General features: G+C 38.1%; 1 protein-coding gene across 1 annotated transcript; it reads left to right on the top strand.

Annotated features, from left to right (window-relative positions):
• Positions 1-18,573: 18,573 nt before the first annotated feature.
• LOC139726776 (inositol polyphosphate-5-phosphatase A-like) lies at positions 18,574-103,880 on the top strand. The gene is made up of 17 exons (XM_071637766.1): positions 18,574-18,798; positions 23,869-23,910; positions 26,909-27,009; positions 41,916-42,003; positions 66,716-66,779; positions 69,670-69,773; positions 71,390-71,442; positions 72,682-72,745; positions 74,456-74,514; positions 74,912-74,996; positions 76,817-76,906; positions 78,857-78,931; positions 79,830-79,903; positions 82,226-82,334; positions 85,952-86,014; positions 87,910-87,958; positions 102,810-103,880. The coding sequence occupies exons 1-17, from the start codon at positions 18,733-18,735 to the stop codon at positions 102,899-102,901; spliced, it is 1,278 nt and encodes a 425-aa protein (XP_071493867.1). The 5' UTR covers positions 18,574-18,732; the 3' UTR covers positions 102,902-103,880.
• Positions 103,881-124,599: the final 20,719 nt, after the last annotated feature.

Genomic DNA, 124,599 nt, shown 5'->3' with positions numbered 1-124,599 from the left:
TATCCCGCAGGATATAATAGAAAATAAAAGTGAAGGCGCTGTTTGTTTTTTTTTTACGTTGGTTTCACCTTCGTAAGAAAATAAAAAATGTGCAGAAACGAGGTGTAATGTGGTTATGCGTGTTTGAGTGAGCGTGCATGCGTCAATGATGTGCGTGCGTATGTGTGGGTATTTGTGTGTGTGTGTGTGTGTGTGTGTGTGTGTGTGTGTGTGTGTGTGTGTGACTGGAATATCTGGATGAAAACAAAGAAATGTTTTGAAATGAATTAGGACTTTACATTTTGTTAATATGGGATAATGTTGTTTTCGAAACAAGGGCATCAAGCGTTTTTTTTTTTCTTCAATATTATCATTATTATCATTACCACTGTAGAGGTAGGCTACACGTTATGATGAGCAGTTACGTTTCATCATATTTTATGTACTTATATAAGTCGAACTGGTAAACTGGTCCACATGGTCCTTCAAGAATGAAGGTGGTTTCGGCATGGTGTATACTAAATTGTGTACATTAACTTTGTATCCAGAAGGTATTGTTGATTTCAATGATTTGAATGAAATCAATAAGGATCAGTGCACGGAATAATACACCAGCAAAAATAAAAGCATGTGTGTGGGAGGGGGTTTAATTTTGTGTGCTTGTGTTTGTGTGTGGAGTGTTTTTCTTTGGGTAGTTGTAGTAAAGTAGTAGAATATAGGCCTATGTGATTAGGTAGTATAGGTCAGCTATACAGGGAGAATTGTTTTGGGGATGGGTTTTACTTTAGATATAAATGTACTTCCATTTTTTCGGTAATTGCTGTACTATTGTATTTTCTATTTGTTATAGTGAAATATGATAATTATTTCAGTTATTTTTACAAGAATGATTTTCTTTTTATGTTATACAGTGTAGTGAATTGAGGTTTCTTGTATTATTTGATTGGGAGTGATTTTTTTGTTGTTTTTTTTGGGGGGAGTGGTTTTATATTGTACTTGTGGTCACGTGTGTATTATACGTGCATGAAATCGGTGACAGTATACTGACGTCCACAGGTGCATGGGTAGATCTGATACATCCCTTTGAATCACGCATGTTTTGATTTTTCTTACCACAATGCGGTCTCTTGTCAAAAAAGAAAGAAAGAAAGAAAGAAAGAAAGAAAGGAAGGAAAGAAAGGAAGAAAGAAAGAAAGAAAGAAAAAGTAGTCAGAGACACCTTACATATCCAACGGTTCGTCTCTTGAGACATCGTATATGGGTTAATGATTCCCCACGAGAATCCTGATCCTGGTATCAGGTTGGTTAAGCAATGACCTTAACCATATCCCTAAAGAGACTAAGAATGAATATTGTATCATTAATTAACCGGTGTATACCCTACACCGATATCAACCAGTGAAAGGGATGTTAGCCTATATTATTGGTGGAGATGAGGATTGAGCTTCTAACTTTTTGCGAGATACAAAGAAGCCACACGAAACTTTACAGACCATACGAACCATTCTAAGAGGAATTCAAAGTTTGTTTGATGAAGATTGGTTTTAAAATGGCTGAGATATTAAAGAAAAATAAAACAGAGCGATCCTAATAGCGAAGGTGGTTCCCCCACCCTTATATAGGATCGCTTTGTTTTCTATAAATTATCTCAACCATTTCACGACCAATTTTCCTCAAATAAAAGTTGAATTCCTCTGGGAATTACATGTTCTTTCATATTACATTATATAAGGTTTCTCATTATCTCATCAAAAAAAGTTAGAAACCTGAAACCAGGTCTCAACTGAACTTTACCATCCCTGTAATAAATGTCAAAAGATTATTGAATGAAACGCTTCAATTCAATCCAAAGGAATACTAAATTGATTACCCATGATTGATTATTGAATGGATCCGGGCTAAAATAACATCGTGAACTGATTGTTTTCAAGATAAACGAAGCAGATTATGCCTAAGCAGAACTCTCAGCTGTATGCGTTATGAAAACAAACTCGTAGAAACTACAAAACGGACGTGTGAAGGCCTGCACTATATACCCCGTATACTGTGATAGGCCTATACGCTAAATGGTGGATGCATGAGCACCCAGTCGTCATGCAGAGTGCACATTTTGTGTATACAGTGAATTATTGACTAATTTCCCTTTTATCCAAATTTGGCATTGTCATTATATCAGACACCTTCCGAAAATGAACCTTATTTTCTTTCAAACAAAAAGAAAGGAAAGCAAAACAAGTTGATGCGATGAATTGACAATTAATATAAAAGGAGCATGTCACCGTGGACATGACATTTTTTTTTCATTTCACACATGCATGTTCACATGCATGTTTTTTTATTTTCATTTCCAATCAAACACAGGTAATACACTTTGACATGATTACATATATTGGAACATAATAATACATATTGGTTCTTAAAAGAACTTCATGGAAATGGAAATTGAGGGGCTGCTAAAAAGCGAACTTGTAGATTGCAGTCCCCTCACTTACGTTACATTACTACAATACATTAATTATATATGACTTTATAACACAATACAACGATACATGTACCGTACAAGCTAGTCATTGAAAGTATACAGTTTTCATTCAATCAAATCGGATGGTTACATGAAGTAGTGTATACGCTTTCACATGTATACACATACACATAACATAGACATACACATACACATACACATACACACACACATACACATACACATACACATACACACAAGCACACACACGTACCCACATACACATACGCACACACACGCACGTACACACACGTGGATGCATCCACATACATTGTGCACACACAGAAGAGAGTAGGGAAAGAGAGGGCGGGAGGGGGAGAGGGGGAGTAGAGAGAGCGAAGGGCAGGTCAACATTCTCGATACAGGGTGAAGAAAAAGAACAACAATTCCAAACAGTCAAACTAATCATGGGGTACATTAATGAGCTAATCAAATATTTCTTTAAATTACTAGAGAATGATTTCAAACTAATGGAATCTTTTATATTTTTCTCAAGGGAATTCCAAAATTTTGGGCCACTGTACATAGATAAACGTGGATTTTGTAAATAGAGTTCGGGTAAGGGGCAAATGATATTCATCTGTTTGACGAGTGGGGTATTTATGAATATTTTTATTCTTATTAAACATATTTTCAAAAACTGAAGGAAGTGACTTATTATACAAACTGTACATAAATTGACCAAGGTAATAATAATACAAATCCCTTACTTTTAAAACCTTATTCTCCACAAATAATCCGTCAGTATGGGAATATTTGGAGGTATTACATATTACTCGAAGTGCTTTTTTTTTTGTAACAATAATAATTTATCCAAATAAGTTGAATGTGTATTTCCCCATACTATAATTCCATACGTTAAATAAGGTAAAATTAACGTTGAATATAACATTAGCAACTTTTTAACAGAAAAACAAAACTTTACTTTATTAATTACACCTATGTTACTGGAAATAGTGCGGCATATACAATCTATATGCTGTTTCCAAGAAAGCTTACTGTCTACAGTTACACCAAGAAATCTAACAGAATAAACCTGTTTTATCACTTCATTTTCAAAAATTATATCATGTGGCAATTTATCAAGGGTATTACTAAACAACATCAGTAGTATATACATGTACCCGTTCGCACCCCGTGGAGCAGTGGAGCTGTGGAGCGTCGGAGCTCCACAGCTAATGAATATTAATGAGCTCATGAATAGTAATGATCATGAATATGTATGAATATGTATTTATGTAAATAGACATGCATTATGTATGAGTGTGAGATATAATAGTCTGTGAATGGGTGTGGCAATAATGAATTGTGGACCAGTGGAGCTCTCTGACCTAGCATATCAAATTAGTGAGCTTAATCCATGAATATGTATGATTATGCATTTATGTTAACATTGTATAAACTATGCGTACGCTGTAGAGCTATGGAGCTTTGGAGCTGTGGAGCTGTGGAGCGGGAGTGACTCTCTTGCAACATCATGGCTAGTGTGGAGTGTATGTTGTGGAGTCTTTTATGTTTGCACGTAAAGTTGATGCGAATACAATTATGCAAATGCGTATGACAGTAAGGTGCGAAAAAATGAACATGATCAATAATGAATTGTGGAGCTGTGGAGCTTCAAGATGACCTAACATATGAATATTAATGAGCTTAAACCATGAATATGTATGATTATGTATTTATGTAAATATGATTTGTTTATGCGTGTGGAGGTGTGGAGGGTGACTCATTGCAACCGATGGTATGGCTTGTGTGGAGTGTTTGTTGTGGAGTCGTATGATTTTACACGATGAATATTATGAAAGGGTAAATTATATCAGCAATGATTAAATGTATGACACAGATATGTTTACCTTGTGAATGGGCGTGACAGTAACGCGTGTGGGCTTAGGTTTATTTGATACTTGATTGTGGAGCTGTTGAGACTTTCATTTTTTTTTGCAACGGATTACAACACGATAATACATACAGAACATTTCATATCAATACAGATATTCGTGTAAATGTGTAAACACGACGTAGGATCATAAGATAGGCCCATGATCACGTACCCGCTGAGCAGCGGAGTCGTGAAGCAGTGAAGTTCCAAGATAATGCAAAATGTATGAATATTCATGAGTTGAGGGTTTAATGTGGAGTTAATGGTGTGATGGGGTTGTGCGCGTTTTTATGATGGAAATCTTATGTGACTTTGCTTGACGTAATATCATTACGGTGTGAGTACTTGGCATCGAAAGTGAGAATAAATGAGAACAATAATATTCATCTTTTCATCATTTCATCATTTCATCATTTCATCGTTTCGTCGTTTCATCATTTCATCATTTCATCATTCCATCGTTTCATCATTCCATCGTTTCATCGTTCCATCGTTTCATCATTCCATCGTTTCATCATTCCATCGTTTCATCATTTCATCGTTTCATCACTCCATCGTTTCATCATTCCATCGTTTCATCGTTCCATCGTTTCATCATTCCATCGTTTCATCGTTCCATCGTTTCATCCTTCCATCGTTTCATCATTTCATCGTTTCATCATTCCACTGATCATTCAATCGTTTCATCATTCCATCGTTTCATCATTCCATCGTTTCATCATTTCATCGTTTCATCATTCCATCGTTTCATCATTTCATCGTTTCATCATTTCATCGTTTCATCACTCCATCGTGTAATCATTTCGTCGTTTCATCATTTCATTTCGTCATCATGTCCATTTGTTTATTCAAAACGCTTAACTTTATCGAAACGGAAAAAACATGTTAAAATGTTGTACAACACATTCTTTAACAAGTTAACAAATAAACGGCGACATGGTAGTCGCGATATTTTACAACTTCAATATCATTGTGTAACGTCTGATATGCTTACATCTCGGGACATGATTACATGTTAATGATCGTATGGTTTGCCGATTTTTTGAGAGAAAGACAACAAGAGAGGGAGAGAGAAAATTGTACAAGATACAAGTACCAGCTTGTTATGCATGAGAGAAAACACTGCGATGTAAAATGCTGTAGTGAAATATCTTTTTGTTCATCAATAGGTTCAACTATACATTACACGATATTACAAGATACATTTTTGTAAACAATTCAAGCTAGGTGCAACTTGTAGTAGAGTAAAATATGTATCATGAACACGGAAAATATGGAAACGTAGACTACACCAATTGTTCACTTTCTTGATGTTGATTTTGTCTTTTGCGTATTCTGTTTTAAATGCTATTAGTTCTTATAGATGTCCGTACCATCCGAAAGTGCCGCATAAGGTTAAATTTCCATACCATGCATATAGGATTCATTCATGTTATGTAAAACGCCGTGACCACGACAGAGAACTCACACATCTTAGTCATATCTGTAATGAGCACTCATTCATGCATCATTCAACACCTTGGAACTCTCTATTGCTCATTGGGTACTCGGTCATTACCTTACGATCAACTTGTTTACACATTTACACATAATTATGCCTGAATGCAATATCACCTTTCCGTATACTATTGTGCAAAGCATAAGACTCCGCAATTATCGTACAAAACGCTACAATCTGTTACTTCGCACTTGTAGATAATGCAAATGAGATGAAACGATGGACATGATGACGAAATGAAATGATGAAACGACGAAATGATTACACGATGGAGTGATGAAACGATGAAATGATGAAACGATGGAATGATGAAACGATGAAATGGTGAAACGATGAAATGATGAAACGATGGAATGATGAAACGATGAAACGATGAAATGATGAAACGATGGAATGATGAAACGATGAATATTATTGTTCTCATTTATTCTCACTTTCGATGCCAAGTACTCACACCGTAATGATATTACGTCAAGCAAAGTCACATAAGATTTCCATCATAAAAACGCGCACAACCCCATCACACCATTAACTCCACATTAAACCCTCAACTCATGAATATTCATACATTTTGCATTATCTTGGAACTTCACTGCTTCACGACTCCGCTGCTCAGCGGGTACGTGATCATGGGCCTATCTTATGATCCTACGTCGTGTTTACACATTTACACGAATATCTGTATTGATATGAAATGTTCTGTATGTATTATCGTGTTGTAATCCGTTGCAAAAAAAAATGAAAGTCTCAACAGCTCCACAATCAAGTATCAAATAAACCTAAGCCCACACGCGTTACTGTCACGCCCATTCACAAGGTAAACATATCTGTGTCATACATTTAATCATTGCTGATATAATTTACCCTTTCATAATATTCATCGTGTAAAATCATACGACTCCACAACAAACACTCCACACAAGCCATACCATCGGTTGCAATGAGTCACCCTCCACACCTCCACACGCATAAACAAATCATATTTACATAAATACATAATCATACATATTCATGGTTTAAGCTCATTAATATTCATATGTTAGGTCATCTTGAAGCTCCACAGCTCCACAATTCATTATTGATCATGTTCATTTTTTCGCACCTTACTGTCATACGCATTTGCATAATTGTATTCGCATCAACTTTACGTGCAAAAATAAAAGACTCCACAACATACACTCCACACTAGCCATGATGTTGCAAGAGAGTCACTCCCGCTCCACAGCTCCACAGCTCCAAAGCTCCATAGCTCTACAGCGTACGCATAGTTTATACAATGTTAACATAAATGCATAATCATACATATTCATGGATTAAGCTCACTAATTTGATATGCTAGGTCAGAGAGCTCCACTGGTCCACAATTCATTATTGCCACACCCATTCACAGACTATTATATCTCACACTCATACATAATGCATGTCTATTTACATAAATACATATTCATACATATTCATGATCATTACTATTCATGAGCTCATTAATATTCATTAGCTGTGGAGCTCCGACGCTCCACAGCTCCACTGCTCCACGGGGTGCGAACGGGTACATGTATAGTAGTATATACATGTACCCGTTCGCACCCCGTGGAGCAGTGGAGCTGTGGAGCGGTGGAGCTCCACAGCTAATGAATATTAATGAGCTCTTGAATAGTAATGATCATGAATATGTATGAATATGTATTTATGTAAATGTACATGCATTATGTATGAGTGTGAGATATAATAGTCTGTGAATGGGAGTGGCAATAGCAATAGTGAATTGTGGAGCAGTGGAGCTCTCTGACCTAGCATATCATATTAGTGAGCTTAAGCCATGAATATGTATGATTATGCATTTATGTTAACATTGTATAAACTATGCGTACGCTGTGGAGCTATGGAGCTGTGGAGTTGTGGAGCGGGAGTGACTCTCTCGCAACATGGCTAGTGTGGAGTGTATGTTGTGGAGTCTATCATTTTTGCACGTAAGTTGATGCGAATATAATTATGCAAATATAACAGTAAGGTGCGAAGAAATGAACATTATCAATAATGAATTGTGGAGCTGTGGAGCTTCAAATTGGCCTAACGTATGAATATGAAAGAGCTTAAACCATGAATATGTATGATTATGTATTTATGTAAATATGATTTGTTTATGCGTGTGCGGAGGTGTGGAGGGTGACTCTTTGCAACCGGTGGTATGGCTTGTGTGGATTGTTTGTTGTGGAGTCGTATGATTTTACACGATGAATATTATGAAAGGGTAAAATATATCAGCATATACAAAGATTAAATGTATGACACAGATATGTTTACTTTGTGAATGGGCGTGACAGTAACGCATGTGAGCTTAAGTTTATTTGATACTTGATTGTGGAGCTGTTGAGACTTACATTTTTTTATATTTTTTGCAACGGATTGTATGGCTTACAGTGTGGAGTGCATATTGTGGAGTCGTGTTTTTTTTTTTGTTGCTATGTTTTTATGTTTGTTTGTTTGTTTTCTCGCACGATGATACGAAAGGTTGATATATATGCAAATGCGTATATATATACCGGTAACGTATAAAGTATTAAGTATCATCTATAGTGAATTGTGGAGTAGTGGAACTCCAAGATGACTAATATATGAATATTGATAAGCTTTATTCATGAATATGTATGAATATGCATTTATGTTAATATATGAATTATGTTTGGGCTAAGGAGCTGTGGAGCTATGGAGCTGTGAGGGGTTTCTCTTTTTCAATTGATTGTATGGTTGGTGTTGAGTGTATGTTGTGGAGTCGTATGATTTTGCGCGATGATACGAAAGATTGATATGAATAGAACTTCGACTGGGGGATTCCGCATTGGCCTTTCTTACGTAAGAGTTATGACTCATGCAGACGAGTCTCAACAGGTGAAATCTGTCGGTTCATGGTCATGGTCTCGATTCAAATATTCGATAATGCTACGCAACACCAGACTAATATTTTCGTGTTACCGTTTCATGACTATGTTTTGCGTATTTCTTTTCCCTTGGGGGTTCTTTAGTTACAGTATGCACAGCTTCGATGGTTGTTTATATGTATGTATAACATCGTTATATGTTACTTATTTATCAATATTCTTCATTTCAACATTTCTACTATTCAATATGTAAATAGTTTGTATTTACTTTTTTTTTGTTTATTAAAGCGTTTACTGTGTATATAATACCGAAAAAATAAATATGTATTTCTTTCTCCTTGCGTAGCTGTGTAGAGTATGCGTGTATGAACGATTAAAAGAGTAAAATTCAATCGTGGTCCTCTAAAGGCAAGAATAATTGTACTCATACTCGCCGTTTCGCCGTTTCGCCGTTTCACCGTTTCATCATTTCGCCATTTTGTCATTTCGGCATTTTGTTTAAATATATGTACTATGTGCGACTTCTGTTGTTGTTGTTTTTGTTGTTGTTTATTCAAATCGCTGAACTTTAACGAAACCGAACAACAAAAAAATAAAATGTTGTACAACACATTCTTAAACAAAATTAACAAATAAACGACGACATGATAGTCACGATACTTTACAACTTCAATATCATTGTGTAACGTCTGATATGCTTACGTCTCGAAACGTAATTGCATGTTAATGACCGTGTGGTTTGCTGATTTTTTTTTTTTTTAAGTTCAACTATATATACATAACACGATATTACAAGATACATTTTTTGTAAACTATTGAAGCTAGGTGCGACTTGTAGTAGAGTAAAAGATGTATCATGAACATTGGGAATATCAAAACGTCGATTACATCAATCACTCATTTTTTTTTTTCTTGTGATTTTTTTTTCCGCGTATTCTTTCCCGAATATAATATTTGAAAGACTTCGAGTTGTTTGAGCCCCTATTCGTTATATTACGAAACACATAAGTTATTGATCACACCATGCATATAGACCTCATTGGGTCACTGTACGTTGTTGTGACCATGACAAAGAACCCATGTCTCAATTGCATCTATGAGCACTCTTTCATGCGTCATCCGCCATGTTGGAACTCCACTGCTCAGTGGGAACTCGATCGTTATCTTGCGAAAATCTTGTGTTCATATTTACACATGATTATACCTGGAATGATATCACATTTCCGTATTATCGGGTAAACATACGACTCCGCAATTATCGTACAAAACGCTATAATCTGTTACTTCGCACTTGTAAACACTATATACAAGTTTGTGTGTCTACATGTTTGCTTTCCCAACATTGTGTAGAAAACTGACTTAAGTCTCTTTAACAATACGATAAAATGATGAACGTGATGAACTATTCAAACGAAATGATGAAACGACGAAATGATGAAACGATGAAATGATGAAACGATGAAATGATGAAACGATGAAATGATGGAATGATGAAACGATGAAATGATGAAATGATGAAACGACGAAATGATGAAACGATGAAACGATGATGAAATGATGAAACGATGAAACGATGAAATGATGAAAAGATGAATATTATTGTTCTCATTCATTCTCACTTTCGATGCCAAGTACTCACACCGTAATGATATTACGTCAAGCAAAGTCACATAAGATTTCCATCATATAAACGCGCACAACCCCATCACACCATTAACTCCACATTTAACCCTCAACTCATGAATATTCATACATTTTGCATTATCTTGGAACTTCACTGCTTCACGACTCCGCTGCTCAGCGGGTACGTGATCATAGGCCTATCTTATGATCCTACTTGTACGTCGTGTTTACACATTTACTCGAATATCTGTAATGATATGAAATTTTCTGTATGTATTATCGTGCAAGCATGCGACTCTACAACCTAACTTCGCAATAACCATAGAAATCATTTTAAGAGTCTCGCTCTCCACAGCTCCACAAGTCTCACCTGAGCGTGCTTAATCTTACAATCATACATAATTGATACGCATTTGCATACATTAATATTCATATGCTAGGTCATCTTGTTGGAGCTCCGCTGCTTCACAATTCGCTATTGGTGATGACTTATCCTACATACGTTACTGTTATACGAATTTGCAGTTCTATTCATATCAATCTTTCGTATCATCGCGCAAAATCATACGACTCCACAACATACACTCAACACCAACCATACAATCAATTGAAAAAGAGAAACCCCTCACAGCTCCATAGCTCCACAGCTCCTTAGCCCAAACATAATTCATATATTAACATAAATGCATATTCATACATATTCATGAATAAAGCTTATCAATATTCATATATTAGTCATCTTGGAGTTCCACTACTCCACAATTCACTATAGATGATACTTAATACTTTATACGTTACCGGTATATATATACGCATTTGCATATATATCAACCTTTCGTATCATCGTGCGAGAAAACAAACAAACAAACATAAAAACATAGCAACAAAAAAAAAAAAAACACGACTCCACAATATGCACTCCACACTGTAAGCCATACAATCCGTTGCAAAAAATATAAAAAAATGTAAGTCTCAACAGCTCCACAATCAAGTATCAAATAAACTTAAGCTCACATGCGTTACTGTCACGCCCATTCACAAAGTAAACATATCTGTGTCATACATTTAATCTTTGTATATGCTGATATATTTTACCCTTTCATAATATTCATCGTGTAAAATCATACGACTCCACAACAAACAATCCACACAAGCCATACCACCGGTTGCAAAGAGTCACCCTCCACACCTCCGCACACGCATAAACAAATCATATTTACATAAATACATAATCATACATATTCATGGTTTAAGCTCTTTCATATTCATACGTTAGGCCAATTTGAAGCTCCACAGCTCCACAATTCATTATTGATAATGTTCATTTCTTCGCACCTTACTGTTATATTTGCATAATTATATTCGCATCAACTTACGTGCAAAAATGATAGACTCCACAACATACACTCCACACTAGCCATGTTGCGAGAGAGTCACTCCCGCTCCACAACTCCACAGCTCCATAGCTCCACAGCGTACGCATAGTTTATACAATGTTAACATAAATGCATAATCATACATATTCATGGCTTAAGCTCACTAATATGATATGCTAGGTCAGAGAGCTCCACTGCTCCACAATTCACTATTGCTATTGCCACTCCCATTCACAGACTATTATATCTCACACTCATACATAATGCATGTACATTTACATAAATACATATTCATACATATTCATGATCATTACTATTCATGAGCTCATTAATATTCATTAGCTGTGGAGCTCCACCGCTCCACAGCTCCACTGCTCCACGGGGTGCGAACGGGTACATGTATATACTACTAACATCACATTTGTTTTCTGCAAATTAAGCGATAATCTATTTGCTCTTAGCCATTGCATTATCTTGTTCAATTCTATATTCATGACATCAACTAATGTATGAGGATTTGAATGAGAAAAGAAAAGATTAGAATCATCTGCAAATAATATAAAAGAAAGAACATTTGAAGATTTGGGAAAATCATTGATGTAGATAATAAAAAGTAACGGCCCTAGTATACTTCCTTGTGGAACTCCACAATCAACTGAGCGCAAAGAAGATTTTTCATTGTTTATACAAACAAATTGTTTTCTGTCTTTCAAATAACTTCTGAACCACTCCAAGGCCTTCCCACGTATACCATAATGATTAAGTTTATAAAGAAGAATGTCGTGGTTAATCGTGTCGAAGGCCTTGGAGAGGTCCAGGAAGATTCCTGCAGTATGTTGAAACTTATCAATTGCTCGAGATACTTTTTCAGTGAAAGATAATATTGCATGTGCTGTGCTATGTTTCTTGCGAAATCCAAATTGATATTTTGACAAAATGTCATTTCTATTTAAAAAATCTATAACTCGAGAATATATTATCTTTTCTAATATTTTAGATATATTAGGCAAAAGAGAAATAGGTCTGTAATTATTCAATTCTTCCCTATTACCCTTTTTAAAAATTGGAACTATTTTTGATATTTTCATAACATCTGGTACCTGCCCTTGTGATATGATTTAGCTGACGAATGCAGTGCCTGGTTTTCATCCCGAGATAACTGTTGCTGGTATACAATTATTGTGCCATCATGCTTTATTTGACCGTCAAATAAGATAACCATCTAGAAATACTTAGTGCCAGATGAATGTTTACGAAACGAGGCGAAGGTGTGCGAGTGGGTAAAGCCATTGGGCGATTTTCCTCGACCTTTGCGCGATTCGATGGTTGTTTATTGGCTTGACGACACAGTGTTGAAAGCGAGGATACCGGCGACATCAAAACACGTACAATACATAGGCTTCATTTTGTGTGTACGCTCGCTCGAGTGAGCACGGTATGTCATTGTCGAGGAATTGAGGTGCAGCAAGAGGAACAGTTTACAATCTGGCAGCCCGTCTCTCATTCAACACCGTTTGACGTCATACAAGCTCTGATTGACAACAAAACCAATAAGGTAAGGCAATTTGGGCCTTCGAAATGGGCGAGTATCACGCTCGCTGGGCTGGGTACTACAGTAAAAGGAGGGTTGCATACGTAGATGTTGTGTGGAGTCTTCCAAGTTGGGAGTGTTCCTACCCCTTGTGTGGATGGATTACCGGGCTCTTGGCGTCAGTGTAGTCCGGAGCTGTTGGCCAGTGTTGCCGTGAGGGTACCGTAGTCCGTAGTATTTTGTGCCTGCCTTAAACCGACAATCGAGTGGCGTTGTATTTGCATGAAAACATCGTTTTGGATTATGTCGGATTGAGTATGAAGGTAAGTAAATGACGTGTATAGATGTGGGATTTTATCCATAGATGTGTGTATGTGTTTCTTCACCTCCACTGCTGAACCAGCTCTCTCATTTCCCTGATTATCAAAATGAAGCGTTTTACTTTTGTTGTGTGTCGTACGTGGGCAGCCTACTTGGTATGTAGGCCGTATGCCAAATGCTTCACCTGTGAGCTGGCACTGGTTGGAGCTATGGAGTGTGAACTGTGAGAGTGAAGTGATAGATTTAAAGAGTCTTTGCAAGTAAATTATTTACATTCAGTAAGCTAAGGTGACACCTCCCTGGTTAGATACAGAGTGAATGTGCCTGAATGACGATCATCATAAACACTGGAAAAAGCCTGGATAATGAAGCTTTGTTGCATATCTGTAAAAGCTCTCGCAGACCTTGATAAAATTGATGACTGAGGCTGAGGAAGGCAGTGAATGTGCCTGTATGTTTTGACATCAATTTTGTTGAAAATGAAAAATGCTGATCTCAAGGTGTGCCACTATAAACCTACAGTAAATTATATAGGGCCTACCTATTCCATCAGACACCGAGAGGATATGTTGAGTAAATAGAGATATTTCACTTCAGTAATATAGAATGGATGATGTAGAAACTGGCTCATTCCTGCAACTACATATGATGCAATATTTGTTAATGTTACCCTGGGGTACCAAATGAAAATTTGCTATTTTGTTGAATTACCGGTATCTTTTTTTTAGCACTATACAATGTACCTTGGCTTGGGCTACCCAAAAAATGTGTAAAAATGATTTTTTTAGTATTTACACATTGTATAATATGCACAAAAAATGATTTCTTCCCTTAAATTCTTGTTAATAGTGATTATGCGACAATTGATGCATGCAAATAATAACTTTTTTTCACATTTACAGTGTACGTGCTCTGTTGAAATCTTCACTGTTTAGGCCTATTGTCTATTAGGCCTATTTATTACAGTGCATAGAGTACAGGAACCACTAATGGGAATGAGTGATAATGACAATGGTGTGAGTTCTGGGATTATCTAATTATTGTGTAATAAATCATTGCACTGGGAAAAAAATGATAAATTCTGGAATAGTTACTTAGTGAAATTTGTATTATCGTTGTGATTGAGTTTTAAAACACAAATTGACATGGAAGGAAAATCGGCATTGGGATCATTATCGCCATGCCGATATGCCGGCGCCGATGATGAAAAAAATAGTCGCCATGACAACATTGCACAACTGTATGATAATGGCCATGAGATGGCGCTACACAACGCTGTACCCAAGGTTACGATGGTGCCTCGGGGTGTGGCGTGCGGAATCATGTGTAAAGGATCCCGGAGTAAATTTTGACAGGAAGTTAAGTTTTACTCATCATGTGGACAATATACTCGATAGATCTCTACTGTGCAGCAAGTTGTAAGAGTGGAATAATCTACCATATATTTTCTACCTTTGAATCTTGATGAGAAAGGCTTTACTCAACTGTACAAGTCTCAATTCTAAGGCCGATATTAGAATACTGTTCTCCTGTGTGGCATCCATATTGGAAGAAGAATGTTGTTAAAGTAGAAAAAATACAGCGTTGAGCTACCAAACTGATACATTTTTGTACAATGTGTCCACTCCAACCTCTGAGTTACGAAGCAAGAGTAAAGCACTTAGAGTTGCCTTCACTTGTATCAATAGATGCCATGAAGCTGATATGATACACAATTTTAAGATTGTAAATGATGGGATTGACAATTAACTACTCCTGGGTTCTCTGAGTTCGCTTCTGAAGGAAGGGCACGCAGACACAAATTTAAGATATTGAAGAAACATAACTTGAGAGTGAGACAGTGCTCCAACAGAGAGTGATGAGTGGAATAAGTTACCATCATATTTTTTTTGTAGTTGACAGCCCAGGAGTGAACAATTTTAAGTCTAGTTTAGAGAGATTCTGGTGTCAGAACAAGAACAAATAACCCCAAAGAGATTTTTCCTGTCTGTGCAGTACATTTTCTGCACAGTGCCTACCAACGAGTTATTCAATTCATTTTATGACAACACCAAGGGGCATATTGTTAGTTTGATTTGACTGTACACCCACTTCCAAGGTATGATGTCCACAGTATGTGATACCAAAAAGGAACAGATACAGGCATTTTCTGTCTCTGTAGGCCCCTATTCGTTTTGACATTTTCTCTTTTTCTTCAAATTAATCTACTGTTCCTATTTTTCAATGAATTTGAGAAAATGAAGGAATCATCTTATTCGGGATATTTGGCAAAATTTTTACATATCAGGCACACCTCAGCTACAGAAGCATACCTGGGATTGTGTATGTTTTAACTTTGGCTTGCAGTGCAAACAAAGTCATATATATTATGAACAAGCAAACTGATATTGAACACTTAAAGGCAAAGATAAATTGTGTTGGGATCTTGGGGATATTATTTCTTGTTCAAATGGTCAAAACTACCGCTGTATACAGCTCTTCTTGATTTATGTCATTGTTAGAACATGTTTGTCTTGCATTTTCAAAAGAGTGAGATGTCTGGAAACAATATGCAGCTGGGGATAGACTTGGTTTATATGCATTTAGTTGCTCTAGCTGGTGTATGACCCATAATTCTTTATTGTGTAATATCCTGTGTCTGACTGTACAGTACTGTAAATTAACACAAGAGTTGCAAGTAAAGAATCATTCCCTGTGCCTGAAACTATACCCGAGTTTTGTACCTCAGACAAAGTTTAAATGGAATTCAAAGCATTCATGTGTCATCCCATTTAAAGAAATTATTGAGGAGGAAAACATGGTATACATTTTCTATATATTCAACACATTTTTACATTGGTTGTTTATATCCCTAACTCACATTTTAGAACTATTTTGAAGCATTAAAGCTGGATTTTTGTTTCATCTGCAAATAGTAAATAATGCCTATGAGCGAAAACCACAAAATCACTCATAGATGCCAAGCCTCATCTGCCATTGACTACTGTGGGATTGTACATGTAGTTTCATTATCATTTACATTATGATCTCTTTTTGTGTGATTTGATTTTCCTGTTTCTCCCAGTTCCATAATATTGTACAAATGGAACTTTGATGCAGTCTATTATTTTATTGTAGATGATATGCATGGAATTTTTATTGATCAAATGTGAGAAAATGTACGCTTTCCCCCATTTATTTTCTGTAAACAGTAAAGGGAATGTTTGTTTGTTTTTTTTTTAGTCTGAAGGAAAACAACAACTTGAGATGATGATTAGTTACTAGTACTTCTCGGAATCCACAGAGCTGATATATCAAGTTTCGTTGTTTATGTGGTCACATTAATCAGGCATACAATGCAGTCAGAATGGTGTACATTAATAAGTGTGAATGCCTTCATTTTGCTTCTTACTCCAAGAAAAAAAAAAACAACACCTGGCAAACAAACAAGGGAAAATGTAAAATGAGATGCACTAAACAAGGAGCATGGAATTGGAAAGTATAGGGCATATGGTTTGTGTGTGATAGTATTATCAATTGTTTTTTTTAGAAGGAGAAAGGAAGAAGAAAGTCGAACAACATTGAAGTTTCACATTCATGCTGTAGCTCTAGTACTTGTATGTGTTTGGGCTCATTCAGAGATTTATGGGGGCAGACCACTTTCTGTCAGGTAGTACATACAATGTATGATGTTAGGGGGAATCCCTATCTGATGGGACAGGAGGTCCGACAGACCGAATCAAAAGGAACCTGTAGTTTGAAGTGTTCAATAAACCAAAGATTTCATTCAGTTTCATAGTGAAATACTTAACTTAAATTTGTGACAAACAAACACAAACACACACACACACACATACACACACACACACACACACACACAATCCTGCTTTCATGCTGTTGGACCTTCTATGGGGCTGTAACCATGATGTCACATTTTATTTTTGCTAGAATGCATTGTGAAGATTTCTCATCCTCATGGCAACTGCAATGAATATGGAATCTAACTTTAATATTTAACAATTACAGTGTATATGAAATGTGACAATAGTACATTTCTATATCTAGTCAATTGTGGGCATGATTCAAAGATTCCATTGTATCCAAGTATAGTGTGGTAAGGGGGCTTTTACAATTGAAGGGGTCGGTGCAATATAGTGCTAACCCACACAATAGTCATTTGGAGATGATGGCTGTCGAATGTTTGGAAAGTCCATACATTGTACATTAATAAAACATGAATGCATGCATTTTTAACCATCTTATTGATTGAATTCAAATATGATATCTTCACAGAGGTTAGAGTGAAGGATAAGGATTATGAAAATGCATAAGGGCATAACTCAAATTTGACAAAAGAGTTGGTTAGCACTATATTGCACCGACCCCTTCAATTATGAATCCTGAATTCTGTGAATTTGCTGTCATTGTTGTTTGTTTTGGTTTTCATTTCCCCAACCATTGTCCTTGTCGTTCATGGTATTGTTCCTTTTCTCTCTTTTATAGAAATGAAGCCACGTTTGTAAAGTGACAGCTCTCTCTGAGTGATCATCATCATCCTCCCGTTAATGACCTATGCTTGATGAATCCAATTATCCGATGTTTCCTGGAGTAACTTTCTGGGGAAACGTGCACGTCGTAATTGGCTACTCGATTCCTGAACTCGCATGCTGTCGTTTCCGTCAGGCGACACATGCATTGGATGTTTTGACAGGACACATGTACTTTCTCACCATGACTTCCCCAGAAATTCTGGATGTTTAAGTCTAGTGTAGCAGCCTAAATTGCATCAAATACTCACTCTGATTGGTTTGTCTGATTTTGCGCAACGTCCAAGTGGGACCACGAGAATATGAAACTGTCCAGAGTCATGAATAGATGTAGGACTGCCACGTAATAGACTGCAGATTTGTGCGACAATCGGTCCTTGGATTTATAGGAGGGCAAGCAGACATCTAAGAGTGTCGGTTGTCATACCTTGAGTGGCCCACCGTTACTTAGACAGATACAGGTAGGGAAGGCGAGGGAGGTACATTATTTAAGTAGGTAGCCTGCTAACAAGCCGAGGAAGAGAAGTCCTTGGCCAGAAGACAGCCGGCAAAGACTTGTGCAGTGCGTTTGGTGAGCGTCTGTGCCCCGTACACCGACAATCATGGAGACTGAGTGCGAACCAGGTGTGCTTCTCATCTCAGCCAACGTGGGCTCGATATTTGAAGAGGTAAGATCTCGAGCGACTTTGCTCAGCTCATGTTAATGATATCATCCCCAACCCCCCCCCCCCCCTCCCCCACTGCAACATGCAAAGATTGTTTACACCAGAAAGCTTTAACATCAGATGGCAACTGCCATGGGGGTTGTGTAGAAAGCTTTAACATCAGATGGCAACTGCCATGGGGGTTGTGATAATTGCATCAGAGCTGACATCACAAAACATCTTTTATGCAGAGAATCCTTTGTCTCACTTTGTTGTTGTTATTTTTGCTTTTTCATTCAGGTGGCCTTCCTGTGTGGTGAGGAATACGTAAGAGGTACTGTGGATTGAATACCACATTCGAATGTTCAGCTGTTTACAATAGGAATACAACTTGTGCATACACAGGCCTATAATGTACAAATTACATCACAATCTAATGGGGCAACATAACCAGCTGGCCTGATGGAATATCTCACATTCAATAAAATCGAATACTGTAAAACCAGAAATTCTTGCATGCATGAAACTTAAGCGAATTTCAAGACAAGCCAAGATTCGCAATAAGTAAACTGCATGTGAGAGGTATTGTTATTGTTTTTTCTTCACAATGTATCAAATGCCACTGGCAATTTGTAAAAGTTTCGTGCTGCAAATATTTCTGGCTTTACAGTAAACCATGTAGATATACAATGTATCTACATATTGTGTCACCACTCCATGTTTGTTTATGCTTGGATTTGTATCTGTGAAATCTTAATAGTCACAGTCTCATGAGAAAGTCCTCTTTTTTGTCAAAGGTCTTCTTCTTCTTCCTCAGCCTGATATTTCCTGCTGTTCATGACATTTATTAAATGTCAACTTGTGGAATTTTACATTTTCAGTAATGCACTGGTATGTAGCAAACATCAAAAGTGAGTTGCATTCAACCCACCTCAGCCCTGGTAACGTTTTGCTTAATGACTAACAACCGAAGAGTGTACTCCCCATGCTTTTTTTCCCTCCCTACTACATTGTAGCTACTAGATATTATTATTGAACCCAGTTGTACGTGTTCATCATTTCGTGACAGCCTTGTAGCTATTCTAGGTCTGAGCAAATTACTGCGACTTCCCCCAAACAGGATTCGAGAAAAGGTCACCGTGGAAGTGCAGGAACTGAGATTGTGTAATCGTGGCGGGGTCCAGAGCCTCGCAGATTAACCTCCAAATATCAAAGTTGAAGGGTGGCCAGTTGTGGATCCGTGAGGGGTTTCCTAGCCTACAGTGCTCTGAGGAGCAAGAATCAATTACTGATGATGTTTGTTGTTTGTTTGTCTCTACCTCCAATCAACATACCGTTCTCTCTTGCAAAGGTGATGAGAGTTTACAAGTTTCATGGAGGGACAACATCATTCAGTTCATTTGACATACAGTTGTATGTCCCCCCCAAAAAATTACAATCAGATTCTCGCATTGATAACACCCAATATGATTAAACTGTCTAAATGCTACAATGTACTCCAGGGTCTTAAAATGTGACATCTTAGCTCTATTTTGCAGAAAACCTCATTCAATTCGGTTTAGCAGTCACAGAGAAATGTGGATTGCTGTAAAGCATGTCATGAGTCTGATTCTGCCAAGTGGAGCACTATGATGCTCTTATGTCTGAATACAATAGACAGAACTTGGAAGGAAGAGACTCCTGACAACCTCAACAAAATTCCTCATTTCTCTTTGACCACGGAAGCAAATCGAATGGGGTTTTCTGTAAGATGTGGGCAATGAGTTATAGTTTCATGCCATGAATTTTTATTTAGATTGATTAACTATTTTTAAAGATATAATTGTGGAGGGTACAGTTGTAATTTTTTTGGGGACATACGGTACTGTTAAAATTTTCTGATAACCGATGTCCTCTTATAGCACTCCAAAAATAGATGTTTCCTTTGATTTAAATGCATGTCGAGTGTCTTGAGGTAGAGTTAATATTGAAGCAGTAATGTCATGGTGATAAGAGTTGATTAATGCTCTTCCTCTCGTAGAAGTAGGTTAAGAGACTTCACCAGCTTGTCCGCAAAGGCCGAAAGTTACATGCATGTTTTCGTTGTCATAGCATGCTGGCAAGCGGCAAATCACTTGGTTGGCTCTAATAAAGAGATGTGCTGTCGAAACCCTCATTTGATTCATGTCCTAGGAAGTTGAGATTGAGAGATTAACTTACCCAGACATGAAATGATGGATTACCTCTTGATTGACTAGTGCCATAAGGTTTTGGTTTATTGTCAAACAGGATGCTGCAAAAATGTCTTTCCTCCTTTGATTGATTTTGAATGTTAGACAAACAGGTGATATTCAAAGGTTAAAAAAAGAATGCATGATTTGCCAGAAAAGTATGCATGAAATGTCATCGGTCTTGAAGTACATTGTCAGTTGCTTAGAGCAACCTTTAGCTAATATAACTAAGATATCTTTGTTTGGAATATATGTTACTTGCTTTGGAATTAAAAGGTTTGATTTTATCAATTGTTTGTTAATGCATCTAATATTCAGTTATTCAACCATTCTCACTTCATTGTTTTAGATGTCTCCAGGGAGCTTTGGACTAGCTTTCTGTCATTATTTCTCTTTCTTTTAAACACTTCTACTTCCAAATCTTAGGCTTTGAATAGAATATGATAAAATCTTTATGTTTGAAGCAGTGCCTGACATTAAAATGAAACTGAGGATAACCAGGATCTGTATGCCGTTAAAGGTCTCTCATTCCTCATCTCACAATGTGCCATCTTCGAAACAAATAAACTTTGAAATTTCGTGAGAGATTGGGGCGAGGTTTATTCAACTCGATGCTCTCACTATCCTTCCCCCCCCCCCCCCCAAGTCTGCTTGTCGATCAAGGGCATCACTACTGTGGTATTCTCTGCAACATTATGTCACAATTATAGTAGCATTATATATTGTGCAAATTTTTATATCATAATCTTCATTACAATTGCTGTGTCTTCTTTATGTTTATATACTGGATCTCAATCTATCTGTTATTCCTAATTCCTCTCCCTTTCTTCCTCACCCCTTCCCCCCCCCTCTCCTCCCCACCCCCTCTTCTCCCTCCCTCATCATTCCTATCCTTTCTCTATGCTGTTTCGCTGAGTCTAATAGCCTCACACAAAATTACTAAAACTATGATATACAGTATTAGTGGTCTGCTTTGTATATCTGTTAATGTTACTTTGTAATAGTGACTTGAGATCGAAGCGCACACAATTGTGAATAATAATATGAGGTGATTTGCTAGGGCTTGAGGCACCTTTTTAAAGAATGAATTCATCATGAATGCAAGAAGTCTTGCTGATTATGATTATCGTCCTGTTTGGAGAACAATTGAGCCAGAGAAGAGGGATAATGCAACAGCATCCACTCACCGAAAGTGAGATTGGTACAAAACATGGCACTAGTGTAATGTAATGTACTGTATTCTAAACGTGGCACTGTAGAAGTGGGTACACCGGGCATCAGTTGGCTCCTGATTCCCTTCAATCCACATGTAACTCACTCTATATGCACATGATGAACTGCCTGGTTAAACAAACACAAACAGTTGATGACAGTGTATATGGAGTAAACATCTCAGAAGATTACGGGTATACATCCTATCTTTCTGAATTCTGTCTCTTAGTCAATCTCATCTGATAACAGGTTATTGTTATTCTCAGAACTGAATGACTGACGTATTTGCTCGTTCGTCCCTGTGTATGTAATGATAGTTGCGTTCACACGATGTTTACAATTTTCGAGGTTTTAAAATTTCATGATTAGCTGTAGAAGTGCATCCAAGTGATCTCCCACCTACAACATTGTAATTTTGAAGATCAAATTTTTAAAGTCCAGGGCCCTGTTGCATAAAACCCTTACCGCTGGACTTACCGCTCCTTTCTAGCGGTAAGTCTTCAAATTAGCGGTAAATCTTATAATCCTTGATGCTGATTGGCTGTGACGCCTAATTTTGACGGTAGTTACCATTGAAATTCAACGGCAAGTTTTATGCAACAGGCCCCTGGAGTCTCAGTTGATACTACAATTTGACTGAAAGAAATGCATGTAGATATATGTACACTTAGCGCTAATGATGAACCCGTCAATTTGCAATGATATAGTAGTGTACAACATACTGGAGGTTGACCTTGAAGTTGAGGGGAATTCATAGAGTTCACAGAGAGGTCACACTACAATGTAACTTATGAGTTGATTATCATGTCCACAAAATGCTACAGCTGTAATCTATGAGTGGGACTCCCTGTTGCTCACAGATAGAGCATATGAACCCTTAGAAGCCTTGTGGTTCCAAGTATCAACTAATCTTTAAGACTTTGTAATTTTGAGTGCGTCTTGATGAAGCTAGTTAAACTACAAACTAGTCATCAAAGGCTGAAACTTCGAGCTAATCTTTTATGTTAAGGTGCGTCGTGTAAACATAACTGCTGTGATACCCACTGGACTCTGACTAGCGAGCTACAAGATACCCTAATCCCCATCCTTAACAGTCCCTCCCATCAAAGTCTTTTCTTGTTTTGTCCACTTTGTCCATTCAAATGAAGAGCTTGCCATAGCTGTTTGAAGATCATACACACTACAGTAATGGTGCCTTTCAGAGGTGTCTTCAGAATATGAACACAGTACTTACAGATCCAATTCATATTCAAGCTCAGGTCCTCAAGTAAATGCAACTTTCCATTCTTCTGATACCATGTGGTCGCTCCCTTGTAGTCAGCTCCTTCTGTGGGATTTCAATAAATTAGTTTGCTCTTTTGATGTTGTGAACTTCTTCAACATATAGTGCCTGCAACTTCTCTGATGTGAAACATGCTTATACTGTTAAAATGTGTAGTTTTTTTTGCCACATGGGCTTGTATGTATGGGCTGTTTAAACCATCTATTCTAGTAAGTACAGTGTACAAAAATTGTATGATGTACTTGAAGTATGGATATTTGCAAGACTCAGTTCTCTCGAACTGTGATACTTTGTCACTGGTTGTCAGGGTTACTTAGTCGCTGAATAAAAAGATAGATATCATGAACTGATTTTTATATTGATTATTACATTCTTCTTTCTTCTTTTCAGCCTGTTCAGATGATGTCTGTGTGGCTTGAAAAGTTCTATGAGGTGAGTGTCCAACTCCTTGTATCAAAAGATTTCAAAAGATAAATTTGTCATCAATAATCCATGAAGAGCATGAATACACATTAACACTGTCATATGCCATAGTGGCATATATTTACAATTTGTTCATTGGTAGTGAAAAAAGTCACTTCCATATTTTGTTTATAGTGTACACATGTGTATGTTCCCAGGCAGCTACCTCTGTATTTAGGGAAAAAAAAAATCAGAACTGAAAATCCATTTCTGAAGTTTGTGTCTGTGTTTTTAAACCTACTGTTCTTTTCCTGTTTTTGTTATTGCTGTTCCCAGTGTAAATGTCAGCTCACTGCTCACCAGTGAAATTCTGACTTCTATTCGCATTAGATTCTCATTTCATTTCATTCATATTCTGTTCCTTTTTCAAGATGCTTTGTGCTACTTAAAGGCACACCATATTTGATGGCAAACAACTCAGTAGAGTGTTGCTTATTGAGATTTATCTGGCAGCATCCACTGTAGATCTAAAACACACACACACACACACACACACACACACAAACAAACAAAAACAAAGAACAAATAATTTCAAATTGCATGTTTGTCCAAATATGCAATTTGGCTATCTGTTTGTGAAAAATGATTTACTATTATCCTGGTGATCCAAGTGTCACACCATAAGTTTGCTATACCCTTGGTATACAGCTGTTCAGTTCATGAATACCTGCAGGCTGCGTACCATACAAGCTTGTTTGCGTACTACACATACATGTTGCATGTTCAGAGACAGTTCCGGTTCTCTCTAGATAATCATTTTCAAGAGTACAGAGATTTAAATGGTGTGTGGGCCTGTAGTCGTGGAATAACGTTTTGTGTGGGTGGATAAATTAAGTGCATGCTTTGATTTGTGCACTACCTTGTTCATTTCACTGACAAATGCGGCAAGTATCCAACAAAGTCATTCAGGAAATATGTGCCATTCAAGTACCTGGTATGTGTTTACACACTCGAAGGTTTCATGCAAGAATAGTTACAGTAGTTGTTCATCGTAATGCTGGCTGGTGCTTCAATAAGGGGAATGTACCCCCGCACACATTCCGTGAATGCATGGAGGCAGTGGCAACAACTGGTGGAAATGTGAACAACATTTTTAAAGAAAAAGTCACTTCAGAAGGAATCTTCCGTAACATACAGATGGCTTGATCAAAATCACAGCCCAGCTGCAGTATAAGCAAAGTCTTATTGAGTATCAGAGGGAGTCGAAAAAGTCATTACAGCAGTTAATTAAAGGGATGCAGTCCTCACGAAATTTAAAAAAATATGTTGTTTTTAGTACCTCCAATGAACTACTTTCATCAAAAACAAACTTTCAAATCACCAAATAAGCTCGTACATTTCGGTTAAAAAAGTGTGACTCTGCAAATGAGCAAGTCTTGGCGGAGAGTCATACGTCATCGATGCACAACTCTTTCCAGCGGTGTTCTGCTCGTCATCCGTAGTTATTTATAAATACATGTTTACTATTTATTTTTATATCAATTGTATATATGAATAAGCTTGAAATATTTTGTTTGAAATAATAAAACCACATATTGTCACATTTTATGAAGAAATCAGATATGATCATTTTGAACACTTAAATTGGTTTTCTGAGGCACGGCTGTCAACTTGAGAGTAGGGCATCAATGACGTCGCACCTTTTGGCAGGCTCTTACATGATCGCTTGCAGGAATTATTTTTTAAAAATCGTGTACGGAGACAATTTTTGATGTCCACGCGTATAAATTGGTGAAAGGTTATATTTTTTTACTCTTCTTAATTATCAGTACAGTGAAAATCTCAGGACTGCTTCCCTTTAATGTCAGTACATTGTCATACACGACTGCATCGTCACCGGCCTGGGTTATCAAAGCTTTAAAGAATTCCTGATTTACCAGACACCAATATTGACCTATTTGGTTTTAAAACACTGTTACATGTGACGGCTATAACTTGGGGGGGGGGGGGGGGGGGGGCATTCGAAGGTCTATATTACAGATGACCAGAAAACATAATTTGTTTATTGCATATATGTGTATTTCTAGTGAAGGAATCAGTTTTGCATGTTATGTGTGTTTAGAATACATTGTACCTCTAAAGGAATGTTCTTGATATATTGATCTAGCAGTTAGTAACTTTGATACAGAAGTCTAAATGATGAGAAGGCCTCTGCTTCCTCAAACTGGGTGCAATTGTCCTCGAGAGATTAATTTTTGTTTCTCCTGCCTTAATGAGTTATAAATCTTCCGTGATGCACCATTTATTTCTCCTGTAACAATCACAACAGTGCCAAAGTGTTTGACCCACATCAGCAGGCCAGTACATGTGCATGTATACACGTGCACACACAAACACCTACAAAGGCTAGCCACTTTTCCATGTGATTTGAGCATTCCAACTTAAAGGGCTCTGTCAAAACATCTACTATGATACTCTTTATTGTCCAACCAGAAATGAAACATGAGCAAGTTATGCATTGATATCTCGGAGAGGAGAAATTTGTTATTATTTACAGTTAATAAATCACTGCCAGTTAATTCATTCAGCAATTGTAGCATTCAACAAAGTTCTAACAAACCGCTGCAGTGCTGCTTTTTCAGCCATGGGATATCCCGTATGTGGACCGATATGGATCAATTCTTTACAATATCTCTTTTTGATTGGCTGTAACCGTTCATATAGCTATTCAGGATGCTTCAGCCCACATGCCCACTTACCATGGGCCAACTGAAACTCACTTTCAGGCAAGTAAGGTGGATGGGTATTCTTGCCCAAATGCCCGTAAGGGCAAGTGGGAGATATACCATTAACTGTATATTTTTGTCATGCCCTGCTGTTTTCATTAAGCTTTCTTCCACATTTATGGAGTTCAAACATTTGTCTATAATAATACTGATGTTTTCCCCAAGTTGCATCTGTATGGCTGCAGAGATTGTACCGTTTGAGACTTCGAATCTTTTCTATGTTTTTTTTGCCTGCAATTCAGACAATACAGAGACTCCAGCCTCAGTTCGTTGCGCTTCATTGTCAAGAGCTGGGAGGGAAGAATTTCGAAGTCAGCATGCAGCACGTCGACAAGTTTATCCAGTGAGTGTGGTTGAAACCAGCTTTCCTCTGTTCTACTAAATATCATATATTTTGTAAACTTATTTCCTCATTACAAGCGTTTGTATTTTGCCCGCATACCGTACATGTTAAAGCCAGAACTGTGTAAAAGGTAAAACGTAGTTTCCATACGCCTGCAGACACTTGATTTTTTGCTCTAGAATAGACGTGTGTAAAGAACGTGTAAAATAACACTGAGAACGTATCCTATCACCATTGCTACGTATCAGTATTCGACAAATTAGGCCATAGCAGTATCCACTGTTGATTGTAGCGATCTTCCCAGCAAGAGTGAATCACATGTGTCGTGTTCGGAGAATACAATTGCTGGGGCACGATCGATTATCACATAACATTCTGGCTACCCAATACTGAATAGGGATGGCTCTTCCATGATAAAAGCTGTACATACTATTGCACTGATTAAAACAATTTTTTTTTTTCTCAAAGTACTCCAAAACAACTAATTGTCCTGGGCAAATCGCGTTAGCCAGACAAGTTTCTAGATATACCCTTTTGATATAATGCAAGCAAATTCTGTGTAGTGGAATTTTGATCCCTTCTGAGAATTATGGTATGTTTTACCTATTAAAGACAGGTGAAATGTCTTATGATTGTGAATGCTAAGGAGCATAGAGGAAGCTGCTCCAGTATTGAACCCTAGACCTAATGACCGAAATGTCTCCTCTACTTACCACTATGTATTTTGCATCAGATTGCGATATTGGCATTATATTGTGCCTAAGGTGGGGAATACCGTTTCCTCCATAGTTGGTAATGACTGCTTTATATCATTTGTTTTTTGGTTCTTAAAAGTGTAGGGCAAGACCGAAGATGAATTTATATTATAATAATAATGATAATGATAATTGTTAATTCGTTAATTTTGCGAGGAGCCAAGTTTGGTGAAAGTGAAATGCGTGGAAAGTGTTTGTCTAAACAACGCCTTGAATGTCGGTGGTAATTTGCAAAAATTTCACGTTGCGAAAAAGACCATTGGCTTCAATTCGCGAATGTTACATGCCGCGAATGGTTTTGGTAAACCCACTCTCCTCCACTGTAGATGTATTATATATCTGTGTGTGAGTGCTAATGCATGTTAAATGGTGTCTACAATTGCATTATATGTTTGATTGACGAGTCATAGCATTAGTGACACAGCCATCATATTAAACATTGTGTGCAATTTAGTGATCAGAGGGGAGACTTATTTGTGTGTCTGTATGCTACTAAAGTACCGGTAACTCTAGATACTGTACGTTCAGAAAACAAGTTTCAAAATCTCAATTACAAATGAGCTTGAAACCCCTTTGCGGTGTGCAATTGGACACATCCAGATGATGGTTATGCTTTCATTCTGGCCAAATCATATATATCAATTTGAAAATAGATGAAAGCGGTTCATTAACATTGAATGCTGTCATTCACATCCACCAAGTATTTCAGTCTCCATGAGGAAAGTTGTGCCTATGCTAGAATGAAAGAGCACAGGCTAGTGTTTGCAGAGGGGAGTATTTATATACAGAGAGGGAGGGAGAGAGTTTGTTTGTGTGTGAGAGAGAGAGAGAGAGTGGCAAGAGTTGCTAAGCAACAGGTTGCCATGCAACGGAAAGTCATCTTCATGGAGTGTGTTTGAAAAGGGAATGCTTTTCAAATTTAGAAAGCAAAAAGGGATCGGAGAGATTCAATAAACATTGATGAGGAGCACTTGGGGGGAAAAAAGTGAGTAATGGCATTTTCTGCTGCAGGCATTTCATAATGACAAAGCTTGTTTCAAATGCAGATGAGAAGTGCATTTTTGTTTATTTTTTTTCTCTCTCTCTCTGAGATCATTGTGCTGATGCAGCGGCATCCCTGTCCAGTAAATTGATTGAACTAATGTAATTACTCTAATTAGATGTTATAAACTCAATCTCAATTATGGCTGTGTTTAAATCAAGACAGAATTATTGACTGTGTGTTTTCAAAGATGCCATTCCAATTTCATTGTGCTCAATGAATAAATAACCATGCAGTGCTGAGTGCACATTGGAGTATGTTGATGAATTTTTTCTAATCAACATTGGGACAACAGCTCATGGTATATCAACCATTGATGGTTGATGCAGCATTGAATGGAATTTGTGTGGGCATAATAGATAGATGAATACATTTATTCATTTGTCATGTTATAAAATGTGCACAAAAAATACCTCCAGACTCTTCCATATGCACAAATGAACAATGAGTACCAGGCAGACATGATAGTACAATATGTTAAACAATGATGCAATGGAAACACACCATTATGAACACTTATTGGACATAATTATTCCAGAAATCATTACAATCCATTAAAAATCTATATTACAAACATGCAAATGTATATTCTACTGAATACAATTATCTCCTTCCAGGATACTTAAAAAAAAACTACATATCCTTGTCATTAAAAAGATTTATATTACCAAAAACCCTGTTGCTTCATCCCCCCCCCCCCCAAAAAAAAAAAAAATGACATCAGGCTTCTTGTTCATGTTGTTTTTATGGTACAAAGACAGTAGCTTATTTGTTGTGGAGTCTTTCTAGCATTAAATAAAAAAATTAAAATTTGTCTGTTCTAGTCTGGAAGAAGGTGTAATATGAAATGCTCGTGGTAAAAGAACCTTTGTAGTATGTGCAATAGTTTTTTATCCTTTGTCCATGGTCAAGATGAATGGGCTTCCTCAAAGCTACAACTGAACATCTAGTATTTATAAATAAGGACCATTTATGGCAGATTTGCATGAGAAGTAGAGGCTTCCGGTTTACTGGGAGCAGCAGTTGCACTACTCCACTTCTCAAATTACTCTCAATTGATCGATTCTAAAAGGCAAAAGCGATACTTTAAGAATGTGATGTGACATCCTGTCCACAGCAGTCCCAAATTTGAGCTGCTTTTAAAGGGTTATTTCATCCTAACATTATCATAACGTTGTTTAGAAATGGAAAAATCAGAGAAGTATATTTAGTAGATACACTCATTTGGAAACTGCTCTTTCTTTCCTACTTTTTAGCCTAATCATTCCTATCTTTCAATCAGAAAGGTTGGGAGATCTGCTTCCTTTTTTTTTTTGCCATTCTGATTTTTTTTCCATTTTTTTTCTCACTAATCTACAAGTGTACTTCCCTGATTATATTGAACAAATCTACTTTTGCATTAACCACACTTCTTCACATATATATATGGGTCATTCCATGGGGTTGGGCCTGCTCTAGATTTTCATGTTGTGCAGGGAATAAAAGTCATATTCTGAAAATTTTATCAAATAATTGCTTGTGGTTTGTGGTTGTTCTTGGAGAGAGATGTGTGAAGAATTATTTGATGAATAAAAAACAAGCCTGTGTACAAATTTATTTTGTCTGTGACTGTTTCATTGTTGATGTCTCATGGTTTTTTTGTGGTACCAGTTGTGACAAAAATATATGCCATTTTCATGGCAATGTAATACAGAAATACACAACCTTTCAGCATTATGCCTATCATAATTAAGAGAGGCAAGGTGACTTCTACAAAGACTATAAGGCACATAAACATGTGTCACAAACTAAGAACACCAGAGCATCTTGAAGCAACCTCATACCGATGTTACAAACGAAGTCCGCGGCGATTTTTGTTGTAACATCGGTATTGCATGGTTTTACATACACTTATAATCATAATATGATCAGAAACTTGATTTCTATAATTAGACTCATATTTTAGGAGTATTATTGTCCAAAAATTAGCATCAAAAAGCTCTAAATAAAAGAGAAAACACAGAACATATTACCGTACTTCCGTCCGAAGTCCGGCCTCTTCGTGTAACATCGGATAAGAAAGTCGCGCTCGCGACAAAAAGAAGAGCTACTAACTTCAGCAATCGTATTTACGTCACTGGCAGTACTTCCCCAACGGCGGGAAGACCACTTACAGCCCGTTCACACCTACCTGGACGGCGCAAGACCCGTTTTTCTGCTGTAGTCCGTGTTACATCGGTACGTGAATTTCGATGTTTCCGATCGGGAATTTCAATGTTTCCGATGTCAATCAGTAAGCTTGTACGCTATTTTACGAAGTAAATAACTTTTGTCACATTTTGTAAACTGTATTGGAGGAAAAAAACGATATTAAAACCACTTAACTGGCCACATATACGGTGGACGATGATGCTGTTAACACGCTGTAGTCCCACATACTGAGATATTTGTTACTTGTTCATGTTCGTAATTGTGATCGCCAAATTTCCCCTTTTATGCCCGTCTCTGCAAAAGGAGCATGTGTTCCTCTCTTAGAAAACCGTACAAAAGTATGTCCAGTGTATCTTCACGGCAATATAACATTATTTTACCTCCCGATTCTTGTGAATTTTGGACCTTACTTATGTCATTCGTATCTACCAAGTAGATGTGCTGAACGTTAGTACGGTACTATGAAGTTGGAATACGTAGACGTCCAGACTGCGTCTGAGCTAAAGAAAGAGTTTGCCCAATTTTGTTGTTGATATTTTGGGAATTAAGAGCTGTTAGATTCTTTCTCTTGAACAGATTTACAATGTCAGTGTTTTCCTTTCAAGATTTCACTGACCTGTTAATAGTGTTAGATGGCTTTACGGTGCTCTGATGAAGCAGTACATGGTCATGGGTTCACTGTTTCCATTCCACGTTCACCCACTGTTAAGTCTCAAAGCTAAAATGCCAGTTTCGTATTCATTTTGGGTAGGTAATTGGTAGGAAATAGTTCCATATGTACCGCAATCAAAATTGGCATAATATTGGTCTATCCTATCCTGAAAAGAGGGCAAAAATTTTGAATTTGATGGGGATTGAGTACCGTAAAAAAAAAAAGGGGGGGGGGCCTAGTATTTTGTTTGAGGTCTATTTGGAATAGGACCGTAACTGTAAACCTAACCCTATCCCTAACCCTAGCCATGACACTGGGGGCAGCGCCCTGCCCTTGGCCTTGCTAGCTTACATAGATGTGAAGAAAAAAAATTAGCGTAGAATATGAAAATGATTGTTTACATACTATATTATTATTAATATTATTAACATTACTGCTGTACCTGGTACATCATTTTAAGCGTAACCCATATTTTTTTTTTTTTTTTTTTTGTGGATGGTACACATGGAACTGTAGCCAACTGGTATGACAAGAGGTAGAAAGGTAAGCAAAATTGTCCAAATTCCATTCATATACACAGATACATCAACAGGAATATAAAGAGTACACAGACACAAATTTTCTGTTAATTCTTTCATTTTATTTCTCTTCACACCTTTTGTCCAGTTTGTCGATGAATCTGCCATGGATCCTCCTCTGCCGCCGCTACGTGATTAAACTACGTGAAAGAGTGAAAAGGGCACAGCCACAGCACTCCACAAACAGAGAGAGGAAGCTGACAAAGCAACACCAAAGAAGAGCGAACATAACAAACTAGACAAAAAGAAAACTGCACGGAGGGAAAATGGACATTGTAGAAAAGAGCAGAAATTAACTTCAAACGTAGAACATGGAGAAGACAAGAAAACTTGTATGATTTCTCTTTATTAGTTTTCATAGTTGAGTTGACAGTTGATGAAGTTGTTAGTCAGAGTATATAAGGTCAAATTGTGTAAGGCTCGACATCATTCTTCTTATTATTATTAAGTCTACCTTCTTTCATACCAGAGTTACAAAGAATTGAAGTCTGTGTAACATAGGTATTGTTCCAAAGGTATACAGCAGGTATAATTCCAAAGAACTGTTACATTAGTGTTATTCATGGGAACATACATAAAGTCTATGTGTGTAGGTTTTAACATCTGACACCACAACAAAGGAAATCAGTTGATATGTCGTAATGTACCTATGTTACGAAGACATACTGTCCGTGTAACATAGGTAGTATACTGTGGACAAGGTTGTAGTACGAAAACCCCTGATGATAACAATAAAATCATGTTTTCACTTGAATGTCCATACAACTCACTTGCTTCGACTGTAGTTTTTTAAAGAATATTGTTATTGTGTCACTCTTGAGGAAAAAGTTAAACCTTTGGTTAAAATTGTAAATGATTTGTAGAAAAAACATGTTAATAAAAGTGTCTTGCAGTCGATATCAGAATGGACAATCTTACTAATAATGATCTCATGTGCCTGTCAGATAACATGTTGATGTGTTATGGTGGAAAAAAACTGGGATATGTTCATTGTTATCATTTCAGAACACAAAATTATTGAGGATGTCACAAAATGAAGTCCATGTAACGTAGGTATTTGTCATACCTGTTTACCCATGCTGACTGAAAGTGTGCGAAGTAATAAACAGATTTCTAGTGGAATAAGTTGAAGAATGGGAGTAACAAATCAGGGGGAAAAAGAAAATTTCAATTTACCCAACTTGAATTTTCAACTTGTATGTCACAATTTCAGTCCCAACCCCATGGAATTACCCATATATCAAAATGTGTTCCCTAAAATCTGTAGTGAAGATATTGCATGTATTTTATGATTCTATGGATGGTCTTTGGAATACAGTAATAGTGACTATCAGAGAACCAAATTCATAGCAATTCTTGTGAGAGGGGTTGCATATCACCGCTGTTACATCTGTCCATGTTGAAATAATTCCCATTTTGTTGTGATTCCCCACATCCTTTGAAACAACATCCCTGGTTTAAAAAAAAAAGTCAATTTCTCTCTTATTTGTGTGTGTATATGTGTGTGTGTGTGTGTGTTTGAGCTTGTGTGTTCGGGGGGGGGGGGGATGGTGGTGGTGGTCAATATGAGGGACCATCTATCTATTGGTGGTCAATTAGTGAAAAGCTGGAGGCATATGATGTCAACATCTAGGGAGCTGACGAGGGAGGCATCCCATATATGTATTGACCGTCACTGAATCCAAACAGGTGATGGGAGGGCGGGAGGAGGAGGATGAGGAGGAGGAGGAGGAGGAGGAGATGAAGATGGAGGGATGCCAATTAGCTGCCAGGAGCCATCCATCCATCACAGCTATGCATGAATTATGTAGATGTCATCTCCATGAGAAAGAGGCGACTCTTTGAAAAACAGAGGAAGAGGAGGCATCTCATGAGAGATAGAGATAGAGACAGCAGATTAGATTGGAGTATATATATTCCATATATTCATGTTTGTATGCATGGACATGTGCATAGAAATGTATGTGCATGCTTGTACAGTGGAAGATATATCCTATCACATGACTAGGCTAAAAGGCATTCTGCACACTTTATGGCAAGTAGCAAGGCTATTGACCGCATCAATAGCAGTCCGTAATATCTGTGTTTTTGGATATCTGTCGTAAAATTCAGAATTCTTTATAAACAGAAGTAAGACCCGAGAAATGAAACCAAGAAAACAGAGGGGATAATGTTATGCCAGATATATTAAAATTTGTATTTGAATTGGGTCTGTTGTAAACCTGATACGAACATTTGTATCAAGTTTCATTGATGCTCATTTTATCTCCAGCCTGTGATTCTTTGTATTGCCCTTGTACAAAGTAGGTAAACCTGAATAGATTATCTGCATCCAAACTTTGCAGCTACAGTTGTACAGATAAGACCATCAAGACTATTTTCACATTACTGTAGAATGTGTGCATGACTTTTATGAGTGCTCATTTTATGTTGACGTAATGCTTCTTGCGATACTCCTGTAGTGCACGCTCTCGATCGGAGTGAGTGGTGATGTGACAGCCTGGTTCAATGTTATCATTTTTTATATTCATTTTTACCTGCATCCATGATTAGTTAGAAGAGGTATTGAACTTGCAACTCTCCTCTGCTATGCATGCACAGGAATCCAACAAGTGTCTTAAATCAGGGGAAGTTTATTCACCACAGCGCTTTTCAAACACAGCCAAGTGGTGACCAAGAAAGTGATAGTTGTAATGATTTCAGCAACTCTTACTCATCTTTTGAACAAGTTTTCACTTTCAATTTAATAACTGAAGGATGGATATCATTTAACTCATTAGATTCTCTTTCTACATTGTACATTTTCTGATGTGGGGTCACAACGTGTGCACACAAAACGTAAAGTATTAGCAGCATTTGTAGGAGAGTTACAGATCATGACACCATGGAATGCTTTATTCACTCACCATGAGGACCAATATAATTCATGCCATGAGTGGATTAAAGGAAACCAAAACCCAAAGAGCAATGTGGATTGAGTGAAAGCAGCAGCATTAATAGAATACATCAGTGAAAGTGTGAGGAAAATGGGACGATTGATGCAAAAGTTATGAATTTTTAAAGTTTTCATGTTGGAACCGCTGGATGAGGAGACTACTTAAGTTTATGACATGTGTGTGGGCAACAATTATAAAGAAAATATAAAGAAAATTGAACATGCTTTCACTTTGCTAGCATAATGAAAGAGCGCTTGACTAACCGCTTTCAGAAAGCAGGGGGGGGGGGATAATTACTACCCTTATTTCATGTCAGTATCAAGTTAATGGAATGTGTAATTTTTGTGAAAAATGAATTTTTTGTGGAACTCCCTTTATATTTTCTTTATAGTGCTGTCCACAATGACGTCATAACCTCTAGTAATCTCCTCATCCGGCGGCTCCAACACCAAAACTTTAAACATTCATAACTTTTGCATCGATCGTCCGATTTTCCTCAAACTTTCACTAAAGTGTTTTATCAATGTCGCTGCTTTCACTCAATCCACATTTCTCTTTGGGTGTGCGTTTCCTTTAGTAAAGGAGTAACCTGTGGTATACACTGTAGTGTCTTTGTGTTCCAAGTTTTTAAGAAGACTCGGGCTGTTGAAATCTCTCCTAGTAGCATGCTTTGTGTGTTTTTTTTTTTCTATCAATGCAGAGGCCATTTAGATAAGACAAACTATTGATAGTACCAATGCATATTTGATGGGGCATACTCTTTCACATTATAATGACAGATTTTGATGATAGAATTGTATAAATTATGTATAATTATATTGTGTATTTATGGTAGAATTGTTTGACGTCGTAGTGGGTGCTTCATCACTGTAATCACTTCCCCTTTTCCCAGTTTAGACAACTTCACTTTTCAGTAATGAGAGATGAGTGTTATTGCTTCCTCTAATGATACCATGGAGTGGGTTGGGTATCAAGTAGTTTGTTGTTGATGGCCTTATGTGCAATAGTTTTCCAGGTAATTTGCTTTGATGCATGATCATATGACGAACAGAATTTCCAGCCTTTAGCCGATGAAGTAATCATAATTACTCTTTGATACAAATGCCTCGTAAGTGTACTCTGGTGCCACAATTCTCTGATGCAGATTTTGTATGTACACTGTATATCATCAATATGTATACATGTCATTTTTAATTCATGGACTGACCAAAAAACAGCCATCCGGCAGAACCCAGTGCTGTGATGAAATAAAATGACATGACATGAAATGAAATATGTGACGACATCTACTATTTATCAATATATGAAAAGATAATGTACATACATTGTAAATTTATAGGTTCCTTGACAAAGGCCTACATTGTGTGGCCAAAAATTAGAAAAATGAAATGTCTCCACAGTATGATTCATGTACACATAGGCGTCTATATTTAGGCATGTATTTTGTGTGCAGCATGTGAGCCTTGTAATCACATACAGTAGTTCAAATTTGAGCCTACCCTAGCAATGTTGAGTGACTTATCATGCTGTTCTTTCTGAAGAGGCACATCTACATTTTTCCCTCAGGCAGGACATTAACTGGAGGTTCTGCGTGCATGCGCGTGAAAACGAAAGTGACCCAAGTCTTGCTGCACAAAAGATCCCACCTCATTTCTCATCGGCGGAGAGCAGGGTGCTAAAAGCTGATTTGACCTGTCCCCCACACACTTTCATAGCAAAATGGCTGAATAACATCCCCTCCCTTGTGACTGCTCCCCCCCCCCCCCAGTCGACTTTCAATAGTCAGCAAATGTTGTCAACCATTCTTACCATACCACAAGTTCACAAGCTGACATGGTGCATGAATACCAGTACATTGTAGGTGCAAGGATTGCATTCAGGAGCCAAGCAACAAGTCAACCCAAGAGATTGTACCTGTTTTCATGTACTGTAAACATCAGTGATATTGGGTCGTAGGCATTGACCCTTTTTAGTAATTTCACCTCCTGGTCATGACTATTATTCCAAAGGTTCGTTAATCTGAAACTGAAATGAGGTTCATTATTTCGAAGATGAAATAGGTTCATTATTTCAAAGGTTTTTTTGCTAAATTCTGAAATACACAAATTCCCTGTACCTAGATATTTGTTAATCTGAAAATAAGGGTTTGTTAATCGGAACATTTTGGGCCCTTTTTCCCCCAAGGTTGGTTATTCCAAAGATCTGTTAATCTGAAAAGGAAGTGAGGTTTATATGAAATGTTGATTTGAAAATGAAACAAGGTTTGTTATTCCAAAGGCTTGTTCATCTGAGGACAAGAAGAAGGTGCGCACTAATGTACCTTCAAAATTTAGAACCTTATTTCATTTTCGGATTGACAAACTATATTTTATGTTTTGATTTATAAGCCTTCAAAATAACAAACCCTCAAAATAATGAACTGTAACCTGCACCTCCTCTCCTGAGGCTATGCGTATCAGTACTAGCTTGTGTGTGTGAAAGCTTCCGTTTTCTTGCCTCATTCATGTTGAAGTCATTGCACCATCTTTCTCCAATTATAGTGTGAAATTCTACTGCATCCAGAAGTGGATGGAGCTTTACACTATATAAAGAAAAAAAAAAACAAACACAAGCACAACTCCTCCCCCCCCCCCCCCTCCCGCCCATGCTTAGGACAGTGCCAAAACCCTGGCAGTCAAGTCATCATTAAAATCCACAAGTGCTTGATGCTCAATCCTGATGAGTTAGTTTAGAAGGTGCCAAAAAAATCACTTTTGCTTTCTCTGCAGTTGCCAAGTGTATTAAAGTTATATAAGTGGGCTGAGTAATTACTACATAGCTAATCATTAACGCGCTAAGATGCAGAAGCCAACGGAGATTATAATACGTCTGTCTGTGTGGGCGTATGGTAAAATTTCACACCTCAGTTACATATACATTACATATCGTATTTAGTAGCAGATCAAGGACGATGTCGAAAATGCTTCATGGCTGTATCAATCACATTTTGAATAACATCAGCTCTACCACCATTGTGGTACAGTGTGAGGTAGCATTGCGTACAACAGACAGTTTGGTGATCGGTTTTGTCTCCCGCATTGTGACAAATAAAAGCAAACACCTCTCAATTTACTCTCCAGTGCCAATTGCCAAGGTTTTTCATATCATATTCAATAACCTTGACATTTTACATGTATGGTGTCTATTTCCTATTCATATTTATCTCACCGCGAACAAGGGGGAGCTCTCGGCCGAGGCACTGTAATATTGATAATGAGCAGCTCACTTTTGAGTGTTTTCATAGAGGCCACTGAGCTATTGATCGCGATTGATTGCCTTTTACAGCTGAAACATTTCATAGTGTTACCATGGATACCACAGAGCAGAACTGGCTAGTCTGTGGCATCCAGTCTGTGGAATTTGATATACACCCAAATGCCATATTCATATATCTAAATTTATGTGCGATTGACTCAGTTATGAAATATACTCGGTCCCTCTGTTTGTTTGTTTTTTCAGTCATGACAGAAGTAGACAATTTTCACAGGATTGGTTCATAGTTTATGAGTACATGATCTGGGTTAGACATCTCCAGTTATGCCTTGTAGATATAGATTTGACTCTAGATTGTTTTTGAGTTGTTTCCCCTTCTAATTCTATTGCTGTTTTCCTGACTCGCTGTTACTGTGTTAATAATCCAAGGTTATACACAGGTCACACTGATGTGTGACTCTATTACTCTGCACATGATGATGTGCATGTGTACAAACTTTTGCTTCATGGTATTGACACAAAAGAATTTTTTTTTCTGTACACGTGAATTCCGCTTGTGTTGCATCATTTGCTTCAGTAGTAACACACATCCTGTACATGTACATTGTAATGCTGAAAGAATCATCAAGTCAAAATGATTGTAGGGGTCCAGACAATATAAAAATTGCCAAAAGCAACCTTGAATTTACCACATCCTACAACAAGTAAAATTGTAGATCACTTGATTTTCCTCAGAAAATCTTGTTTTACCAGAATCACTTTGTTATTGTTGCATATTTGTTTGTACACGTTATAGTTTTCATTGACAAAAAAAAAAAAGAGGTTGCAGAAATAAATTGAAACTGAATTGAAATTTAGATATTCTGTGATAGTTTGATCTGATATTGCTTTGTTAAACAACAACAACAACAACAACAACAACAACAACAACAACAACAACAACAACAACAACAACAACAACAACAACTCCTTTGGGTAACTTGAGTGATTTTTATGTGTTTTATTATCAAATGATCCAAATTTTTGCCTCTTATCTGTATTGATTTCAACATCGCCAGTAATCATCAACCTGCTATTAAATTCTGTTGTTTTTAGATTGGGTATGTTAAAGCTGATTGCAAAATAATGATTTAAAAATTTATAAATGGGCTCTGTATATGATTACACTTGACCCTTTGTATGCTCTGTGTGTATGTCTATTCAGCAGTGGAACTGATGTGATATCAAATACATCATGGAAAGTATTGAATTTGGATGAAAAGGAGGGAGCTATCGTTGATCGGAGTTAAAATATGTGACCCTGCACCTCAAAACAAACAAAAAGTCGCCAGACATGAATTTTTAGTTAAGACCACATTCTGAAAGAGCACACTTTAAGTTTTGAAATGATGTATAACTCAAATCAAATGGACTCTCCTAACCTATCTAAATATTGGAAAGAAAGCACAAACTATAGGAAAAGTGTGAACTGAGAAAAGAGGCTCTGAAGTACAGTGTCTATTCAAGCGCTTAATTTTTACCAAACCATGCTGGGAGTGCGATGAATGGGACAAAAAAAAAAACAGGAAGTAAACCACCAGAGTAACAACAATGAAGGGATTATTAGATTAAAGTGAAATTAAACATGCCTCATTAACACATTCTGTCCATGATTAATGCCAACTTTCAAAGCAGTAGCACTATCCTTTGAAAAGTTATTAGAGTTGAAAGTGAAGAGTGTGGACAAGGTTTTTCAGAAATGAAAAAAGGATTCTAAAGACACACCTAATCACACTATTCTACCAAAAATGTTCGAGATAAACTGCTAAAAAACACACTTTCCTGCCCGTTTTATGATACCAAATTTTAGCATGATGTAAAAGAAGACCCGCTCTTTCAGAAAATATGAAAAAGTCAAGTTCGGCTAGGTTGACCCATTTCACTTATTTTCAGTCCTCACGCAAAATCAGTGTGTGCGACTTTATGTTCGTTTTGAGGTGCACGGTCACATATTGAAATGTTTTGATTGATAGGTGTAAGACATACGCAGTGTAGTCCTTGTCAATAATTTATCTCAAATGGATGACATTATTGTGTTGCGTGAATACCAGAGGTGGAAATACCACCTGTAACACTGGAGGGTAACAATACCCTTTGATTTTTAGCTCACCTGAGCCGAAGACTCTAGTGAGCTATTGCGATCACTCTTCGTCCGGAGTCCGTCGTCCGTCGTGCGTAAACTTTTTACATTTTCATCTTCTTCTTGAAAACTGCAAGACCGATTTTCACCAAACTTGGCAGGTAGCATCCCTAGGGGGTTAGGATCTCAGTTTGTTAAAATGGGCACCATGCAAAATTAAGGAATCTTTAAAAATCTTCTTCTCTAGAACCAGAAGGGATGGAGCTAAGTTAATACAATGAGCTAGTACATTGATGACTGTAGTTTGAAGTTTGTTCACTCCCCTCCCCTTGGGACCCAGGGGAGGGGAGTGGGGAGGGGTCCTAATGGGGCCTAAATTATACATTTTCATCTTCTTCTTGAGAACCCCATGAACGATTGTCGCCAAACTTGGCAGGTAGTATGCCAAGGGGGTTAGGATCTCAATTTGTTAAAATGGGCACCATGCCCCACCCAGGGGGCCTCCATAGGGCCCAAAACCCCCCAAATTAAAGAATTTTTAAAAATCATCTTCTCTAGAACCAGAAGTGATAGAACTTAGATAGTACTATGAGTTATTACATTGATGACTGTAGTTTCAAGTTTGTTCATGGCGGAATAAGGGGTGCCCCCTTGGGACCCAGTGAGGGTAGTGGGGAGGGGTCCTAATGGGGCCTAAATTGTACATTTTCATCTTCTTTTTGAGAATCCCGTGATCGATTTTCACCAAACTTGGCAGGTACTATCTCTAGGGGCATAGGATCTCAATTTGTTCAAATGGGCACGGAATCCCACCTTAAGGGGCCCAATGGGCCCAAACCTCCCAAAATTAAGGAATCTTAGAATCAGAATTGATAGAGCTAAGATAATACTATGAGTTAGTACATTAATTACCATAGTTTCAAGTTTGTTCATAGCAGATCCAGGGTTGCCCCTCTTGGGGTTGGGGGTAGGGGTGGGGAGGTCCAAATGGGGGCCTAAATTGTACAGTTTCATCTTCTTCTTGAAAACCTGATGATGGATTTTCATAAAACTTGGCAGGTAGCATCCCTAGGGGATTAGGATATCAATTTATTAAAATGGGCACCATACCCCACCCCAGGGGCCCCAGGGGGGCCCTCAATCCCCCAAAGTTTAGGAATCTTAAAAACTTTATGCCCTTATTGTACATTTTCATCTTCTACTTGAGAATGCCTGGTCAAATTTTGGTAGAGCTGTGAATAATTAAGATTAGTGACTGCGTGAAAGGTGAACTTGCGATACTCAGCTGAGCGCTAGACCCGCGGGTCTCTTGTGAAATGAACTTATCCTTGTTGTAAAGGTACCTTTTGATTTTTAAATGAACTTCCTCTTCTTGATTTCAGAGTCCTCTATGACAGTGCTGCCCTCCAGGACTTTGATCGATCAGTCATCTACTTGGACAAGGAGTTTGGAAATCCGGAAACTTTCACAGTGAGTTCAGTTGATCTCATGTCATTTAGTAATTTGTTGTTGTTGTTTTTGTGTTGTGTTGTGTTTTTGTTTTTGTTTATTTCTCTCTTCTTTTTTTTTTTTTGGGGGGGGGAGGCATGTGAAGACATAGTAGCTAAAAAATACCAGTCATAATCTAGTATGGTGTGAAGTGGGAGGAAGATGTAGTCATAGTAGTTACATTCAGATGGTGATACTTATCCTCAAGGATAGCTATCTTCGAGGATATGCTCTAGCCCCCTAACTACAACGTGCGTTCTCATGTGGAAGCTTTATCCTCGAAGGTAGCTATCCGTGAGGGTAGGCTCACTGCCCCCTGTAACTGCACTTACCTACAAGTTCTTATCAACAAGTTCTGTCCACACATTGCTTTACTACAAATAGGGACCCCCCGGTGGCTCGTTGATAGAGAACTAACCCCGGAGATATCTCATGGATAGCTATCTTCGAGTTAACTTCAACATAGCTATCAATGAGTGCGTAATGGTCCATAACTACTAAAACTACAAGCTTATCCTCGTAGATAGCTATCCTCAAGGTTGAGGATCACTGTCTGAATGTAACTTATGTTAAACTTTCTTGTGAATGATGCAAGAAGTCTGGCTAAGCCAAAAGTTATTAGGGAGGCACATATTCTTGTCAGCAGAAAAGGAGGCAGATTTAAAGTGAGATGCCATGCTATGTTCTAGTCATCTGTGATGAACAGAATAGAATTGGACAAAACATTTTTGGTGGAAGTTTTGTGGAAATTAGGACTCATGAAGAAAGCAAAGTTGTAAAATTGTAAAGTTTCACATGTGGTCATGACCACACACACACACACACAAAAGGATGGCCCCATTGCTAGTGGACTATTAACAATCACAAGGTCCTTGGTTCAAGTCCCATCCATGGCTGAAACTTTTCGGCCCCTAGGCAAAGTACTTTATCCTTATTGCCTAGTCTTTCCCTAGCAGTCGCATAAAGGAAATCAATTCAAAAATGAAGAAAAAAATGCACCTTTGCAGTTCCTTAATCATCTGTCCACTTTTGTAGAGTCAGTTTCTTAGAAATGGGAAAAGTGTGTCACATTTCAGTCCAGCAAAGAGTCCTCTCATAGCAGGAAGCACTTAAGTGATATGCGAAACAAAGTGTACGCACAAAATGAGCATAATGAGACGGCGTCGGCGGTCCTCCACTTCCAAATGCCTCCATTTTGAATTTTTACTTCTTGAGTTTTCCTCAAGTACGTCCTCGTACTTTCTTGATAAAACTCGACACGTTTCGGAAGCTGTCTTGCCACTCATCTCAAAGAGACTGCTGGAATCGTATGGGAGCACTTCAAGCCACAAAGGAGCGCATTTCATACACGTGGCCAAATGGCGCATTGCAGAATGTCTAGTTGTACTACCTTTTGGCTGTTTCCATGACAACCATTGCATTGGCGATATGACCCCTATTGCGATCACGTTTATTTCTTTCACTCGTGTGTACCTCTGATTAATTTTTAATTTTTTTTGTCATCTGGGTGTGAAGTAATTCAAACTAGTGACACCATTATTGCACAAATTCTCAGTTGTGATCAATTTGGCCTCCTACCTCACATTCATTTCCATGGGATTTCAAGAACAGAGGACCTCACATATATCCAGAAATGGTCAGAAATAGATAGCCTCCTACCGTACTTATGTCCTTGAAATTTAAGTACTAGGTTACCGGAGATAGCAGTGCGGGAGGGGTTACATATCAAAGTCAGGTTCCCTAAACAAATGAGAGTAGCAAGGTTTTATTTTGTTTGAACATGAATTTATATTCTAATCTATCTATTTTTTGAGAACTCTTGCAAAATGATTCTAATGTTTGTTTCCACCCCATTCCTGTCAGTGCATGAGTTTGGCCTGTGTGATTATTGAGTGACTCAATGCAGATGATAACCCCACCACTTTCAGGATCAAGTACCTTCATTTTACATCTATAGTCAGATTGACTTTGATAAATCATGTGATAGAAATATCAAAATGAGAATATTACTTTAAAAAAAGGGGGGGCTTCAAAGTTAAGATTCTCTTGAAGCACAGTGGCTCCCTATTTTATTCTTCCACAAACAAAAAATTGGAATATATACAACATCAAAGTGTATGAAGGAATAATCAGCTTTAAATCAGAAACAAAAGAAATGTGTCTTCACTATTGATATCAAGTCAGCTTGAATGCAGGGTGGAGTTTCGCATTAAGGGTGCTGTGTACGCATTTCTGATTTAGTTCTCTTTAAATGAGTTTCAATGATGGCCATACTAAACCTTGTGATGTGGACACAATGTATGTCATGAACTGGCTTCTTTTCACGATAAGGTGAAGTCTGGCTTTGAATCACTCTCAGGGTTCTCATGCTATATTTTTAAGGCGTATCAACTGCTGGAGGCAAATTTTAGAAAGTGTGTTTTGTCAGTGTGTTTTTTGGAGTTTTTCTCCTCACATGGACTTGGTCATTGATATTTTTTCAGAGGTGATCTGACCTTTTCGATTCTGATTTTCTAAATGTCAGCTGGGAGTAGAAGCATAGGTCAGACTGCTGCTCCGGAAGGGGCTGCGTCTCCCAAGCCAGATGCAATTCATCATCCACGTTTATTGCTCATGAACGCAAATAGAGTGATTATTTCTGGACTTGACAGGATTCTTTAAGAGGTACACATTGCAGTGTATATAGCCACCAGTTATTAAAGGGGGGGGGGGGGGGGGAGGGTATCTGATTTTGAAGTTAGCGATGGATGTACATAATGCTAATCTGTTAGTTGTCACTAGTAAAGAAGCATCTACTTCCTTCTCAGCCTATGAGTGATTAATATTACCACTTCTACTACTCACTACGGCTACCTCTGCTGCTGCTGCTACTACTACTACTACTACTACTATTACTATTACTATTACTACTACTACTACTACTACTACTATTACTATTACTACTACTACTACTACTACTACTACTATTACTATTACTATTACTACTACTACTACTGCTACTACCACTACTATTACTACTACTACTACTACTACTACTACTACTACTACTACTACTACCCACTACTACTACTACTACGACTACTACTACTACTACTACAAAATGTTTTCTGCATATCTTTTTTTTTAATGAGTGTTTTAATGTTTTCCATGGGCAGTACATTGAGTTAAGCATCAATTACATTTAGAAACCTGGGTCAGCAAAAAATAAACAAAACACAGCTTTTACTTTAAAGTCCAATGCTTCCAAACTTCAGAGTTAGATATGAAAAAGTTCATTCCCTAACAAAACACTAATAGTAGGGCTTCAACTTTATCAATTCAAAACTCTTCTTTTTTTTTTCTCAGACCTACTGTTGTTTTGAGATTTAAAAAAAAATTTTTTTTTAGTCATGCAAGGCCACATTGCGGGATTTTTTAATACAACACAATGAACCATCTCCACCTCCAAATGCATTTTGTAATGGAATATTCACAGCTACTGAGGGGCTTTACAGTACATTGTTAAGAGACAAAATGTATGACAGAAGAAAGCCTGCATACCACTTTGTAAAAAGCATTGTGCTGGTGGAGAGATCCTGAAGAAAGAATTTTGTTTCCTTTTTTTTTTCGTTTAATGATGAGCTGCGCTGTATTGCCCGTGGCTGACAGTATTTGGGTGCCTACTATCAGAGGCACTGCTCCGTGTGCAGCCTAGTAGTCTGTATGGGCTCTGTCACTTGCGAGGTTATTTTCCATTAGTGGCCCCGGTAATTTCATATCCATCCAATTAGATGGCTGCCGCTCCGCTGGGACCTGCATTCTGTAATGGTTCACATAAAAGAAAATGAAATGAAAGATGAACTACGGTGTAATGTTGCGCAGTTTGGCGTGAGCAATAACATCAATATCAGAATGCGAGGCTGTAGAGTTTTTTAAGCCTTTGTAAAAAAAATGTCAGTCTCGTTAGTGTGTGAACAGCTTGATCAGCAGAGCAATTCCACTCAGCTTGAGCCAAATTGGTTAATCTATTGTGTCGGTTGAATGATGCTTTGTATGTGATTATTGGACTCATAAGGGCTGTAAACAAGATTACACATTTGCAGTTGTGAGTGCCTGTTCGGTAGATGCAGTGTCAAGCACTTTTTAGTATAGGAGTACAACTTTGCTGCCTCCATTTCAGCTCTAGAATTACTTCTTGATTAGTTTGTTACTGACATGCCAAAAATAGAAAAGAGAAAAAGAGAGGATATCACGTAACAGTTTGAATGACTTTTAGACTGTGAATGTTCACATAATTCAAGGTTTACTGATAGTCATTATTTCATAGAATGTATGGCAGATAAGCTGCATTACATACAGAGACAAGTGAGCATTTCCAGACCATTTAGGAGCATGTTTGGTGTCATAACTACTAGTATGCTTCGAGTGAAGGTGACAACAGTATTCTGTGACTTCTTTGGGGTACTGCATACACCGTATATTCTATAAGCATAACATTTTGCGAATTTGGACTTCACAAGTGGCTAAATTTGCATTGAGAACCATGGGGATGGAATGAGTCTTGCTGAACTATTATCCCTTTACAGGAAAAAAAGTCAGTGATTTCTAACCTTGGATTATCATATTCAGTACACCTTTGTAACAGGAGCACATGTTTTGCAAAAATCAGTTGACTTAAAAATTTGCAAAAATAGAAATACCGCAAAAAAAAAAAAAAAAATACTGCCTTGTAGACAGTATATTATGGTGACAAAACCCGCATCTCAACAAAGTCGATAGGATCTAAAAGATCATGTGTGTGTGTCAAACTCTTGCGATTCTCTCTTGTAACAGTGTGATTTTAGCGATTATATTCCTCTAGTACGCTCATGATTTGAGCAGCTGCTCGTGGGGTGGGGGAAGGGGGGGGGGGGGTTGAATATAATGATGTAAAGTGTTGCCTGCAGAAAATCAAGTTCCCAAGTTGTAGAATGCATTCTTGTATTCTGAAAAGAAGATGGCATCATTCATGTACAGCTATTATCTGGATAATTGCAGCACGAGAATATTGAAAGTTGGTTCAATTTTCCAGATAATTGCCCACACACAAAAAATAATGTGGGTCATTTTAATCCGGTTGCTAACTAAAACACTCCCATGGTTAACTTGCAAGGGGTGTCAAGAATGCTTCTGTGTCAGGTTTTACTCTCTTTTGGTCACTTTCAGACACACTGAGGTTAGTATTATACAGTATATCTAACAAGTAATTGCATGCTGTATACGCCAAATACTTAGCGAGTCTAAATTTTCACGAATCAGAACTTCGCGACGATTTTGCAAGTGGTTAAATATGCAATCATGGAGTACTGTACTGAGCGTGTGCATCACATTCACATTGGGATCAGAGTCATTATTTTCTTGTGCCTTTAAATTTATGAATAGCACAAATTTGCGAAAATAAAAACCGTGCGAAATATTCGGCGTATACAGTATTCATACAACATATGGATATATGAGAGCATTCAGACAGAACGTCCTAATTTTAGTAACCAGTAATCGTATGGCATCATTAAACCCTGTGCACTGTCATATTTCATGTGAATCCTCTCCCTTGCGCCATACGGACTTTGTGTGGGCTTTGCGCATCATGTTCTTACTTTGCGTGCATTCATCTGGTGGTTCGCACTACCCCAGCTAGTGTCACGAATGAGCCCCGCCTACTCATGCCACGTATGGATATGAGAGCACTCAGACACGAATAACCCTTGCATTATGTCGTATGTATCCACTCAAGTTTTTGATGTACGACCATTCAAACATATCCTATATCCGTACATCGTATATCCATTTCAGAACTTTCTAGTTTATAGTTTTTATTTACTTTCTACTATGTAGCAGACTAAAAAACCCTCAACTGCAGTATAAACGCTAGGGGGTTCAAGAAGCCTTTTTTTTTTCCAAGTTATCACTGAAGGTCATTGGCAACTAACATAAATAAACCAGCTGTCGCGATCAGTCGCCACTGATAAACGCCGCACTACTTGCACACTTTTGTACTCAATCACATTGGCGATTATGTAAGAAATTGTGCCTGCGTGCTGTGTATTGGAAAGGAACTCCATTACCATGGGGATGGAGATAGTTGGGCCTGCTTGGGCGAAACCAGCATGAGCAGTATAAAACAGACCAGAGACAGCTTTTTGGAGCGGGTTTTCAAACCTCCTTGAGGAGACTCTGAAACCCGCCTGCAGTATGAACGGGGTATAATCCCTTTCAGTAACTCATTGCATTTTTGGCCAGCTCCTGGACCGAGCTGAATTGGCCCGCGCCAAGCAGTAAAATTTGCATTCGGTAACTAAAGCAGAGCCGTGCTACTTTTACGTTGACGCATTCACGAACTTGGCAACGTAAGGGATAACTACCATGATGGTAACTTAATGCACGCACTGGGGGAGGCACGGCCAGGTAATTGCGACCTTTTACCATGCAAGGAATTTTGGCCCAAGTCTGGTGCTGCTATCGTTCATAAACTCTTCGATCGGTGCCAGGCCGAGCCTGGCCCGCGCCTGGCATTAGCTTACAGCAGCGCCAAAATAGCCCAAGCTTTGCGCAAGCCACTTTGGCCCGACCCATTCATAAACTCAAAATTTTACAACTTACCTCTGGCCTGGCCTGAGCCAGAGAGTTACTGAAAGGGGTATAACCCCCTGTTCTGACGCAAGCCAGTTTATACCAAAACTCGATAAAGAAATGACGTTTAAAGAATCGTCGTATAGCTGACAGACCATTTAAGACGCTAATCTTGACCGTTCTGGATAACGTCGTGTAGATGTGCTGTTTCCCACTGCGCATGCTGTTATGGTTATGAGTGACAGCTATGGGGTCACCTTTCATGCGTGCTCCCATTAAGCCCCACCCAGTTATACTGTTCTGTGGTTGCTATACGTTCAGACGCACAATGGACACAATAGAATGCTGATTCATTATCGAGTTCTAGTTCAAAACGATGCTCTGACCGTCGTTTAGTTATACGTCGTTTCGTTAGTCAGCGTTCAGATGTATAAATTCATTGTATAGCTATACCGTTTTGGTATAGCTATACCGTTCTAGTAAAGTATAAATTTTTTGCGTCTGAACACCCTGCTAGAGGGTCAAAATGGTTATTCCAAGGCTCTGGAGTTGAGGTGTGGTCCCAGCTGATGTTCCTTTCTCATCGCATTTGCTTAGGAGCTTCCACCTCCCTGGTTTGCTGCAGGTGGTAATACTCACAGTCACACTTAAAGTTTATCTCAGAAGAGCTATAAATCATTCTTTCAGCCTAAAGGAGCTTCACCGCTTATTACAAAGAACCGTTTGTGAACATGTGTAAGACACTTTTCGTGCTAGTAAAGTTACTTTTGTAATGAGTTTGATTCAAGTGTTTCTCACAACTATATAAACTGTTTTTCAGAAGATGCTCATAGGCCTCTTATCCATGCAGGTTTTTTTTCCTCCCCCATATACAGTGGTCTTTTTCATTTCATGGACATGCATTCTGTCCTTGCTCTTGAGCAGGATGTGGTCCACAAGTCCTGTCCATCTAAGTTAAAAGCTCAAACTTGCCCACACCAACCACTGCCAACTATAGGCCTACATTTTGTTCTCCTTGGGTCAAACTGCACAGTGGGAGCTGCGCAGTTACATTACAAGACTTTCCCTCTTCACTCAAGATGGAGATGATGAAACGCGATCTGAGAAGGCCTTTGCAAACTCATTTTGATATTGGTAAATGAAATATGTTTCAAACATGGGAAAGCTGATAAAATTAGCAGTAGAGCGATCATCACTGGTTTATGTTAACTGCGATAAACACCCCCCCCCCTCCATCCAACCCCACCCTGCTCCTGATTTACTCTTTTACCCCACCCTGTGTGTTTTTTCCCTACAAGGAACTACCACCAATTTAAAAATAGCAACACAATCCCCTCGCACAAAACGCAGTTACACACAATTAGTACACACACACACCACACACATAGGACTTTGGTCCCTGTGCTACTACAAGTACTTGGCAGCCCTTGATTTATGCACTAATACCTGCATGCCAGGGCAGTGTATATATCGCAAACAGGAAAAACAGTGAGGAGAGAAGAAAAGAAATGGAGAGAGAGAAAAAGAGAGAGAGAGAGAGAGGAACTACAGGGAGACAAGGCCTCGTATCGGGAGCTGGGTATCATCAGCCTGGTATAATAGCGGAAATATGGTTTGACGCAAATGTTGTCATGGAGACGACCCAAGGGAATCCTGGTATTCAAAGGGGCAGACTACAATTAAAAATACTGACAAAAAGGCAGGGGCCGTTTGGCACCACCATGGCAAGGGAATAACCCAGATACTGGAGATCATATACCAATGTCGTTTTATATCATATCTTGTCTGTAGGCTTTCCATTTTACTGCATTTCCTTGTCTTGGATCTGAATGGTATGTCCCTGTTTTTAGTCTGTTGCCCTAGATTACCATGCATTTGAAATGGCCCTGAAAAGCACCTGGCAAATCACTACCTAATTGGGGGTGTAGGTAGATAGAAAATAATGAAATGATTTGAATTGGTATTTGCGAGGACAATTAAGTGATGTGTGTCATCCAATATATTCAGTGGTAATGCCTAATGGGGAGATGTAATACCCAATATTATGATCTGAAAAGACAACTTATGTGTTTGGGTGGGGGGGGGGGGGAATAGATCAGAAAGGTTTGGGGGATGACTCCTGTTGAGATCAGATTACCAGGGTCCCGTTGCATAAAACTTTTTTAGCAACCTTTAAAAATTCAGGTTGGGATTTGCCCAACCTGAATTTTTCAACCAGAATTTTGTGATTTCAACCGGAAAAAAATCCGGTTGGAGTTTTATGCAACGAGCCCCAGATTAATTGAAGCTTGATTGAAATTTATAGACAAGATGTTAACGTTGTTCATCAAAGTTGTTTTGGATGTAAATGAATCGAAAGGAATCTTGTTGAAAATACCTACATTGTACACATTTTAACTGTTACTGTATGTACAATGTACATTGTAGAGCCATTCATGAATCCTTAGGCTGAAAACAAGATTCACGTGTCTTTTGCAACAGTTCTGAAGGGCATTTTCTGTGAATATAGGAATTGGTTTGATACATAGCTGTATTCCAAGGGAAGTTGTCTATGACAGAATCTCCCCGCCCCTGTAGATTATCTCCAACGCTAATATGACACAAATAGGGCCCTACCATTCAACAAAAATATTATCTTTGGGGAAAACTCCTTGTTGGGTTTTTGATCGATAATTGTCTTCGGAACTTCCTGGTAGTTTCTTTCTTTCAGAATGCATGTTTGGGAAGCTTCTGAAACTCAAGTAAAAGATGTTTTGAAGTAGACATCACCATTTCTTTTCTCCAAACATTATCTTGCCTTGGCAAGTCTCATAGCGTAGACCTACTTTGTTATTTGTTGGTATGTTGTGCAAGATCATAGGGGTATTGAATGATTAAAAGTAAGATCTGAGTGGGGGGAAAAAATGACTTTTTGTAGTATAAAAAAAATCAAAGTGGCGTAGTTGTATTCATATCAAATGGTGATCTCTAAAGATACAAGACTTTACTCACCTCTATTGAAGATATTTTGTCCCTTCAATGAGAATACAATTATCTCAAAGAAAAAAAAAATTATCAGTGCCAGGCCAGATGTCAATGTCATGAGAAGTTTTGTAGCTGCACATCTCTTTTCTTCATTTTTTTTGTTTGTTGCCAAGTTCAAATGTGCAAAGTGGATTGAAGTTTGTGGAAATTGAGTGGTCAAAAAGTAGATAGTGTTGGCAATAGTCTGGGTGCCAGAGGCTGAACCTTGTTTTACCGTCCACCCAATGTCTTTTGATGGTTTTAACCTATTTTGGGGGTGCTGAATCCGAATCTGGATGATGCAACTCTTGCATCCTTGAGGGTTTTGAGATATTCAAGATGGCCACCAATATGGCCGCCCAAACCGGAAATTCCCATGTATTTCCTTCTAAATGGTGAGAAATTGAAAACAATTGATGGTTTTATCCTATTTTAAGGGTGCTGAATCCGAATCTGGATGATGCAACTCTTGCATCCTTGAGGATTTTGAGATATTCAAGATGGCCCCCAAAATGGCCGCCAAAACCGAAAATTCCCACGTATTTCCTTCTAAATGGTGTGAAATTGAAAATGAATGATGATTCTACCCTATTTCGAGGGTGCTGAATCCGAATATGGATGATGCAACTCTTGCATCCATGAAGTTTTTGAGATATTCAAGATGACCGCCAAAATGGCTGCCAATTAAAACCAGAAATTCCCATGTATTTCCTTCTAAATGGTGAGAAATTGAAAACAATTGATGGTTCAACCCTAATTCGAGGGTACTGAATCCGAATCTGGATGGTGCAACTCTTGCATCCTTGAGGGTTTTGAGATATTCAAGATGGCCGCCAAAATGGCCGCCAATTAGAACCGGAAATTCCCATGTATTTCCTTCCAAATGGTGAGAAATTGGAAACAATTGATGGTTCTACCCTATTTCGAGGGTGCTGAATCCGAATCTGGATGATGCAACTCTTGCATCCATGAAGTTTTTGAGATATTCAAGATGGCCGCCAAAATGGCCGCCAATTAAAACCGGAAATTCCCATGTATTTCCTTCTAAATAGTGAGAAATTGGAAACAATTTACGGTTTTACCCTATTTCCTGGGTGCTGAATCCGAATCTGGATGATGCAACTCTTGCATCCATGAAGTTTTTGAGATATTCAAGATGGCCGCCAAAATGGCCGCCAATTAAAACCGGAAATTCCCATGTATTTCCTTCCAAATGGGGAGAAATTGGAAACAATTTATGGTTCTACCCTATTTCGAGGGTGCTGAATCCGAATCTGCATGATGCAACTCCTGCATTGTTGAAGATTTTGAGATATTCAAGATGGCCGCCAAAATGGCCACCAATTAGAACCGGAAATTCACATGTATTTCCTTCTAAATGGTGAGAAATTGAAAACAATTGATGGTTCAACCCTAATTCGAGGGTGCTGAATCCGAATCTGGATGATGCAACTCCTGCATTGTTGAAGATTTTGAGATATTCAAGATGGCCGTTAAAATGGTCGCCCAAAACGGAAGTTCCCATGTATTTCCTTCTAAATGGTGACAATTTGAAAGCAATTGGTGGTTTTTATCTTATTTTGAGTGTGCTGAATCCGAAGCTGCAGGATACAACTTTTGCATCCTTAACGGTTTAGAGATGGTAAAGATGGTCGCCAAAAATGACCGCCAAAAGCGGAAATTCATAGGTAGACCCCCTATGTCCTTCTAAATGGTGTAAAATATAAAATAGTTGGTGGTTTTACCCTATTTTGAGTTTGCTGAATTTGAAGCTCCAGGATACAGCTCTTGCTTCCTTGAGGGTTTCGAGATAATAAAGGTGGCCGCCAGAATGGCCCCCAAATGGCCGTCAAAAACGAAATTTTCCATGTAAGCCCTATATTACCTTCTAAATGGTGTAAAAATATGTATATATATATATATATATATATACATATATATATAATGTAACATCATATTGCCGAAAAAAATAATGAAGCATAACTATAAAAATGTCCAACTCGTGTCTCCAATAATGTCATCAAGACCACCAATATAAACCAATTAACCAATTTGAGTGTTCATGGATGAAGAGATTTGAACTGCTCATGGATTAAGACAGGTAATGTTGGGTAATTTCAGTAAACTTCTCTACATCACTATCACAATATGATTTAGATGAACCGCTTGAGGTACGGTAGAGCTGGTTTCACTGTATTATACAGCAATTTCAAACTGTTCCATTGACGAAAACCTGAAATCTTTCAGTCAAAACTAAGATAGGGTAAAACCATCAATTGTTATCAATTTCTCACCATTTATAAGAAGGAAATACATAAGAATTTCCGTTTTGGCGGCCATTTTGGCAGCCATCTTGAATATCTCAAGGTGAATCATCCAGATTCGGATTCAGCATCCTCGAAACAGGGTAAAACCATCAATTGTTTTCTATTTCTCATCATTTAAAAGCTAATTCATAGAAATTTCCGGTTTTAATTGGCGGCCATTTTGGCTGCCATTTTGGCGGCCATCTTGAATATCTCAATACTCTCAAGGATGCAAGGGTTGCATCATCCAGATTCGGATTCAGCACCCTTGAAATAGGGTAGAATCATCAACTGTTTTCAATTTCTCACCATTTAGAAGGAAATACATGGGAATTTCCGGTTTTGACGGCCATTTCGGCGGACATCTTGAATATCTCACAACCCTCAAGGATGTAGGAGTTACATCATTCTGATTTGGATTCAGCACCACCGAGCTAGGGTAAAACCATTAATTGTTTTCAATTTCTCACCATTTAGAAGGAAATATATAGGAATTTCCGGTTTCGGCAGCCATTTTGGCGGCCATCTTGAATATCTCAAAATCGTCACGGATGCAACAGTTGCATCATCCAGATTCGGATTCGGCACCCTCGAAATAGGGTAAAACCATCAATTGTTTTCAATTTGTCACCATCTAGAAGGAAATACATGGGAATTTCCGGTTTGGGCGGCCATTTTGGCGGCCATCTTGAATATCTCAAAACCCTCAAGGATGCAAGAGTTGCATCATCCAGATTCGGAATCAGCACCCCCGAAATAGGGTAGAACCATCAAAAAACATTGGGTGGACGGTAAAACAAGGTTAGGCCCAAAAAGTGGCTTTGGCACCCAGACTACAAGGGGTGTGCTTGTCTGATGTCATCTCTTGTTGGAGTTAAAGAGGAGCTGAAAAGGGGTTGAATGCAGCGCTGAGTCTCTACTCCAAACAAGGTGATTCTGTCAATGTGCAACTATTACCCCATTCATACTTAGCAAATTTCACCAGAGATTTTCCGAGAACTCAGCGGTGATGCTGTAGCATGAAAGGCATGGTGGGTAGACTCTCGGGTAAAATGCCGTGTGACTTTTCAGAAATCTCACCCTCCAAACTGTCTCCGGTGAACTTGCGGGTGTCCCATTGAAATTCTCGGATGACACTGTAGCGTGATAGGCATTGTCTATAAACTCTTTGGTGAAAAGCTACGTCTTGAGGGCCATTTTGGGCATGCGCCATAACGTGTACTTGCACTGCAGAAGAGCAGACAAGACAAATTTAAGAGGGAGCTACCTTATTCGCTAGTTTGAGCAAATTTTCTTGCTTGCATTTCCCGTTTAATTTCCTGTTGAATCTACCGGATGACTGCCTGAGTGACTAGCGAGAAAGGGGTATAATTTGAAATTCATGAGTAAGTCTTGCATCAAAGAATGTGGGCAAGTGCACTACCCGTAAAACAATTTCCCTGACCGGTGCAGGTTAATGAAGGAAATGTAGATGATGTCATCATTTTGGGGAAAGAAAACAAAGTCTACCCAAAAACTTAAATCAAGCTGCCATTCTATGGGTAGTACAGTAGTATTATAGTAATTAAGGAGATCTGCATCTAGTATCTAAATGTATGGCCATGTGTTTGAATAGGAAGTGGCACGGTGTGTATTGTGCTGCGGTATCAGCGGTATCAGCGGGTAATCGGAGATTAAATTTATGAATGCAATGATAGCTTTTGCTTTCACTTTCGCTGATAACTCCATTGTATTGTATTATAGCCATTGAACTCTTGTTGCGACGCGATGAAAAACTCTTAAACCTGAAGTGATGTTGTAGCTGGAAGCATCTCTCAAAAATAGGCCCATACACCAAAACATAATTAGGATTTTATGCCACTAGCCTGGACTTGACAGAGATGTAATGTATTGAAGGATTTTTTTTTTTATGGTATCAGGAGTATATTGAATTGAGCCCTGATTTTATGTGTGCATTGCTAGCAACCCTTGAGAAGGATTAGATCGTCATTATATTTGCCCAAGGTCCATAAATACCCATGGTATTGAGTGCCATTAACCATTTAAAGTGCATCAGCCTTTCTGAGAGTGAAAACTCTGTGGAAAAAGGAGATGGGCTGTCAGTTTCTTGTCGTTCACAAAGAGGCGGTATAAAAGGGATTCCATTTGGCGGAGAGTACGGTGTACTGTGTAGGCCTATAAAGCTGCAATGTCTTCTAATAGTGCTCAAACACATACATCATATAAATGGATTTAAGATTCGTTAAGTGCACTCGTGTACAAGATATGTTGAAATTACATTAAATAACAAGAAGGAAGCCAATCATATAGGGGAGACAACATGTAGGCCTAATCACCATTTTAAGTGATTGTGATGCAATGTTTACTTTTAGGAAAAGTAGATGAATACTTCACACAGAAAATGTCAGTTTGCATTTAAATGCTTGTTGAAAACTCAACAACACATATATATGCAAACACAAAATCAGATTTGATTTGAATTTTGATGAAGCATCATGCAAAACTGATGTTAGTTGAATTTGATTTACAACATAGCTGTATTATTGCTGTAATGCACTTTTAAGCATTCTACCACAACCTGGTAAAGCACAGATTAACAGATTTCCATCGAAGGAGGCAGTGCGTGGCGGTGAAAATCGTTGTAAAGTCCTGAAGTCAAGGTTAGTGTTTATTGCGGTCTGCTCCAATGTTTGTCTGGTGCTGGTTTTTATGACGTCCACGACCAATGTTTACACTAGGAGGACATTGCAGGGTATAATAGTGCTGTCCCTCAATCTCCCAGTGGGAGAAGTCATAGGGACTTTACATACATGGGCTATGTGTGTGTGTGTGGGGGGGGGGGGGGTGTATGGCTTCAAAGGGTGGAGCTGAAAGACTGTTGTGGGATATGTGACTTGGACTTTTCATGGATTTAAAGCTAAACCATAGTGTTGAGAAGGACTCAAAATTCATCTTCTACCATTTGGAATTTGCTTGCAATATCAAGGGTCTGCCAAGAAGTTTGTCAGGCTGATGTGATTTACAAGGATAGTGAGGTTTATTGTAGTATTTTGAGATCAAAATTGTGAAATGATACAAGTCAGTATACCAGACTTTTATTCCTTAAGTGCCCCTCCCATTCAGAAGTGGGTAGGTAGAACGTACTTGTATGTGATAATTGGAACGTGCCTTTCGTAATAGCAGTAATATTGAATCACATGCATGTAACAAGCTATGGATGCAATTCCCTCTCCTGCAATGGAGACTGATATGGCCCGATATTCATATTGTAATTGATGTAAAGGATTATAAAATATCACACAGCAACCACAATCAGGAATGCCCTGAGATTGCAATACTTCTGTCATTATACCTATTTTGGTAATATTTCACATTTTCATCACCAACTGAAATTGTGTGAAATCACAGTGTTATTTCACACGTTTCTTAATCAACGTCTCCATTCATGGGCAAAAATCAACAGTTTCTGCAGTCATATGGAAATTGTGATGCCATTCCATTTAAAAGTTGACTGCACTATTAAATAAAAAAGAGTCAAAGTCAACAATCAGTATGGGGGAAGTTGCATCCAAGCTTTACTTCAAGAATAAAATTCAGGAAGTTTCACAAGATGCGATGAAACACTGATATTTGTGCTAACCACATATCCAATTAAGAGATGGAATGATATTGATACCTTATAACTCTCCTCTAAGGTTATGCATAAAGATACTGGAAAAATACACCCTTGTTTTTGGTAGATAATTTAGCAACTTAAACCCCTTTTTTTTTAGAGTTTTTCTGCATTTCACAAGAGACATAAAATATAACCTGTTGAGCTTAGTGTAAAGTTGTGCAAAATTGTTCAACAGTAGTAGAAAGTGCACTGCCATGTAACAGCACATTATGAGCCCGAAAATCAGAGAAAAGGCTTGCAGATCGAGCTACTTCTCCAGTTTTCAATTGATTCAAACAAAAATTGGCACACATGTTTAACTTACTGTAAGACTGAGCATGACGCTTTTGCAACAGTAGCAGAAAGTGTGTTGTCATGCTAACACAACATTTTGGCTCTCAAAACCAGGTAAAAGGCTTGCAGTTCGAACTACTTCTCTAATTTTTTAGTGATTCACAAGAAAATTGACACACATGAAGAACTAGATCTATACATGTTTGAAGTCTTGCAAGATACAGTACGTAGAGTACTGGAAAGTGCATTGCCATGGTCACAGGGCATTATAGCCCCAAATCTGGAAAAAGCCTTGCTGATGAAATTTCGTCTCCATTTTTTTAAAGCGATTCTGAAGAAATTTGGGTTACATAGTGATTGTAATATCAAATCTGCAATAGAGACTATTGATAGCAGCGGAAGTATGTTGCCATGGTAACAGTGCATTATGGCAACCCCCCAATCAAGGAAAGCCTTGCACATGGAACTCCTCCAGCTTTTAAGCACTTCAAATCAAATTTAGCACACTTATTGAAGTTGATGCAAAGAATGTGCAGGACAAATTTGTATGAATAAAGGAAGTATGTTGCCATGGTTACAGTGCATTATGGCCTCCAAATCAGGAAAGATAAACCCTTGGATGTTGAAATTCTTCTCCATTTTTTTTTTCCAATTGTAAGCGATATAGAAGAAATTTAGCACATGTTGTGATTGTGATTGTGATGTATACTGTAGTTGTGCAAGACATTATTTTTTTTAAAAGAGTGATTGAAAATGTGTTCTAAAGGCGGGGATATTAATAGCCTTTATAGTGATATTTCTAGTTGGTTTTTGTTTACCCTCCTGTGAATTCAGTTACCAATCATCCAATCATGTACTCTGATAATCACAGTTCATGTTGCTGCTTTTAGGTACGTGACCTTCAAACCTGACGAATTGCTTATATTTTTGGCAATCAAATTCCATCACATTCTGACAGCAGAAGTGAGGTCAGCTGTTTTGAGTAACTGATATTAACCTGCTCGCCCCGTTTTCCTCCCTTGATATGGACGGCTAATACGACATGGGACCGTTTCATGAAACTTTTTGTCGGTGATTTACACTGACAACTGTTAAAAGCTTCTGAAATCCTTGCGTCTGATTGGCTAATAGCAAATTTGTCGGTGAAAACTTCCGACGAACTCGTTGATGAAACGCCCCCCAGCTTTCCATCATGCTGCAGACCAAGCGTGGCTGGTGGCAGTATTTTGTAGTACATTGTATTGTTATATCACTTCATTGTCATCATTCGTGACAGTTCATACAATATCAGACATTCAAAACGGGAGAAGGAAGACGTCAGGAAAAAAATACCCCTCGAACAATCTGCAGATATGTGTAGTGTGGTTATTTTTGGACTCAGTGTTCAGCAAATAGGGCATGGGTTTTGTGTGTGTTGAAAGAGAAGAAATGATTTCTGAACGCTTGGTGCCACACAATCTATCATCTCTGCAAGAAATCATGCTGATTTGATTTTTTTTTTAATGATTTTGTATCAGCAACCCTGCATACCACAGGTATACATCTTTGTTTTTGGTTTTGGGGTAGATCTAGGTAGGTCTGTATTGTAATGATATGATTTCATGCTTACTTTGTCTTCAATACTTTTGAGGGTACTTATATGGGTAACACCTTTGAACGGTATAAATGTAGGTGTTACAAAAGTCCTACAAGTGTATGTTCATTATTTTTGTTTAATAATCAAGACTACTCCCTGCTATCAAGGACATTTGGAACAAAATTAAGTCTGTATTGAGGGGCAAGATTGTCATGGGAAAGAGGATCACACTTGGTATACTGGGAAGTTTTACTTGTATTCTAAGGCAATGAAGAAGTGCTCTATATGAAGAACTACCTGGCATCTCGCCTACCGTGTATAATGTATGTCGTCTTTGTTCATATCTACTGTAGTTAATTCATGGGGTGTGTCTGGGCTCTACAAAAATAGTGAGCCGTACTGTGCCATGCTGTGCTGTGTCGCGCAGTGTCCTGATCTTGTGCCGTGCCTTGATGTACTTTCAGCGAGTGCTAACGCCTTGGGCTGCGGTTTGAATGTGCCTTCCCAGGTACCATTTTAGCAGGCTTTGCACTTGTGGGGCACTGCCCTGACAGTGTGATTTAAATGATTTATGCAGTTATTTGAGCAACTGTGATGTGATTTTACTCTAACACTATGATTAAATGTTTAGGAAGTGTTGGCTAAGGTGGCATCATACCTCTTTGTTGACGACAAGCCTGCCTTGTGGAGGACACTCCATATACACAGCTGTTATATTTTAACTTACCAATGCAACACAAAACGCACTGGGTATTGTCTCGAATCACTCATTTTTTTTTTCCTGAAAAGGGATGGTACTTGTCTCTCATTTTGTGACTTTGGTTCTCAATCACGAATTCAACCACTAGCGAAATTGTCTCACCAGTCCAAGTTTGCAAAGTATCATACTCACAAAACATATGCCGTGTACAGTAGTCATGGCGACATGCCGCATCAGCATTAAACCTGGATGATGTTTCCCCCACATGTTAAATGACATATATTGCAAAGTGAACTAGGTAGATATTGAAGTGGTGCCATTTTTCTTGATTTCCGCTCGTGTTGCAACATGGCTAACTTGCAGGTCCCCCGTGGAACAGAATCTTACACTTTTAGAGAATATCAGTAGGCGCAGTCAGACTGGCAAAAGATCGAGAAACTTAAGATCCTGAAGTTTCAGTTTCTGGCGGTCACACTGGCAAAAGATCGAGAGGTTTGGCGGGGGTGGGGAAATATCCCTAGTTGGAGTGGGAAGTTTCGCTAGAAGTTTGCGGTCACACTGGCAAAACCTCGAGATCTTAAAGATCGCGATCTTTAACTTCTCGAACTTTTGCCAGTCTGACCGTGCCTGACATGTCATTTTGAGTTGTCATTAACCTGTGATGTCTTGTTTGAAATTTCCCACAGTGCAGTACCGGTACAAAAGAGAGCCCATGAATTGTTACTGTAGACAGAAAACGTGCAGAGACATTTTTTTTTGTTTGTTTCCCCATGTACCACTATGGGACAGTGAAGATCAATGTATGCTCTTGAGCCATACTTTGACACTTCTGCTGGTATGAATCAGAGTAGCATCCCATAGACATGGAAGTCTGATATTACATGATTGCTTTATATTCATTCCCCCATCACAGGGAATAATTTTCCTTCTCGAAATTGAATAGCAATTTTTGTCGATGGATATACATTTTCAACAAAATGGTATACAAGTCTATGTAATGAAACTGCTATGCAAATTACATTTTGTATAGCAGTCATACCAAAATGCATAGCAAATTGCTATGCAATACCAGGAAAGTTATTCCCTGTGTCACATTTCATTTTATGAAGTTAAAGAAGACCTCCCAAAAAAATTTAAATCTCGATTAAAAAAAAGATATCTATTTTTTATTTTTCACAGATAAACTCTAGATTTTTTTTTTCTGAAAGTGGTACCGGTACTTCATTATCTTCCAAGAAGAAGAGAGAATATTTTATACATGATAAATTAGCCCTGTTTACTGTGAAATATGATTAAAAAGGAAGGGGAGTTTTGTGGTTTGTTTAGTGATCTGATTCTGCCGCGTGTACATGCAGCCCTTTCTTCGGGAACTTGATGAAATGTTTTCCAGCGTATGGTATTTGTGCATTTCTGTCAAAGCCTGAAGAAGCATTGTTCATTATTCCTTTGACGTCACATTTCTGTCAGCCTCTCAACAAAGTTCAAATTTGCTAATTATAGTAACTCAGACGTCACGGAGCTGTCTAATGTCAATTGCGACTTAAGAGTTGTGTTTGTTCTTCTCCATGATGCTCGAAATTTCCCCCCGCAGTTATTAAATTTTGCAGAGTACCATCAGCAGATCTTCAGACAAGGTCATTGCAAAATATGAGAGCTTGAAGCAGGATTAGTTTTTAAGGGATCAAATGTCACCTTGTGTTGTGCTTGTTGAATTTATAAGCATAATAGTGGTGTACATGCTTCGTCAATTGAATATCTGAAATAAGACTGCAAGGTTAAGTTAGTTTTGTTTTGAGTAAAATGTTCAAAATCAAAACCACAAGGACACTATTTTACCGGATATTTGAAACAATGCTTATAAATCTACCCACTTTTGATTAAATGAAATATTTCTATTGAATGAGATTTGATAGTTTCATTTTTATTCATGCTCAAATCTTGGAATGCGATAGCGCTCTTCTTGCTCTCAGCAGATGGTATGTTGGTCAGTTTTATGTAGACAGAAAATGAACATGAAAGGAAAAGGATAATGATTATGTACATAATGGTTATGTACCATAATTCTCAAACTTTTCACGGCAGAGACACCTCAGTCATAGCCCTGAGTAAATTCTGCAATGCATCATATTTGCTTAGATGCTGTTTTCCTCACACTTAAAAATTCAAGTGACAAGAAGCTGATAGGAATTGGCAAGAAAACCGTGTGACATCCACAAACTTTCGAAGGTGATGGCAGACCACCTACTTTACAGATGAGTCCAATGCCAGTATGAAATAAGGAGTGATGTCAACGAAGAGTTGATTTATTGCTGGTTTTTACATGAGGCAGGGTTCCTTCCACTTACACAAAACCTGCCATTAGAGAGCTCTTGATTTGCTGGTCAGCAGTTTTATGAGAAAACAGAAGTTGATAACATCAGACATACAATATGATGTGCTGGTGGAATTGGGTATGATGTGTACTCATTGCACATGGGAGGAATAACAATATCATAAAGGAGAAAGAGTGCTATAAAGTAGAGATAGAAAGAGAGTAGGCACACCTCGAACAGTGCAGATGCGAGGATATCTTGTATCGAGGAGGGATTCATAAAAAGTGTGAAGAAAAGATGGTTTATGGTCAAGGCTTTCCAAAGTAGATTCCTCTTCAGAAGATGCAGCTTGGATGATTTGGGGTAGCCTATTCTGAAGGAATGGGCCAGTTTGTGCAAAGGCTTCATTCCTGAAACTTTTCGCAAATTTTGTGAGGAGCCAGGATTTGCGAAAGTAAAATGCTTGTGAAAGTGTTTGTCTACACGATGCAATGAATGTCGGCTGTGATTCGCAAAAGTTTCATTCTGCGAATGTTTCTGGTTTGCTATAGTGAAGGACAAGGAATAGACAGGAGATGCTGAACTTGAAATTCATATCATGAGATTTTCTCTGGTAATGTTGTACAGTTGTAGTTTAACACAACAACAACAACAACAACAAAAAACCTTAGAAAAACTCGTTAGGTGCATGGTTTCATTTGCACCCACCATTTTCAGATGTTTTCTTAAATGAAAATGAAGCTTCAAGCAAAAGTGAAATATTCAATATAAATGCTATGTATGTAAATGCTCAAACAAAATGAAAGTCTGTTAATGACTATATATTTTGGTTTTGCTTAAATCTCAACATTATGACAATAATTTTTCTTTTTAATTCATTCGTGTGAACATCACTATTCTGTATGTACATTGTATATAGCTCACTTAGCAAAGTTCCATGTTACTTTTAAATGGAACCTCCACAATGTTTAGCAGTGTCTTCAGTCGGGGATATTGATTGTGGGCCTCACACAAAGGGGCTCACAGGTGACATCTGACAAGCTACAATGTATGTTATCTCGTGGCAATGCTTTTTGAGTTCATACAACCCGAATGAGCGGCAGCTGTCACAATGCTCTGGAGATGAGAAAATGTTGTCTGGTGCTTTTTGAGTAAAACTGCAATGATTCAGCAGATGTGGCATTTTGCATTTTTTGAGATTGGAGTGGAGTTAGCCTCAGTCAAAGGCTGTCATGCTGTATTAATTGCAAGAGAAGCAAGCACAGGGAGGGTCATCAAATGAGACACTGTCAAGCCATCAGCGAGAGACAGGACCCAGCAAGAGGACCCTTAAAGAATCCATCCAAATTTCTGTAGCGATGTCTTTAACTCTTTTAAGTTAAGTTTTTTGTATACCAGTATTTGGTCTGTTAGCATTGTGATATATTTTTGTTAGATCTTTAGATAGTGACAGCATCATTCTCAAAAACATTTGAATATTTGAGTGTTGTTTTTTTTTAAATCCATTACAACTTCATCACTTAACTCGTTCATGGAAGTTTGACAACTGTTTGCTGGAATTGAGCCACAACTAAGTTATACATTGTCTCTTGAAAGTCTTCTACCGGCTCATGAATAATATAACATCTGTAGATCAGCAAAGAGACCCCTGCGCAGACGTGCTCGGCTTTGGCCCGCTTTGCACGCGATTGTCGGTGCTGACAGCAGAGCGTTGAGCCTTTGAAAGAGGCTAAACTGGAATGAGAGACCCTATCATTTGTTTGCCGGCGTGTTTATGCCACAGTGTCGGGCGGAAATGTGCGTTTGCCGTCGTGGAGAGCAAGAAGCCGTGGATTAGAGAGTTACCGTGGTGACGTCAGGCAGACGTCCCTTCTGTTTACTCCGTAGAGCGAATTCTCCACGGGCAGAGAGGAATGTACATATATCATGCCATTAGGGAAATGACAGGCCCTTCCATATCTTTTTTGTCTTTTATTTGACATTTTCTAGGCTCATATTTTAGCCTTACACGTGGGGTTTGTAAGCTCCCCAAGATCCTTCACCCCTCCCTCCTTCCCCCTCCCCATTGCTTTCTCACACTGATTGAAAACTGAATGTGGAGGGAGAATTATTACAGTATGCCGTGATGCAAACATAGAGTTTGCAATATTGATATGAATACTAATTCTTTCTGGCATTCCTCTATATTCAATCAACTTTAAGTGCGTGCTTTGAAATAGTGCAAACTTCCTCTGTCTTTCCGGTTCATTTTCTTATGTGAGCTATTGGAAAAAAAAAAGTTACCCTGTGTATTCAAACAGATTAATAACAAAAAAAAAATGATATGCTTCAGAAAAGTCCTCCCAGCACTGAAAATCCAGGAACACTGCAATGTTTACAAATGCATTGATTTTGTAATGAAGTACATGCATCTAGGCAGTGTACTGTAGTACACGTATGATAACCGCACAATTTGCCGCAGAATAAATGTATGGAGATAATCGAAGTATGTCTGGTGTCAGTTTTACCAGGTATGTGCTTCCGTGTATATTTCTGGATGAATAGCAGGGAAATAGCACCTCTGATTCTTTTCATCAAACCTGCTTTGCATTATCATCGGTTAGACAGGTAGAATGCTTTGTGCTATTCTGGGCCTCTCATTGTTACATTGCACTTTTAGGACAACTGGTAAAGGGGGTTACTCGTGCATGAATGATCTAACCTAATCCTTAAAGGGAACATTGGTGGATGCATTAAAAAAAAAGTATTTATCCTGCCTACTGAATTATTTGCTGTATTTAGTCATCGTAGAAGAATGCCGTGTGATTTGTAAGTGACTGCATATTGTTCACTCTAGTAACTTAATACAGAACAATACCTTTAAAGATAATATAAAGTTTTGGTACTTCAAAAGTTTCCCTGAGTTTCCTTGTCTTAGTTTGTGTTTCAGGTTAAAGTACCTTTCATATAACTAACACTGTGAGACTTACTCGCCCCAAAGTGCTCTCATGTCTTAGTAATCATGCAATAATGGTTTCGTACCAGAGCAGTGAAAAATTCGAACGAGCCGTTAGTTTGACTCGACGCGGTACTGCCAGAATCAATATACACGTATTGTACGAAACCATTATTGCATGATTACTAAAACATGAGAGCACTTTGGGGCGAAGTAAGTCTCACAGTGTTAGTTATTGTATATGAAAGGTACTTAAACCTGAAATACAAACTAAGACAAGGAAACTCATGGAAACTTTTGAGGTACCAAAACTTTATATTATCTTTAAATTGGCATAAGTTGTGTAATGATTTTGTCCCAGAATGAAGTATTAGATTTCTTCCAGTCTCCAAATAAGTCTTTCTTTCTCTGTTTCAGTGTTATACTGGTTTTAATTGTCTATTTCTTTATCAGGATTAAATGAGGAGTAAATTGGGTATTGTGTACTTAATAAACATGTTCTACTAACAATACTCAGTGTTCACAAATACGGTTATAACCAAATTCTCATTAAAACTAAGTTGAAATTTAGGTCCCAAAGTTATCATCTCTCTGTATAAAAACTGATTTGCTATTACAAAATTTTGACATACCGAAAGAAAACTGCTGGACCCAAGGACTTCGTTATAATGGGAGTTGCCTTCAGGTACATTGTATTCATGCTGCATTATGATATTACTAAAATTATGCCTGCATATCGGGTATTTAGCAGTTCAATCACAGGGTAAATGACACTATGTTGATTAAAACTCTTAAGCAACAGAACTCATTCTGAAATTTAAAAAAAAAAATCATTACCCTGCACAGTGTTAAGTCTAGTTTAAAAATTCCATGCCTTCTAACATGTGACATAATGATGTTTTCCTTATTGTGGAATGGTTTGTCATTGAATTGACCATGATATATAGACATATGGTATGACTTCAACGCTATTTATTGTATTGAAGTCTATGTATTTGTATATTATATTGAGAGAAGGGTGATTTTTAAATGTTTTGAGAGCTTTATCACTACCATGCTACCAGATCATGCAGTTATTTGTGGTTTTGTCTCAACCATTTGAGGCACATTTTACAAATGGCAACATTTCATGTATGAGTATGGAGCTACAAACCTCATGATTTATAGCTCCATGGTATGAGTGACTTTTATTCAAGGAGGTGTTTCAAGTGTCGATATACAGTATCGTGTTTAGTACTATTTTAAAGTGTTAATATGCGGTAGTGTGTTTTTGATGCAAGATTGATCATAAGCTGTCTTTTCCTATAATCTTCTCTACTTTACAGGCATTAGGAAATTTCTACTTTGTTCACAAGAAACTGAAGGACATTCAGCTCTATGACTTCAAAGGTGAGCTGTTGTGTTTTTTTTTCTTTGTTTTTTTCTAACATTTAAAAAAAGAATTGTTGTTCTGTACTGTGTATCACCCCTTGTTCCATCCAGTGAATTGGGCTCAGGTTTTCATTTGGCAGTACTGAACATCTCCCTGTGTTGCAGAACACAAAAATGTGTTACAACCAAAGCTCCTTCATGTAAATGAATTCTTTTCAGCGTAGTTTTGTCATTACTTGTTGTTTTGTTTTAAATTTGTTCTACTGTATGCGTCTTGTATGTGCTGGACAATTTCATCTTGTTTGAGAATAAGATCTTGAGTGAACAGACTGGTATGATATAAATACAGGGGCTTAAAGCCACAGAAATTTAAAGGGATGGTATAGTCTTGGTTGAGATGAGGATTCAGGTTTGAACTTTTTGCGAGGTAATTAGACACCAGTAAATATGAAATATTCAAAAGCTTACAAATCTAAGAGGAACTCATTGTTTATTTGATGAAAATCAGTTTTGACATAGCTGAGATATTAAAAAAACAAAATAAAACAAAGTGGTCCTAATAAAAGGTGGGTCCCACCTCATATAAGGACCTGTATGCTTTTGGGTATCTCAGCAATTTCAAAACCGATTTTCATCAAATAAACTCTGAGTTCCTCGTAGAATTGTATGCTCTTTAATATTTCATATTAGTGATTTCTAATTATCTCATGAAAAGTTTAAACCTGAATCCCTATCTCAACCAAAACTATATCATCCCTTTAATAGAATTTGACAGCCCCGTTTGGGGTTCATAATATTGTAGTAGTCGCAAATATGTGCATGACCTGAATAAAGATTGCATTGCATCGTTTCTCTGTGAGTCAGTCTGGTGTGCATTTCTTACAGGGGTTTGTAAATGTTTGAAAGTTTCTCTAATTGTAGTTACCGTAGCAACGACTCCTATTGCTCACAACTGATTTCTTGCCGTACGGTTTGCTACCATAGAAACTGCAATTATTGCAATTTATACTTTTTGCAGAGAGCTTTATGAATTGGTGCCCCATGAGCTATGCACAAATGACAGCTTTCAGAATTGAGATGAGGGCTGACTCTTATGAATGCAAGAGTCTCTCTCTTTCTATATCCAGTTTCTGCACTTGTCAAAATTTTCCACCATGTGCACATTTAAGTGGGGGTTGAAGTGAAGAGTATAAAGCTGTGTTGTTGCCAAAATGTTTGAGTTGATAATGATCAGGAAATGATGCATGATAAATCTACATCATGTGTATACACTTGGTGTATAAAGTAATTTGACCTCACCTGATCTCTACACAATTATTTCGATCTGTATATGCATGGTTATAAATTGGAATAACAGACCCTGTCACAAAGTAATTTTTGTACGAGGTTTTCAATATCAATACAGAAATAATATCTACATTCCATTTGCAAGGATGGCATGAAGAAAAACTGGCAATAGAAAGGTATCAATGATTTAATGTGATATACAGTGTATATGTCTGTATGCATTTTAAAAAGAGATAGGTTTATATGTTTGTATATTGTTATATCAAGTATATCATTCAACGTGAAACACTGAACAAAGAGTAATAGAAGCTGAGCATGGAAAATGAAAATATACAAAAACAAGGCAAAATTGAGATAGTTTGGCCATCTTTGCATTTGCTCTCTTGAACACGTTGTAATATGTGCTTTTCAACAAGCAGGAAGGCGTTTTTGATGCGAGACGTATCGTATGTCCCACCATGAGAGCGAAAATGTAGGTATGGCAACGGTGATCGTGATCGTGCCGCATAAAGTTTCTCTGACAGCTGCTGTGTAGTAATTATACAGAGAGTCCCATTATCTGCCAGCAGTGATATTGTGTAAGTTTGGATTCTACCATTGCAGATGAGGTAGCTAGAATGAGACCTCACGTGCAGGAGGGACGGCTGTTCGGGAGGAAATTTTAAACTAACTTGAGGAGGAAGTGCAGTGTGCATCATATATTTTGCAGGGTTTTATTTTCGCAAATTTTGCAAGTTGGGCAAAAAAAAAGAAAAAAAGAGTTAACTAGAATGGAACCTCTAATATGTTCAAGGATACTTCTGAGGAAGTATCCTGTGTCGTTAAGTTAGTGTATGGCATGTTTGTGCCTCATTTCATTCATGAAAAGGAGTACGGTAGTAGGTATTGCATCCAGTTTTGTCATCCTTCACCCAGAGTAACACAATTTGCACAAGTATTATTGAATTCACCCTCATTTCTTTATCTGACTTGAATAATATGCCAAACTCATTTAAAGGGGAATTCCCTTCTGATATTATGCTGCTTTGTATGAAAAAAGAAGAGTAAGAAAATTTTGGAAAAAAAAAACATATACACACAAAATAAAGTTGCAAACTGCTAAAGTTTAGAGAGCAATACAAATTGGCAACTCTGTGTGACATAGATGATGAGCAGCTCTCCATTCCATTTGTACACAAAAAGTTTTTTATTTTTCTCATAAGAAAAAAAAATCTTCAGATCAGTTCTTGGTATAAAATAAGAGTAATATGTTTTTGCATGTTTTCCTTTGCAGATAAGTTCTGTCTGTGCCAAAAGATGTGAGAAAAAAAAAATAGAAAATTAGTGAAAGTTTGTATACAAAACAAATGGAGATCTGCTTAAGACCTTTGTCACACAGAGTTGCCAATTTGTATTACTCTCTAAACTTTATCAGGCCATAACTTATTTTGAGTGTCTGATTTTCTTCAATCTGATTTTTATGGATCTACTTCTCTGATTTTCCTGTGTTCATGCAAAGCAACATAGCATCAGGATGGACTGTTCCCTTTAACTTGATGGCTTGACAAAAGCCGTCTACAATTATGATATGCATCATGTATAAGCAATAATTGGCGTTGCTAACTTTTCTCCCCGATTGCAGAGTTCAAGTTCCGATCAATCAAGGGTCGCGAGCTCTACTCCAGCAACCTTGCCACAGTCACAACTCAAGAGAAACTCAAATTCCCAGCCAACTTCTTCCCAGAGGTAAGGTTACCATCAACCACTCACCTGGGTAGTATTACAGAAAGAGATTTTCGGGGGAGATGTGACCCATTCGGAAACTAAGAAAAGCACTCTGAGAGCGCAGACCTCCGCCAAGGAGCTCATTTCCTCCACCGATCTTGTTCTTCCATAGAGATCAGTGATTTCCACTCTTACCGTATGCATGCTGAAAATCACCCAATTTCCTAATATAGAAGCCTTTCGTCTATGTCATCAGCTTGCCCGAGCAGGAGAGCACACGCTTTATAGTGCACTTTAACATGTAAATCTCCAGTATGTGCAGCTTGAATTCCCAAGTTCATTGACCTTATAAATGCCCAAATATCAAAAACTCCTTTAAAAATTCATAATGATTCCCAGATCACTACCAAAATTTATTCATCTGCTCCTTGTTTCATTATCAACCTTTCCTACAAGTTTTATTCAAATCAGTTCACAACTTTTTGAGTTATTTTGCAAACAGACAAACAGACAAACATACAAACAAACAGCAATGAAAACATAACCTCCTTCCTTGGCGGAGGTCTTTTACAAAGATGAGAACAGGAAGAGGCTCATGTTAACATAATAATGTTACCATTAGCCACTCACCTGGGTAGGATTACAAAGAGGGTTTCTTTTTTTTCTTTTTCTTTTTTGAGAGGAGGATGACTATAATTTACCTGCTTACCTGTTTTGGGCTTAAATCTTGCTAAGCTACTGTAAAAGTGGATATTTTCGCTTGAGTAATTTTCATGCTCTGCCGAGTAAGACAAATTTGGAAAGTTTTGAATTCTGCGGAATCAAGACATTGCATAGTGGTACATGTAGCAAGCAAAAACATCTGTGTGCTTTCATTTTCGTGCTCGTTTCTGGTCACGTGAAATGGGCAAAAATTTCCACACCACAAATATTTCCACTTTTACAGTAGTTCCATGATGATGATGTTCTCTAATGCATTTTTTTTTTCCAGAAAAAAAAAAATAGTGTTTGGGGGGGGGGGGGGGATTTGAATTGGATTATGAACCATTAGAAACCTGTGGTTTAATGATTACCTTGTAATGTCAGTTTGCCCACGTGAGAAAGCTGATCAGGAAATGAACATTAGACTTGTCTGTGTGAACAGCATAATCCCAAGATGAGCTAAAAGACATTTACATGTTTGTAGGTGTGATAATTGCACAGTCATGAGAAAGATGATCACGAAGTGAATAAGACAAGATTGGGTCTGTGTGAACAGCATGTTCCCAAGACAAGCCAACAGGCATTTACATAATGTCAGCAAATGTGAAAATTGCACAACGTGCATATTAAACTTGACACGGCACCAATACTTGCTGCCACCATGAAGCTACCACTTGTAGATTCAACAAATTTGCTTGAACTCATTAATTAAACGTTGAATTTCTTGATAAGTACAATGTACCTAAGAGAGGGAGCATTCAGTTATTAGCTTGAGAACTAGGTTTTCTTCAGAGAAAATCTGAAGTTGTGAGATACAGACTCCTCATCAGAAATCATGTCATTGTTTAAATACTGATGTGTTTGTATTATATTGAGTGACTTCTATTATGTCTTTGATTGTCTCCTTGTGCCGTGTTCTTTCCTGTCACAAACAGTGCCGGTGGTCAAGAAAAGGATTCTTGAGGACGAGATGGTGTATCAATGGAAGGTTGGTATACCAGAAGGATAAGGGGGGGGGGGGGAAGGGGGTTAGTTAGAGGACGATGGGCACCCAGCTTTCTTCTGGTGTATGGCTCTTTTTCTCTTGCATAATAACTTAAATTGTGCATAAACATGCGGGTCCAGTTTTACTTAACTTCGCCTGTTTATGATTTTGGAGGGATTCTTGTTAGTTTTATACCTGTTACCCCAAGCTGAGATTACAGCATTCCATGACGAATAAATTGCGTATATATGTGTCTTATTGTGGGAATGTAAAAATATCCCTTCAGAGAGAGAGAGAGTATGTTATATATACACTTATGTTACCATATCTCTGATAGTGTTTTTCATCAACATGTGTCCCTTTCTCCTAAGATATGACACTTACCTGGCACCCAGAGAAACTAACAATAATTTTTTTGCAAGTTGATCGAAAGCATTTCTTCTCCTTTTCTTTTTCCTGAAAAGGCTTGTGGTTGTTGCTGTAAGTCATATGAGAGCAGACTTCTAGCCAGTAATTATGAGAGATGTTTGCGGAGCGTGACATCGAAATATCCAACGTCGACTTGCACAATCACTTCAAAGCTTGTCATGTTTTCAAAATGAGGTGTTTTTGAGTGTGTGTGTGTCTTTTTTTAATCATTTCTGCCATAGTGTAGATGACTTTTTTGCCCCCCTCACAATCTGCCTTGAAAAGGCAACGGTGCAAACACTTTTCCTTGTTAACGCCGATGTAGCGGATGTCATTTAGTCTGACTGGTATCCAGGTCTGTGTGTAAGCTCCTCGTGGTCTCAAATTTCTTGCTGCTTGCTCGCGTGGCCATATCATATTCCGTTGCCATGGCGATCCATTTACGTCACCCGGAGCCTTCTTTGTTGACTTTGGTATCTACCCTACTCTTGTTCGAGCTCTTTATGCCAGGGCCCTTTTTTTTTCTTCTTCTTTCATCCTGTTTTGTGGGCAAGATGAAGAACTGCAGAGTAATGATTTTTATTGTTTTTCTAAAGGGGCAGTAAATGCAATAAATGGTGCATTGCTAATTGGGGCATTGTGCCTCAAATGGCGACAAACCAGCTGCTTTCTCCACTTTTCCTTAAGCGAAATCCTGTTTGCCTCGTTTAGCTCGAGACGAATGTCAGTCAAATCTATCTAGATTTCAAGGACTAGGCTTTGTGTGTGCCTTACAATCTCACACAACTGATTCTACAGTAATTTTTTTTTCTTTCAATCTTTTCCCCCTCCCAGGCCGTTTGAATTGGTGAATGTGCACCTGTTTCATGACGCGAGCAATGTCATCGCTGTGGAAACGGTAAGCCAGGCTCCCATTCTTTTCTGCCCCACCTCAGTTTCACTTGTTTTCCCTTCATTTACTTCTTCTTTTGCTTTTTCCTTGCTCTTTGGTATTATTATTACTTTTTTTTTAATATATATTTTGCAGCTCTCAGTGTCACAGTCTCACTTTGCTGTGTATCACATGTCAGGCACTCTTGCCATGTGTGGTACGTATCAGGGTGGTTGAAATAGAGCGAACTTGATAGCACTGTTTTTACCTGTTTTTCTAAATCTTTTTTATTCTGTCCTGCATAAGATTTTAAAGGATGTGTACAGTTATGGTCGAGGTAAGGATTTAGCTTTTAATATTTTGAGATATTCAGAAACCACTCTATGAGATGTCAAAGAGCATACAATTTTAAGGGGTATCAAAAGTTTATTTGATGAAACTTGGTTTTGAAATGGCTGAGATATCCAAAAACAAGGTGAAACAAAGAGATCCTAATAAAAGGCGTGGCCTGTAGTCTTTTATTATTATCACTTTTTTGGATATCTCGGCCATTTGAAAACCAATTTTCATCAAATAAATGTTGAATCCTTCTCAAAATTACATGGTTTTTCATATTTCACGAGAGGTCTCTCATTATCTCACTTAGGAATGTTCAAAACATGAATCCCTACCTCAGCCAGTACTGTACAGTCCCTTTAACCCTGACATACACATATAGAATGTCTCATTGATGTACAGTATGTATACTTTCTCATTATTTGCCTAGTTTGAAATGCTGCCAAATGAAGGAAATAAATGAATGAATCTTCCTGTCTGCTCTCCCTATGATATAATTGTAATTATAACAACAACAACAATAATAATAATAATAATGATCATGATAATGATAGTAATGATAATAATAATGATAATTATAGTAATAATATAATCACAATAATATAAATGTATGAATCGCAAAGCCTATGTACATATATTCTTCTCCTCTGCGAAAGCGTCAGATATGGTTGACAATAACGCACAGTTAAATGAAAAAATGTGTCTTGAATCTTGATTCAAAGACTGCTTCAGTTATATGCAACATGTACTTTATGTTTTCCCCTTTTCTGCGAGAGTCTCGCTATCAAGGTGTCACTGCTTGCACGTTTCTGTGCAGATGCTCATTTAAAGTCCATTTGTGGAGAAAGTAATAATAGAGGGGATTGTTTGCATTTTGCTTTTTTTAGATACACGTGGAGAACAGGCTTGCGTATTTGCTAGTGACGCAAGATAATTCAGAGCCAAACTAAGTCCACAGATTATTTTCCACATCTTGATTGACAAAGGAGAGATGTTAGGCAGCCACAGAGCTGGAAGTGATGAAGTTTACCCCCGTCATTTTCTCTGCATACACAAACTACCACATGCTCGCTGTCGAGCTGAATAAGCTGCCAGTCTTTGATTGTTCTTTCGTTGTGTTCTTTTGTATGGATCACGTACAAAGAATTTCGAAGACTGCCACAAACACATAGCGGTCTAACCAGCATTGCTGTCGTATATCAAGCGGCAGCAGGTAATTGCTACACATTTGATGACTCCTTTTGTTTGCTGTACCGACAAACAGTAATGATGTTGTTGTGGTTGTCAAAAGGCTGGGTACACTTTTTATTGGGTGTTGTCACTTCTTTGTGTGAATTCAAGTATGAAGAGAATTTTCCTTATATGCTCAGTTTTGCATTTTCTTCTCTTTTTTTTTGGCAGAAATTTCCTTCACTGTACAGCAGAAACAGAAGGAAAGCACTAGAACATGTCTTACAAAGGTAAGTATTTTTTGTTCCTTTCTGCAGAGATTGTCTTAGTTAGGTTGTATAATCAATAAATGAATAGGTTAGCAAATGAATCAATAAGTAGCAATGATGATTATAGTAATAATAATAGTGATGATGATGATGATGTGTATAATGATGTATAATGATGTATGATGATAGTGAATATGTTCAGTAGTAAAGGGGATGCCAATTTTAACCGAGGGAAACAAAAATTGTCATAGAGATTCCTGAAAGTCATATAAATCTAATTGTAAACCAATTGATTTTGCATAAATATTTTCAAAGGAATATTATCCAACTGAAAATTTTATATGGGTTTATAAACCAGTGAGATTATTTGCGACTTTATATATGAATAACATGATATTATCCTGTTTTTCGTTGACAGACTAACGCGAGACAAACACACGAGGGTGCCTTTCTTTCTCTTCGGAGACTTCAACTTCAGATTAGATGCACAAGGTGTTGTCAATGTAAGTTTTGTGAAATGGCTGCAAACCGGACAGGATTCTCTAGAGAATGCCATGTCCATGCTTTTGTTTGTTTGTTTGTTTGTTTTGTTTTGTTTTTGTTTTGTTTTGTTTTGTTTTTGTTTTGTTTTGTTTTGTTTTGTTTTTTACTTACAATGCTTGCAGTGTATGTGTGTAGGGTGTTGGTTGTCATTGTCATTATAGTGAAGAGATTCCATGAGGCAAAGGAAACAGACAGAAGGAATATTGCTTCATTTTTAGAACAAAGGCAGTGCCACTTCCCCTCCCTTTCTCCCCAACAGTAGACAGTGTTGCACTGCCAAGATAAACATAGATACTTACTGTTAAATGGGATCTTATAAGTGTGTGGTTTTTTTTTATAATACTTTGTGACTCCAAATACTGAGCAATATGTCATGATTGTGACTGCAACTTCCGTGTAGCCCCACACATTATGTCTCAGTGGCTAGGTGGTGCACAACAACATGGCAGGCATGCGGGCACGTTTGGCCAGAAATAGCCATTCTAAATTAACATGCTTATTTCATTGCAGTCCTGCAGCAGCCAAGTTTTTTCATTTATCTACATGTAAACACACTTTGAATTTGAACAGTCAGTGTATTTTTAAAGATGTTCTTTCACATTCTTTAAGTTCGATAGTTTGCCTGGTATGGCCACTTTGCGGATGCACACAGGAAAACATAGAGAATGTTCATATGTGATGTACTGATGGGGGATGGAGTGTACAAAAATAGTATCTAAATTGAGGGGGAGGGAATAATTGCAGTGAAAGTAGCCTCCGGGCCACCCTAAGTGGACAGGGTATGCATGTCCTTGTGTTTGTGTGTGTGTGTGTGTGTGTGGGGGGGGGGGGGGGGGGGGAGGGGGTGTATATGTTGATGTGTGTTGTATGTATGTGTGTGTGCGGTGTCAGCTTGGCATTGAGCCCCCGGGGAAACCTGAGCCGGAGCAAATGAGTGTTGTGCGTCATACTCTCACATTCTTACTGGTAGTCTTGGGGACACAATGGGACATAAAGTCCGTGGGGATGTGTCCGTGTCTCTTTTTCCCATGTAGGTGTCTGTAGTTCAAAGCACTGTATAAAGTTGCTCGGTACTTCCCTGTCATTGGAAGAGTCCCAGTCCATTAATTTTTGTGTTACCACAGAGTTAATTTGAAGTCTTGTGACAGTTGGCATTGACTCATTTATCAATCACATTTATTTATTTTTTTCTATATGATTTTTATTAAGTTGGAACAAGGAATGATGAATTGTGAGTTTTCATTCCTGGTGAGTCCATAAAGTTTTAAGGTGTGAAACGAAATAGATTGGAGGACATATGCCACACATTAATTATGTCAACAAATGCATTTGACATATCAGGAGTTTTTATATTAGGAATGTGAGAGTTCAGAGATTAATCTGATTTCAGACCTTTTTACTCTGTTCCAAATTCTCCTTTCTGACTTTTTAGAGTTTAAATGCATTGAAATGTTCACAGTTTAAAGCATTTCAGACTGTTTTTCATAAGTTTCAGATTTTTTCAGACTCTTTTATGCAAGTGATTTCTCATGCCTGATATCTAAATATATAGATATATATATCTGTCCATTTTTCCTTGTATGTATATATGTATGTATGTATGTATGTATGTATATGTCTGTCTGAGATATATAATTATATATATGTATATGTATATGATGTGCTGACGGATGTAGAAAGATTTATAGGTAGATAGAGAAAGATTGTGGGGGCAAGGCCATCAGATGCTGTAGATAATTAATGAGACATTCCCCTTCCCATTTATCGTCTCTTGTTTCAGGCGCTGGTATCGCAAGCCAAACCGGAGTACACCAAGGAAGATGGCGCTGTCACGAGAATAGTCTACACGTCGAACGAGAACAACGCTCATGTACGTGACGTATCGGGATCTTACAATGCTCATTCTTCATGAAATATGCGATTTAAGTCATTCACGTAGAACTACTTACATGATAAAGAATTCAATCCTAGAGTTGCAGCCCAGATCAATGCAAGATTTCATGATGAGTCCAGTACTAGACCAACTTTCAGTGGAAAATTTGATAATTTTTTTTAAAAGTTTCAGCCTAGAACATGAATTCATTACAACAGTGTCCTGCTCCCATTTGGTTATGGTTGTGATTTGATAATTATAATGATGGTAGCAATAGTTGTAGTAGGTAATAGTAGTAATAGCAGTGGTTGTAGTAATAGTAGTAATAGTAGTAGTAGTAGTAGTAGTAGTAGTGGTGGTGGTAATAGTAGTATTAGCAGTAGTACGCATAGTAGTAGCAGTAGTAGTAGTAGTAATAGGATGATAATGATAATGGTAATGATAGTAATAGTAACAAAAATAAATGTATTGATAACAATATTTGTATTGATGATTATTATTATTTTAATTCTTTATATCATTTTTGAAACTTTTTTTTTAATGATATGCTGCTGATAAGATCGGGAGAAATGAAAAAGGAGGTGTCAATTAGTTCAAGCTATCTTTACATAACAGGCCTCATCAGGTCTCTTTAATTTGAAACATATGAATCCCTTCATTGTGCTGATCTCATTGTATTTTTGTCACATAGTAATTCTGCTTTTGTAGTTAGAAATATTTTTTTGATTGTTCATGTGTTGCAGTACCTCATGTATAAAGAAAATAGCCTTTGTGAAAAATGGCTGTCCAGCAGAAAGCAGGCTTGTAAATCTGTGTGTAGTAGATGAAATAAACTCAAACCCAAATCTCAAAGAGAGAGGGATAATGGGGAAAAAAAAATGAAACTGCTGTGATATATCATGCATGCAGTACCTGGGGATTTAGGACAGGCTTGTAAAGGGCACAGCACATTAGATTATATCACCTGATATGATATGCTCCACACCTTTGTGATGAGAGGAATATATGAATATTGCCTGTTATTGTCACTGGTAGTCACAACAGGGTGGCGGTGTCAGAATTGTCATTATGACACAGGGCAACAAGAACAGGATTCCTGTGGAAATTCCGTGTACAAAGCCTTACAAAATTCATATTTTGTTTCTTCTGATGTTGACATGTTGTTTTTTTTTTTAACTTCCTTTTTATGCCCTTCACACATACCATGAAATTGAGCTGTATATGAAGAATGCCGATTTGAAATCAATCTGGTCAAAACACTTGTTTTTGTTGTTGTCAGGATAAATCATTTCAATGTTTATCCTATCATGCTGTTTGTAATCAAGACCTGTAAACTTATGGAAATATTGTTTACTATTATTCTTGTTATAGTTTGCATATACATACATAGATATATAGTACCTTTTTTATTCATGTTAAAACTTTTGCGTAGTGCTTTTATTTTGTTTCCATTCATTAACTCGTTTCATGGTGTCATCTTTGTTGTAAATCAAAGCATTCATTTTGTTGTCAAGGATCATCAAGTCTGTACTTTAGATAGATTTAAAGTTAAAGAATAATATTGTTTTATTCATAAAAAAAGATGCCTGTCATAGCAGAGTTGTTGCAGTGCGACCAAGAGAAGTGGCAAGAATTCTGCTCCGACATTCCCACAGGATGTAGACTTGCTCATTACATATGCAAGGCTGCACACTGGCACTGGTCTGACGGTCCCTGACCAGTAAAATAATCACTGTCAGAGCAGTAACTTTTTCAGGAATGGACCAGTAAAACATGGGAAAACTGGGTACCTACTGGTCTGACCTGTCTGTCAGACCGGTAGAAAGAAGGGGTTAGTGTGCAGCCTTGGCATATGATTGTTGATTAAACTGTCATTTTACAAACTATACGTACATTTACAGTTCATTAAGATTTTTCTTCCGCTGATTTTGGTGATTCATGCAACAGGTCTTACTGACGTTAGAGAAGAAGAAATTTGAGATGGATGACCCCAGTAGGTTATTACAGGATGGCATTGAGTGGGTAAGTGTGTTTGTGACTTTTCTTTTCTTGCTTAGCTTGATTAGATTCACGCTGTCAATCCCCACATTACCCTGATAAAGTCAAAGATGTGAAAGTGTGGAATGTGGTGCTTTGGCTGAAAACCAAGAAATTCAATGTTTGTCCGAAGATCACAGGTATTATGCCTCAGTGACCTGCTGTGAGGATTTCAGAGAATCCCAGTTATGAAATGTGGTTGGTTTTTATGGAGCATTTCTCATGTTGTGCATCCCAACTTTCAATCCAGTGAATGTAAAGTTTCGTTTTACCGGATGCCTCCCGTCTCAGTGTTTTCCCTAGAAGGTGTGTGAAAAATGAGGTGGAACTAATAATGCAACATTTCAATGCCGAGAGTCATGAGAAGTTTGAAAACACCAAAATCAGAGACCAATTTCAAGTGGACTATGTAAGTCCATCTTCCATTATGAAAGCTTGAAAGAAGAATCAGTAATTCAACCCTGCCGTTTTTAACCTTTGAAACGGAGTGACAACATTGCACAAATCCAGATAAAAGTGGGGGAATACTTGGAAGGCCTGAAAAAGGAAGGATAACACAAGGTGAAGTGAGGAAATGTTCTTATTTGTGCAATGCAGATGACATAAAATGTAAAAGCTTTGGTGTAGTTCATACCTCTTCTTTTGTACTGGAGTATCATTTAAGAATTTACATGTGGATCCAAATTTGATCTCTCCATACAGTTGAAATGCGAGGGCTTGCTCTCTCTCTCACACACACACCATAAAAAAACCCCACACAAAACAAACAAACAGACAAACAAAACAAAACTGCTTCTTTTCTCGTTGTCATTATGTGTGTCAGTGTATTGGCCCCTGATTATCAACCACTTTGTACTTCTCTTCCAACTTCGTTTCTGTTTAGCTGTCAAAATTCGACAAGGAACTAGAAAGCTTTAGCAATCAACTCTTCGAATATTCTGTCAACTTCCCACCAAGGTAATGAGGTCAAGAGTATGCCATTGCCCTGGAGTTCATTATATACTTCATATGATCCTGATGTTTATGGAGCATTTCTTTCTCTTTTTAACTCACTGCTCTCTTTCTCTCATTTTGTCTCTATTTATCTCTCCTATAGCCCCATTCCACAGAGATTTTCTCTCATCAGTCACTCATTTGAAGCTAAGTTTATTGCTTCTGACCACCCTCCGAAGTGTATCGGATCGCAGTCTGACGGATCCGACTTATGTCGGTCGACTATCAACTGGAGGTCAGAGTCAGACATGTCGGGCAGTGATCCGATGAGGCAAGATGGTCCGTTGAGGATCACGCATTACATGTCTTACACTCACCTGATATTCGACCAACGAAGTTGGATTCATCAGACTGCGTTCCGATACACTTCAGTGGGTGGCCGGAAGTAACAATGTTTGCTTCCCATGAGTGACCGATGAGAAAAAAATCTCTGAAAAATGGGGTTATTACTGGCAGCATTAGTTGATGGTGTTTTGATGAAACAATTGGGTTTAATACAGTAAACATAAGAGCGTGCAGTGTGACTATGCTGCTTTTTAATCCTATTTGCGTCTCACTGATGTTTAAACAACAATGTGCCAAGAAGAAATAGATAGGTTTAAGATTTTTAAAGGAGAGTGAGGAATACAAAGAAAATTTTCACGTGTCTTGACCCAGAAAATGTGAGAGTCTTCAATTAGAACCAAGCTGTCATTTTTCAGCTGCTTTCATGAACATTTGAATGAATCAATGAAGATTTGAACAAAACAGAGCAGGTAACTTGGAGGTTAACACTCTCTTAATTGCAGCAATCAATACAAGGAAAAACATTATTTTAGGGTACTCAAATTTCAGTATGTGGTAATCACCTACTTGTAGCCATGTTTCATTGGTCTGATTTTATATCTTAGGAAGAAGAATGTAGTATTTACAATGTGTCTTGATTCTAGAGAAGGAGAATATGTCAGTCACAACAATAGGGGAAAAGCAAGATTTTTTTTCAGTAAAAATCACTAATGAAAGTTGTCTACACTTATCATAAAATGTGGCTACTGCCCTCTTGTGATTTACAGACTTGAAAGTATTGTCAGGAAACTTCTATAATTCTGGATCTTTTTTAGGCCAAACTTTTACTGATTTGATAGATGTTGAAACTCGATATCAAAATGTAGCCCAACATAAGGCCTTTCTTATCCTTGTCATACTGTTGAATTCTCCAATTACATCATACATGTATGATTTGCAATTTTGATGTAACTGGTGTGCCTTACTTAATACTTACTGTCGTCTTTGATTGAGGTATTCCTCAAGATTTGGCATCATGATGTGATTCTCAAATGCATTAAAGAGCAAATGAGGAGCTACCTGTTGTTTTTTTTACCACTTATTGACACCTAGGGTGGTATTCTGAAAATATTTGTAAGTTTCTTCCTAAGTTTCTTCCTTAGTCAGAAACTTAGGAAGTGCCTAGGAAAGACAAAATCGGTATTCTGAAATTTCTTCCTGGTCACTTCTTAATGCAAATTAGGCCATCCTTATCCCCGCCCACGTCCTTTCTTAAGCCAATACGAAATGTTGTATCATAAGGAACTAACCAATGACAATCCCATATTACTGTGACGTAGGGTCAAATGCACGTGTGCGCGGCATGTCCCCTTTCTCACGCTCATTTCGCGCATCAAAGTACATGTGCGCGCAGTGAATGACAAGCGCGCCTATCACAATGCTTGCAGTTTGTTATTCTTAACAACGTACTTAGGACAGGGATGGAGCTTTCCTGAATATTTTCCGAAAATTCTTTCCTATGTGCATTCTAGAATACCAACTTCTTCTAAGTCAGAAATTTGCATACTCCCGCCCCTTTCCTAATTTCTTCCTAAGTCTAGGAAAAAACTTAGGAACAGACTTAGGAAGAAACTTAGGAAGATTTTCAGAATACCACTTAGGAAAAAATCCTGACTTAGGAAGAAATTCTTCCTAGGAAGGATTTCAGAATACCACCCCTTCAATTTCTCTATCAGGAACCTGACAAGGTGTGTAGACTATAAGACAATCCACGTACTGCAAACACATGGAATTTCCATGCAGAGTCATTCACATAAATAATTTTCTTCTGTTTCTTCAGTTTGATGGACCTACATTGATATTCTTCCAATCTGCCTCATTGAAAGCTGTCCCCATAAACTCAAAGCTCTGCCCTGTGCATATAGGTCTTAGGCATACTCTTTGCATCTCACCCCTGCTGTGCATACATGTTTGTATGGAAGTCAAACTGGCACCATCCGTTTCACACTTTCTTACCCACAGCTACCCCTACAGCGAGGATGTTTCAGACGGTCACAGCTACATGAAGACGAGATTACCGGCCTGGTGTGACAGGGTCTTCATGTCTCATTCAGCCAAGAGTCTCATATCGGTAAACTCACCAGTCGAGAGAGACTGTCTCGATTGGGACACGTTCATAATGTTCTTTTCCTGTTGCTTAAAGGAGACATTATGGACAGCAGAATGTTTTCAGAGATATATAATGTATTGAGGAAAAAATATTTTGCCCTGTCAATGCACCATTTCATCTTAGTCTCTCAATGATTCACTCCATCAGAATTTGCGTAATTTGGAGGACAGTTTCGTACAGCTGAGGTGTCTGTTTAATCACAACCAAATGAAGTTGCTTCAGTTGTGCTCTTTAAATGTACTTACTGCCGATATTTGTGGCTAATGAGAAAATGTGTGCTATTTGTAACAGACATTTACACGGACTTGTTGCAAACTTGTTAATATTTATTTTGTGCTTCTTAATTATATTCTTTGATTGATTCATTTATTTGGCAAGATCTAAAACAATACAAATCATGACAGAGGAGCAGATAATATGCAGGCCAGGGCTCCTGAGGAGCAATGTGTGCTTGTAGTTGGAGCCCTTATTCTTAAAGAAAACAAAAAAATGTGCTTCTCAATGTGCCATGTTGATGTACACTATGCTGCGTTTAGAATTATTTGGCACCAGTCAGTATCACACTTCGCAACTTTTGCTCATTATGATGTAGAGGAGAACCAACAGGATGAAAAAGAAAACTGAATTGAATGCTCACAAAAGGTACCGTAAAGTTCCGTGTATAAGACGCACTATTTTTTCGTCGGAAAACGTTGAAAATCGGGGGTGCGTCGTATACACGGGTACAGTCGAATCACAGGAAAAAATCCGTCATGTACACTCAATTTTATAAGGCCAACTTGGGGCCATGTATGCCCATCGACGTTTGGAAGGTAAGCAATCACTAAAACTTACGGATAAAAGAGCGATCTTTCAATCTGGACACACACAAAAGCTGCAAATACGAGATAAACTTACATCGGCCTTGTGCAGTAACGATGTATCAATCTGGCCATAGACAACAGCTGTAACAGCACTGCTGTACATGCTACCGATGTCAGTCTACCAAGCTACCAACAGCCAACCTAGTAGCTGGAATACGCGATGTACAGGTATCATTACTAAATTACCGATACCGTAAAACTTATCAATGTGCTAGTATCAATATGGCCATAGACAAAAGCTGTAAAATACGGAGTAGGATCGACACTATGTCACCGTAAATATGAACGATGTGTGAAGCATGCATGCATATCCATGTCGTTCGTTTGCTCTTCATTTCACGAGTGCGAGGCCGGCTAGGATAGCATAGCTACACTGTAGCTAGCTAGCTAGCTAGCATGCAAGCCTTTGGCAAAGGCAGCAGCTGCAGAGAGGCTTTTGCAATGGACTCGCGTGCACACAGCGATCGGATCGAAGCGCGCTTGCCCGTTGCGCGCTGTGTGTGCAAGTCCATTGCTCTCTGTGTGCGTGTGCTGAAATTATAGCGAGCTGCCTTTTGCAAAAGGCTAGCACTGTGCATACAAGCATGGTCAAGAGACACACATGTTACTGGTAACAGTGCATGAGTGTAATTACCGTACGCACCGTACTTCTTGCCGTATGATCCCTCTGCTACACTTGTTGATGTTTTTCTTATTTTTCGAATGAACCTTCCAGTCTGACATGCGTCAATATGCGAGACACCCTCTGCTATGTATGACAGCAAAGATCGTACTGTACACTCATGAGTACGATATGCATGACACATGTACCACGATTGAAAGGTGAAACAATAGCAAGTGAGTACCGAGACAAGTCTCGCATTTTGCGTCTTCCATATTTTGTTGATGTCCGATGAATACCGTTAAAAGAAAATATAAAAGGAAACGAAAAATAGAGCAAATACATGCTGCATTCTAGGGAAATTTTGAGCTGAAATAATATGTATGACAGACACAATATTTACGTGGACATTTTCGTGTTTTTTTATATTTTATTTTAGGTCCAAAATTAGGGGTGCGTCTTATACACGGGTGCGTCTTATACACGGAACTTTACGGTACTACTTTGGCAGGAAAAGAAAATGGGGCAAAGGATGCATCAAACCAAAATAAACCAATGATTTGCGAATATCAACAGTATGTTGTCCTGTTACTATGGAAGCCTGACTAAACAACTGATAGTCAATTTCCTTAGTTTGACGTTTTTAACATTTTCAGATTCCGATCTTTTACCATTGACATATAATTTGACCCATTCTATTTCCTAACACAAACTATAGAATTGGCAAGAATGGCTGTCACAACTACATGAATGCAGTTTTGAGAAAATCTGCTTTAAAGTCAAGCATACTGAAGATAAAATGTATGTAAACGCAATAGGTTAATATGAGTTGTTAACTGTGGCAAATGTCAGTTGACTTGCAAAAATAACGACAGCGTGAAATGCTCTGTGTATTCAGCATTCTGATTTTTATTCAAATTGATGCCTGTGCAGTTGTAAGTCTGGAACCTGATGAGATTGTTGTGGTGAAGAGCTACATACAACATGCTCTCATTGTCTGGTATGTGTGATACAGTATTCATCGCATAATCGGGACAGGTTGGGAGTAGCAAACACGGCCCCTTTAAGCGAGGTGCCCGATTTCGCGATGAGTACTCACCATACACTAACGGCATACGACATGTACATGTAGTGCACACACACACACACACACACACATGCATACTGACGTACTGTACATGTACATGAATACACAACACGCTACCCCTCGTTGCGACCCTCCAGCTCTCCCTGCATTCTCGCAATGATGTAGAGTAATCGCAACCGGGTTCGATTCTTCTGTCAAACACGCGTGTACACGTAATCAATGTCAGCTCATAGTCTAGATTCATAAAACGTTACGTATTCGCACATACATTGAACCCTTCTCATCTTTCACGCTCTCCCTCCCACTCTCTCCCCCATTTCACTGAATACGTAACTGTTCATAGCCCTCATTTCAATCCTGTAACTTTTGCCCAGTCACAACTGAGGAAGATTGTGACGTACACAGAGATCACAGTGTACAGCTGTATTGAAAGTTGAAACCAAAGACAGTAGATAACAAGATCCGAAGGCGCGTGATAACAATGGACTTTGCCCTCAGAGTGTATGACTGAGATCAAACAACGCACACAGCCTGGGCTGTATGAGCGAGGCATGTTTGTTATTGGATGTGAGTCGAGTAGGAATTGCAAGCGAGCACATGGCTTTGCTTATGTAGGGGAGAAGAATGTTCGCGAAGGCATGTGCTTTGCAATGGCATGGATACTTATACACGGCGCTTTCGTGGCTGTGTATGTACATGTACTGGATGGACGGAGGTCAAAACATACCAATCCGAAGCTTGCTTTGTAAGTTTGTTGTAAACGACAACTGATACGGAATCTTTGAAATATTGTTGTGGTATTTTGGTAGATTTTTTTTGTGTAAAATATTAACAAAATCAAAGATTGCTTGAAGAAAAATTGTCCCGTTTATCAGAGGTCCCCGCCCGATTATCCAGTGAAAATAACGTGCGTTGGAAATGTTTCTGGGAAGCGTATATCATTTAAGCGAGGATCCCGATTATCAGATGCCCGATTATGCGATGAATACTGTATCAATAATGTGCCCTTTTTTCCTTTTGAATGCAGGATGCAAACTCTGGAAGTACGTACGGCGTCATAGGACAAGACGTATGTATGGGAGACCACAAGGTAAGTTGTTTTCGTTTCCCTCCTCTTCACAGGTCATACTCCGTAAAGCATTCGTAATGATGTACAGTCCAACAGCAGTTATTCCACCATATCGGGACCGACACCCATCGGAATAGGTGATATATTTCCGCATATGCAAGACATGCTCTAGCACAACACTTTTGTGTGGCTTTTCATTACAAATTGCTATGATTATGACACTGTCCTATTCGATGCAAGAAGGCCTCTTGTAGAGTTAGTTCACATTTTCTGGACAACAGTAACGTTAATATCAATACCACAGACCCCCGAGGTGTCACATTTAGCATGCCCTTGTTTGATGATCTTTACAGATCAATGCCTTGTCCTAAGGGTATAATTCCCAGTCGTGGTTTGATCCCCTGACCTCCTGGTTTAGAGCTTTACCCACTTGACCACAGTGCTCCCTTGAGCATCTTCCCAAAAGTTCACTTTGACATAAAGACAGAAGTACCGTTCCCCCTGAAAATGCATCACAGTCTTATATTAAATCTCCTCCACAGGTAGCAGTTAATATCCGAATGGCGTGTGTCATATTGGAATTCCACTTATTACCTCCGCCAAGGGAGGAGGTTATGTTTTGCGTTACCGTTTGTTTGTTTGTTAGTTAGTTAGTTTGTTCGTGTGCAAAATATTTCAAAAAGCAGTTAACGGATTGGGATAAAACTTGCAGGAAAGGTTGAGAATGACACAAGTAACAAACGATTAACTTTTGGTAGTGATCCGAGAATTTTTGGGGAATTTATGAAGGATTTCTGATATTTTGGCAGGTAGGGTCAATGAACTTGGGAGTTCAGGTTGCGCGTAATTGAGGTTTGCATGTGCGCACTAAAGTGCGTGCTCTAGTTTCTGCCAGGGCGAGGCATGCCTTGCAGCTGAGGGTTTATGACATAGCAAAGGCTTCTATATTGGGAAATCGGGGGTGGAAATTACTGATATCTCTATGGAAGAACAAGATCAGTGGTGGAAATGAGCTGCATGCTTGGCGGAGGTCTGCGCTCTCAGAGTGCTTTTCTAGTTACATAGATTTTATACTCAGAAGTGGAATCAGTGAATGGATTTTGTTCTATTCCCACTAAGTATGTAACAATCTTCCAGTCACTGTTAGTAAGTTAAACATTGCTGCCAAGTATCCCTGATTCTGAAGAGGCTTCCTGAAAACCTAAATATTGTTCGTACATGTCCCAATAGGAGAATATGCAAATCTCTCTGATTCGGGAATTGGTTCCATTGATCCCATTGGGATACATGTAATGCACAGGTATCTCCCTGATTTTTATGGATTAATGTTGCCAGTCGTATATTAAATGTTGCAATCTAACAGGTAGGTGTTTGTTTGTTTTTTCTTGCATGACAATTAAGTACGTGCATTTGTGCAAATGAACAAACACTCAGTTTGTGGTAATAATAGTCTCAGTCCTAGGTGCACATTATTGGCCTCCTGTAAAACGGTAATCCCAGACTGTGACGGAAATAAAGGTGATGTTGATGATTGTGACGATTCAGTCATTTATAAAGATAATCAGTTACTTTTGTAATTTCTCTTGATAGAATAAAACAATTTACCCGTTTAAAAAACTTGGGAGCAATTAGATTTCTCACTCTTGTACACAGTATCAAACATTTTTCAGAACAAATCTAAGATTTTGCTTACCTCATGTATTTCTCTTTTCTTTTCCCTCTCTGCATACCTCGATATTTCCCTGGTGACTGTGTTCTTTAAATTATACAATGGTACTTGGCTCATTGTTTGACTACCATGCTTCTATGTCTGGAAACGCACCATTTCATCAACAACAACAACAACAACAACCCGGTGTCATGCCAACTTCAATGGTGGTGCCGTGACTCGTGCCGTGATCATTGGAACCCAACAGCCCATCTTCCTGAACTTTAAGCTCTCGCAAGCCGGCGCAAACATCTCAGGTAAACGTCGCGCCGGCCGCCGATCGAACTGTCGGTGTTGCGTGGTGCAGTAGTAGTGCCGCCAGTCCCCGCCACAACTGAGCACCCACCAAGCAATACACACTCTCTCCCCCATCTTCAACGCAACCAATATCTGCATTCCCCCCTTTCCACTCTTTGTCTGTCCGTGCCCTGTGTTATTTATTATCGACTCACACACGCATTATATTTTGTCTTTCGATGTCCACTCGGCCTCCATGTTATGTGCTTCCTGTGCCTGCCAAGTGACTACCCACCACTGTTCTACTTCTACTTCTACCACATCTTCGTGCTCTGGTTGTATCATGTCTGTTGTGTAAGTGCTTGGCTGAGAGTTTCTACGCTTCCTCTGTTTGACAGATATCTAACCACTTTGATGCTGTATACGCTGTATATTTCGGAAATTTTTTTTTGCTATTTTGCAAATTCCGCGAGTGGGCTGGTATTCGCCAAATGAACAACTTCATGAAAATATTCCCTCTTGTGACATGACTACCGTCTTTGGGGCGGGAAATCACACTCTTTTCCACCAAAAACGGATAACGATTATTAGTCATTCCGTCACTGCGGTTCTTGATCGCAAATTCAGTCACTTGCAGATGATTTTACGAGTCCAAATTTCACGAAATACATAGCGTATACGGTATCTCTTCTGAGAGTAGCAGCGCTTATTTGCGACGTTCTCAAGGACACGCCATTTTCTGTGTTTTTGTGTATTGCATGATTGTCACATACTAGTATCACTCTTTACAAAACGAGACCTGAAAATCCTGTAAATTATCAGCATGCTCTCTTTCTCGTAGATAAATGATAATTTTTTTTCCCCACCTCTGTCTGTTTTCGTCTTCATTCATATAGGACACAGAGACAGTGGCTCCAACACACTTATTGTGACATGTGTGCTTGATGAGTCATGGTTCAAATTTATACCCCACTGAAGCAAAACGTTTCAAAACTTTTTTTGTGATACCTTGCAAATGAGAGCTGCTACATAGAGTACCGTGCAGAGGGATGACATGGGGGGGGGGGGGGGGGGGGGGGTTGATAACTAAGGGCAATATGATTTGAGAGAAATACAAGTTTAGTTTCTGAGCTACAAAGCTAAATTTGGGGAGATAAATATTATTGATGATATGCTACACTGCATTTAGGTAGAAAACTGATGTATTCATCATCTATTGATTTCTTACTGTAATCTGTATCGTGACTGATTTGTGCTTGTTGTTCATCTACTTTACGTATATGCCGTGGCTGCGTGAAATAACTGAACATCACATCCAAATGATGACAACCACACAGACAATTTAAGTCGGAAATTAGAAACTGTCACACAAACTCCTAGTTATGCAGACAAGTCATAGTTCATCGTTATGGAAATAAGTGATGCAAGGGTAGAAATTAGAATTGCTTTTATCATTTCAACCTCTAACCTCTGGGAGCATATTTGGCAACATAATAAACCCCTGTATATAATATATATATATATATATATATTTACCACATGGGGGCGTTATAACTCCGGGTTTCTTTCTTCCTTTTTTGCACTGCAGAAGTTTGTCATTGCCCTGCATGTAACTGCACAATAAGTAACATGAGAAAGGTTGAAGCAAACTGACAATACATGTACTTAGCGGACGTGATTTGGGGCTTGTGTGGAATAACAGGATCTTTGCGTTTCGGTGTAATCTGATCAGAGGAGAATGCTAGGAAGAATGGCTGTATGTTTTATCAGTGTCAGTGTCGTGAGATCTGTATTTGAGTGAATATAGGTGACAAATTGCTGGCAAATGCAGCACCGTTAAAACTGGAGCTCAGTTATGCAAATACCAGGTAATTTAATTTGGAGAGAGCATTGTGAGTCCTATGCAATGCAATGTAAGAATAACGATGATTTCCATTGTGAAGTTTTAGTACAAGTTGGGTGTTATATTCTGTGGTGCAATAATTTGCAAGCAGAGTGTGTAAATGTTGTGTTTTGCCTTAAACATCCTTCTGCCAGAACCATCTGCTGGTGAAACTGTTTTGCACAGTAAACCTCTCCTATCCCATGATGTGCCTTAGAAAATTGCATGTGTAAATGGCACAACTCCCTCTGTAGTTGGAATGTTTTTAGGCATCTCTGTCAGAGCCATGGCACCAGAAATGATGTATTCAAACCTACGTGCAGATTGTATAAGAGTTTGTTGAATGGTTGCAACCCATTTTCCCCCTCAAAACTTAAAAGAAATACTTCTAATTTTAACTGTACACCCGAGGGTGATATCTATCTGACTCACTTTTGATTCCCACTGGTTGTTGGGTGTGTGGGGACAGTTTTGTTCCTTTAAAGCTTCCATACCAGATATTGTTCAAGGCAAATTGTATTGTCAGTCTTGATGAAGTGAACAAGTGACTACTGTTTTGAATTGCTCATCAAGCAAATGAGGTCATTCAGGTCATTAAGACATTCATGCCCAAAGAACCGAATATTGATAATCACCAATAGTAACTAATCACATCAATAACTGATAAGTCAGTATTGCCACATGTTTAAAGTAAATGCTTGTATTAACTTGTCTCATTTAGCTTTTATGTATTGGTATTGTTCTGGAGTAGTGTATTGAATGATGTGAGATTTTTATAGTTATTACTATTTTATGAATTTGATTTTCTAGACAATTATTAATGTATTGGAATGATGTATTCAGCACTTGAAGAAAAAAAAACTTTACTCTTTTTCGAAATAGGTATGAAACATTGTAATGGCCAGAGCTAATAAATCTTATGTTATAGAGACAGACAAAAGCAAAAACAAAAACAAAAATCAAACGAACAAAATAAAGCAGATATTATCTACCATGGAATGTGTAATTATGAATGTTGAAATGTTGTACCCTTTTAACCTTGCATAGTAGAAAAAATCAACCATAAATGTTTTAAAAGCAAACCAGTAGCACCAGTACTGCAGAAAATATGGAAACAAAACAAATGTAGAAAGTAAAGAGGTTGTACAGACCATGCTCTAATGTCCTGAAAATTGAAGCTGTGTCATTTACCAATTTGTGAGGGACAGATGGTAACATCCAGACAAGCTGCTCTGCAGTGAAATAGGTACATGTCTGAGTTTGAGATGTGTCAGACCAGAACGGTCAAAAATCAGTGTGAATTTTTGAAAATTGTTAAACTGCATAGAGTGGGGGAATGAGACTCGGTTGCTCTCATTAGCTTTATCTAGGCACATGTTGTGTAGTTTTATCCTTTAATATGTAGTGTTGAGAGTGTTATGTGTATGGATAAGCTCATTGCTGTAGGGTGTCTTTTGTGAAAAAAAAAAGAAAAAGAAAAGAGTAATAAGGTTTGGCAGGATGGTAGAGGGTAGGGGGTTGTTGGTTTGGGGATGGTTGGGGAGGAATTTGGGTTGAAAGATTTGGGAGTATTCAGTTACATGCTTATTTCCAAAAGTGCCAATTGCGAAGCTGAGATTGTATTAAGTATAATTGCACAATCAGATGTCTCACACGCATTCCACATTGTCTGCAATTCTTATTCATGTTTCTTATATATGTATATATATATATATATATATATGATGTCACGCACCACAAATACACACACACACATGTTCTCACACAGTCTCAGGGCACAGTATGAATCAAGTAGGCGGGACCATGCACACACACACACACACACTGCAAAATTGTTTTTGAAGAAGTTCGTACACCAAAGGATCACAAGTATCAGATGTTGTGTCATGTGTATGCACCAAACTCTCTATTTTGTTTTCTTTGTTTTGCTTTCTCTCTTTCTTCTCCCTCTTCACCTGTGTGTCGTCCAAGTAGCACAGTAGAGACCGGAGCCTAAAGGTCTTGAGGTCCAGCGTGTCAGCACCCAGTCTTGTGTAAGTGTGCCGAAACCACAACTTTTGTCCGTCCGTGCCTCCAATTTTTGTTGTTGTTGAAGTTTCACTTTTGGTTGAAATGATTTCTTTGTCTCGTTTCTTCATGCAACTATGCTCTTTGTCACTGTTGTTGAAAATGTGTTTCTTTTACAGCTTATTTTTCGGTTAGTATATATTCTTTTGTTTTATTGTTTTATTTATTTATTTATTTTACGGTTGGTATATATTCTTTTGTTTCATTGTTTTATTTATTTATTTATTTTACTTTGCACATTTACTGTGGACCTTGCATGCAAGCTGTGTGTTGCCTTGCAAACAGGCATATACCCGTTCTTTAATTGCAGTACTATAGCTTTATGCTTCCAACCCTGTGTCGATAGCAAAATGCTAGCAATTTATTCGTCTCGTACTGAATTTCATGACATGTATTGCCATTTTCTCACATCCCCTTGTGATGTTTTAGATTTGATTAAAAATTGCGACTGTGCTAGAAATATACACTAGTGGGATTGGTTCCAGACTCAGTAGATGTGGACATGCATAGCAATCGTGGCTTGAGGCAGGAACCATGTTGGTTTTTATGTGTTGCGAATTTGATTCTGAGTGTTAATTGACATATATCATCTTCTGCCTTCAGTAGAATCGCCACAACTCCCTAACTCTGCCTGAGGCTTCGTAAAAAATTGAATATGTTTTCATGCCCCGACTAGAAAATGTTATAAAGGACCCTCCCCCCCCCCCCCCCCCCCCCCATCTAGGAATAATGTTTACCTGTTGAACTGCATGTAACTCAGTAAAAACTTTCTCCTTTGTTTGCTCTTTGAAACCTCCATGATTTTGATGAGTGAATGTTAGCAGCCTAGCTTCAGCCTTCTAGATGCAGTGCTCCCAGTTGTGCCAAAGCGAATTGTGTCATGTAATTTTCCCAACCCGTACAATCCACAATGATAGTGTCATGCTTTGTGACTATAGTGATGTTATACTGTAGCTGGTTCATCTATCTTTGTGATGAGCTCTAGTTAGTAGGAGACCAAAATAGCGCCCTCTTTGGGTTTGGTCAGCGTGGTCACCACATTTTTTTCATCGTGATACAGTAGGAGTAAATGCAATAAGAGTGAATGCAATATGAGTGAATACAGTAAGAGTGAATGCAATAAGAATGAATGCAATAAGAGTGAATGCAGTAATAGTAATGGAGCAAGAGTGATTGCAATAGGAGTGAATGCAGTAATAGTAATGGAGCAAGAGTGATTGCAATAGGAGTGAATGCAGTGAAGGTAAATGCAATAAGAATGAATACAGCATTAAAGAGTGATTGCTGGTGAGAGTGAATGTAGTAAGGTTGAATGCAGTAAGAGTGAATACAGAGTGAATGCAGTTTGAAAGACTACAGTAAGAGTGAATGTAGTAAGAGAATGCAGTAAGAGTGAATGCAATGAGAGTGAATACAGTCAGTAAATGCAGTGAGAGTGAATGCAGTAAGAGTGAATGAGAACCCATGAGAAGCAGTGCAGCAAAAAAAAAAAAAAAAAAAAAATCTTCCTGTGATCAAGGTAGCAGAAATATATATGTTTCTATTCTCATTATTTCGCATTTTCAAAGTGAATGTTTCACAATCAATTCTAGAGATGTAATGCTTTAAGGGTTAAATAGTTATTTAAAAAAAAGATTTTTTTTTTTCAAAGTGCAGTGAATGGGGCTAAAAGGTGATGCTCTAAATATGGCATATTTTGTGGTGTGGGAGTTTTTGTCCATTTCACAGTCCATAATACCACTGCAAAAACATAAATAATGTCCAAATTCTTGGTTCACCATGTTTTGTAGACGTGAATTTATGCCAACACAAGTAAAGGTGACTGCTGAAGGTGACTACTATGCAACATTCTGAGATACCAGTCCACACAGCATTGCATATCACTTAGGAAAAACAAAACAAGCTCTCAAAGATACCCTTGTGTTGTGTATCATACATCTAATGCTATATTTCCACCATGTTCCCGGCAGCCAGGGCAGCCCTGTCTGCCTGAAACGTAATACGTCATGGGATATTATGTTCACCTTTTTGTCTCTCTCAGTATTCTAGTTTTGTTACAAGGGTATCCTCGCTGCAGTGAATATCTAGCTATCAAATGCGATATATTCTCTCGTCTACATATATTTTTCGTTGGACCCCACTTCAAATCACCTACAAGTTATATGCTGTCACGCACCTCGTTTTACTATAACTTAGTAGGTTTCTAATCAGCGCCATGGCTGCCGTGGCACATATTTTTTTGACAGTTCAAGAATCTGACATGGCTTCCACAGCAATTATGGGCTGTCATGTTTACCAATCTTGTCCCCCGCATTGTTTCATGTGTATCCCATTTTGTGCAGAGTGGCCTGACATGTGATTGCCGCGGCCGATAGGAACATAGTGTAAAATAGCATAGTATAATTGTGGATGTGGAATTTTCTAGGTCAAAAAACAGCAGTCTTAATGCAAGCGTCATTTACGAAGTCATATTTTTTTAAAGTTTCCTTTTGATTTTTTTTTTCGCATATGAAGAGGAAAACAACTCTCAAGTGTCTGTATCTTTGACGTATTTCATGGGGAACGTCACAAAGATTTCCGGTAGAGGTCTTCTGTTTTTCTGAAACAATCTCTCAAAGAATTCCAGTCTGTGAGGTAATGAGCACTGGGGAGTAAATAGCTGTGCATTACTTTGCAACTATGCAACTTAAAAAAATGTTTCTTGATCTTAAAGATTTGTTTTCCCACTAGCAAGAATAAGAAGAAAATTTCACGATGGGGCTTTTGTCTTCAGCTATGAGATGATATTTCTTAGGCCAGCATGTTAGAGGAAGATTATGCGGGATTGTAGTTTTATTCATTTTTAAAAAATAAAGATGGAGTAAATATTGGCAACTAAAAGCTTTTAGGAATGTCAGTGAAATGAGAAAGTGGCAATTGATAGGTGAGCCTTGAGAAGAGACCAGGCTCAAGAAATCAAGTGGGATCTGAGCTTTAGTCTCTGACGAAATGTTCTTGAAAGTCCAAATATATTGCTCAATGAAGTCATGAAATCATTACATCTATAGGATGGTGATTTGGCTCAATTGGTAGCACATCTGCTCTCCCCCCCCCCCCCCCCCCCCTCTATCCGAAAGACATGGGTTTGATTCCCAAGTCTAGCTGAGCTATGATGTGTGTAATCATACCATACCCTCTTGTAAGAGGCAAAATACTTTGTCCCTCAGCTAGGACATGAAAGGAAGGTCCCATGTTTGAGTTAGTTGTGACTTATGCACATAAAAGGATGCCATTTTGTTCATTAATCGCAAAGAGCAGGGTGCTAACTAGGTGAAGTGGTCCACCTACCAACCCACACACTAAAAAGTGGTGACTAGCTTTAGTCAGTAAACAGTATCGACCAGGCACATTGTGCTGTACGAGAAGAAGATTACAGCCATAATACTTCAGCCATGAGTAGATGTCAGTACATTCTAATTATTCAAATTCAAACACTGATCAATTCAGTGCATATTTATGTCGACGTAGGGCAATTTGTCAATCAGTTGCAAATTGTCACTGTTTACTATCACAGCATGTCTTGTATTGGAAAAAGAGTAGATGAAACTGATTAAAGTGATTAAATATGCACATACTGGTACTAAGAAAGTTTAAGTCACATTTGCCGATGTGATCGAGAAACAGGATCTGAAATCTTCTAATTTGAAATATCTGAAATCGTTGAAAATATACTACTGAAACAGTTTTATGTAAATAACAGAGATCTCACATGAATATGAATGTTCTCCTCAACCTTAAGGAGAACAAACATTGAATAGTAAAAATGATGGTAGAAATATACACTTGCCAAGCCTTACATTTTTTCCCCTGGAATTCGATGAGTTACGGGATAACTACGTCAGCGTGAATATATGTGGGATGGAAAGTTGAATCATGTACGACAAAGCAAAGATAGAGGAAATTAGACAATGGCTCATCATGCTGTAATAGGTGTACCAAAGACCGTGAAGGTGAAGATTTTTTTTTTTCCACCCCATCTTTGAGACAGTGACGTTTAAGTCAAAATGGATCTGAAATTTTGTTTTTTACAAGTTGTATAATTCCAAAGGATTGTATGTATTTCCAGAAGTGGGATTTTTAAAATCACTTTCACATTATGAATTTTGATGAGGTTGTGCTATCATAACATCACAAAGAAATGTCTCCCAACTACTTGCACAGGAATTTTTTTTTTTCTGAAGGCTATTATTTTCTGTTTTTGATAAAAATATGAACAAAACAAAGATGAATAATAATACCATCCTGTCATATCAAATTGTTCTTGACTTGAAACTATGATAATGATGATTTGACATTATTTAGACTTCCAGCTTCAATAATCTATTGTTCTTATTTTGTGCATTTGGCAGACTTCATGAACTTTGCATGTACTGCCATTTTTTTCTTCTTAGATTGATAGCAATGCAGTCATTTGGTGAACTATTGCAGTAGGCCACAGCTACTTAAAGGCAATTTGACATCTGAAGGGTTTTATAACTGAGATAATCTTCCACCATTCATTACAGTGCGTATTTTGCTCTTCGTTACGCAGTATTTTACGTGCCGAGTTTGACACCATTGTTCACATCAATTAAAGAGATGAGGGTGACGTGAAGTGCCATCGGAAGACTCCGATCAGCCATTCCATTTTCGACTCGTTGGTTATCACTCATCAATCATGTTCGTGCCAGTAGTATGCTCATGCCATCGCCTCATTTATTCCGTACGAAGATGACTATACAGAGGACATTATTGATAGATTAAGCCAATTATAGAGACCAGAGTCCGATTCTTCCGATTCCTCGTTTGACTTGAGGAACACCCAGACTACTCTTTAAGGGGGCAGATGAGTGTGATCACATATAAAATGCCGAGTTGCCAGGGAGAATGTTTCTTCTTCATTAAAAATAAGAAAATATGTTTTTGAATGATATTTTCTTTCTAAAATTTGATAGAGCAAGCCTGATATGTGTACAGTGTGTAGTTTTTATATCTTTTTTTTGGGGGGGGGGGGAGGGTGGGAGGGGTATAGCAAGAAACGATTTCTGCTTTCAAAATATGTTTTTCATTTTTAAAATATGTTTTCCACTGTCTGAAATTTGATAGAGCAAGGTGAATATGTGTGTGTGCATTTTTTTCCTTTTTATGTGTGTGTGTGTGTGTGTGTGTGTGTGTGTGTGGGGGGGGGGGGGGAAGGAGAAGGAGGTATAGCAAAGTATGATTTTTGCTCTCAAAATATGTTTCTTGTTTTCAAAATGTGTTTTTTTTCACTGTGAAACAGAATATTGATCTGGGAGAGGTTGGCAGCCCTGGAAATTACATTGATGTAAAAAGACACAAAAAAAAGGGGGGGGGGGGGGCTTTTCTTTTGAACCAAAGAGAAAATAAGGAAAAGAAGAAAAGTAATTCTCATCATCAACCTCATGATATAACATGAACTGAAGACTATGAGACTGCTGGCATAGCATGAAGCTACATGTGCAAAAAAGTGTGTGTGCAAAAAACAGACAGACAAACAAACAAACAAACAAGATTGATCAATTTGATGGACTGTTTATTTTGTTCCTGAGGTCAATTCACACTGAAAGTTTGACCACAGCGCATCATGATCAGCAGTGTGAAATGGAATCGATAAGAAAACAATTCCGAATGTGTAAATTCAGACAGAGAATGATTCAAATTCCCGTATCATGTATATTTGCTTTAACCCTGTTATAACCACAGGCAAGTGCATCCTGTACATTAGCTCTGGTACTTTGATGGATTGGTATCAGGAGAGATAAGGACAACACAGCTTTGACAACAACATTATCTTACACATATTATTGATGCATTAGACTGACCGGTAGCTATAAATGCTTCCCTCAAAATTTGTTGCCTTTAAGCTGTATTTCCTGTACTCTTAGGCCCTTATTACCCTAAAGGCCCCGTCACACTACAGCGAATGCCCAATGAATGCCCAACGAATGTCCAATACATTTGAAAATTTGAAGATATGTTCACATCCGTTGGTAATACTAGAATAGTTGGTAACATGCTTGGCGTTCTTTGTATTCATTAGCTATTCGTCAGGATTCGCAGAGATATGCTGGAGTCAATTTTTTTTTAAACATGTCCAAAATCTCCAGCGTATCTCTGCGAATCCCTACGAATAGCTAATGAATTCAAAGAACGTCAGACATGCAAACTGTCTTCACATTTTCGAATTCGTTGGGCTTTCGCTTGGCATTTGTTGGGCATTCGCTGTAGTGTGACGGGGCCTTAAGATCAAGTTCAATTCCTTCCTTCATCCATGGATAGCACACAGTTCTGTATTCTTTTCTCACTTTAGTTGTAACAGAAAAGAAAAAGTAAAGAAATATTGCACGGTCAAGATGAAAAATGATGCCAGTTCTTGCTGCAGTTTCTTCATTTTTCATTTCTGTTTTGCGGCTGAGGAAGAGAAGGCAATTGGTGTGTAATGGGCAATTAAAGACTGCATCACATGGAGTAAATATTTGCGGTAGGCCAAATTTTAGGTGACAGGCGGGCATTAAGGAGTGATTGATTTGGTTCTGTATCAACACCGGAGTGCCCCCTATCATGGTTTGCGCACCGACCCTTCGATGCCAGCAAACACAATGCAGCAGATTGAATGGAGGAACAAAATTATTCTTCGAAGAGCAACTTGCAAAGATTTTGGTTTCTATCTTTTGTCTTGTGTTGAGGAAGCAATTATGAGCAAAATTATTCTGTGATCAACTGTGCAAATATTTGTGTGTCTGTGTGTGTGTGCGTGTGTGTGTATGTGTGTGTGCATTTGTGTGTGCACAGTGCTGACCCCCTGTCTGAAAGACTTTGGCGTACTTGAGATGTGTGAGAGTGAGGTGCTGTGTGGCTTAACAATCGGTGATATAGTGACCTATAAACCTGTCACTATACATACATTCCTGTGGCTCCTACCTACCCATGAAGTGTGTGTATATATATGTGTGTGTGTATGTGTGTGTGGGTGTGCACAGAATTTTCATGGTGGGACATCTGGGGATTTAATGGCGGCTTCAGTGAAAAGAAGTCCACGATCAGCGTATTTTTTAGAGAAAATCATCAGATTCTATTTTTCTTCCATAATTGGCTTTGAAATTCCATGAAACGGTCAGATATGGTCCATCTTTATATTTTTGATAGCCACAAGAAACGCTATTGGTAAACTAAGTAAAAAGAATGGTAGATCAAGGATTCTGAATGCTAATGTTGTGTCGTCTGTTTCACCACATACATCTGTAGATTTGTGCACTGTATGATTGTGCACACACAGCATTCACATCAGTTCACAATCCAGCTCCGCACATTCACTGTACAGGCGAGCTGTTTGTTTCCACTCCAACTATATCAAAAGTGATGCGTACCCAATCATGAGAATTGCCATACAGCAATCTTTAGCTTAGATTTGGATTTACTAAAGTATATTAGGAAACCTTGTTGACTGAAAATGAATATGGCACCCATGCAAAATTCTATGGCCCCGAATATGAGCGTGTGAAACTGAAGTTTGATGCTCATTGTCACTTGGTATCCATACTCGAGTTCCATAACGTGTGGGAGCCACCTACATATGTCAGGTTATTTGTGTGAGACCCTGTGTTCATATGTTAGTTTTTAATGGATGCTTCATAATCTTACACCTCTCTTTCTTGCTTTCCATTCCAAATAATTGTTCGTCTTTTTGGAGGGTGTACTGGTTTCCCATGGGTTTTTCATCATCTGTGATCTGCTCCTGGAAAAACCTGATAAAGTCATCTAAAAATTTAACTTTTCAGATGTCAAAATTTCTGTATTTTTCACACCCTATGCTAAACTTTGATACTGTTTGGAAGATATGTCCCATTTGTTTTATTCAGAAACCTTCTGCAGAATCAGTAAGAAAGCAGGCCATCATGTCAATATAGTTTTATTCATATTTTAGCCATTTATGAACCAATTTTCTTCAAACAAACATCACCTCTGTGTGAAATTCATAATTTCACATCGATATGCATAGCTATTTTGATTGCAGCTGACAAAGTAGTTGAGTACCCAAATGCCACCTCCCCCACTTCTGTACCTCCTCTTTAATGTTGATATGTTTAGATGAGGTCAATTTCAAGAGTGTGTCTGTGAGACAAAAATGTGTCAGTTGAACAAACAGCAAGAGTATTTTGGGTAAAGACAGGTTGTCAAAAAAGTTATGTAGCCTTCTAGACCTATCCATGTGTTTTTCATCAGAAAGGAACAATAGTTGATAATAAGTGCATATCTTTTGAATTTTGCCTTCACATATAAGAAAGTTTCTAAAAATTTATGTTTTTTATTTTTTACCATTCTCATCAACAATTGCATTCAATCCTACTTCAGGCCAGATTTCACTCTTCACAAAAGCAAATCATTCCTTTTTCTTTTTCTTTTTCTCTGCTATGTAGGGTGGTTATATAAATACATTTTCAGACTGAAATTTTGGCATCAGGAATTTAGATGATAAAACTTTTTTCAAAGATTTTACAGCAAATCTTGTATTTTTTTTTTTTTCCCTCTTGTGTTGCAGCTCTCTTGGTTCTGAGTTGTGCAACCCTACCAGGGTGTTGAAGTTACACATCACTTGTCATTTCCACCCTTGGCCCTGTTTCATAAAGCTGTTTGTAAAGTTACGAACAACTTACGAGCAACTGGTGATCAGTTCTGAAGTGCTGTACTTCTCAGAATTTCAATAATTCAGCACAAGAACTGATCACCAGTTGCTCATAAGTCGTTCGTAACTTTACGAACAGCTTTATGAAACACCCCCCTGTTTCTTCTTAATACCCTGTTTCTGTGTGTGTATCGTCCTTTGCTGAATCCTTTACCAGTTCCTTAACAGAAAATGAAAAATGATAAAAAAGTAAATAAAAGGCTTGTGGCTGAAAGGGCAGTCCACATGAGCTTAGAGAATAAATAATAGGTAGATAGATTAAAAAAAAAAACCAAGGAGAGAATGAATAAGTATGCTCACATCTTCTTGTTTTTGCCATGCTTTTACGTCATAAGCAAGATCATTTTATTGTTCAGTTGAAGTCATATATGTCTTGTCCTTGCTCTTCCCCACGCTATCTTGACTGACGTTAGACTTGTTTGGTTTGTTCCTCCCTTTTGTTCGCGTTCTTCATCCTTAATGTATTTTTCATCCAGTATTCTGTCATTAGAAGCAGTACAAAACTTGAATCTCCTGGAATCCACTGGGCAGGATTTTCTTCTTCTTCTTCTTTTTTTTTTTTGCGTGATACATTGTTTTTCTCTCTAGTGACAATAAAGAGAGAGAGAGAGAGAGAGAGAGAGAGAGAGAGAGAGAGAGAGAGAGAAAATGAATGGAGCCATGCTTCATACCATTCGATTCATTTTCATATTTCTCAACATTTGAATTACAACAAAGTTTAACAAAATACACTTGAATACTCTTACTGAGCATAGCTACAAACAGAAAAAGTGTTCAATGGTGCAGTAATTTTTTAGTACCGGTACATGAGGAATGCTGAGACCTACACACATCGACAAAAAAGTAATTCCCCCTTAATCAAAATAGCATAACTTTGGAATGAATAGGTTTCGAGCGAAATAATATGGCAAGGGTATTCTTGCAATTATTGGCTAACCTCTGTGTGAAAATGAAAGTGATTCATTGAGTTATGCATGAGTGAGCACACATAAAATACTAAATGGTCAATTTTGGGGGACTGCGAAACAGTCTGTTTCTGTCGAATGTTTTTAAGTTGCTGTCGTTGTGTTCTCATCCAATCTTTGACCCGCTCGTGCCAGATATTTACAGTGTATTCTAGCTGTTCGCGCTCTATCTTTACGGTGTGCTCACTCAGCCAAAACACAAGGACTCTCTCTCGTGTTGACGCAACATGTGCCGTGACATGCCGGTGACAATACCTGATGTCAACTCTTTCCATGGACTGCATGGATTTTGCAGTTATGGGAGGGTTGAACATGCCATTTTCCCGCAAGATTGAACTCAGTAGCGCATGCTGAGCATGGCCTGGTGCCGTATCCCAGAAATAGCAATGAAGTGGGGTGGCATATATTACTGCATACATAGAGAAGCGTAACTGCACACATGTAGCCCTTTGCATGTGACGACTTTTGTCGAAATTAGGAAAGGGGAGGAAAGAAGACAAAGAGTCTTAGTGGGCAAGGTATCTGTGATCTTCGTGTCAAACAGTTTTCTGCTGATTAACCCCTCCATTGTAATTTGCATTGTATAGTAATTTGACATATGCCATGAAGTTCAGTTTGCTGTATACAATGTATATACTGTCCCTGGGATGACAAGGCCTCGTATCATAAAGTCATGAATTTTCAGGAGAGCAAAAAAAAAAATGTTCATTTTTGCAGCATTTTCGTGAAATATCATCAGTGCTGACATCAAATAATGTAGAAACATTGCTTTGGACTACATTGTTATTCGTTTTGCTTTAAAACTCAAATTGATATTTTGATATTCAAAATTGAGTTTTGGGAAGTTTTTAAGCTGTGTGGCCGTAGAGATAATGAGGTCGTGTCACCCAAGGGACAACATAGTACTGTAAAACCAGAAATTTTCGTGTGCAATTTAATTTCACAAATTTTGCGAGAGCCAAGATTTAAGATTTTAAAATGCACATGAAAGTTCCTGTCGACTATATGTATGGAATGCGGGTGGCAATTCGCAAAAATTTTGTGCCACGAAAGAAGCTATCCGCTCCAATTCATGTAAATTTAATGCCATGAAAATTTCTTGCTTTACACTGTCTGAATGTATATGACGTGAGCAGGCACACATTGTTAGCCATGCATGCTCCTAAATTCCATGACAATAGTAATTGATCACTCCTTATTCTTCTCTTCTTTGTTATGTTCGTGTGCACTTACAGTTCTCTGGCCTCTGCGCATTCGCTACAAGTACAACTATCACTACCGCTGCTCGGACCGACGCGTGCTGGTGTACAGAGAAACATCCGTCTGATGGCGTCGGATCTACGGACCAGCTGGATAGCTCTTTCATCTCAAGACAACTACTACGATTTTATTGGAGGCATATGTGTGTTCTTGCTTTTGTATAATCTCAACAGAATCTTTCACAGAAAATGTTACAGAGGCTGATGTGTTGTGTGTTTTCCCATGGCCAGCACAAGTAACATCATATATGCCGAGGCATTCGTGGTATCAGGGCTTATACCGGAGTCACGCATTGAACTTTGTCGCCTAGGCGGGGGAAAATATGATGAAAATATTAGACATATATGCAATGTATATGATTGAACAGTTTTTTGCAGAATTATTCCTAACCAAATAACATGTATTTATTTTAGGGAATATACTAGTACTAGCAAGAGTGTAGAGAGCGAATCAAGTAGGAATGAACATACAAGACTTTGTGGCTATATTATATGAACATGGTGTACACAGGTTCAAATATTTTGGGTGTGTGTGGATATACTTACAGGCAAATTATGGTGTATGAATGCACATTAACAAAGACAAATTCATGCATTCAGATTATTTTAATGGAGGATCATCAGATATTGTTACTATGAGGATGATTTCATTCATTTGTTAATTTTTGTTTATTTGTTTCATGTGCACAGATGACCTTCGGTTCGCAATTCTCGAATTTGTGTACAAAATTGAAATGCACCATGTTTAAAAAGCTGAGAATATGTGTGAAGTTTTGCTAGCAGACGCCCGTATGATGGTGTGTAAAAGTAAATTTTGTGAGCCTTCCATTTTATCCATAGATTTTATCCATGCAAGGTGACCAGCCATTCAAATAACAATCATCCTGATTTAGGTGAAACTGCCTCCTATTTTGACGAAGAAGGATGTAAAACTTGTTTTATAACTTTTCTTGGAGCAACAAAGTTATCATCTGATGTCTTCATAGCAAAGGAAATGATTGTGTTAACTTGGGTTGTAATCTATTTTAATGTTTTACTCGATTCTTGAAGCTGTAATATAAGAGTCTTCTGAACTCCGCAATGACTCGTAATTGAAGGGCAGTGCACTGTACGTAAATGATTTTACACACTGTAATTTGAAGCTGAAATCTGATTGAGATCGTACGTCTCGGTCTTTCCTTTCTATGAAATGATATCAGCATTTTTAATTTGAGACATCTGAAAGAATCAAAGCTTGTGGAACTTTTTGAAATGTTTGGTTGTTCGGTTTTTCGTTTTGTTATCTTAACTCCCTTTTACTGTCTTTTGAAGAAATATGATTGCTTTTATATAAATTTGGATGAAGAATCTGGAGTGGGCATTTCTGGCAGTGATGGTGTGTTGCCAATTTGCTGAGAGGAGAAAATGTAGTCAAGACATGCCAGCAGTTAATTGCGGCATACTGCTGCACCAATGAATTTGTGGATTGGGAGTTGGATGGGTGGAATATTTTGCATTATTTTGGTAGTCAGGTGCCCCAAGAGTCATTTGAATAGTTGGAACTGTTTTTTTTTTAATGCGATGTTAGGGCTGAACGTAGATGGTCAAGAAAAGGGTGAGGAAGAGGAAATGGCTCAGTTTAGTTCAGGTTAGACCCACTTCAGAGCGTGGGTTTAAAGCTAGACTAAAGTTTAGTCTGCTTTCAAGACGTACAAGTGACTGAATAAGTGTCCTGTGCTAGCTACTTGGAAAGCATTTCACCGGTCAACTATTTGCAGTGATCAGCCACTTCACCCACACAAGAAAGGACGGATTTGGGCAAAACTGCCATTGCTGAAAATCTACCCATGGAAATTATGTTTAATAAGGCAAGGATTCAGCATATTTTAAAATTAATTGAAGGACATGGATAGAACTATGCTTCATATATTATGAATGTAATTATAATATACTAATCTCCCCCGGTGACTATATACACTGTACGAGGGACAGTTAAATCATTTGTAAAATTATATCATGTTTATAACCTTAATATATAGATTAGATAGTATTGTTCTATTTAATGAAGGAGCACATACGAAGACACTGTATTCAAATTTAATGTACCGAGTGAGACTATATTGTGGATGAGGTGTAAGTTTTTAGCGCTTATTAACGTGCAACTCTCTTGCTTTTTCGTGTAAGGGGTAGTTACAGGATGAATAGCTAACAGTTTAAAGATGTGTTTTGTTCTGAAAATTGTGTGTAGTCAACCTCCCATGAATGTACCTCAATCAAGGGAAAGTTTCAACTAAACTCTAAATTGACCTTTGACACCAGTCATGTGACCCATTTCTGTAGATGAGAATATTTTTTTTTTTTTTTGTCTGCCCTAATAGAGCTGACTGGAATGTATAGAGTGTGTGTTATGGAAAGGGGAAAAGTGCCCTTTGGTGTTCAAGTTAATGTAGATAGGAAATGTGAAATCACACAGCAGAGAAGCCCAAGTTTCACTTAAGGCAGACAAAGAAGAAAAAAAGGGGGGATTATGGAATTTTGAAGGTTGAAATGTTTTTACCAAACTATGTGCTCCTGTGAGGAAGCCTGAGATGAGGCCATGGCTTGAAAGTATCTAGGCATGTCTCAAAGCTTCGGTTCCTAGAAATTATGTAAAATTTTCCAGGGACATTGCCTTTCTAATTATCATCATATTTTGTTGTGGGGGTGGGGCTCATGGTAATGATATTCTTTTACAGTTTGTTCATTTCACATTATTCAAATCATTTATGTCAGGGTGATAACAGCGGGTGGAGTGAAAAACCCTCTCTGATCCTTGACCTTTCTACCCCAACTATTAAAGGTGTGGCCGCTGTCTCCCTTCTCACTCATCTGTCTTCCAATCTGTTCATACTGTCCCACCATTCTTGCTCTCCCTCTCTCTTAATGTTTTGTTCTAAAGTTTCCTTTTTCATAATAAACTTGCTCTTATAAAGGATTCTTACAGTCTGTGTAGACACACTCCAACACTGGATGATTTGCACTCAAAGAGTTCAAACAGTTTTTTCATTTCATTTCTTTCTTCGTCAGGTTTTGAGGTATCTCATACCAATAAGCGTAAGGTCTTTACTCCACCCAGGGGATCCTGGCTGTAGACACTCTTACTTCCTCGTCTTCCGTTCTGCACATTCCTCGCTGTTCTGTCCTTTGCTCCCATTTTTCAGAGTCCATCACTTAATGCCTTTTAGCATTGTACTACATTAAAGGGATGGTATAGTTTTGGTTTAGATGGGGATTCAGTGCTTAAGTTTTTGTGAGATAATTAGAAATCACTAATATAAAATGTTGAAGAGCATACAATTCTAAGATCAATCAAAAGTTTATTTAATTTGAAAAAAAAAGTTCTGAAATGGCTGAGATATTCAAAATCAAAGTAAAAACAAAGTGGCCCTAATAATAGATGGGTCCCACCTTTCATTAGGACCTCTTTGTTTCTGGATATCTCAGCCATTTTAAACCAATTTTCACCAAATAAACGTCAAATTCCTCTTAGAATTGCATGCTGTGTAATATTCATCCAAGTGGTTTCTGATTATCTTGCAAAAAGTTAAAACCTGAATCCCCATCTCAACCAAAAGTACCATCCCTCTAGATGACTTGACATGTCATGAGATAAAACAACCCTCTTGTAAAGAAAAAAACAAAACAAAGGCTTCTTAGTGAACAAATCTCTCTGTCTGCCATTTTGACAGATAGAACTGGATTGATCCATCTCATGTCATTTGCTGTGTGGCCTCACCCCGCTGTCCTATTCTCTATCTATCTGTCAGCTCATCATCATTGTCATCATCATTAAAGGGGTGGTATAGTTTTGGTTGAGATGGGGATTCAGGCTTTAACCATTTGTGAGATGATTATAAACCATTTATATAGAATATTTAAGAGTATACAATTCTAAGAGGAATTCGAAGTTTATTTCATGAAAAATTGGTTTTGAAATGGCTGAGATATCTTTAAACAAAATGATCCTACTAAAAGGTGGGACCCACCATTTATTAGGACCATTTTGTTTTACTTTGGATATCTCAGCCATTTCAAAGCCTCTTTTCATCAAATAAACTGTGAATTCCTCTTAGAATTGTATGCTCATCAATATTTCATAAAATGTTTTCTAATTACCTCGCAAAAATTTAATGCCTGGATCCCCATCTCAACCAAAACTAAACCATCCCTTTAACTTGCTGCATTGTAAATTCCCCCCCCCCCAAAAAAAAAAAAAAAAAAAAGTTCCTGTTTATTGCCTTAGTGCAGAACATTTATCTCCGGACAGAATTATGGACTGCGTCAGGTATGGAATCACAATACCCATGTTTCTTTTTTTCCTCCATATGAGATACAAGTATTTCATCATTTATATAAAATTTTATTGTCCGTCTTCAGTTTGATAGTTTGTTTCATTTTTCCCCTGGATGTTTAAGGCCATGCGGCAGGATGCAGGGCTGCATTATGGGATTGGGTTTGAAGCATTTCAAGAGATAGAGAGGAAAATAAGCCCGACTGACTTTGTTCTAGGGAGATCTTTTGTTGTAAATACGTCTGTGCAATAATCGAATACAAATATGAACGTTGTGTAAAGGTGGTAGCATTGGCCACGTAATTTGAGTGTTTTGATGCCAGCATATCTCTAACTGTGCTTTTGCTTTGCAAGACACGTTATGTCGTGGTCATTAATAGGGTGTCGTCTCAGTAAAGATTACAAAAATGTTGTAACAGAGAGATTCCACTGTCAGAGGAATCATATGGAAAGAAAAACAACTAGGAATAGAGCTTTTTTTTTTTTTTTAAAGAAGACTGCTGCCGAAAGTATCAGTCATCATATATTTTTACCATCTGAAGTTTAAATGATGAAGAAATTTGATGTCGTGCTAGCAGTTATTCTTTTTCGCTATCACGTGTTACGTGACGATGTCATGGTTCATATTGCTCTTGTTGGTTTGCAGGTTTAATATCTTGCACCCTCCTAGGGAACTCGGCAGAAATCTTCTTTATGTATAATACTATGTACTTGTAATTCAAACAGTGTAATTATGTACATACAAATCACCATTTGTTGGGTTGGTTTTTTTTTTTTCTTCAGTATACAATGATTAGGGTTATTTATGACGTATATATGCATGTTGTGCAGAATTAAACTTTTTTTTTTCTAAATAGCATAATCTGAGCAATAAATCGACATTCACACAAAGGTTTACTAGACCACATTGTGAAGCATAAATCTCTAAGAATGTATAGTATACAGAAGTGCATGGTGCGAATTTTACTGTGTACAAAGTAGTTGAGACATGCATTGTGCATGCAGTGATTTAAATATGTACGAGTAACTATTTGAGCAACTGTTTCGGTGAATTGGTCGATGATTTTTTTCTACTCAAAATCGATGTCGTAGTTTCGTGAATCTCGGTCAGTGTGGTGCGGGGCATCACACTGACCGATAAATTACCTACAGGAACCAAGCAAGGAGGCAATAATAGATAGGGCCTGTGATTTAGAATGTAGAGTACATTGTAACATGTAGAGAGACAATAGATAGAGACTGAGAGAGATAGAGAAAGAGATGGAGAGAGAGGGAGAGAGAGATGGAGGGGGGGAAGAGATAGCATATGAGAGGATGTTTACATTTTTACATGTTTCACGATTTTGCCCAGGCAAGGTTGTAGAAACGTGAACGTGCATATATACCAGAGTAATGATGGTGGTGGTAGCACTAGATAGTCTTATTCCAATATAATGCATCACTGTGAAGTAACCTTGTAGAATCACATGCTATATGCACCACGTTGGTATCCTGTGTTCCATATAATAGTATACTCAACTGCAGCTGACGTGTTGGTTTGACACCTGTGCACTGAGATAAATTTAAGTTTTTATCATTTATTTATTTACTTTTTTGCTTCAACCCAAGTTAGTGACTCGTATTTAGGAAGTGAATTCCCCCCCCCCCCCCACCCCTTGACAAGCTAGGTTTCTCATCTGTCACTCGGTTGATATTGATGACAGTGCAGAACATTGTCATTCTCCTATTATTCATTAGATTACTCAGACACTTTGGATTTTTTTCTTTGCCTTTTTGATGGAAGAACTAAGTGTAATTAATTAAGAATTTGCCCCCCCCCCTTCCCTCTTTCCTGTTTGATGATGACTCCAGGAAAGCAGTGGATAAACAGATTGTCAGAACATTGTGTGCTGCAAAAATAATGCAACCGGGTAATATATTGCTATATATGTATGACAAATTATGAAAGACAAGTATATCAGAGACGAGAATCATTTATAGCCGAGTTTATTGTACCAATGGCATATTGATACATACTTTGAAGGAGTTACTATGGAAAATCGAAGTGAAGCGTGTGTTTCTTTTTCTTGTAGTTTTTAAGTTTGACAAATGTTTAGCCAACATAAAGTGGTGTATATCCATTATGATCTGTTTTGTCAATCAACCAGATACTTTATTTGAAAGCATTACACAGTAAAACATCTCTTTAGTAGCATATTACAATGTATATCATCTCAGCGATCCGTATTTTCAGGTAGTGCAGAATGTCAAAGAATGTCAAACTTTACCATGATTCTATTATGCTAGTTATTATTATTTTTATTGTTGTTCCTATTGTAATCATTGTCATTAGTAATGTATCAAGTGTTATTAGGTTTAATGAAATTGTTTGTTTTATCGTTTTATTATTTTCGCTGTTGTCGCTGTTTAACCGTTATGCTGTTCCCGTGAAGAGAGAAATTCTGTTTCTTGAAAACTGATGTGATTACGTAACTTTCCTGACTGCCTGGAGATATGTGCCAACATCTGATGTTATTCAGTTTTATTTTCCTGATTATTTTTATGTGTAAGAGAGAGTGTGTGTGTGTGTTTGTGTGTGTGGTGGGGGGGGGGGGGTAGTTATATGAGTTATGAGGAGGTAGATATAGAGGATATGAAATTAAGAAAGGTATATTCAGTTTAAAGACAAAACAATTAATAAGATTGCCACATATAATTATATAAATACTTAAGCAGAGGGAGATAGAAGGATTGAATTAGAGTACATTTATATCGTTTTCTGTTAATTTCTACCTCACCAAGATTTTACTAGATGTTCAAGAGAGGTAAACATTGTTTTCCTTATTATTAAATATTATTATTATTATTATTATTATTATTATTATTATTATTATTATTATTATTATTATTATTATTATTATTATTATTATTATTATTATTATTATTATTATTATTATTATCATTACTACTAGTAGTAGTAGTAGTAGTAGTATTTTCGTTCATGTTCTTGCAGTCTATCATTGGTTTGATGTTTTATATTATTTTGTGCTGCAGGTTTATGCGTGATTGCGTAGTCCCTTAGCATCGCTACAACTGTACACTGTGAACATGTCTTATTGCACAACGAACACAATGTTTTAAAGAAAATTTGAGGGCTTTTTTTTTGTGTGTTTGTTTTTTTGTAAGTGTGATATTTCCGCAGCTTTTTTAGTTTGTAAACTAAGATATAAGCTAACACTCTTTAAAAGAAAATTCAAGTTCACATTCTGGAAATGTAACTTGCAGTGGTTTTATAAAAAAGTTATTAACGGGGACGATTCCTTTCTGGTTGATTCTCTCCATTACTCTTTTCCGGGGGGGGGGGGGGGAGTCGGGGGAGGGTTCGGGAGGGCATCTAGCCATATAAACTGAAGAAGCGATTAGTGAAAACCTGTTATAAAACTGTGATACTTTCCAGGTCCATAATTATGGCACGTGCTATGACGTACTGCTCAGACGGTGTATGTAGACCATTCAGATCATGCCGCGCATGTTCAATCACGTTGCATTTAAGATGATACGTGATATTAACAGCACGCGGGATTGTCCCCACCTATGTTTGTTTTTGGGGTGTTTTTTTTTTTCATTTCTTATTGGGTTGTTTGTTTTACTACGAATGCTCCTATCTAACGAAATCAGCGTCGAGGCATTATTGGTGGGGAAAAAAGAGAAAGTAGCTCCATATGAAACGAGTGATATATCCCCTAATGTTTGTATGGTATGGTCTATAAGGGGGTTTCTAATGGTGCGACGTGCTCCCTGAGCAATCGTGTCTGCAGCGTAATTTTGCAGAGCAAAATCAATATGAACTGCCGTTGAGTGCGCCCTGTGGAAGTGTCTTTGATTTTGATGTTTGTGTAGCATTACTTGGGAAACTTTGTCAGATGTAATAAGAGGTGACGAAGATAACCATCGCGTCTGCGACTTTATACTCAGAACATCAGAGGTTTTCTGCAGACGTCTGAGTGATGGCTGGATAAGCATGATGTGCGAGGATTTGATAAATGTTATGTTTCTCTCTCTCTCTCTCACGGTCGTGTCTTTACAGATTTATATATTACTATATTTATGTTGGTATTTGTGTGTAGTTAAGTTATTCTCATTGTCAGGAGTGAACTAATATTGTATTATATTTGGTATTTTCACGTTTGTCCTATCATGTATCAGAACGAATGCATTATTACGATATCTACCATACGGATTTTGTATTTGGCATGTTAAAGAGACAGGGAGTATTAAACATCGGTGAACCCAACGAGGATTTGCATTTTCGTTTTTTTCCTTCCTTTTTATGTATGTGTGTGTGTGTGTGTGTGTGTGTGTGTGTGTGAGGATGCGTGTGTGTGTGTGCGCGCGTATAGAAATTAACACATGTGCATGTATGTTCGCGTGGTTGCGTGTGTATGTCCTGTTTGTCAGGACTGGCTGTTTTTGTTATGATGTACGACATTTGCTCCTGCGACAGTAATCGCTCCGGTCTTATTTTCTCCAAGGATTAAGGGTTCGGGTTGGGGTTGTAGGGTCTTAGGTTTAGTTTGATATGAGGAATAGATTAGGGTAAGGGTTATATTTGTGGGTAGAATTTTTGTTTGGCTTAGTGTGCAGACATTTCATTGGAGGAATTGTCGCAGGAGCAAATGACGTCATGGAAGCACTTTCTACAGCTCATTGTCTGCGAAGTACAGGGGGACCTCCGATCGTTATAACGAGGATCTGAAAACCATGACAATTGACTTGTTGTATCAGGTTTCTCACTTTATCAGGGTACCAAAAAAAAAAAAAAGAAGGAAAAAAGAGAAAACAATAGTTAAGAGCTGGAACCTGTAAAATCATCTTGTATGGGTTTTGAACGAGATTCCACAATTAGGCTTTTGGGACATTAGGCAGTCGTGGTGAGAAACGTCTAGCCGCTATTGCGCCTTCACGAGATAATAGGGAGCTTTAGTTTTTTTTTGCGACGTGGGCGTTCAGACGAAAAAAACTTAGAAAAAAAAAGATTCTACGCATGCGCAAAATTGCTTATCAAAATCGATCTCGCGTCGTCTAGGTTTGCACGGTCGGTTCTGGGCCAATTTTGCGTCCGCTCAAATTCACACCGCACCGCGTGATCTAAGCTACTTTGTAACACGACGCATGCATCGCAGGGAGAGAGGAGAACGGCTAACGCAATCTTGGTCTTAAACGTCGGCGTCGCAAATCTAAAGCTTCCTATTCCTAGATGGAAGTACCGTTTTCACCTGACTTCACTTCACGTTTTCCACAAAATTTCACAGGCTCCAGATTGCTTTCTAAAGAGAGATTGTCCCGTGGAGTTTTGTGCTCTAGATTAAAGGTAAAACAACCTTTGCTGTCCTGTGATTGAGCGGAATCGGACGGAAAAACTGCAAACTTTATCCGTTCCAGAGAAATTGTGTGCTTGAGTCTTGTGGTCTAAATAGAAACAAGAATTATATTTTCAGTGTTCGTCACTTAATTGATCAAAGTCATAGAGTGAAAGAAAAGGTTTCATCGTTAGGAAACTAAAAGCATCAGGATGATCACGAGGGATGTACATTGACTCTGTCACGTAACTGGTGTCGTCTTCTGAAGATATAGGCCCTACTTTTGACGTGGACGTGTCTAAAGCGAATGACCACTTAGTGTTTCCCTTTGTTTTGTTTTGTTTTGTTTTGTTTAGTGCTTGTGTGTGTTTCATATTTTGTGTTTCATTTATATTCATAATTTGTTAGCGCGATTCAAGAAAACCCACTTGATCTATTACATGTATATCTTGGTACCTTGGACGGACGTGCTATACATCAGGACTGGTGTAGATATATGCTTAGATTTTACACAAAATCCCTGAAGGTCAATTTTAATGTCACCAAACTACCAGAGATTGTCATATTTTCCGCTGTGACGTCATGAAAGAATGTCCAGTGGGCGGTGCCAGTGGTAGTTAAGAAGTACAGAACATACGTTGAAAATCATTTACATGAAATGATAGTGGTGAAAGGTCAAAGGACAAAATTAATCTACTTTTTGGAATTGCTAATTTCCAACCATATGATTCAGCTACGAATGTCCAGTTGTGATATAAGTTCTTGGACGGGGTAGAAATAGATTAAAACTTGACATTGTAATAGTAGGGCCTGGTGGTGAAAAGTCATAAAATACTTTTGCGACACACGCAAAAAAAAAAAAAAGTCATTTCCAGCATAAGCTTAATGATGATGGAATGTTCAATGGAGATATCATGTACTTAGAATAATAGTAATGAATGATGATCAGTTGCCTAAAATGAGCAGGATTTTTCTTTTCGACTTCTTGTGAAAAAGTAATTCATTAAATAGGTCATTGACACTAGTGACGTCATGTCTTCACCTTAATAATTTGCATATTTATTATGGTTGCCACTAATGGCACCTTTACTCGAAAATATGTGAAACTGTTATGTTCTATGTTCTACTTCTTTCATCTTCCAGTTCCGATTTTGAAATAAACATCTACTATTCTGCAAGTTGGGTTTTATTTACATAATTATCTGTCAGGGCCCACTTGGTATAGGTAGTGCGGATAATGCACGAGTAATGATGATGATGATAATAATAATGAAAGTAATAAAAATGATGATAATAATAATAATAATAATCATAATAATAATAATGATACTAATAACGTCTTATTTATCCAGGGTAACCTCTTCAGTGTAGCCACTTCTCTACCAGAGGGCCCTGCCATTATTATTACCCCATGCAGCGTTGCCAGGTACCCATTTATGTACCTGGGTCGAGAGGGACATGGTGAGTAAAAGCATTTTGTCCAAGGACGTAAGCACTGAGCGAGATTCGAACTCGTGTCCTACGATCGGGAGTCGGAAGTCTTATCCACTATGCCACAGCGCCCCCAATAAATGGATGACTCTGACGGTCTCGTACGAGGAGAAGCAATGAGTCGTACAACCGGATCAAAATTTTCAGATATACCAGAACTATGTCATAATATTATGAGATGACATCGAGTCTTGTTGAGCATTTAGGGCCTAATAATTCATTAGTAGCTCACCTTCGGCTTTTCTACAAGTTCTAATTTCTGTTGGGTGCAGCTTCTATTTTGTTGCTTGTCCGGAACACAAACACACACACACACACACACACACACACACACACACACACACACACACACACACAGACAAAAACTGGATTCGTGGACAAAGGTTGCATTTCTAACAAATTTTTCTTATTTTAATTTTTGAGTATGAAGTACCCTTGACCAATTAAAGATCAATTTAGTACATTTATAGCTGAGGAATAGTCAAACTGTTAGTGTAATAAATATGCTTTACTTCCATCAGATCTATGCTGTGACGTTATGACTTTCACGGAAAGTTATCACAATGTACAACAAATTATTTCATCTATACCATTTAGAGTACCCTAAAAATATCAGTGGCACCTTTAAAGGAGGTGTATCTCCTCCCCCCCCCCCCCCCCCCCCCCCCCCTCCTCGATCCTCCTCCCTCACGCGCTCCATCGGGGGCTGGTGAGTGAGTGGGGTCAGACACAAGGACTTCCCTGCGCCCGCCAGCTCAGTATCACAATTAGAAAGTCATTTACCGGTTATTTTTAACCAATGAAAGGGCGGGAGCCAATCGAAGTTCAAGTCTACAAAACGGCGATTATATCTATACCAGGTGCGCCACCAAAGAATGTCGATCCTTTGTGCTTTGTTTGGGCAGTGAGTGTCACATGGAGTTACGGGCCGGCAGGTGAAGGCGACAGGACGCTGTGTGTAACCCGATGATACACGGCTCAGCATCCAGCTAGTATACGAGATCTCGCCTCTCATGGTGGGGAAGACGGGTCGAGAAGGGGCGACGTAAAGTGCAGCGACCCCGCCAAACGCCATCAACGATAAATGTAAGTTTTATTTGGTCAAATACACATTTTTTTTTTTTCACGCAGTCGTAGGGCAATGATATGCCATACTTACATTGTTGTCATGTCGAGGATCCTGAGATAACACGGAGGAAGTGTGACTATCTATATAGCCCGCCCTGGACTGGACTGGCGATGGTTTGGAGTGGAAACATCCTTTAACATACGTCACACAGTAGCTCCAGTCTATACTTTGTCAGCAATGACAAGTGGAATTCGTCTGCATCAGATTGTCCTGGACGCAGGTGTCGAGAGGACCTGTAACATGACAGGTTAGCATCACAGACAGCCTTGACAGAAGACTATTCTGATCGAATACTCATAATGAAATCCTATAAGTAAACACACTCTCGTTGCAAATATATTAAAAGCTTCGTCAATTTGGATAAGAAAAAAAGCAACTTAAAAATCCCAACACAATTCTACAATCCAAATCAGCGCTGTACCACTGATTTCTTATTCGTCCACAACTGAAAAGGGACGTTGCTCCAAACTGTTTTGTAGGCCTATATGATATATTCCGCGAATGCTGAAGCACTATCTAGTCGCGTAACCTCGTACAATCCCTTCAAAAGTTATGAAATGTTAGTTAATTGAATGTGCTACCCTTGCTAAATATGAAATCTTTTGTATATGACTTGTAAAAAAAAAAATGGCGTCGCGATAGTAGAATGATCAAAGAAAAATGATATAGGAATTTCACTATTCTTCACTTTTCATGAGAAATACTCTCTATTCACTTGAAAGGTAAATATTGGATGTGTTCATGCAAACATCTTTCCGACAATGACTTCTGGATGAGTTATGTCGAGTGCTCTTGTTTCAGTGATGTTTTTGCATCAGCTTGATGCAGTCATTGACGTTTAGAGGAGTGTCCTTTAATTTTCTGTTCTTATGTCCGTGAATAAAAGTTTTTGCTTTGTGCGTGCATGTCTATTGGTGCGTTCAGGCATGGCTTCGTGAGTGCGAGCGTGCTGGCGTGTGGTGGGGGCGTCTCAAGCGTCAAAGTGTCAAGACAGATCAAAGAAATCACGTACTTACAGGCTGCACAAAATGACTGGCGACAGGCGTAAATCTGAATACCAAACTCCGCCCAATTATCGCCTTCACAACTATTCGTAAGTGTGGCAAATCATCAGCAAATTCGAACGGGGGTGTGGTGGGGGGGGGGGGGGGGTCAATATTCCACCAATGACACATTTTGACGCCGCTCTCGTGGTAGACCTCCGCTCACGATTTCCAGAGCGTGTGGCTTGAACATAATACAATCGAACAAAGGTTTTGCTAGTCCGAAACATCATGTCCCCCATGGAAGGCCACAATATCATATCGTTTTGGTAACTGTGATAACCTGGTTTCCTAAACATTAAAAGAGCTACTCGAAAACGTCATATTAGATGCTGACAGACTGTATTCATGACATTTTGTTTTCTGATCATGTCACGCCGCCTCCATAATTTGAAGTTTAATCTCTGCAAGTTTGATGTGTTGTATAGCTCCACGATCCAAACCTGCCTTTATGGTCGACATGTAACGCAATCTAAATGTTGTAAAATTTGATTTGGGGAATTCATGTGGCTACGACAAAAAGAAGACAAAACATCTCCGTTTGTTGTTACATTGAGACCATGAACTACTGACAGTGATATGCACATACCAACTGAGTCATAACTTGACTTTGCGAGTATCATAGGCAGTGGATGGGCGCCGTAACCATAGTTACAGCGAGGTAGATGATCAGACCATCCAATGAGGAACCATGGGGGGGGGGGGGGTATATGCGGGATAAGAGAACGATGACATAATGTGCTTCTATTGGAGACAATTAAGTATCACTCAATAATATAAATAAACTTTTTCTCTCTATTTTGTTTGCCTTGATGCAATCGGATACAAAGCTTGCAGCACAAAATCTTCTTTTAACCCGTTCCGTATAGGGATCCATGGTGGTCTGTGTATTAACCCGTTCTATGCTGAATTCTGAAATCCCCATAGACGTAATACACAGACCAACAAAATTCCCGTAGGAAAAGGGTTAAATCTATGGGGATTTGAGAATTCAATATGGTTACTTATACCATGTCATAGCACAGTATAAAAACACAAACTGTGATCATTAGTCAACCTCCCAGTGCCTTCGCTCTTGTATATTAAAATGGAAAAAAAAACTCCATTTTGTAGGTAAAACAAAACGAAAGGAAAATTTTTGTTTGTACATCTGTTTGTCAAAATTCGCTTAAGCTCTTTTTATTTGCGGCTTGCTAAGAATGTTAGCAACACTCCAATGCTGATAAGCAACGACGTATTTTAATTTTGATAATACAGGCGCCGCATCCTCGTACAACGCTATTGTTACAGACATCCAGATGGAAAAAAAGGCGCATACAAATTCTGATGACTACCCGTTTGCTGCCATCTAGAGGCCAGTGGCAACAACAATGCCTGCCGAAGAATATATTTAAGTTTGATTCCATGTTTTGAAAAAAAAAAAGGAAAAAAGAGGGGCATTTCAATAGACTAAGTTGAGATGAAAATGCGATCAGATCATAACGAAGAAACATAAAACTGAATCACGCTTTGTCCTATATAGGAGAGACTGCTTAGGTTTGGAAGAACCAAAGAATTAGATACGACCCTTAGAATTTTTGTCTCCACTAACACTTCCAGCACGGTACAGTCATAAAGCAATTATATATCCTCAGCAAACAAGAAAGGGCAAAAGGCCCTAAATGCTAACAAATCCTAAGAAAATGGTTATCATCATTAACAGTGGTATGACGCAATATACAGCTGTAAATCAAAGTCGCGATGACAGTTAACATGGCAGGGATATCACACATTACTAAGCAAAGTCTTTCGCTACGTTTGTCAGCGAAAATCGTTGATCAAACGGTTTGCTACCAAATTCCATTTTCTATACTCAAGCTTAGAACGGATACGGCCTTCTTTAACGCAACAGACAACACTGGAGTATCACTTAATAAGAGTATTACACAAGGAAGATTTGATTGCTGCGATGTGGTGTGGGCAAATTGTGGCAAAACGTTAATATACAAATTGCGAAATCGGCACTACCGTCCTGAACGTCAATTGGAGGTATCTAACACAATTGATATAATGATCAATTAAATATCTTTAACAATGAAACAAGACAAAGACACAAAATACAATATGCAATTCACAAAATTGCTCATGGAGTCTATGTTTGTATCAGTTGTTTTTATCTAAACTTACATTCCTAGGTGCACCATGTAAAGAACAAACAAACTTGAGTTATGTAAGTGTCCAACCAATTCCAAACGCAAAAGTTTACAATATAGAGAGAGTAAAGAGCGGAGTGAACTTCCAGCTGATATTATGATTATGAGTTTTAATCATTCCAGGTTTAATCTAAAACAGAAGCAGTTGTAGTCTAATGTCTATCACGTACTAAGGATAATATTTGGTTATAAAATTTGATATTATGTTATGTGATGAGCACCACTGTTGTTTTATTTTCTGTCAATCTCTTGTAAATGTCTGTATTCTCTCCATGTTCTGTATGTGTTTTTTTCTCTATATATGCTTTTTGAATCTATTTTTGTGCACTGAATCTATTGTGCAATGTTTTTGTATGCATGGACTTGCAAAATAAGTCACTGGCTGAGCAACTTCATATTATTACCGTGTTGAAATAAAATGAAAAAGAAATGAAAATGAAGCTAACGTGAATATCATATGCTCTATAAAGTGAAATCATGATCGGTGCGTTCCTTAGTGAAGCCAGTCGAAAATATCAAAAATTGGAAAATGAGGCTTTCGTGTTTCCTTTTTGTTTTGTTTTAAAGCTTTGTGCTTTAATCAAACAAAATAAGCTATACTTGTAATTGCATCCCTTCAGTCGAGGTAAGCGTAGTGAATAAAACGGGTGATGAGTAGATTAGTTAGATCCCAGACTGTAATTAAGTGCCGTGCACTGGGTGTTAAAATAGTAAACAGAAACGCGAGTTGCATCCGTTTGTATCCTAGTTTGCTGACATACCCAATGGCCACTTCACCGTTACCACGAGAAATAATCAGCCTATTGTCAATGCGTTCAATAATGTACTTTTTCAGTTAGTATGTTATCTGCAGCGATTAAACAGGGTGAAGCGTCTGCACCATAGTGCTGCTTAAGTTTCATCTTTTATCGCATCAAATTGGTAATAGGCGATAATTGCTCGGCAAACTATAGTTATAATTAAATACACCGTGTCCTCCAGGCAATTAATCTTTGACCCAGTGCATATTATCACCTGTTCCACAGTTGCTTAAACGCGTCGTGGTTGATGATTAAGAAAATGGGAGCAAAATAACTCCTCCCCCTTTAATTATACAGCTCACATCGAAGAGACGTGTCTGTGATAACCTTCTTTTAGTTGTGCTCATCATTTCTCTAATTGCCTTTTTTGGCTGTTGTTGTTAAAAAAAATTAGCTGAGATTTTACGAACATCACATAATGATGTGGGATCATGATTCTACGGCACATAATAGCAAACCCAATGTGCATAGCGCTACCATTTTATAATCATTTCACTCCCAGTGGTGCGATACAACACCAAAATTGTAATGATAATCATTACGATCTTTAACTTTGGATAAAGCAATATTAGCAATCAAACACAATACGGACAGGGCACTCCCATTATAGCGAATACGGTTATAACGGAATTCTGGTTACAAAGAAGGGAAAATTCAAGCCGCAACATTATCCACTCAATGTATTTTTGTTGTTTATTTGTTCGGCTATAACGAAATTTCGATATAACAAAAGAAAAGAAAACTGCCCTTCCCGAGGACTTCGTTATAATGGGAGTCCACTGTATTCGCTTAAGGCAATTTTTTGGAGTTTCCTTTGAGATATGTATATATATATATATATATATATATATACATATATATATATATATATATATATACATATATATATATATATATAAATATATATATATATATATATACATATATATATATATATATATATATATATATATATATATATATATATATATATATATACACTGGACAGCAAAAGAAAGTACCCACTTCTGTCAAAGGCTGCACACAAAAATTCACCCCCTAGAAATATACAATTTTTGTACACAGGTGTGCTACAATGCCCCTTACTTATCACATGCACATAAGCAAGTGAATGTCTTCATAACAAAGAAGAACTTGACATGCACAGCATCTTGGTCATTGAATCAAAAGTCCCACACAACAGCACTTTCCACCATGCAAAATGGCCACTGCATGGATAACATTTTTAACCAACCAATATGTCAAAGTGAACACCTGTTTTGTCAAAATTATGTTAATGAGTGTATTCTGCAGTTAGGAATTCTATCCTTCCTGATTTGGTTAATTCTCAGAATACAATCAGTTAGCTCTTTAGACTGGACATTACTTAACTCTGGTTTGAGCAAGCTTCCGTCAGGAAAATTATGCCACGTCTTGTAAAGCTTGTAAGGCTCATTCTGTTGCATTTTGTGACTTTTGATACTGTGACCAAGATGCTGTGCCTGTCATTTTTTTTCTTTGTAATAAAGATAATCACTTGCCATTGGGTATGTGATTACTGATGGATATTGCAGCATACCTGTGTACAAAAATTGTTTATTTCTAGGTGGTGAATTTCAGTGTGCAGCCTTTGACAGCAGTATATATATATAACAGAAATGAGTCATTTCTGTTGAGACGCTGACGTACGCACAAACATTCGCTTGGGCAACATGCTAAAACGCACAAACCCTCACAGATCACGCGCGCAATGTTGATGGGGAAGGGGAGGGGAGGGGAGGAGGTACAGATTTTTATACAAGCATGGCCTATAGAGTGCCTAAATTAGACAAAGTACAGTCATTTGGTCTGAAGTTGTTATCCGTATATCTTCTAGCATTTTTCCTTGGTGTGATGGAAATAATAGTGGAGAACACGACAACTTATCTCTGGGTACATTCATTAATTACCCCTCTGTACTCATCAAAGGTTGATACCTGTAATCTAAACGTGACTAAAGGTCGACTCTGGTGCGATGTTGTGTTTTGTGCTGGCCGTGTTTTCGTTGCGATCATGACCGTTTGTTTAACGGTTTAGATAGGAATTAGTGGATAACAAGCTATCATCCACCCGGGATAATTGAGTTACATCTCCGTTAATGATCCCCAAACAATAATCCCCTGATAAAAATATTGGCATGCAATGAGGCTACGAGACACGATAAGGTTGCCATGATTCATGTACCAAAGGCAGGTTTAAAGACTCGTCACAGTTAAAGGAATTCAATGATTGATAGAGTGAGTAAGTATATATCACATCTTCGTCTTTCCTGCTCAAATCTGCGAGCTGCCGAAAATCATCTAACGCTCGATATCAGACACTCTCCTATATGCCACCTGTCCCTAACATCTTGTGCAAGATGTACGTTTTAATAAGGAGAGCCTGGATTTACCAATTGTGTCATTTCACATTACAAGGAATCGATTTTTTTTGTTGTTGCTGCTGTTGTTAGTGATGGGAACAATCTAATTAGGCCTAGAGGTCATTTGAAAATTTAATTCAAATCTATTTCCATTTTCGACAGAAATGTAACATACATTTCAATTTCTTTTGCAACAGAGAATGATCTAAACAATAAATGTATTTTGAAATTAACAGAGTACACAACAACAGCGGGACATTAAATACTGTATCTTTAGAGTCATTCTGTATTACAGACTCGTGCGAAGTAAATCATACCAAAAGCAGATTATTTCGTCATTGAGCTAACAGAAGGGACCCGGGTTCGAATTCTGTATACAATGCTTATGTTCCGGACAAGCTGATGCTCTACCCACGATGCACACCTCTTGCCCAAGATACTAAACAATCGCAAAAGTCATAACGTTCCCTCTAGCAGAGCAGCGCTGACACTGAAATTGCTGCCGAAGGTAAATAAGACCTACAACGATGATACTGCTACTACTACTGATAGCTGTAGTTATGAAATTCATTACCACCCTCATTATCATTTTTTTTTTACCATTACATCACTAACATTTCATTATCATTTTACGTAAAATGTACTTTATATCAAGTTGGTAAAATACTTTATCATGTCATACAGCATAAATCAGTTAGGTCAAGCGATAGTCATGATATAGTGAAACGTTGTCATGATTATGTTACTGCAATATCCCTACCATCAATTTTGTGTCTTTACCTGGAAGGGGAAGGAAGTAACTGGACACCAAACAGTGAAGGCAACATGATAGATATACAGTAAACCTTACTGTTACTGATTACCATGATTTTGATTAAAATGAAAGTTGTCCCATGAGACAGTTCTTACTGTGACGACAACGAAGGCGGTGATGACGACTCCGTCGACATACATGACTTGAAAGCACTGCTGTTTCCGCGGTGATTTCTATCTTTGGCTTGTCGCTATCGGTCAGAACGGTAAGGGGGTGGTGATGATTTCGACCGTAATGGTGAGAATGGCGACAACGATGAAATCAGTTACATTGATGAGGCTTATTATTATTGTTATTGCTATCATTATTATTATTATTATTATCATTATTATTATTATCATTATCATTATTATTATCATTATCATTAGCGGACGCCATAATCTCTGCGACTGAGATGTAAGCCTGGCACTATGGCCTCATTTTCTATCCATGGCGGGTTGAATCCATAGCGGGCACACTTTTAATCTGTTGTGCACACTAGAAAGACACGATATTTATCTCCTTCACCGCAGATTGCAGACACCACGGGGCAATGAACAGTGTGTGTTTTTGACAGATAAACGACCTGGACTACACCACTTATCTGACGCAGTTGGCGTCACGTACGAAACCTTTGTGGACAAGTGGTGGCGGATGAAGGGGAGATGAATTATTTTAACCCATTAGTAACTGAACCGCCCGAAACCGCCCGTGAGTTCAGTTTAATTTGTTATTTTTTTATCCTTACCTATTTTCATTGTTTCATATGGAATATATAATTACGTAATCTGACAGAGGTTAAAGGTCAACAAAAGTAGGCCTATGTCAGAAATACTTTTGTGATACGCCATTCTCTTGGTAAAGTCTTAATAGACTTTCAAATAAACATAACTTATAATGGACAAAGATAAACATGCAGTGAGCTTTTTTACATAATTTAGAAAGTTGACAAAATGAGTGTAATATTGCTCTGCTTTCTAGGGAACGATAGGATATTATGTAGGGAATCTTCAGTTGCTACAGGGTTAAACTCCATTCAGACCTGAGATGTGACAGTATAATATGTGTACATGTACTTTGTCTTTGGGACGAGATAGCTGCGTTAAAGGCTCCCTGTAATGAATCAGTCACACATAAATTTAAATGCCGAATTGTTTCCTTTATTCACGAGCTCGCCAATCATTACAGTAATGCGGAAATTATATAGGCCCCACATACATGCGTATTTATACAACTGTACTTTGCCTTGAGAGTTTCTGGTTAAAACTATGGGCAGAGGTGACTCCAAAGTAGTACTGTTCAATGAGAGGCGCAGTCCCGAAGTGAATAGTACTTTTGGAGACACCGAGGCCCATAGGTTTAATCATATTGAAACTTGAAATTAGGCGGAGTATATTTGTTTAATATTTGGGATCAAAAATTTAAACAAAAGAAGGGGGAAATGTGAGGCGAGAAATCATGTGGTGGACGCGATGTTGTGGAGGAATGATACAGTGACCATATGAAGCCGGGCACGACAAACTTTGTTTTTAATTCGTGCCATTTTACAAAGTGGCCGACAAAGCAGAGTGCAATATCAGAATTGCTTTGTGATTGTCACCGTTGCTTTGTTAGAAATACAATTGTACATTTTACAGAGTGACTGTACGAAGCAGCGCGTGATGTAAGAATTGCTTTGTGACGTCACAAGTGCTTTGTGGCATTATTTCTAAAATGGGGCACTAGTCTACTACGTAGAAATTAAAAAATGTCGTCATTATAAGAAGTGACGTCATTTTCCAAATTATTTACAGTGGAGTGTCAAACATGCTGAAAGCATGCTGAAAACGTTGAAAATACGTATATAATCACCTGAGCCTCTTGGAACCAATCACCAGAGGATATTCTTTTTAATCCCAAATATAAATATTATATGTATATAGTTATGTAGCCTAAACACTGATGACTGGTGTCACTACTTGGCAACTGACTCATGTGTTTCAGCCAAAGAAATTATGAGTAAGCGCTGAACGACACAACCCCAAATAATCATAATTATATTGTTCTTATGTGGCAAAATTTACTTAAAATTTCTGTCAAGAATGAAAAGTCACAAGGTATCCTTATTCACGTTAGTTTGTGAAAATTTGATGAAAACAAGTATGCGTTTCTGAGTTTTGGTCAGTGTTTGTGCGTGTGTGTGTGCGTGTGTGCGTGTTTGTGTGTGAGTGTGTGTGTGCGTGTGTGTGTGTGTGTATTCTTCTGATCGTGTTGTAGACACATACGAATATGCCGTAGCATCTTAAAAATC

The sequence above is a fragment of the Diadema antillarum genome, unplaced genomic scaffold (genome assembly GCF_040938485.1).
Source record: "Diadema antillarum isolate AM-2024a unplaced genomic scaffold, OU_Dant_1.0 seq00000098_RagTag, whole genome shotgun sequence".
Lineage (NCBI taxonomy): Eukaryota > Metazoa > Echinodermata > Echinoidea > Diadematoida > Diadematidae > Diadema > Diadema antillarum.
Note: the sequence above shows the minus strand (reverse complement) of the source record. Positions and strands in the feature narration are given on the sequence as shown.

Coding starts and splice junctions, on each gene's coding strand:
- LOC139726776 (XM_071637766.1), top strand. CDS start 18,733: ATGGAGACTGAGTGCGAACCAGGTGTGCTTCTCATCTCAGCCAACGTG. Junction 66,780..69,669: donor TCAGCTCTATGACTTCAAAG/GTGAGCTGTTGT, acceptor CCCCGATTGCAG/AGTTCAAGTTCCGATCAATC. Junction 72,746..74,455: donor ATGTCATCGCTGTGGAAACG/GTAAGCCAGGCT, acceptor TTTTTTTGGCAG/AAATTTCCTTCACTGTACAG.